General features: G+C 39.7%; 3 protein-coding genes and 2 pseudogenes across 4 annotated transcripts; 2 read left to right on the top strand and 3 right to left on the bottom strand.

Moving 5' to 3' along the window:
• Positions 1-12,434: 12,434 nt before the first annotated feature.
• On the bottom strand, positions 12,435-15,160 carry LOC116895729 (melanoma antigen preferentially expressed in tumors-like). The gene is given in 4 exon segments (XM_032896910.1): positions 12,435-12,948; positions 13,852-13,949; positions 13,951-14,434; positions 14,874-15,160. Coding segments are annotated over 4 exon segments (1,383 nt in total).
• Positions 15,161-46,547: 31,387 nt separating this feature from the next.
• LOC116897599 lies at positions 46,548-46,666 on the top strand (annotated as a pseudogene).
• Positions 46,667-50,722: 4,056 nt separating this feature from the next.
• On the bottom strand, positions 50,723-54,799 carry LOC116895728 (melanoma antigen preferentially expressed in tumors-like). Its single transcript, XM_032896909.1, has 3 exons — positions 54,510-54,799; positions 52,671-53,255; positions 50,723-51,903 (listed from the first exon to the last, which is right to left on the bottom strand). The coding sequence occupies exons 1-3, from the start codon at positions 54,797-54,799 to the stop codon at positions 51,390-51,392; spliced, it is 1,389 nt and encodes a 462-aa protein (XP_032752800.1). The 3' UTR covers positions 50,723-51,389.
• Positions 54,800-90,948: 36,149 nt separating this feature from the next.
• LOC116895727 (melanoma antigen preferentially expressed in tumors-like) lies at positions 90,949-94,333 on the bottom strand. Its single transcript, XM_032896907.1, has 3 exons — positions 94,041-94,333; positions 92,239-92,823; positions 90,949-91,462 (listed from the first exon to the last, which is right to left on the bottom strand). The coding sequence occupies exons 1-3, from the start codon at positions 94,328-94,330 to the stop codon at positions 90,949-90,951; spliced, it is 1,389 nt and encodes a 462-aa protein (XP_032752798.1). The 5' UTR covers positions 94,331-94,333.
• Positions 94,334-96,768: 2,435 nt separating this feature from the next.
• Positions 96,769-132,699, top strand: LOC116896101 (annotated as a pseudogene). Its single transcript, XR_004387309.1, has 2 exons — positions 96,769-96,792; positions 131,817-132,699. The product of XR_004387309.1 is annotated as a transcription elongation factor A protein-like 3 (transcript).
• Positions 132,700-144,179: the final 11,480 nt, after the last annotated feature.

Below are 144,179 nucleotides of genomic sequence, written 5' to 3'. Positions count from 1 at the left end.
TCTGGACAACAGGAAGAGATGGCATCAGTCCGAGCTTTAGGAATGTTTTTAATAGTTTATTTCATTTATGGAGGGAGACCTGGGAGGGAAACTACAGTCTCAACTCACCGGGACCCCTGCGAGCTCCCATACACTGAGCTGAGCCACCAAGCCGACAGCATACACGAGCTGGTCCGAGGCCCCCAACACAAATACAGTAGGGGACATCTTGGTCTGGCCTCAGTGGGAAAAGATGAACCTAACCCACGATAGACTTTAGTCCCCAGGAAAGGGGGAGATCTGTTGGTGTGGGAGCATCCTCTCGGGGACAGAAGGGAGGAGGAAATGGGTGAGGAATTGTGGGAGGGGGTCTATGGCTGAATTTTTAAATAAATAAATTTTAAAATTAAAATATTTTAAAATAATTTGAACAAAGAATGTTTTTAATCAGTAGAAGAGATCGCTTTTTGAACATCCATTTCTAGGACATCTAACAAGCAGAGCACTCTCTGCAATGAGGGAAACGTGCACTTGGGAGTGTATAATGCTAGAGAGACACAATCACATGCTCAACCACGAGGGCATATGTGCACCCATGCTAACAAAACACTGCTTTTATGGACTTTCTTCCTCCATAGTGTTGACTGCAATGAATGCTTTTTCAATGGTCTGTTTGTCCAAAGTACTGTGTTAACCAACTCACAATTACATTCACAAATATACCTGATTTTTTTAAAATTATGACATTATTTTCTTGACTACAGAAGTTTAAAAACTGGATAAAATGATCTTGTAGCAATTCTCTCAGTGGCCCAGTTCCCTGCTCATGAGTCACATGTGTTTCTTGTCCATAGAATGACAGACACACACACACACACACACACACACACACACACACACACACACACACACACTCTGATACAGTACTGTGGTCCACATATAGTTACGTCTTCCCACAATTTCCAATTAGTAGAACCACCTCCGTCAAAGCTATTCCTTTCCATTTTACATTCTCATAGTTCATCTGTAACTCACTGGCATTTTTGTTCTAACGTATTAAAAAGGTTGTATGAGCTGCTTGATGAAATTGTCTCCTATCTCACAGTTAGTGATCAAATCTCACAGATAACAATAACTCAGGAAATAGGATTCTTGCATATGTGTGTCCCTTGTTTGATACAGTTCGATGTTTTACATAGTTTGAAGGTAGTTTTAAATCCAACAATATTCCTATTGTGACTTAAATCAGTTTGATTTCTTTTGGAAAATTTCACAGTACCTAAGGAAGGCTTAGGAGTTGTTCCTAGCGCTGTGATTCCTTTCAGAGCCCACAGTGAAGGGAAATCCAGGAAAGCTTCCTAGGAGGTGGGGTTGGGAGGAAGCTTCAAGTGCTCAAATATGTGAGACAACTCAAAGATATACTACAAATACTGTCTAAAAGAAGAAAGGCAACAAGTCCGGACTTTTATGTTAATCAGGGAGAAAAGCCTATTTTTCTAATGTGCCTAATTGTCCCCAAGTCAGCACCTCCTTCTGATCATCCTAACTAATACTGGCTTGAAGTCCTGCTGACCATGTGACTTCCCTTTCCGACTGTTCCTCCTGATGAGAACACAGACAGGACACTGAGGAAGCATGCCTTTGGGTGCCTTGAATTCAGTGTTTTGGAAACAAATCCTTCGAGTCTTGGGTTCATGAAACGGACTCTTTCACATACTGCCTCTGAGGAGCCCGAAGTAAAGGTCCCCACATGAGGGCATGGCTGAGTCTACGATCCTGCTTGGCACAGTCTACACTGGGTGCACAACATGAGGCTTGCTTTACTGCTGCTCCTGCACTGCGTAGGAAGCTGGAGGTTACATCCGGCACATCCATAATGCCCAGGACAGGAATCCTCAGAGCTTTCACTGCCAAGCCAACATCACCTCGGGATCTCGGACCTGCTGCTGCCATTAACGTGTTACTGACATTTATTTCACAGATTTCCATTCCTTTTATGATATTAAGCTTAAGTTCTCAACCCAGGTATAATAAAATGTAATGAAACCTCCTATAATATAATAAAAACCTCTTGAAAATAGAATAATTTTACATGTATATTCTAAGAATTGCATACCATAACTACAGACATTTTGACGTACAAATGGAAGTTGGCCATTGGATTTGGTAATGACTTCTGTATATGAAATCATACAATAAGCTGCACCCCATATATTATTATACTTGGTGCCTCACCTAATAGTGCAGAGAGTGAAAGGCAAAACACAGGATGGGAGAAAGCGTTTGTAAATCATTTATCTAATATAGCCACGGGGTCTCTAACAGGACCATACCATGGCAAACATTGTGCTTGCACGTCTTACCCTTCCCACTTCCCTCTCTCCTTCTAACTCTTTAGATTACATTCCTAAAACTAGCTAGCAAGGCCTGTTCCCTTATTTGGACACCTCCTCATTCTTAAGTCCTTCCCGAGTCTCATCCAGCTATCAATTACTAAGGTCCAGCAATCAAACATCATTATTTGGCTACACCGACTAAAATGCCCAATCAGGATGTACAAAGTAATCCTCACACAGACTTCCCCATAGTCTCCTCTTAACTTCTCTCAAGGGCACACCTGATGTTGTTTTTGCCTGATCCAGAAGCAGCCCCCTCTCCCCTGCTTGTCCCCACTCCAGCCTTTGTGCTGAGAATTTGGTGTCTGGGTGCATTTTGTGCTGATTCTGAGGTCCCTTTCAATGTCAATATCCAGAAAATGTAAACAAAGTATCTATAGTAAAGTAATTATTTTAGGGTTTTTTTCTTTTTGAGGGGACAGGATGACTCAAGCCATTTTATCCTGAGGGTTGAGTGTTGATAGGGGTTGCTGGGGTTCATACAATCAGACATCCTTGTAAGGAGAGGGTTAAAGATTTTGGGGTGACACCAGCTAGAGCTGCCAGCCCCCCATTGCGATCACTTGGCTCGGACCAGCAGTGTGATTTTAAAAATATGGATGCAGGACTCAGCTCCACATTTCTATAAGATATAAAAATGACCAAAAAGCATATTAAAAGACAGCATCACAAAAGCAAGTTGGGGAAGAGAAGATTGATTCACCTCACAGCTTGTAATCCAGCATACAGGGATGCTGGGGCAGGAACTGATGCTGAAGTCATAAAGGAGTGGTGCTCACTGGCTTGCCACCCATGAATTGCTTAGCCTTCTTTCTTAGTACCCAGGATGACCAGCCCATGAGTGGAACCATCCACAGTCATTCATCAAGAAAATGCACCACAGTCTCCCCCACAGGCCAGTCTGGTGAGAGTATTCTCAGTTGAGGTTCCCTCTTCCTAAATGACTCAATCAAGTTGATGGAAAACTAGCCAGTGTGTCCTTAGTAGTAGGGATGATTTAGTAGGGTTTAAAAGGATAACACTGTCCTGCAGGAGTTTTCATAATAAATGCACTCTGTGATATTTATGAAGAAATAAACATTAGTGTCTTCAGAAATAAATTCTGGTTATTACCCATCCAAAAAAACCAACCAACCAACCAAACAAACAAACAAAAAAACAAAATAAAACAAAAAGCCAGCCATCCAAAAAAACCAACCAACCAACCAAACAAACAAACAAAAAAACAAAATAAAACAAAAAGCCAGCATCACTCAGGGAAGTAAACATCCAAACCTCACTGTGGTTGTCCTCATACTGCAAGTTTGCTATTACAAAGAAATGAAAATAAAAACCAAGACCTCCCTCCAATATTCATGCAGTGCCTTAAGAGTTGAGGCTATGCAAATAGAACAAGGTGTGGTCACCACGGACAGAAGTACTCAGTTATGAAGTGAATGAGTTCTGTAGGTCTAATGTATAGTATAGGGATTGTGGCAGTAGGTAACAGTAATGAGCATTATAGTAGAAATGTGTTACGAGACCAGGATCATAATGATTTGATGGATGTAGTCACTAGGTCTGCTGTGGTAGTCATTTCACTATGTATACAAACATCACATCAACTGTCTATATCAGATGTATGCATTTCTGCTAATCATTTATACAACAATAAAACTGAGAACTAAAACAGTGGTTGGATATTAATTACCACCAATCTACACATTGGGAGTAGCATGCCTCATACTTCCTCATCAAGGCACAGAACAGATAAAAGTGTCTGTACTAAAATGTGTGCTAGTCCTTTCCACAGACTCTGTGCCCCCAGCACCCACGTGAGGTTAATTTCCTATCCATCCTCGTTTTCCAGATGAAAACCTGAAGGATGGAGGCAGTAAGGATTTTAGTTGTGATTACACTGTCAGCGAGGGAAAGAGCTTGAGTTGTACCCAGTACACTGTTCTGAACTGTGGGAAAATGCCCTGAACTGGCTGCTGAGTGAAGAATGAATTGAGAAAGGAATGCATAGTAAAAGTAACTGTCAGGATAGCACTAAATTTGTACAAAGCTAGAGAGAAACAAAAAGGTTATGACCTTGGCTAAGAAAAACCCTTTGCAATGGGTTCAGAAGTGGAGTTGAGAGTCCCTGGGGAGTTTGGAATCTTAACAGAGTGGATAAATCTATTTTTGATCTTTTATCATCTGAGACAGAAACAAAGACAGAGAGACAGACAAGACACAGGGACATAGAGACAGAGCGACAGATGGGAGATGGGAGACAGTAAGACACACAGAGAGACTTCAAGAGTGAGAGGGCATGAGCAAGAGAGACTGAGAGACCAAGAGCAAGAGGGACAGAGAATGAGAGAAAGTGAGTGTGAGAGAGACAGAGACAGAAAAGACCCATGTCTGGAGACATAGGTGGTTGGGGATGAAGGGGCAGAAAGGAAGAGAAAACAAAAATCAAAGCAGAGACTCAAAAAGCACTGCCAACAGCGATTGGAATCATCCAGACACCGGAGACACTAGGGCACGCAGAAAATCTGCGGAAAGCCTCCATCTTGCCGTTCGACAGGAGCAGTGTTGAGATTTTTTTGAGGGAGGCCACACTGGCTGTCCTGTAACTCTGTACATAAACCGTGGACAGACTGACCTCTTAGAGATGTGCCTGCCTCTGTCCATTGTGTACTGAGATTAAAGATGTGAGCTATCAAGCTCTGCAGGAAACTTTTTTAAAAAAATACTTCTGCGGAGTTGATAGCTAGGCAAGTATGAAGGGAAATATCTCTAACAGCATGTTTCACTCTGGGAACACCAGGCAAATATAAAGGGGCTACATATTAAAAAAAAATTTTTCTCATGTGATTGTCTGTGTGCGTGTGCGTGCGTGTGCGTGCGTGCGTGCGTGCGTGCGTGTGTGCGTGTGTGTGTGTGTGTGTGTGTGCCTGCTAGAGACTGAAACTGGGATGTCTTATTGTTTTTTCAACTTATTTTGACACAGGGTCTCATCCTAAATCTGCAGCTCTCCATTTTTGCTGGAGTGCCTAGCAAATGATTCCTGGGTGAACCTGTCCATGTCAGGCAGCACTGGAGACTCAGGGGCACACTGCCATGAGACAGGAACTGGAGGAAGGGAATGGGGATATACTGACTTTAAACACATTATATCTATTTACAAATACCAAAAAACATCAAAACAACAACAAAGGGAGAAAAGAAGAGATATGGATGTATCAAAGACAAAAATCAAAATATCACTACTTGCAGATGACACGAGAACACACTTAATTAAGTGACCCCAAAAATTCCACCAGAGAACTTCTAAACCTGATAAACAACTTCGGCAACGTGTCGGGGTATAAAATTAACTCTAACAAATCAGTAGCCTTCCTCTACTCAAAGGATAAACAGGCTGAGAAAGAAATTAGGGAACTGACATTCTTCATAATAGTCCCAAGTAATATAAAATACCTTGGTGTGACTTTAACCAAGCAAGTGAATAATCTGTATGATGAGAACTTCAAGTCTCTGAAGAAAGAAATTGAAGAAGATCTCAGAAGATGGAAAGATCCCCCATGCTCATGGATTGGCAGGATTAATATAGTAAAAATGGCCATTTTGCCAAAAGCAATCTACAGATTCAATGCAATCCCCATCAAAATTCCAACTCAATTCTTCTTAGAGTTAGAAAGAGAAATTAGCAAATTAATTTAGAATAACAAAAAAACCAAGGATAGTGAAAACTATCTTAAACAATTAAAAAACTTCTGGGGAATCACCATCCATGACCTCAAGCAGTATTACAGAGCAATAGTGATAAAAACTGCATGGTATTGGTACAAAGACAGACAGATAGACCAGTGGAATAGAATTGAAGACCCAGAAATGAACCCACACACCTATGGTCACTTGATTTTTGACAAAGGAGCCAAAACCATCCAATGGAAAAAAGATAGCATTTTCAGCAAATGGTGCTGGTTCAGCTGGAGGTCAGCATGTGGAAGAATGCAGATCGATCCATGCTTATCACCCTGTACAAAGCCTAAGTCCAAGTGGATCAAGGACCTCCACAAAAAACCAGATACACTCAAACTAATAGAAGAAAAACTGGGGCAGCATCTCGAACACATGGGCACGGGGAAAAATTTCCTGAACCGAACACCAATGGCTTATGCTCTAAGATCAAGAATCGACAAATGGGATCGCATAAAACTGCAAAGCTTCTGTAAGGCAAAGGACACTGTCATTAGGATAAAAGGGCAGCCAACAGATTGGGGAAAGATCTTTATCAATTGTACATCTGATAGAGGGATAATATATAGTATATATACAAAGAATTCAAGAAGTTAGACTTCATAGAGTCAAATAACCCTATTTTTTTTAGTTCAATTAACATGTAAAATTTATTAAAACAAACCTTAAAACAAAATAAACTACAACAACACAGGTACATATGTTTACCCTTTCAACTCATTTCATTCTCTGTAGTTTTTCTAATTTTTTATTATATCCTTCATAAAATGTAATTTGTTCTGAAATGGTGGTCTTGATTGTTTATTAACTCATTGTTTGCATTACTAAACTGAATTAAAAATGGGGTACAGAGCTAAACAAAGAATTCTCACCTGAAGAATACCAAATAGTTGAGAAACACCTGAAGAAATGCTCAACATCCTTAGTTATGAGGGAAATGCAAATCAAAACAACCCTGAGATTTCACCTCATACCAGTCAGAATACCAGTCAGAATGGCTAAGACAAAAACTTAGGTGACAGCAGATGCTGGCGAGGGTGTGGAGAAAAAGGAACACTCCTCCATTGTTGGTGGCGTTGCAAACTGGTACAACCACTCTGGAAATTAGTCTGGAGGTTCCTCAGAAAATTGGACATTTCACTACCTGAGGACCCAGCTATATCTCTCCTGTGCATATACCCAAAAGATGCTCCAACATACAACAGACACATGTTTCACTATGTTCATAGCAGCCTTATTTATAATACCCAGAAGCTGGAAAGAACCCAGATGCCCTTCAACAGAGGAATGGATTAAAAAAATGTGGTACATCTTCACAATGGAATACTACTAAGCTATTAAAAACAATGACTTCATAAAATTCTTAGCAAATGGATGGAACTAGAAAATATCCTGAGTGAGGTAACCCAATCACAAAAAACCACACATGGCCTGCACTCACTGATAATAGGATATTAGCCCAAAAGCTCGAATTACCCAAGATACAATCCACAGACCACAGGAAGCTCAAGAAGAAGGGCGACCAAAGTATGGATGTCTCAGTCCTTCTTAGAAGGGGGAACAATAATATTCATAGGAGGGAATATGGAGACAAATTTGGAGCAGAGACTGAAGGAATGTCCATTTAGAGCCTGTCCCACCTGGGGGTCCAGCCCATATAGATACAGCCACCAAACCCAGACACTTTTGCTGATGCCAAGAAGTGCATGCTGACAGGAGCCTGATATAGCTGTCTCCTGAGAGGCTCTGCCAGAGTATGACAAATGCAGAGGCTGATGCTCACAGACAATTGAACTGAGAACAGGGTCTCCAATGGTGGAGTTAGAAAAAGGTTGAAGGAGCTATAGGGTTTGCAACCCCCCATAGAACAACAATACCAACCAACCAGAGCTCCCAGAGACTAAACCACCACCCAAAGACCATGGGTAGACCCATGGCTCTAGGTGCATATGTAGCAGAGGATGGCCTTATTGGCATCAATTGGAGAAGTCCTCAGTCCTGCCAAGGCTCGATGCCCCAGTGTAGGGGAATGTCAGGGTGGGGAGGTGGGAGGGGGTGGGTTGTTGGGTGGGGGAACACTTTCATAGAAGTAGGGGGATGGGGGGATGTCATAGGGAGTTTATAGACAGGAAACTGAGAAAGGGTATGGCATTTGAAATATAAATTAAAAAGTCCAATAAAAAAAGAAAAAAGGAGAATTTTCACAGCACATTTAAACTCAAGATCTAATTTGCCACTGTTAATTGCAGAATTAGTAAAGCCTCGTTCTATAGAGTAGTGTGTATGCTCTCATGAGCTGAGCTGAGAGAGCCTTCATGGAGAGGTGAGCTGGAGAAAGTCCTGCACCTTGCCAAGGTCAGAGGGCCTTCCTTGTATCCCTGGTTTAGGGTGAATGGAAACTTCTGCTCTTTTGGAAAACTGAGCTACTTCAGACTTCAGTTTGGGAGTTATTTTTCAAAACTTTTCATCTATTCTTTGTTTCACATCATGCGCCCCCAGTCCTATTTATCTCCCTGTCCCTACTATCTGTCCTCCAGCTTTGTAACATTATCACAAAATAAAAACACAAAGAAACAAAAAAAAATGAAAATAAGACAAGGCACAGAGAATGTCATTGTGGAAGCTGTGTGAACCTGTCTGCTGGGTTCTTGTGCCGGAGCTGAGTTAAAAGTATCACTGTCTATAAGACTTATCAAACAGAGGATTATTTTCAAAATTTCTCAAGGTCAACCAATGAAACTTTGAAAAATGAAAAACACATTCTATATTCTAGTAGGGAAAAACTCAATAGGAATAAAATAAAACCTCTCCACAAATAAACATCTATACTCCATGATTATATTAAAAATATTATCCTTGTCTTTTCTTGCCAACCTAGTTTTTACATTTTTATGTTTAATTATATGCATATGCGTCTGTCTGTGTGCATTTGAAACTGTGAGTGCAGCGGCACACAACTTCCATTACAGGGTGTCAGACTAACTAGCCCTGGAGTACAGGCTTTGTGAGCCACTCTACATTGGTACAGGGAAATGAACGCAGACCCTCTGTGAAGAGCATGCAGCAAGGGCTCGTTACAGGTGCCCTGCCTCTCCAGTCCTCTTCCTATAGATTTTACGGCCCTTGCAAAATTCATCATTCAAAATACTTATCTCACTTGGGTCTAACTAAAATGCAGAGATTGAAATGTTTCACTTTGAGCCTCTTAGTGGAAGGTTCCAGCACTTTCAAATGCCAATTCTGGGAATAAAGGCTGAGGAAATTAAAAAACAAAAAAACAAAAAACAAAAAAACCCTTTTGCTGGTGATTCATAACAAATTTAAATAGAAGTTTTGTTAATCTATCACAAATAACTTCAGACTGCATCAATCTATGCTGTCTTACAAATGAAGGTACTTCTAACGTCCTAAACACCTAGTCAAAAGAACACGGGAGATAGCTCAGCAGGTAAAAGCACCTGCCGCCACATGTGACACCCTGACTTCAGTCCCACAGACACATGGCAGAAAGACAGAACCAACTCCTCCAAGTTGTCCTCTGAACTCCACACACGTACTTGTGCCACATGCACAAGTTAAAAAGAAATATCTTTTAAATAGTATATGCTTGAATATTAAATGTGACAAAATATTGAAATGCTTTGCTAGATGGTGCACACTCACACATAGTAGTTGGTTTGATTATGGAATTTTCACAAACGTATTTTTAATTTATAAAAATTTCCTGTAAAGGAAATCAGTTGGAACTTTTAGAGACCTCAGACTTTTAATGTACTGAAAATCATAAAGACTGTGGTATTTTTAAAGTCATACTGTTTTACATTTTGTTACTAACATGAGATATTGGGGATAAGCAATGATTATAGTTTAATAGTTAGGTGTGTCGAGTTGACAGGGGTCAACTGTTCTTTTAGATTTTTATCAACCTTATACCAAATTAGAGTGATGGGGGATGAACTACCTCCATCAGATTGGCCTGTGGGCAAGTCTGTGGGAGCATTTTCTTGATGAATGGTTGGTGAAAGAGGGCCCAGACTACTGTGGGCAGTGCCTCTTGGGCAACTGGTCCTAGGTCGTATAAGACAGTTAGATAAGCAAGCCATGAAATACACTAGACAGCTTTCTTCCATCTTTCCTGCCTCTGCTCCTGTTCAAGTTTCTGCCTTCCTCCAAGAGAGGAAGGCTGAGACTGGGACTGTAATCCAACATACCTTTCCCCCCTCAGTTGCATTTGCATGTGTTTTATAACAGCTATGTAGAAGCAACCTAGTACAGTCACTTAGGTTATATTTCAATCTATTAAGAAGAACACAGCATCTTCTTGCAATAGGAATTCCCTAGAATATCATCCAATGTCAATATGAAAAGGAAACCAGATTCCCTCTTCATTGTGGGGTGTATTTTCACCTCAGGGTACACTGTCCCTGACAGAAACATGTCACCAAGGAAGGAAGGAAGGAAGGAAGGAAGGGAGGGAGGGAGGGAGGGAGGAAAGAGCAAAAATATGCCAATATTGACAGAGTTACATCTTCTCCAGTATTCTGCTACTGTTAACGCACTAGTGAGGATTGTACTGCCAAGAGCATGAGATCTCAGCTTATTCAGAGAATATATAAGAAGAATCATATGGGGAAAAGTAAAAGCCAAAAACGAAAATTCAATGAAACAGGTAAGCCTAATTTAAATAACATTTTATTTAATACAAATTGCCAAAATCTGTAATTTTTAACTTGGAAACAATGTAAGGAAAATTGCACATTACATTGGCACTTTAATAGATCTTTAAATTTTGTGCACTATACAATGATGCAAGCATTACAAAATATATGAACAAATTTGAAGTATATCACAAGAGAAATATGACACATGAATTATAGCATATGTTAGCATGTTTTTCTTACTAACTTGGAAATACAATCTCTTACCACCCAAAGAAAATCAATTTAAAATGTTAACTACCTTGACAGTTATTTCAACAGAAAAACATTATGTGTAAGTTGTTACTTCTGTTCTTTCTGTTTTTGGGTCATTGAAATGTCATCGTTTTGGCATTTTAGTATGTGAAAGGGACAAGTGCTCATTTTTTAGCTTTACCATGCCTTTGCAGTGCAGTCTCCCGTATCAAGAAGTTAACAATACAAGTAAGACCTTATTGTTTCCATGTTCATGTGTGGGAGAAGATGCATATGCTTGTGTATATGCATGCAGGAGCTGGATGTTGGTATCTGGTATTTTCTTAAACCACTTCTACACATATTTTCTGAGGCAGGATCTCTCATTGCACTTAGAAGGCACTAATTTGTTAGACTGTTTGGCCATGTAACTAAGGTTCATCGTTCCTCTACCTTTTCAGCACCAGAGTTACAAATGTACACTTTGGTGCTAAACTTTTTACACATATGCCAGGCATCTGAGCATTGGTGAGCCTGTGTGGTAAGCAACTGGATGAATAAGGCATTTCCTGAGCTCTGTGTAAATTGCTAATTATTGCTGTGGCATACATCGTTTCTAATTAAGTCTAGAATACACTAACTGAATTTTTAGTTATGTTATATTTTGGAGAATGAAGTAAGGTGACCCTGAGTATTCCCATGTGGCTAGAATGTATCATACCAAATGAGGCACCGTTATTGGAAAATATACAATAGCCAAATATATGTAAGGGAACGATTTACACAACTAAGTAAATGTACAGTGTTAAGAGAACCAGAGGAAGTAGGAGAAATATTGTGGCAAGGATTCTAAATGCCACCACAAAATTTATGGGAAGAAGGCTGGATACCCAGCTGAACACTTCATGGTGAGTGGTGGAAATTTCACAGTGGGCCTACGTCAAGGAAGTAGGTCATTGTATTTATGTTCTTGAGGGGTATATTGAAATCTCAGGGCCTCTTCTACATTCTTTCCTGAACTACTGTTAAATCCTGATAGTTTCCCATAAGCAACCCAAAACAGCCTAAAGTGACTTATGGGATGAAAGGACTGCCTTCAAAACCCACTGCCCTTTTCTACAAACACAGCCAGGAAAGGCTGTCACTGTGTTGATTTATGTGTGTGCCCACAAGCATACCAAAGAGTATGGACAGGGATACAGCATAGCAGGAATTGATCATCTTATAAAAATATAAAAGCTACTATTGTCAGTAATCTGTCAATAGTGACAAGAAACTCTTGAAGTCCTTCAGTTTTTGCTAAGTTATGCACTATCCTTCCTAAGTGCAATTCCGTACAACGTAAGAACCTTAAAGATCAAGTCTATGGGTCTAGGAAATAACATTAGTACTTTAGTGGTACATGTCAGATTAACACTGTGTTGGACTGTGAAATTTACTCGCAGTAAGTGATCCAGTTCATGTCCTCTCTATGTGCAAGCTCTAGCATTGCCTTCAGTTGTAGCTGTACAATGGCAAGTTTCTGTCTGTCTAAACTGCCCTGAAAATGCCATCTTTCATAGCAATGTACAGGAATAGGGTAAATCACATATTTTAGCTCCTTCATGGGTGTTAAATTATGCATGATATTCACAAGCATAGGCATTGAGATGGGGTTAGAAGCAAAGCCCAGCACACGGAGACGGGTACATCTAACTAGGGCAGGGATAAGAGCAGACATTGCAGAATCACTTATAAGGCAATGGTTTATCTCTAGATGCTGAAGAGTACCAGAGAGATTTATCAGAACAGTGTGAAAGGGCTCAAAGTCACCCCAATACATTGGGTTGTTACTAAGATTTAGTAGCTTTAGGTGGGTGACCTGAGGACTCTGGGACATAAATTTGAAGTCTCTGTACGAAAGATCACAGAATGGCAGATACAAGAAATCCAAACCAGGTGGTAAGACTCTGTAGGGAGAAACAAAAACACTTCCTGAAGAATGAAGATTGAAAAATGAAAGCTATACCTTTACATCTAGAATAAACTATCAATGTGTTAGTGTGTGCTACAGTTTACTTAATAGTTTTGGGACTCTGAGAAAATTAGTTTTCTTGTCTTCTTCCACCTTTCCCCCATTTTTCTTTTTCTTTTATTTTTTTGAGACAGGATATTATGTAGCTCTGCTGTCCTTGAACTATGTAGACCATGGTAACCTTGAACTCACAGAATCTGCCTGCCTTGGTCTCCCAAGTGCTGAGATTAAAAGCATGTGCCAGCAGGCCCTGTTGAAAGTTTGGTTTTCAGCACTGAAGTACAATTTCTTTTCATCTTAAGAATGTGTCCAATATAAATAGATTATTCTAAGAAATAGTAAGAGAAAAATCAATGCACTGAGTACTTACAATATTATCCATTGTAGATTTTAGTTCACCTTTTTAGAGGGCAGGAGTCAGAAAGGGCAGGCAACTGAAAATTCCCTTTGGGCCAGCCCCTACTTTCATGGTCTATACCTTGGAGATTATAGATTAGCAAAGTAATCTGACATTATAAGCTAAGGACACCTATAGATTATGTACATCTGTGATGTGGCAAAATGTCTTCCTACATCCCAATTCCTGTCCCTCATCCTTTTCCTCCTATCTAGAAGGCTAGTGCATTTGCTTTTCATTTTTCTATTTCTGCACTTACCATAGTACCTGTACATTGCTGGTTGCTTAATTTTTGTAATTCTGTCTTTCTCCAGTTTCACATTCTCAGAGGTGATGAAGTGGAAAGCAAAGGTTTGAGGAACTTAGGAATGCATAAGAGTGTTTTCTATCCTGTCTCAGTAAGCTATGCAGGGAACCCAGGGTCCTACCCCAAACCCTTACCTGAGAACTCTGTCCAGATGATTTTTGAGGCAGAATGAAGACAAGCTGAGTTCCTTAAGGTGTTCCATACGCTGCAAGTGACTGAGAAAAATCTTAAAAGACTTTACCACTCAGAGATCTAAAAGTGACATTAGACAGACTAAGGCTTTCTAGGTGGATCATCCGACACAGGATGCTGGTGATATCACTCAGTGAGCCCCTATCAACTGACAACTGATCAATACATTTGAGATCAAGAAATTTCAGTGTGCATTTGCATTTACACAATTTATCAATTTGCAAATCTCGGCAGCACACATGCAAAGACCCTAAACTCTCCTCAATTTTGTACATAAGCAAAACCAAAAATTCCTTTTCCATTAAGGAGCCATCAAGGGAAAGATCCACTAGTAGTTCTACAGGCCTTGGTAAGAGAGTCTTACACTCTGCATTTACACAACAAAGCTGCTTTTCTATTTTTGTGATAGAGCGGTCAGAATAAGAACAAGAATAAAAACAGGAAGGTGTTTTGGTGCTGACTTCAGGGCATGTGATCCTACAGTCAGTGTCTTGCCTTAAATCTAGGATCCTCAATTTAGGTCCCCTGTAAGGATAAGAGGAGATAGAATATATGAGAAACAGCAAATGATAATGAAACCCGGTAGGATCGATGATGGTATATAAGAATGACACAAGCATAACAAATCCTCGTATGCACAGCTGCCACTCCTTATGCTAACCACCAATCATTCTTTCCCATGAAAATCCGACCTCCTTTTTCCCATCTTTTATACACCTTAAACTGTCTCCAGTCTTAAAGTCCCTGTCTTTTATGTAATAACACCTGTTATATAAACCCATCAAGAGTATCCTCAATAAAATAGATTTTGTAACAAACATTGAAGGCATTAGTCTTCAATTTAAGTGTGGAGCCAATAACCTCACAACAAATCTTCAGCAAACACTAGATACTACTTCCAGGACAGCAGTAAGGTATGGTGTAACCTCCCGTGTCTTACCATGTCTTTGCTATACAGTCTTACCGAGAAGAGGACGGTGCAGGATATACTGGAAGATTCTCAATCATGGCTTTTAGGAGTTCATGTTGAGGCTCCTGTATGCTTAATGACCCAATATGGAGACAGTAATAGGGCCAAACTTTAACCATAGCACTCAATACATTCTTATGCCCACCCTCAAAGGCAGCAATGAACAACGGAACAAAAAGCTCTCTTGGAATCTCCTCCAGAGCTTGGATTGCTGCAGACTCCTCATTGAGTAGACTATGTATAGCAAGCTCCAACAGTTTGTTTGGGTTCTTTACATCCATCTTTGTGAACCTGCACCAGGATGAGAAACAATTAGAAGTTCTGGGAAAACACACACAGTGCTAGTGAAGTAGAAAATAGTTAAAGAATAAATGGTAAATCAGATGATCATTACTAATACATCTATTGTAGTCACCGACTAGAAATTTACTCTTAAGTGTAAATGGTGTATGTGTGTGCTTCTTCTTGGAGAATACCTACTCCCTCACATGTATATATAGATATATGTTTATGATAAAACACAATTGGAAGTGGGTAGTTAATAAGCAGAAATCAAATGCGGTCACTGAGCTACATGGCTCCATGATAAAGGAAAGATAAACCTGCACAAAAGTGGTACAACAGAAAATTTTAAAACACAAAATTGTGATTAAAGAGAATAAGAATTACATTCTAGCCCATCCAACCTATTGCTATATTTGTGGCAGATGAAGACACACCAAAATTGTACAAGATACACATGAAGGAAGATGATTAATAACTTAAACTTGATGTCAAGCATATTCAGAAAAACTAGTCACAAATTGAGCCTGCAGATGAAAAAGCAAACAGAAAAGTGAAAGAGTGGGATACAGTTTAGGGCAAAGACTTAAAAAAAACTGTTCAGCATTTTGTCACATATGTGGAAAAGAAATCGAGAATCTGATAATGCAATACTGATTTCTAGGGTTTGAGACTGGTTCTAGGGTTGGGGTGACAAAGCAGAGTTAGATATGATTCATGTAAGCTAGAGGCTAGTATGGACATATCACAGTGAATCTCATTAAGATGTTATGAATATGTATTAAAATAATAAATATCAAATGAAGATCAAATAATTGACACAGATGGCTTAAAACTGCGATCTTTGAAACACAGTCTGTGAGAATAAATAAGTCAATGTGGATACAAGAAGTATTCAAGTATATTTGTTAATATAGAGAAAAGACATGAACTAGTCCCACAGCTCTCTGTACCCAAATCCTGTCGGGGAGAGAGCTGGACTCTCAGAAGTACGGACAATCCTGAGAGCTCAGGGGAGACCACCATTTCTGCTCACATTCCTGGCCCAAGAGGAACCTGCCTAGTGCCCTATGGATATAGGAACATAGGAGTAGTCAGTGGCAGGAACTTTCCAGTTTCTGCTGGTGCCCAGAACTGAACCACTACCACAGCTCTCTGTACCCAAATCCCTTGGTGGAGAGAACTAGACTCTCAGAACTTTGGACAATGCTGAGAGCTCAGGGGAGACTGACACTTCTGCTCACATGCCTGGCCCAAGAAGAACTCACCTAGTGCCTCTGTGCCCTCTGGGCACAGGAACCTAGGAGCAGTCAAGGGCAGGGATCTTCCAGGTTCTGCCTGAGCCCAGAGCTGAAAGCCAGTCTCCAGGAGCACCGACACACCTGAGAGCAGAGTTAAGACCAACTCTTCTGCTCCGAGTGACCCGAGTTATGGCCTGTGGACACACAAAAGCAGGAACAGTCTGGGACAGGACATTTCCGGTTTCTGCCTGCACCCTGAGCTGAACTGCTCCCACAGCTCTCTGTACACAAATCCCATGGGAGAGAGATCTGGACTATCAAAAGGGTGAACAAGCATGACAGCTCAGGAGAGACCACTACTTCTGCTCACATTCCTGGTCCAAGAGGAACCTGCCCTTTGGATATGGGAAACTAGGAGCAGTCAGGGGGCAGGACCCTTCTAGTTTCTGCCTGTGTCCAGACCTGAAAGCCAGTTGAGAGGAGCTCCAACACAACTGGGAGCAGAGGTAAAAACAACTCTTCTACTCCAAGCGACCCGCCTGGAGGCTTCAGAACACACAAACCAAGGAGCAGTTCTCTGTTTCCAGATCTAGCTGAAAGCAAACAGCTCTATGGGGGTGCTGACACACAGGCTTACAGGAGGCTCAAGTCACTGTCAGAGACAGCAAGACAAGCTAACATCAGAGACAACCTGATGGCAAGAGGCAAGCACAGGAACCTAAACAATAGAAACTAAGACTCCTTAGCATCATCAGAGCTCAGTTCTTCCAACAAAGTAAATCATTAATAACCCAACACACAGAAAAAGCAAGATTTGGGTTTAAAATCACATCTCATGATCATGATAGAGGACTTTAAGAAGGACATAAGGAACTCCCTTAAAGAAATACAGGACAACACAGGTAAACAGGTAGAAGTCCTTAAAGAGAAAACACAAAAAACCCCTTAAAGAATTACAAGAAAGCACAACCACACATGTGAAGGAATTGAACAAAACCATACAGGATTTAAACATGGAAATAGAAACGATAAAGAAATCACATAGGGAGACAATCTTGGAGATAGAAAACCTAGGAAAAAGATGCAAGAATCACTAACAAAATACAAGAGATAGAAGAGAGACTCTCAGGGGTAGAAGGTACCATAGAAAACATTGAAACATCCCTCAAAAGAAAATGTAAAACATAAGAGCTACTAACCAAAAATATCAAAATCCAGAACACAATGAAGAAGGTCAAACCTAAGGATAATAGGTATAGGAGAGAGCAAAGACTCTCAACTTAAAGGGCCAGTAAATACCTTCAACAAAATTATAGAAGAAAACTTCCCTAACCTAAATAAAGAGATGCCCATAAACTTAGACGAAGCCTACAGAACTCCAAATACATTGGACTAGAAAAGAAATTTCTCACAGCATATAACAGTCAAAAAACAAATGCACAAAATAAAGAAAGAATATTAAAAGTAGTAAGGGGGAAATGTCAAGCAATATATAAAGGTGGATCTATCAGAATTATACCAGACTTTTCACCAGAGACTGTGTCATACAGACTGTAAGAGAACACAAATGCTAGCACAGGCTACTATATCCAGCAAAACTCTCGATTAACATAGATGCAAAATCCAAGATATTTCATGACAAGACAAAATTTACATAATATCTTTCCACAAATCTAACCCTACAAAGGATAATAGATGCAAAACTCCAACACAAGGAGGGAAAATACACTCTAGAAAAAGCAAGAAAATAATCTCCTTGCAATGAAACCAAAAGAGGAAAGCCACACAAACATAATTCTACCTCTAACAACAAAAATAACAAGAAACAACAATCACTATTATTTAAGTATCTCTTAACATCAATGGACCAATTCCCCAATAAAAGACATGAACTAACAGACTGGATACATAAAAGAGGACCCACATTTTGCTGCATGCAGGAAACACCTCAGAGACAAAAGACAGACACTACCTCAGAGTAAAAGGCTGAAAACAATTTTCCAAACAAATGGTCCCAAAAAACAAGCTGGAGTAGCCATTCAAATACTGACTTTCAAACAAAAGTTATCAAAAAAGATAAGGAAGGACACTTCATATCATCAAAAGAAAAATCCACCAAGATGAACTCTCAATCCTGAATATCTATGCTTCAAATCCAAGGGCACCTACGTTCATAAAAGAAGACTTAATAAGGCTCAAAGCACACATTACTCCTCACACAATAATAATATTGGGAGATTTCAACATCCCATTCTGATCAATGAACAGATCATGGAAACAGAAAATATACAGACACATAGAGAAACTAAAAGAAGCTATGAGCCAAATGGATTTAATAGGTATTTATAGAAAATTTCATTCACAACAAAAGGATATACCTTCTTTCATCACCTAATGGTACCTTCTCCCAAATTGACCATATAATTGGTCACAAAACAAACCTCAACAGATACAGGAAGAAAATGGCCATTTGCCAAAAGCAATCTATAAATTCAATTCAAACTCCATCAAAATTCCAACTCAATTTTTCATAGAGTTAGAAAGAGCAATTTGGGGGTTGGGGACTTAGCTCAGTGGTAGAGTGCTTGCCTAGCAAGTGCAAGGCCCTGGGTTCGGTCCCCAGCTCCGAAAAACAAAACAAAACAAAACAAAACAAAACAAAACAAAAACCAGAAAGTGCAATTTGCAAAATTCATTTGGAATAACAAAATATCAGAAGAGCAAAAAATATCCTCAACAATAAAAGAACTTCAGGATGAATAACCATCCCTGACCTCAAACAGTATTACAGAGCAATAGTGCTAAAAACTGTATAGTATTGGTACAGAGACAGACAAGTAAATCAGTGGAATAGAATGGAAGACCCAGAAATGAATCCACACACCTATTGTCACTTGATCTTTGCCAAAGGAGCTAAAACCAATTTTTCAACAAGTTGTTCAAGTGGAGGTCAGCATATAGAAAAATGCAGATTGATCCATGCTTATTGCCCTGTATAACACTTAAGTCCAAGTGGATCAAGGATCTCCACATCAAACCAGATACACTCAAACTAATAGAAGAAAAAGTGGAGAAGAGTCTCGATCAGATGGACACTACAGAAAATTTCCTGGGCAAAACACCAATGGCTTATGCTCTAAAATCAAGAACTGACAAATGGAGACACGCTTGGGAAGGCAGAGGAGACTACTCTCTGCCCACATTTCTGACTCTAGAGGAAAACACCTAGCACCATCTGGACCCCAGTGCACAGGGTTCCGAGCGAAGGCGGGGCAGGTTCTTCTGGTTGCTGCCCTCACAGAGAGCTGAAACCCCGCCTCTGGAAGTGACTCCAGGCCCGAGACCAGAGGTAAGACCAACTTTGCTGCTCCAAGTGACCTGCCTGGTGGACTCAGGACACATGCCCACAGGAACACCTGAAGAACAGTAGACAGGAACGACTACACGCCTGAAAGAAGAACACTTTGTGCCCATAACTGGCTGAAAGAGAACAGGAAAACTGGTATACAGCACTCCTGACACACAGGCCTATAGGACAGTCTAACCACTGTCAGAAATAGCAGAACAAGGTAACACCAGAGACAACATGATGGCAAGAGGCAAGTACAGGAACCCAAGCAACAGAAACCAAGAATACATGACATCATCGGAGACCAATTCTCCCATTACAGCAAATACACCAAACAATATCCAAACACACCAGAAAAGCAAAATCTAGATTTAAAATCACATTTGATCATGATGATAGAGGACTTCAAGAAAGACATAAAGAACTCCCTTAGAGAAATGCAGGAAAACACAAATAAACAAGCAGAAGCCTGTAGAGAAGAAATGCAAAAATCCATGAGAGAATTACAGGAAAACACAATAAAAAAGATGAAGGAATTAAAAATGGAAATAGAAGCAATAAAGAAAGCACAAAGGGAGACAACCCTGGATATAGAAAACCAAAGGAAGGGGCACTCAAGCGGCAGGTCTCCTGAGGTCCAGACACCACCCAGATCTGAAGGGATCCAGTCAACAGATCCCTGCACCCAAATCCTGTGGGAGGGAGAGCTAAACCTTCAGAGGGACAGACATGCCTGGGAAGCCAGAAGAGACTACACTCTGTCCACATTTCTGACTCTAGAGGAAAACACTTAACACCATCTGGGACCCCTGTGCACAGGGGCCCGAGAAAAGGTGGGGCAGGCCCTTCTGGTTGCCGCCCTCATGAAGAGCTGAAACGCAGCCCCCCAGGAGCAACTTCAGGCCCGGGACCAGAGGTAAGACCAACATTTCTGCTCAAGTGACCTGCCAGGTGGACTCAGGACACACAGAGGCAAAATTCCTCTGGGACCAGACACTTCCAGTTTTTAGCTGGAGCCCAAACCTCCCTGATCCTGGCCCACAGCTCCCTGCTCCCAAACCCAATGGGAAAGAGAGCTCACCACCCAGACAGGTGGGCACTCCTGAGACTGCAGGGCAGGAGAGACCACCAATACTGCCCAACCTTGCCCACATCCCTGGCCAAGAGGAAACTGTATAGGGCCTCTGGGAACAGGAAGATAGGGGCACTCAAGAGGCAGGTCCCCTGAGGACCAGACAGCGTCTGGATCTGAAGGGACCCAGTCAAAAGCTCCCTGCACCCAAATCCTGTGGGAGGGAGAGTGAAAACTTCAGAGGGGCAGACATGCCTAAGAAACCAGAAGAGACTACACTCTGCCCACATTTCTGACTCTAGAGGAAAACACCTAGCGCCAACTGGACCCCCTGTGCACAGAGACCCCAGAAAAGACGGGGAAGGCCCTTCTGGTTGCTGCCCTCACAGAGAGCTGAAACTCAGACTCTGAGGAGCGACTTCAGGCCTGAGAACAGAGGTAAGACAAACGTTTCTAATACAAGTGACCTGCCTGGTGGACCCAGGACACATGCCCACAGGAACAGCTGAAGACCAGTAGACAAGAACAACTACACGCCTGAAAGCAGAGCACTCTGTTCCCATAACTGACTGAAAGAAAACAGGAAAACAGGTCTACAGCACTCCTGACATACAGGCGTATAGGACCATCTAGCCACTGTCAGAAATAGCAGAACAAGGTAACGCCAGAGAAAACCTGATGGTGAGAGGCAAACACAGGAACCCAAGCAACAGAAACCAAGACTGCATGGCATCATCAGAGCCCAATTCTCCCACCAAAGCAAACACTGAATATTTAAACACACCAGAAAAGCAAGATCTAGATTTTAAATCACATTTGATCATGATGATGGAGGACTTCAAGAAAGACATAGAGAACTCCCTTAGAGAAAAGCAGAAAAACATAAATAAACAAGTGAAGCCTATAGAGAGGAATCACAAAAATTATGAAAGAATTCCAGGAAAACACAATCAAACAGGTGAAGGAATTAAAAATGGAAATAGAAGCAATAAAGAAAGTACAAAGGGAGACAACCCTGGATATAGAAAACCAAAGGAAGAGACAAGGAGCTGTAGATACAAGCATCACCAACAGAATACAAGAGAGAAGAGAGAATCTCAGGAGCAGAAGATTCCATAGATATCATCAACACAACTGTCAAAGATAATGTAAAACAGAAAAAGCTACTGGTCCAAAACACAGGAAATCCAGGACTCAATGAGAAGATCAAACCTAAGGATAATAGGTATAGAAGAGAGTGAAGACTCACAGCTCACAGGGCCAGTAAATATCTTCAACAAAATCATAGAAGAAAACTTCCCTAAGCTAAAGAAAGAGATGCCCATAAACATACAAGATTGGAAAGGAGGAAGTCAAAATATCACTATTTGCAGATGATATGATAGTATATTTAAGTGATCCCAAAAGTTCCACCAGAGAACTAAGCCTGATAAACACCTTCATCAAAGTGGCTGGATATAAAATTAACTGACATAAATCAGTAGCCTTCCTCTACACAAAAGAGAACAAGCCGAGCAAGAAATTAGGGAAACGTCACCCTTCATAATAGACCGAAACAATATAAAATACCTCGGTGTGACTCTAACCAAGCAAGTGAAAGATCTGTATGATAAGAACTTCAAGCCTCTGAAGAAAGAAATTGAAGATCTCAGAAGATGGAAAGATCTCCCATGCTCATGGATTGGCAGGGTTAATATAGTAAAAATGGCCATTTTACCAAAAGCGATCTACAGATACAATGCAATCCCCATCAAAATACCAATCCAATTCTTCAAAGAGTTAGACAGAACAATTTGCAAATTCATCTGGAATAACAAAAAACCCAGGATAACTAAAATTATCCTTAACAATAAAAAGAATTCCCGGGGGGAATCACTATGCCTGAACTCAAGCAGTATTACAGAGCAATAGTGATAAAAACTGCATGGTATTGGTACAGAGACAGACAGACCAGTAGACAGATAGAATACAATTGACCCAGAAATGAACCCACACATGTATGGTCACTTGATTTTTGACAAAGGAGCCAAAACCATCCAATGGAAAAAAGATAGTACTTTCAGCAAATGGTGCTGGTTCAACTGGAGGTCAGCATGTAGAAGAATGCAAATCGATCCATTCTTATTACCCTGTCCAAAGCTTAAGTCCGAGTGGATCAAGGACCTCCACATTAAACCAGATACATTCAAACTAATAGAAGACAAAGTGGGGAAGAATCTCGAACACATGGGCACTGGAGAAAATTCCCTGAACAAAACACTAATGGCTTATGCTCTAAGATCAAGACTCGACAAATGGGGGGAGGGAGAGATAAACCTTCAGAGGGGCAGACATGCCTGGGAAGCCAGAAGAGACTACACTCTGTCCACATTTCTGACTCCAGAGGAAAACACCTAACACCATCTCGGACCCCGGTGCATGGGGGCCCCGGGAAAAAGCGGTGCAGTCCCTCCTGGTTGCCGCCCTCACGGAGAGCTCAAAAGCAGTCGCCCAGGAGCCACTTCAGCTATTGGACCACAGGTAAGACCAACTTTTCTGATCCAAGCCACCTGCCTGGTGGACTCAGGACACAGGCCCACAGGAACAGCTAAAGACCAGTAGACAGGAAAGACTACACACCCGAAAGCAGAACACTCTGTTCCCATAACTGGCTGAAAGAAAATAGGAAAACAAGTCTACAGCACTCCTGACATACAGGCCTATAGGACGATCTAGCCACCGTCAGAAATAGCAGAACAAGGTAACACCAGAGACAACTTGATGGTGAGAGACAAGTGCAGGAACCCAAGCAACAGAAACCAAGACTGCATGGCATCATCGGAGCCCAAATCTCCCACCAAAGCAAACACTGAATATCCAAACACACCAAAAAAGCAAGATCTAGATTTAAAATCACATTTGATCATGATGATGGAGGACTTCAAGAAAGACACGAAGAACTCCCTTAGAAAAAGCAGGAAAATATAAATAAACAAGTAGAAGCCTATAGAGAAGAATCACAAAAATCCCTGAAAGAATTCCAGGAAAACACAATCAAACAGGTGAAGGAATTAAAAATGGAAATAGAAGCAATAAAGAAAGTACAAAGGGAGACAACCCTGGATATAGAAAACCAAAGGAAGAGAGAAGGAGCCATAGATACAAGCTTCACCAACAAAATACAAGAGATAGACGAGAGACTCTCAGGAGCAGAAGATTCCATAGATATCATCGACACAACTGTCAAAGATAATGTGAAATGGAAAAAGCTACTGGTCCAAAACATACAGGAAATCCAGGACCCAATGAGAAGATCAAACCTAAGGATAATAGGTATAGAAGAGAATGAAGACTCCCAGCTCAAAGGGCCAGTAAATATCTTCAACAAAATCATAGAAGAAAACTTCCCTAACCTAAACAAAGAGATGCCCATAAACATACAAGCAGCATACAGAACTCCAAATAGATTGGAACAGAAAAGAAACTCCTCCTGTCACATAATAGTCAAAACCGCAAATGCACAAAACAAAGAAAGAATATTAAAAGCAGCAAGGGAAAAAGGTCAAGTAATATATAAAGGCAGACCTATCAGAATCACACCGGACTTCTCACCAGAGACTATGAAAGCCAGAAGATCCTGGACAGATGTCATACAGACCGTAAGAGAACACAAATGCCAGCTCAGGTTACTGTATCCTGCAAAACTCTCAATTAACATAGATGGAGAAACCAAGATATTCCATGACAAAACCAAATTTACACAATATCTTTCTACAAATCCAGTCCTACAAAAAGGATAATAAATGGTAAAAGCCCAACATAAGGAGAAAGCTACACCCTAGAAAAAGCAAAAACTAATCATCTTAACAAAACAAAAGAGAAGAAAAAGCACACAAACAATCTCATCCAAATACAAATATAACAGGAAGCAATAATCACTATTCTTTAATATTTCTCAACACCAATGGACTCAATTCCCCAATAAAGAGATACAGATTAACAAACTGGATATGTAATGGGGACCCAGCAATTTGCTGCCTATAGGAAACATACCTCAGAGACAAAGACAGACACTACCTCAGAGTGAAAGGCTGGAAAACAACTTTCCAAGCAAATGGTGTGAAGAAGCAAGCTGGAGGTAGCCATTCTAATATCAAATAAAATTGATTTTCAACCAAAAGTCATCAAAAAAGATAAGGAAGGACACTTCATATTCATCAAAGGAAAAATCCACCAAGATGAACTCTCAATCCTAAATATCTGTGCTCCAAATACAAGGGCACCTATATACATAAAAGAAACCTTACTAAAGCTCAAAGCACACATTGCACCTCACACAATAATAGTAGGAGATTTCAACACCCCACTCTCATCAATGGACAGATCATGGAAACAGAAATAAACAGAGACATAGACAGAGTAAGAGAAATCATGAACCAAATGGACTTCACAGATATTTATAGGACATTCTATCCTAAAACAAAAGGATATATATTCTTCTCAGCTCCTCATGGTACTTTCTCCAAAATTGACCATATAATTGGTCAAAAAAACGGGCCTCAACAGATACAGAAAGATAGAAATAATCCCATGCTTCCTATCAGACCACCACGGGCTAAAGCAATAAGGGAAGAACGCCCACATATACATGGAAGTTGAACAATGCTCTACTCAATGATAACCTGGTCAAGGAAGAAATAAAGAAAGAAATCAAAGACTTCTTAGAATTTAATGAAAATGAAGGTACACCATACCCAAACTTATGGGACACAATGAAAGCTGTGCTAAGAGGAAAACTCATAGCTCTGAGTGTCTGCAGAAAGAAACAAGAGAGAGCATATATCAGCAGCTTGACAGCACACCTAAAAGCTCTAGAACAAAAAAAGAAAAATACACCCAGGAGGAGTAGAAGGCAGAAATAAACTCAGAGCTGTAATCAACCAAGTCCGAAACAAAAAAAGACCATACAAAGAATCAACAGAACAAAAGCTCGTTCTTTGAGAAAAATCAACAAGATAGATAAACCCTTAGCCAGACTAATGAGAGGACACAGAGAGTGTGTCCAAATTAACAAAATCAGAAATGAAAAGGGAGACATAACTACAGAATCAGAGGAAATCCAAAAAATCATCAGATCCTACTACAAAAGCCTATATTTAACAAAACTTGAAAATCTGCAGGAAATGGACAATTTCCTAGACAGATACCAGGTACCGAAGTTAAATCAGGAACAGATAAAACATTTAAGCAACCTCATAACTCCTAAAGGAATAGAAACAGTCAATAAAGGTCTCCCAGCCAGAATACAGCAAATACATAGGCGAATGCTATCGTTAAACCGCTGAACTGAGTACGGGACCCCCACTGAAGGAATCATAGAAAGGACTGAAAAGAGCTTGAAGGGGGCTTGAGACCCCATGCCTGAACAACAATGCCAACCAACCAGAGCTCCCAGGGACTAAACCACTATCAAAGACTATTCATGGATCGGGACAGGGCTCCAACTCATAGGTAGCAAATGAATGGTCAAGTAAGAGCACCGGTGGAGCCTTGGTCCTGCTAAGACTGAACCCCCAGTGAATGGGGATTGTTGGGGGGAGGGGATGGGAGGGAAGTCATGGAAGAAGGGGAGGGAGAGGGTTTAGGGGGATGTTGGCCAGGAAACCGGGAAGGGGAATAACAATCGAAATGAAAATAAGAAATAGTCAAGTTAATAAAGATAAAATTTAAAAAATTACATAAAAAGTAAAAATAAATATTTTTACATAAAAAAGTCCAAAATCTACAACTGCAAATAGAAACAATAAAGAAATCACAAATGGAGGCAATCCTGGATATGGAAAACCTAGGAAAGAAACCAGGAGCTACAGATGTAGGCATCACCAACAGAATACAAAGAGTAGAAGAGAGAATCTCAGGCGTACAAGATACAATAGAAGGTATCTACACGTTGGTCAAAGGAAAAAAATACATAGAGGTAGGTAGAAGGTGGGGAGGGGATAGGAGGTTCATGGAGGGGAACCTGGAAAATGTAAATAAATAAAATAACTACATATATATATATGTATATATATATATATATGTGTGTGTGTGTGTGTGTGTGTGTGTGTGTGTATATATATATATATATATATATATATATATATATCTCAAGTGTAAAAAAAAAATCCTCAAGAGGCCCAGCTGACCAAGACAGACACAGATATTTACACCCAACAAATGGACTGAAGTCAGGATTCTTGTGGTTGAATTAGGGAAAGGCTGGAAGACATTAAGGAGTATGGCAACCCCAGCAGTCTCAACTAATCTCTCCCAAATCTCTCAGACACTGAGCCACAAACCAGGCAGCATACACTGGCTGGTCTGAGGCCTAGACACATACACAACAGAGGACTGCCCGGTCTGGCCTCAATGAAAGATCCAGCACCTAACCCTCTGTCCTGCCAAGGCCGGACACCCCAGTATAGGGGAATGTCACTGTGGGGAGGTGGAAAGGGGGATTAGGGAAGGGAAACACCCTTTAGAAGAAGGGGTGGGGATGGGATAGAGGGCTTATGGATGGGAAAGAGAATAACATTTGAAATATAAATAAAAAAAATCTAATAAAAAAAGAAACCATGGAGCAATTGCAAAATGAGAACTTGAGAGAGGCTCTACCAAACTAGCTTTGTGGGAGATGCCTGCAGCAGGCAGTGATGAGGTTTGGTGAATGACAGACAACGGCACTCTGAAAAAAAATGCAGGCATCAGTCCCTCAGCTAATAAAGGGGCCACAGCTCAGAGTCCATACAACCAGAGTGTTAATGAGTAAACCCCATCACCAGGTAACAACAGAGGACTCAGATAATCCCATGCTTGAGGTCATAGAGAAGCTCTACATCTAGAGGTATTTACCTATTCTATGGGTCAAGGCTGATGAAACCAAGAATCCTGAGTTACAGGTCCACGAAGGCCTTAGGTTGCAGCAGCTTCCTTCCTCTCACAGATGGTCTACTGTTGGGGGATAAATGAGTGCAGTGAAACCAAAATTCAAACACAAATCTTGGTGCTATATTTTCCTTCCCTTGTCTGTGTCTTTATTTATTTATTAATAAGTATTACTTCTACTTCTAAATACAACATTTTATTAATTACTTGAAATTTTCATACATACATACAATGTATTCTGTTCATATTTAATTCCAATCCTGCCCCTAAATCCTCCTAGATCCACCCCTACCTCTAAACTTCTCCCAACTATATATGCTCCTTTTCTTAGCCATTGGGTACAAGTAAAGCTTCTACTTTTACCCCAATTGAGTTAAAACTTCATAGTTTACTGTACAATAATTTCTCTCAGTATCTGCTTCATACTTGTTGGGGCACATTAACTGGCTTTAATACTTTTTGTGTTTCTTTATACAGTTTAGTTAGCTATTACAGTGGTAATACTTGAAGAATACTTGAGGTAAGCAGAGAGAAGGCTCAGTTAAAAGCACTGACTGCTATTCTAAAAAAGGATCTGAGTTCTTCTCCAGCACCTATACATAGCAATTCACAACTGTCTATAACTCCAAGCCCAGGGGATCTCACACCCTCATACAGATGCACCTGCAGACAAAACACCAAATGCACATAAAATAAAATTAAATCAATTATTAAACAGGGAAAGTATACTTGAAAAAAGTTCAGGAACTTTTACACATATGAATGAAAAGAAAAATTCAACTCAAAACATGTATAAGTAAGATAAATGAGAAAAGTCATAAGGAGTTTAAAAGAAAACAAGCAAAAATTCTGAAAATCAAATCAATAAAAACCACAGAGCGTATCGCTGATAAGCTATATCAATCAAGATTAAGAACATTAAGCTTTGAAGAAAAGTTGAAAGAAATTTCACATTTATACATGAATAAATAAAAATCTTGAGGACAAAGTTCTAGAGTATGAGCAGAAGTCAAAATCTAACTATAGGAGAAAAATGAGTTGAAACATAGGCTCAAGGTACAGAAAATAAAGTCACTGAAATTATACCAGAAAATTTCCTGATTCTATAGAAAGAAATGAATTTTAAGCACAAGAGGCATTTAGACTCTAAAACAGATATGACAAGAAAATAACTTCTGTAATATATATTAGGAATAAAATGTAAGGGAATAAAACCATGTAGAGTATGCTAAGACTAACAAACACATAACATGAAAAGCTGCAAAACACCCATCTATTTCATTTAAAAAATGAAGTTCAAGCAGAATAACACCAGACTTCTTGGCAGAAACTGAAAAGCCATGAAAATAATAAAAGATGTATTTTAAGCATTAAAGTAAATACATGTCAAGTGAGATTATTGTAACTAGGAGTTACATCCTAAAATCAGTTAAGAAATAAAAATTTTTCAGATAGCACAAACTACATATGCTACTAAGCCAGCCTATAAGAAATGCACTTAAAGGAACTGTGCATACAGAAGAGAAATAAGTATGGTGTTAATTGTGAGGAAACAGAAGAGACTAAATTTCATTACAGTAAGAAATAAAGATTATAGGAAAAACCCCTACAATTCAGTAAATCATCATGTGCCCAATACAATGAGGGGGAGAATAACAAGGACAAATAATATTTGAATAAACCATGAAATCAACCAAAAATTTCCTCAAATGAAAAATGTTTTCAATAATAATCTTAATTACAATGGTTCTAACTATTGAATATAAATATAACTGGCCGACTAGGTAAGCCTAGGTAAGCTATATCATGTATGCCTAGACGGTTGCTGCCTGGAGGAAATGAATCTTTTGGTCAAATAAGTAAAATCTTAGAATGAAAGGGGTGAGGTTAATAAACTAAGCTATTGGAAGCAGGAAAAAGCCAGGACTAGCTTTGTTCAGATCTGATAAAATAGATGTCAAGTCAAAACTAATTGTTTAGAAGACATATATGACCAATAAATATTAATAAAGGGAACCACCAGGGTTGGGGATTTAGCTTAGTGGTAGAGTGCTTGCCTAGCAAGCGCAAGGCCCTGGGTTCGGTCCTCAGCTCTGAAGAAAAAAGACAAAATAATTAAAAGGAACCACCCATTAATATGCCATCATCAATACAAATACATAAGCACTGAATATTGATTATTTAATATAAAACAAATGATCCTGTAGCTACTTAGTGGGTGATGACAATATCCAACCTTTGTCAAATGATAAATAATCCAAACATAACAATTGACAATTTACTGCAGACACAATTCACTATAGATCAAATAGACTTAGACATTATGCTGGTTTAATTTTTGTCAAATTAACACAAGCTAGGGTCTGATGAGAAGAAGGAACTCAGGAGTTGGGAGTTGCCTCCATCATATTAGAATACTGGCAAGACTGTGGGGCACATTTTTATTAATGATTGATATGGGAGGAGAGCCTGCCTAGCTCTCTGAAGGGGATGCCACACTTGGGCAGCTAGTCCTGGGTTGTATAAAAGGGAAGTTGAGCGAGTCAAAACAAACAAGACAGTATACATCATTTCTTCATGGCCCTTGCCTCCAGGTTCCTGCTCTGACTTCCTTGGATAATGGACTTATAAGTTGGAAGGTGAAATAAACCCTTTCTTCCCCACATTCCTTTTAGTTATGGTGTTTATCATAACAAGACAGCAAACAAGGACAAATATTTATAGAATATTCAATAGCTACATAATACACATCTTCTCAACAGCACATGAGATATTCTGTGATATAGATAATAATTTAGGTCATTGAGCAGGTAAAATATATTTTAAAATAAAAAATACTTTTGATCTCATTTGATCAGAAAGCAGTAAAACTATAAATTCCTATAAAGAAAAATTACAGAAATGAAACAATCTAAATAAAATTAAACATTACACCCTTAAGAGCAATAGCTCAGTGAAGAAATCAGGGAGGATGTTAAAAATTCCTGAAATCAGTTTAGGGCATTATAAGAAACTCCTCAAGCAATATAGGCTATTGCTATTGCCTATAGTTGACTACCAGGACTTAAAAGTATGTCACTACTTTGGAAGACACCAAACATTTCAGGCAAATGACTTGGAGGAACTGAGCTTGAAATAGCCTTCAGGTTGCTTCCTTAAGGATGAGTTATTCAGTGGTGCTACGCATAGTGCCAAGGGAGAAAAGCAATCAATAGTCATAAGTAGCTTTAAGATTATTGTCTTAGTTACTTTTCTATTGCCATGAAGAAACACCATGACCAAGGAAAAATATAAGACCATTTAATTAGGGGTTTGCTTACAGTTCAGAGGCTTATTTCATAATCCTTAAGGTGAGAAGTATGGTGACAGGCAGGCAGGCATGCACAATGTTAGAGGAGTAGCAAGAGCTTACTTCCTGATCTACAGGCAGGAGGAAGACAGAAAGTGAATGTGCCTGGCACTAGGTTTTGAAACCTTAAAACTCCCCAATGATACACATCTCCTCTAACAAGGCCACACCTAATCTTTCCTAAACAGTCCACCAACTGGGAACCAAACATTGACATACTTGAGTCTCTGGTGGCTGTTCTCATTATAACCATTATATTCTACTCATTGGCCCCTATAGGCTTGAACCATATCATAATGCAGAATATACTCAGTCAAACTTCAAAAGTCTCCACAGTCTGAAGACTGCTTAAAAGTAGAGGGCTCAGAGTATTTTTTTCTTCTTTCTGAGACTAAAGGCAATCTCTTAATAGCAATCATACAAAGTAAAAAATCAAAAAACCAAATCACATACTTCTAACATATAATGGCACAAAATGTACATTACTATTCCAAAAGAGAGGAGGAGTAGGGCAGTGTGAGGAGAAACTGGATCAAAGAAAGATTTAAACCTAGCAGCACAAATTCACTATCTCTATGGCTGATATTAAAGGGCTTATTAGATGGGTCTTTATATATCCCACACCTCCCAGCATTGTAGAGTACATCATTAGCTTTCCTTAAGGATGCATCAAGTTTCCAAAGCTTCTTTATATCCATATCTTCCTTCAAAAAACCAGAGACACATGGCTTAAGCTAGCAACTTCTGCTTGCTTGAGCTAAAACCTGCCCCTTTCCATGACTTACATTTGTGTAAGCTATGACTTATTAACTGTTTCTGATAGTATACCCTGGCACAGAAACAACAAAAGCCCTGCTGAGTTTGTCTTTCTGCCATTGTTCATTTGTTATTAGTTAGCCAAACCCATATCTCAGATGGAAAGGCCAAAAATTATAGGAGCTGGTATTAATAATTTGGAGACTAAAATAAAATGGTGGTTTGAATAAGAATGGCCCCATTACAGAATCATAAATTTTACTACTCGGTCTACAATTGGAACTATTTGGGAAAGATTAGGAGGTTTGCCCTTCTTGGAGTACCACTGGGGGTAGACTCTGAGGTTTCAAACCCCAATAACAGGCCCAGTGTCTGTCTGTCTATCTGTCAGTCTGTCTGTCTCTCTCTCTGTCTCTGTCTCTCTCTCTCTCCCTACCATGACATTAACTAACCCTGTGAAACTATAAGCAAGGCCCCAATGAAGTGATTTTCTTTTATATTGTATCGATCATAGGTTCTCTTCATAACAATAGATAAGTAACTAAAAAGTGGGTACTAGAGAGTGCTGTATAGCTGTGGCAGGCCTGTCAGTGCTATTTGTGGATGGAATGTGTACTTTCGGGTTTTGGATTAGGAAAGTGGTTAAATTCTTTAACTGAGTTTCAATGGGTAATCTTAGTAGGGACTTGAAAGAGAATAATACTGAGTACAATATGAACTATGCAATCTCAGCTGGAGAGGTTTCAGAGGGCAATGATAGCAAGTGCCCTAGAGACCACTCTTAAGTAGTTTTGGCAAAGAATGTGGCTGATTTTTGCTCTTGTCCAAATAACCTGACACAGGCTAAATTGAGTAGTGTTAGGCCTAATGGTGTTGACAGAGGAGAATTCAAGACAACCTGGTTTTGACTGTGTCACCTTATTAGTGATCTCTCTTATGCAAATATACACATCTCTTTTCCTTGCAATAGCATAGTGTTTTGTTGCTATTGTTCTATGACATAACTTGAAAGCAGCTAATATTTACTCACTGGTTCTCCTATGTAGGAGATCTTTCCCTTTTCTACTGTCTTCTTCAATTTCTTCACTGTAATAAAAATAAGAATGTACAAATTATATCATAGAACAATAGCAACAAAGATAGCATGTTAGTGCGACACAAAGAGATGTGTAAATCACTGGAATAGAATAAATAAATAACCCAGAAATAATACTATATATTTACAATCAATCGATTTTTGAAAAAAAAGTGTCCAAATTATCCACTGCATGAAAGAAAACCTTTTTAAAAACAGAGCTAGTGAAACAAGACATCTAAATGTAGAAAGATTAACATATATCCTTGTCTCTATTTACAAAAATCAATTAAAAATGGATAAAAATTCCTATGGTAAGATGCAACATTTTAAAACTTCTTTAAGAAGCTATAGAATCCAAACAGCTTTAAGGTACAGGCACAGCAAAGCTTCCTTAAGACACATTTTGAAATCAGCCAGGAAACAACAGCAGGAACAAACAAATTGCATGAAATTAAAAATCCTTGCAGAGCAATATAAACAACATGATAAGCAACAAGATGGATATAACTTTATAGCTATACACATTTTATAGAGAATTAATATTTAGACAATTTAATGAACTTAAAATATTAATATGAAATATAGAAGCTGCCGCATTGGTAAATGACAAATCAACTGGATTTGGCTCAAAAGAAGAAATATGGTTAATAAATACACTCATAAATGTCAAACTTCCCTAGCCCAAATAAAACTGATAATCAAAAGTAAATTGAGATGCTAAATGGCAATAAATGTTTGTGAGGATGTGGGGGAAAGAAAATCTTATGTGATGCTGGTGAAAATATGAAAATACTTATGGAATCTAGAACTATTTCACTTTCACCTTACAGCATCCAAAGCAATTTAAATGAATATACGATAGAGATACCTGTACATTCATGTTTCTTATGTTACTTTTTACAATAACCCCAGAATGAAGTCAGCCTAGTACTGTATCAACAGATCCAAGAAATAAAGTGTGCACATGTACTGGAGAAGTAAGAGAAACAAAATGGCAGCATTTGTAGGAAAATACATGGAAGAAAGAATCATCACGTTACTCAAAATAATCCAGTTTTATGAGATAAATATTATATACTTTCTCTCACAGGATGGACCTAGATTGAAATATATATTCACACACAAAAATATGCAATGAGAAAAAATGAGTTTGAATGAAGGAAGGAGAAAAAATGGAGAGGACATTGAGAGGGAACAGGGATAAAGAACTAGTATATGCATACTGGAAATGTAATAACACTTTGCATATGTTTTTTTAAAGAGATAAACCCACAGAAACTTGAAAAAAATTCTTACCAGTACTCTTCAAATATTTCAGACTTATACCGCAGACTGGAACTACAGAGAAATAACAACTAAATTCAGTGAAGTCTTCTGAATGGGATTCTGGAATACAAAGGGAATCTATTAGAATAACATATATGAAGCAGTAATTGGTCAGTGAGTTATCAAAAAAGACATGAAGACAAAGTTACGAGGGAGACATGTTGGGGGGATGTGGGAGTGCTTGGAAAGGAGAAATGGGGTGAATATGGCCGTATTTTATTACATACATGCATAAAATTCTCCATAAAGAAAATTTATAATAAAAATAAAGAATACTGAAAAATTAAAATGAAATCTATAATAACTTATTAGTTATGTAATGTTGGTAAAATTATGAAAATATTTATGAAGGCTACTGATGAAAATAAAATCTGGAACTATTTTACAGTCCACATACAGCATCTAAAGCAATCTAAATAAACACAACCTGCACATTCACCTTTCTTATGTTACTTTTTACGAATATCTAATCAATCTTAGATTTGGTGTTTTATAAGATGTCCAAAGTAGAGATATCTGAAAGAATACATTTTAGAACACTACAATTATTTTTAAATGTTTTAAAGATAAAAGTCGGGCATGGAGGAAAACACCTGTAACTCTCACTCTCAGAATGCAGAGAGAAAAGATCACAAAGTTTCTGACTGGTCACAGCAGGGCACTGGAAAAATTCTAAATCCCTTAGAAATGAAATTCCATTTATTTGCCACAGGTAAATGAACAGATATTTGAATTAAACACAAAAGTATCTAAAAATATAAATTAAATAAACTAAAAGAGAAATTATCTACCGAGCTCACTTTTCTATTAATTTAAAAATATTCCATATAAAAACTAGCAAAACTAAGAGGCAATGAAAGAAAAAAATGGTATTTTTGTTGCTATTGTTGTTTCTATTTGGGGTGTTTTTGTTTATGTGACAAGGTTTCACCATGTAACTAGACTGACTCAAACGAAGAAAAAATAATGGGGTTTGTGTTTTTATATTATTATTATTATTATTATTATTATTATTATTATTATTATTATTATTATTATTTGTTTCTTGGTTAGTTTTCACCCTGGAAGAAACAGTTTATTTCAGTTTACAAGTTAGCCAGGGCAGGAACTCAAGGCATTACTATGTACCCAGGCTTAGGTTTGTGAAGGAAGAAAAAAAAACAGTGTTTTGTATGTTTGGGGTTTGTTTATTTATTTGTTTTTGGTTTTTGTTTTGTTTTTTAGCTAAGATTTCATCATGGAAGTAGACTCATGTAAAAGAAGAAAAAATTTTTTGAGACAAGGCCTAACTCTGTACCCAGGCCGTGGCAGAGCTCGAAATCTGCTTGCTTCAGCCTCCAATACACCATCATACCTGACCTAGAAAGATAAATTTTTTAATAAGAGGTGAAAGGATGTGTGGAGGAATTTAAATAGAGAATGTGAAGCAATTGGTCACAAAATTGAAACGACTCACACCTCAGGAAACAATGCCTCTAGACACTACCACAAAATTGACGCCTCGAGCAAACAAGGCGGAACCCGTAAGAAATCCAGCAAAATTGATGATAAATCCCACAACCTTGGGTCTGTATCATTTAGCCCAAATAAGTTAAATTTATAAAAAGAAATGTCTGTCGTTTACCTCAGTGGAAGGGTAGGGAGAATCTACTGACTTTTCCGGCACCTCTGTAGCGCAACAGCGGCTTATTGACGAGAGAGTTCCTCAAACGCTGAAAGCCGCGAGAGCGTGTGAGAGGCGTGAGAGCGCAAGACGACGCAGGGTCCTCAAAGGCCCCTCTGAGGACTCAAAAGCCCCTCTGAGGACTCAAAAGCCCCTCTGAGGACCCCAACAGTTCCTTTTTAAACTTAGCGCAGTAACTGGGCGATTCTGATTGGCTTAGCTGGGGTCAGCTGACCTCTCTATGACTCAGCACGTTGGGGTTCTCGAGGCTACGAGGCGAGGCTCCTGACTGGCAAGTCACATTTAGGTACCTACGCATCTGCCTGCATCTTTTTTCTTGAGAAAAGTTACGTGAAATATATATGAGTATGACCGTATGACTTAAGCACTGCCTGACTAGAACATTCTCCTGGAGAACTAAGTTCACATTAATTGAACAAAGGAGCGGAAGGCTTTGACTTAAAAACCAGGCCATTGCTGGAGAGATGGTTCAGAACTCTCATTCCTGGGAACTCAGTGCCTTCTTCTGACCCCCATTAACACCAGGCAAAACACTCACATACATGAAATAAATATATCTAAAGAGTTTTAAAAAAAGAAAATGAAAATTATTCTTAATTGTAAAATTTTGACAAATGGTTCTAGTTTTCAGCATTTTTTCATGGCTGGTGACACAGTCATTTTATTTTTCTTAAATATGTTAATATAGTAAAACAAAGCTTGTGTTGCATTATATTTTGTGTCGATAGATTTATTTTACTAACGTTTTATTGACAAGTTTTAAAACTATGTACAAGAACATTTCTTTTTCTTTATTTCTTGTGATAGCATTGGTTGGGTTGGCACAGAGAATCTGGTGTCATAAAATAAAATAGGAAGTAGATCATATTTATATCCTTGAAAATGTTATACAAAGTAAATTACTTCACCTTTAAATTTTTTTGGAATTCACAAGTTTATTTACTATGGGCCTAGAAATTATCATTGCTGCTTTTGAGCAGCTTTACAACTATTTTCATTATCTTTAATTGCTTTAAGGTTACTAAAAGTTCCATTATTTCCATTCTTTGATTATATCTTCAAAGAATTGTCAGGTTTGTCTAGTTTTCACATAAAACCACCATTAATAACAAAACCACTGTCAATAACAAAATCCAATAAAGTACATTTGAGAACATATTTGACATTATTGATGGGAAATATATAAATATATCATACAACAATAAAGGGGCAATGATCAGTTTAAATAGGCCAAAAATTTGAAAGATTATTTCTTCAAAGACAATGGAAAGGTATATCAGATGCTCAACATTTATAACGATCAGGAAAATGCAAATGCAAATGACAAAGACTTACTGCTTTGTACTCATTGATAACTATTACTTTTTCCTAAGAGTAAGACTTTAAATATGCATATTCACTGTGGACCATCTTGGGTGATGTAATAAAGAAATATATTTAGGAAGATCCATATACTCGTGTAATAAAATTTAATGAAAAAAGTCAATTTTGAAAACAGCAAAAAGAGGCATATGGAAGAATTTGAAGGGAGGAAAGGAAAGGGGAAATGAGGTAATTATAATCTCACAAATACAAAATATAAATAAATTTTGTACTATTCTATGTCTAGTAATTCTGTAGGTACATACTCAAAGGTATTGGAAGAAGAAACTTGAACAAGTATTTGCAAGGCAATAGGCATATCAATATTATTTATGATACTACGAGCATAGAACTAAGTCAATTTTCACTATAAATGAGCAGATAAGCAAACAACAGCATGTCCTATTAACAGAATGCTGTTTGTCCTGAAAGGGAATGACAGTGTAGTAAATACAACATGAATAAAACTTGACATTTCACGGTTGGGGATTTAGCTCAGTGGTAGAGCACTTGCCTAGCAAGTGCAAGACCCTGGGTTGGTCCTCAGCTCTGGAAAAAAACAAAACAAAACAAACAAACAAAAAAAAACCTTGACATTTCGTGCTAGAGACATAATATGACACAAAAGTACAAATGCACTGTGTCATTCACAGGATGTAGTTAAACTAGAAGAATTATTTGATATAGTGGAATCATAGTCACTAGAATTTTAGGAGAGAGTGGAATGTGAAATTACCGGTCAATGGCAAAGCATCAATTAAAACAATAAAAAAAATTCTGGATATTGCTTTTTACTGATTTTTCATAATAATATAAATTCTCTTAGCTATATTTGAATTAATTATAAATTAAAAATGGATTACACTATACATTTTTCTCATTATGAAGGTTTGTTGTAATTTTCCTGTCAGATTTCTTTTTTAATTTTTTTTCTTTTATTGGATATTTTCTTTACATTTCAAATGTTTCCCTGTTTCCCCTTTGGAAGTCCCCTATTCCATCCTCCCTTCCCCTGCTTCTATGATAGAACTCTCCCACCCACCCACTCTTACCTCCCTGTCTGACATTGCCCTTACACTGAGGCATCAAACCTTCACAGGACCAAGGGCCTCTCCTCCCATTGATGTCCAACAAGGCCATCCATTTTAAATAATGATATCTTTATCATGCTAAAAATTGTATAGTGCTCTCCCGCTCAGGTCTCAGTACAAAATTTTCAATGAAGAAATGTCATACCACTTGAGGAAGAGGAGGGAACTAGAATGATGGAAGGAAAAAGGAGAGAAGCACCCTATTGGCACGTAAAGCTTTGCATTCATTTTTATTTTAACTCATCTGTTGGAGCCCATGCTCACTACCACATGACCTTTCCTGGATACAGCCAAGGATCTTCTGTCCTCCTTTTGGAGGCTACCTAGACTGAGAGGGTATGGTCATATTAACTCTCGAATGGAGCTTTAAGGGATCAATGTTTCCTTTTATCATAACATAACTTCTTCCTCACTCTTGCAGGAGAGTGAGCAGAAAATAATTAAGCATTCATTGTACCACGTGTCCCTCATCTCCATCACTGAGGCTTTATGTTTGTAAGGACAGATAAGAGAGCAAGGACACTTAATTAGCCTTCACTTACCACTTGGGTGAGAACATTCACTGCTGAATTCCTTGGGAGCCACCACACATCTCCTAACCTTTGTTAATAGTGTCATGTCACCATGTTTAAGAACACAGTCCTGGTCAACATCTCATCTTCAACATAAAAGCTATCCAGAACAGAAATAAAGAGCATTTGAGAGAGAGAAAGAGAGAGAGCGCAATGGGGGGGTACATAAGGGATGTAAGACACAAAATAAAATTATGTTTTAATTTAAAAAACTCAAAATACACTTTCAAATCCCATCAGAAACTACAGCATGTGCATGGTTTTGTTCTACTTTTAAAGTTTGTCTGCTGTGGTATCATGGATTCTGAAAGAATATACAGGAAGCACTATCAGGTTTTCTGAGATTGTTGACTGAGAAAAAAATCTTGGAAATAATTTAATGGAAAATATGTGCAGTAATTTTAGGTTGATGGTGAAGTGATTCCAAATTCCAGATGCTCTTAACTCAGCCTACAGAGAATAAGATGATAGGTATCACAACCACATCCACCCGAAAAGTTTTCTCTGTCAAATGTTCCTTTTAGTCATGTGCTCATGTCTTTCATACAAACAGGGTCAGTTACTGCATCTTCATGCCTCTCCCATTTGTAAACTCTTTTTTACTGGGTGCTTACTGGTCTGATGATGTTGGGCAGGATTTTCCCCTAATTTCCTATGAGGTTTCATTTTAAGTAACCTGTGCTCTGTGTGTGTGTGTGTGTGTGTGTGTGTGTGTGTGTGTGTGTGTGTGTGGGGATTCCAGAGGTGGGTTTTCTCATTTATCTTGTCTCAGGAGTCCTGAATGTCAAATATTACTATAAAATTTATGATTGTGTGAGAGACAATTGCTTTCCTCTACCTCTTCAATAGGGTAAGCAATACATAATGGTACTGCTAAAGGATATGTAGTCATGGCTCTTTGATAGTATTCCATTCATAGTTTTACTAAGTTTTCCACATAATTAGTAGAAACTTGTGGCTTTGAGGTGATAAAGTTCACTGACTATATTTGATTTTTAAATGCAAACATTAAGGACAGGAGATGCGGACTCACTGACTTTTTTGCAATTGTATTAGCTAATCTCCCTCTGATCTTCCACTTTCTTCCACATTTCTGTTTTGAGCATCTAGTAAGGTCAATTGATAAACATCAGAAAACAAACAAGGCCCTTATGTTTCTGGACATTCTAGTGTGTGTGTGTGTGTGTGTGTGTGTGTGTGTGTGTGTGTGTGTGTGTGATATGATATATATCATATATATGTATACACACATACATACTCATCTATCATATACATACATAGTAATGATGGTAGTATATAATTTATGCTAGAAATATTAAAGTGTTAGTGATTTTATCCCAACCACTTGTCTAGTATGCAATCTTTCTGTGTCATACACAGAACTATATATCCAGGCTTCACCTGGAAAGGCCAGCTGGGCCCTCAATGGGAGTCAATCTTCCAGCTCTCTGATGTATTTCAGAAACATTATGAGTGTATAGTTTTTTGTCCTGGCTGCTTTGATACAGTGAGCATTTGTGTTTCTATATGACAATAATGTGGGCACCAGTCTTCAATCTAGAACTTCCTTATCCTTGAGATTCTCTTGTTAGGGAAGTATAACAGCACTAGTTGTTAACATAATTATTTATCATTTATTTATATGAGCCATTCTGTATATGCGGAGGTCAAAGGACTTGTTGGAAGTTTTTCTGTCCTATTATGAGAGATCCAGAGGTTGAACTCATGTAATAAAAGTTGTTAAGTTGTAAGTGATTTTATCTACTGAGCTATCTATCGACTGCTGGCTACTAGTGAAAATATGCTTTAGAAATACTGCTGCGGGGAATGATGACATTGGTTTTCCCCATATGTGAACCCTATAAACTAGAAATGCAACCTACCTGGCAAGATATGCTCACCTGTACAACAGCAGCTTGATTATGGGTGGGGATAATCAAATGTCCTCTAATTGGATATAAGGCTTGCTACACAGACCCAAGAATCCATGCTTGATAACTGTTAATTTCAGATAACCAGATCTAGAGAGTTCATAGGCCCAAGTGTCAGGAGCCATCTATGATAGCTTTGAAATTATAATGAGTATTAAAAGGAAACAGTGCTTTGAACTTAATATCACCATTCTTCTGTAACTCCCATTTTATCTCTGAGGTAATTTTCTAAAGATTTTTTTTTTGTCTAAGAAGTTATAAAACGGCCAGAGAAAAGACATGAAGTTGTTGGATATATGGTTTGGCTTGGAAAATCCCTACCTCATCCATCCATCCATCCATCCATCCATCCATCCATCCATCCATCCATCCATCCATCCAAATATAAGTCTGTCTGTCTGTATATATGTATGTATGTATATATGCATGTATGCAAGCATGCATTAATATTGTAAAACTGATTAAGACAGATGGTTGTACCCAGCCAGAGTGTGGGTGTACGAATGTATATGTGTCCGTACATACATGCCTGTGTAAATCATTTTAATCCTTTTCCTTTTCTTCCTGTCTGGTTCTAAACTTTTATTGGATATTTTGTTTATTTACATTCGATGTTGTCCCCTATCACTTAAATCCCCTATCCCATCCCCCTACCCTTCTTCTATAAGGATTTTTCCCGCCATATCACTTCCACCCCTTCTTGCTCCCACCACTTCAACATTCCCAGCCAGAAAGCGAAAACCATTTCCCACAGGACAGAGAAGGAAGCGATATGTCATTTTTAAACTTAATTCTGTTGATAATCAATATGATAATTGCCTAAGCCAGAAGGTTTTTTAATTGACTTTTATTTATATTTTAAATGTTATCATTCTGGTTCCTCCAAACCCTCTATCCCACCACTGTTTCTATGAGGTTGCCCCTCCACCCCACCCCGCCACTCCCTTCACACCCTGCCTGACATTCCCTACACTGGGGCATCAAGCCTTGACAGGATACAAGGCCTCTCCTCCCATTGATGCCCGAGAAGGCCATCCTCTGCTACATATGCGTATGGAGCCATAGGTCCATCCCTATAATGCGTGTTAGTCCCTGGGAGCTCTCAGGTGTCTGGTTGGTTGATATTGTGTTCTTCCTATGGGATTGCAAACCCCTTAAATTCCTTCAGTCCTTTCTCTAACTCCTCCATTGGGCACTCTATTTTCAGTTCAATGATATGACTCTTCTTTTTGTTTCGTTGCAAGGAGAATCTAGCTATTGCTTTTTTCTGGGGTATAGATTCCCACTCCTTTTGTTGGAGTTTTCCATCAACATCCTTTAGAAATGGATTTGCCGAAGAATATTGTGTAAATTTGTTTTATCATGGAGATATCTTGGTTTCCCATCTATGTTAATTGACAGTTTGCTGGATATAGTAGCCTGGGCTGACATTTGTATTCTCTTAGGGTCTGCATGACATCTGCCCAGGATACTTCTGGCTTTCATAGTCTGCAAGTGAGAAGTCTGGTGTGATTCTGATAGGTCTGCCTTCTTTGTTACTTGACCTTTTTCCCTTAGTGTTTTAATATTCTCTTTTGTTTGTACATTTGGTGTTTGACTATTATGTGATGGGAGGAATTTTTCTGGTCCAATGTATTTGGAGTTCTGTATGTTTCTTGTATGTTTATGGGCATCTCTTTCTTTGGCTAAAGGAAGTTTTCTTCTATAATTTTGTTGAACATATTTACTGGCCTGTTCAGTTGGGAGTCTTCACTCTCTTCTATGCCTATCATCCTTAGGTTTGATGTTCTCATTCTCCTGGATTTCCTGGATGTTTTGGGTTAGGTGGTTTTTGGGTTTTACATTTTCTTTGATGGTTGTGTCAATGTTTTCTATGGTATCTTCTGCCCCTGAGAGTCTCTCTTCCATCTCTTGTATTCTGTTTCTGATGCTTGCATCTATGACTCCTGATCTCTTTCCTAGGTTTTCTATCTCCAAAGTTGTTTCCCTTTGTGCTTTCTTTATTGATTCTATTTCCATTTTCAAATTCTGGAAGGTTTTGTTCAATTCCTTACCTGTTTCGTTGTGTTTTCCTGTAGTACATTAAGGGATTTTTGTCTTTCTTCTTTAAGGGCTTCTACTTGTTTACTTGTGTTGTCCTGTATTTCTTTAAGGGAGTTACTTATGTCCTTCTTAAAGTCCTCTATCGCCATCATAAAATGTGATTTTATACCTAAATCTTGCTTTTCCAGTGTGTTTGGATATCCAGTATTTGCTTTTGTGGGAGAGCTGGGCTCTGATGATGCCAAGTAGTCTTGGTTTCTGTTGCTTAGGTTCCTGTGCTTGCCTCTTGCCATCAGGTTGTCTCTGTGTTAGCTTGTCCTGTTGTTTCTGACAGTGACTTGACCCTTCTATAGGCCTCTGTGTCAGCACTCCTGTTGATCTGTTTTCCTGTTTTCTTTCAGCCATATCTGGGCACAGAGAGCTCTTCTCTCAGGTGTGTAGGTGCTCCTGGCAACTGGCTTTCAGCTCTCAGTGCACGCATCAACCAGACGGTCCTGCCCCTGACTGCTCCTAGATTCCTGTGCCCAGAGGGAACAGATGACACTAGGTGATTTCCTCTTGGGTTGGGAATGTGGGCAGAGAGTAGTCTCCTTTAAGTTCTCAGGAGTCTGAGGATCCAGCTCTCTCCACCACAGGATTTGCGTACAGAGAGCTGTGTAACTGATCCAGTTCAAGTTCCGGTTGCAGGCCGGACACAGAAGGTTCCTGCAGCTGACTGCTCCTATATTCCTGCATCCAGAGGCACTATGCAGTTTCCTTTTGGGCCAGGGATGTGGGAGAGGTAGAACGAAGTGGAGGACTGTCCTGCGGTCTCAGGATTGTCCAATCAGCTTCACATCCTTCAGGACCAACTCAAAAATAAAAGAGAGCTAAATCTCCTGACTCCTGAGAAGAGTGGGGTTTGTGCCTTCTACCTGGAACAATGCTGCTTCTGAACCAACATGCCCAAACTGATTTGAGATTGGGGTCCAAAGACTTAGGGACCAGACATGAAAATTCAGTAACTAGTCTCTTAAATAAGCTTTTGTTTCCCTCCTACGTTGGCTCCTCTCATCTGTTCACTCCTTTCCTCCTTGTTATCATAACACTTAGGTCTACCCTGTTTTTTAAATGTTTTATAGAAGTTACTCCTTGATCAAATTCCTGCCATCAGTAAGTCCAAATTTGGACAATGGCTGCCCTGGCTAGGTCCCTAATCAAAAGTCTCATCTTACTCATGATAGCCCTCTGTCTTATTAACTGTTTTCATAGGTTTCCCTGGGAGTGCATGAATGCAGTCATATGACTGATCCACCAGAGCTGACCAAATTAAAACTCTTTTCCTGCTACAATCAAGTTAATGCAACTGATGTCCCCTTATACCTCAGGAACAGAATCTAGCCTAATTTCTATCCTATACCTCCTGCAGAAGCAGCTAGTGAGAGTATATATTACCTCCCTTCCTTTTAGAACAGAGGGCTCCTAAAAGAAAAATGTAACCACCAAGTTAGACATAAACCTGTTTTTGTTCTATAATAGAGTCCTGCCTACAAGAAATGCTAATGCAGCAGAAGCAAAAAAGTTGTGCGGATAACTAACCAATAAATGACTTATCTTAAATTAAGGCCCACTCCATGAAATGGAACCCATACTTGATACTGCTTGGGTAACCAAGAACTGGAGACTAAAGAGGTCAGGGAACTTGGGTAAAAGCAAATACTATTGGTCTCAAAAATCGAAGATAAAAGAAAGTAAAACAAAAGAAAAGTAGCAATATAATGGCTCCTAATGTCATTCTGCTGTACTTCATCAGTGCCTTCATTAGAGACTTCCTCCTGCAGCAGATGAGAACAATACAGAGACCCTCAGCCATGTATTACAGAGAACCAGAGACCTTGGAACACTCAGCCATAAGTAGAATATTTCCATCAAATTCCTCCCCTCGTTGTTCAGGGAACCCTGCAGAAGAGATGCAAAGATTGTAAGAGCCAGGGAGGGATGAAGGACACAAGAAAACAAGGCCCTCAAAATCGATAGCATTGATACCCATATCTCAACACTCACAGAGACTGAGACACCATACATAGGATCTGCATGGTTCTGGACCAGGTCCTCTGGGTATGTATTATGGCTTCCAGTTTAGTGTTTTTAAAGTATTCCTGAGTGTGTGGACAAGTGGTTTGTTGATTCTTATGTCTTTTCTTGAGCTATTTCCCTTCTGTGTACTTGCTTTATCCATTTCCAATATGTTAGGTTTTGTTTTATCTTATTTTATTGTCCCTTAGAAGCCTGTTTGTTTTGTAGAAACAGAAAGGGACCTGGATGGGAGAGAAGGTAGGGAAAGAACTGTAAGGAGTAGAGGGAGGAAAAAACATAATCAGGATATACTATATGAGTAAGAAATCCATTTTCAAGGAAATGGAAAACAATGTGAGAGAGAGAGAGAGAGAGAGAGAGAGAGAGAGAGAGAGAGTATGAATTAGAAAATGTCATTCTCTAGCCTGCATACAACCATTCAATGAAACTATAGCTTTCTGCACACAGTCCAGGGCTGCCTTCAGTCAAGAAAAGAGGATGAGTTCACCAGGCCTTCCTTCTATTACTGAAGTGTAGGTGATTGATAGACTCTGGGAGAAGAATTGTCTTCAGTTTTATACCCACTGCTGAACCCACAAGACTTCTAAGGAAACCTTTAAAGCCCTGTCCACACAGAGAACTCAGATTGATTTCAACAGTTTGCAAAATGAAATAAATAGACTTGAATATGAAAATGAGATCAGGGTAAGGGAGGGACGAGAGAGGAGCTGTAAGGAGGTGAGGTGAAAGTGGTCATTATGCATTGTTTGTGTGAAAGTGCTAAAAACTTAATTCATGAAGGATTTTCAGGGTAAATAGCCATAGATGAAGACACCCCATCTCAATTTCCGGTCTTAAGTACACACACACACACAGACACACACACACACACACACACACACACACACACACAGAGAGAGAGAGAGAGAGAGAGAGAGATGCACTTACACATACACATATGAACGTATCCTCATAATAAAAACCACTAAAGTAAGTTACTTCTTTGAAGCATCTATGTCTTTACTTGTGCTTTACTCATTCCCAGGTGCCTTTCTATTTTTGATAAACTCTGGCTTAAAAACACTAAAAAAATCTTTAGAGAGGGCTGGGAAAATGTCACAGTGAATTAAGTTCTTGTTGCATAAGTATGAAGATTTGAGTTGAAATCCCCTGATTTGTGTAAAAAGCTAGCTTGGCAGTGCATGCCTGTAATAGCAGAATTTGAAGGCAGAGACAAAATGATCAGGGGGTATTTTGGTCCAATAAGTCTAGCTAAGTGGTATGTTCCAGATTTAGCAAGCAACCCTGTCTTGTGCGATAGGGTGGAGAGTGAGTTAAAAAATAGACCTTGAACTGATCTCTGCTCCTGACCTACATGTATATATTACACATGTACGTACGTATGTACATATATACATACATACATACAATAAACAACCAAACCCTACAGAGTCAAACCTTGTGGAGAAAATACTCCAGGATTAACATCTGTGTTTCTTTGACAAAGACGACCTTGGTTGTAGATTAGCAGTTAATTCTTGAGGTGGGGATATTCTTAACAATTAGTTTTTCCTGCCCCTAGAAGCATTGCAGCACCTCTGTCACATGTGTCAGAGGTGGCAGAGAAGAAGTAATGTCTATGTCCAATTTTCTGACTTAGGAATATCTGAATGATTAGTAACCTAATATTCTCTGAAAAAAGTGAGCCTGAGCTGACCACCAGTCTGCTACCATACATGCCCTGATGGCTTCCAGGACTGGGAGCAAGGCTGAGACCAGAAGAACCCCACCTGAAACTGAGGGTTATGGGCAGGAGTGAGCCTGAGACCGGTTGTGGGACCGTGAAAGGTAGCTTGGTTCCCGGTTGAGCTAAGGCTTGAGACCCTGGAGACCTTGAAGGGATGGTAGGCACCAGGCCCCTGTCACTAGCCACAGTCCCCCATAGATTTGTGGCCATTAGTCATGTAAGAGCAATGCCTCAAGCCTGTCCACAGATAGAGACATAACCTGTGGTTATGAAGGCTCAAGACAGATCTTCATTTTAATGAGTACCTAAAAGCCTGGAGGCTTAGACAATAAGCTTTCCTTCCCAGACATTCCTCCCCCCAAAAGGTATTTAATCTCAGGCCCACCCTGAGAATTGGGGTATGGTTTTACCCATCTACTTTCCGCCATGACAATAAATGCCTTAAAACCATGGACTGTCTCTTTTCACAGGATCCACCATGGGGAGCTACAGAGAAGGCCGTCACCTAAAGAGCTGCAGTCTAATCTCCCCTAGAAGGTCTCTTTGTGCTCCCAGCCATAGCTGCCATCAAGCCAAGCTCAAGCCAACCACTGTCAAGCCAAGGACTCTCCCCACAGGACCAGCTAGAGCTCCCCTCTTTTACCCCTCAGTTCTGGACCACATCCCAGGGGCCCCTACTCTGTTCTCAGCTCTTCCTCAGCATCCAGCAGTGCCTGGGTGTCCTAGAGCCTGAGAACCAGATGTCCCAGACTCCTCACAGGCCCTGGGACTCCGAAGAAACTCTAGCTGTCCCGCACCTCAGACTGTACTTCCCCACCTCTGGAAAGTGTACTGGGGCTTCCCTACAGCCTGCCGTCCGCCCTGAAATAGTGTGGGCTAAGCACAGTGACATTAACTCCCACATCCTTTCTGCAGCAGTCATGCCCTGTGGTGGAGCAGACTCTGGACCCCACTAACCCTACAACATTACTCTTGCGTGGGGACACTCTGGTGGGCCAGACTAGGAACGAGCCTGAGATGACCACCAGTTCTGCACTGCACAGACCTGGGGATGGGTAGACTAGGTCCAAGATGACCCCTGCTTGGTGACATAATGCAGGAGCAGGAGCACTCCTGACCACTCCTGAGACAATGCCAGACACTCGGACCTCAGGTGCCTCTCAGAGTAGCAAGTAAGTGGTGGAGAAATGAGAGAGAAACAGAAAGATGTTGGCATAATGAAGAGAGTCAGAACTGGAGACTTGAAAATGGTGAGGAACAGCCTGATGTGAGTGGCTGGTGATGCCACCTGGAATCATGGTGGGATCCTGGGCCAGTGCTTCCACTGAGGAGCACACCTGAGTCTGTGGCCCTAAAGCATCAGGGGTCTGTTACCACCAAAGGCCAGACAGATACCCCTGATCTGTGCTGCCACTTGGGTACAGATTGATGTGTGAGGGCTTTGCAGAACTGGCCCTACCCCTCTCCTGGGCATTCTGTAAGAGCTGGTCCTGGGAGCAGAAAAGCAGAAGCGCTAACCCCTAGCCAGCTACAGGATTCGAGTGGTTCTCCACATTGCTGAAATTGTAGGTGAGCCAGTCCCTAAGCATGGGAAAGCTGGCCCTACCACTTGTCTCCCATGCCATGTCATGGATGAAAGAAAGATGTGCTCCTCCCCCTTCAACCCTTTTCCCCTGCAGCAGGCAGAAGGCTGCCACGGGGTCATAAAAGCAGGAGAGCTTGCTCTGTCCCTCACCAGCTACACCATTCAGGAGAGCCAGCCCTGCACCTCCCCTGTGCAGCACAGTAGATCTGGCTTGATGTGAGGGTTGTGAGTGAGCTGGCTTCCAGGGTATGAGTGTGGGAGAGTCAGCCTTGCCTCTTTGTCTGATGGAAGCCAAAGGAGATGTCCTCCTTCTCTCCATAGTTCCTTGACATCTATGGCCCTGAGGTCATGAGGATGGTAGAACTAGCCTTGACCCTCACTGGTTGCAACACTCCAGCTGGCTGCAACAACCAGCTTAGACACCTGGCAGCAATCAAAAATTCAGGGCTTTGAGTTGGTCCACCCCAACAACTACCGCATCAGTGAACTTCTGAAGTGAATGAAGGGGCTAGTCCTATAGGTTCAAAACTACAGGATATTCATGACACAAGGTAATAACAGGCTATCCAAGAGTCCCAATGAGGTCCCAGTATTAATAGAGTAGCAGAAATCAAAGGACAAATACCAGACCAATAAGTCATTGCAATTAATATTTGTGAGCAAAGATGCATGGATAAAAAGGTACGCTGTGGGACCCACTGACACACTGTAGCATCCACAAGGAGATTTTTTTATTCTGTTGGGGGAAGGTTGCAGGGGTGGGACTGAGGGAACGGGGAGATGATTGAGACTGGGTTTCATGATGTGAAATTCACAAAGAACTAATTTAAAGGTTTTAAAAATGTTTTACTCATTCCCGAGGATAGATTTTCAAGTGAGATGAAAGCAAGGAGTTGAAAATAATCTACATGTTATGCCCAGAAAATGTATAGAACCACTTTGGAAAGAAGAAAACCAAAAAAAAGTTAAATGAACTCCATAAACTTAAATTTTGTGATGTTTTATTTAATAAAAGATGACAAAATAATGTGATGTTAACAAAGAAGCAACAACATCTGGTTACATTGACATTTTGATGAATCTTTTAAATTCTGTGTTTTAACAAATAAGCAATATAGAAAAACACAAATGCTGATTAATTCTCATTCTTGTTTTTTAAGTCTTTCAAATGTTTTTTGCTAACAATTATATCCCAGAATTTTCTACGTTGCTTTTAAATTTCTTCTTGAATCTGATAATCTTTTAACACATAAATGTAACCAATACAAATGTTAATTTTCAAGATTAATTTTAGTGTTTTGTATCTCTAAAATATAGTCCAGTATTAACTTGAAATGTGAGAACTGTAAACAAAATTCTGTAGCTTTTAACCATAGTATTACTTAGTTGCTCTGAACTCCAGTATATTATAATTTCAAACTGGAAGCAATTTAGACACATTGTTGCTTATGATTTTTTTATTAGATTTTAAAAATGCAGTTAGGTTTATTTATAAAAACTGCATAAATGTTTTTTCATTAAACTTGTATCTTGTATGTCATTAAAAAGCAGTGGTGTTGACATTTCAAGATGTGACAAGAAAAACTAAATTTTTTGCACATTTTCTATGTTTTTGCAATGCAGTGTATTAACTTTTCAATGCATTAACAAAACTGCATCCTAATTAATAGGTTTATATGCTTTCTCATATTATATCTTGTGCGAGCAACAAACTTTTCTTTTTATGGTAATCATATTTGGAGTTTTACATATAAACAATTTCATGAATGTGTTTGCTACACAATATTATAGCAATAGTAGAATCTTCAACAGAAAAGAATCAGCAGAATATTCAAAATGAATCAGGTATACCATGAAAGTACTAGTGGCTAAGAAAAAATAATATCTAAGGGAAGAATGGTAAGTGTTGTGGCTGGGCTCCTAAATATCCTTCCCAGTTCATACTGGTCTCAAGCTGATGGTTCCAAGGCAGGCAGTTGAAGGTTGTGAGCAGACTAGTTCAAGAACGGCTCCAGAGTAGCTGATAGAAACTTTATAGCAGACTAGTTGAAGGCTGCAAATCAGTGTAATCAAACTCCCGAAGGCTGTGTTAGGACTCAGGTTTCTCCTCTCTGCTCCCTGGCCTCATGAGTTGTTGAAAGGATCTGCCTCTGCAAAGTTCTTTATCATGTTCTGTCTTGTCAAAGTCCCAAAGCAGTGTAGTCAAAAAACCTTAGTGAAAGTCTAAAACAAGGAAGCAAAGTTCTCTTCCTTACCAGTCTATTATTGCAGGCATTTTGCACGATGACAGAAGATAGACATCAAAGAGATGTGAGAGAACACCTCCAAGATGGTAACATCGAGTCCTTGAATTCTGTGGAAGAGATCCAACATCATGAAGTCCACTTTGCGTTGAAGAGAATACGTATCAAGAATGAGATGAAGCGTGGGGTCCAAGCACATAAAACAACTTTCTAGGTTCACTGACAACAGATAAAACAGATACATGCCCAGCCTCTGAATGGCTTCAGGCAGGAACTTGTCTTTTCATTCTGCTGCCTACAATAATATCCGAAACTAATCCTTGTCCAATGAGTATGAAGTAAAAATTAAGCCACTTAATGATAGCAGTTATATATTTTTCCTCACTGTTAAATCCAGATGGTCTCCTATGAACAACTGAAGATGGCATTAAATAGAGATGGCATTAATACAACTTATTAAGTTGGCTTCAATATCCACCTGCCTCCAAAAACACATCCAGGAAAGGTTAGATTGTCACAACTGGTATTACGTGTCCATAGGTAAATCTCACTGAGGACAGGGTGTTGGTATTCGTGACATAGTCTTTCCATACCCTCTACCTAAAATTTTAGTTGGTAAGATGAAATACTATGAAGAACAATAGTTAAGAGACTCAAGGTACTCTCAAAGTCCTCACTCTTCTTGTAAGTTATTCTCTGTAGAAATCAGTTACAAACCTATACTTCTTAACTATATTTTCCTACGACTTAACAACTTTACATATTCTGTCTATGGGATTAAGAAAAAATAGTACTTAAAGGGGACATATCAAGTTGAAACTTTGTTGGACTGTGTAATTTAATCAGAGTAAGTGATCCAATTCATGTCGCTCCTTTCTACTTCCTGTAGCATTAATTTCAATTGTGTCTGCACCTCCACAAGCTTCTGTCGATCTAAACTGCCTTGAAAATGCCACCTCCCATAGCAGTGCACAGGAATTGGATAAATTACATATTTAAGTGCCATCAATGGTGATAAGAGCTCAAGAATTCTCATGAGCATAGGCATAGTAATTGGATTCGAAGAAAAGCTAAACACTCGGAGATAGGAACAGCGAGTTAGGGCTGGAATAAGAACAGCGATCGTAGAATCTGTTAAAAGGCAATGATTAATTGCCAAGTGCTGCAAGGTGCCAGAGATATTCTGCAGGAGATGGTAAAACGGCTCGCAGTCTTCCCAATACATTGGGTTGTTGCTGATATTCAGCAGCTTTAAATGGTTGGCTTGAGGGCACTCAGACAGAAACTTGAAGTCGCTGTAAGAAAGTCCACAGAATGGCAGATACAAGAAATCCAAACTAGCAGGTAGGACTCTGCAGGGAGAAAACATAAAAGTTTTTCTGAAAAAATGAAAACTAGATGAGGGGGACAATATCCATGAATCTAGAACAAACTATTTTGCACAGAGAATGCATTAGCAACTAATGATGTGAACTTTCACACACTTACGAGATCTACGAGTCTGTAAAACACAATTTGCTACTCTCATGTATTTTAACCTTGACATTATGTAAAATATGTTGTTATAGAGTGGTGTGAAAACTTACTGAAAATATTATCTGCTTAGTAATTATAACACAATCAAATGTGGGACTAGTTCACCCGCTTGGAAGAGATAGAACGGAAGGAGCAACCAACTGGAAGCTCCCTTTGGCCAGTCCATAAATGGCAGTCTCCACATTCATGGCCTGAACCTTGGAGATACCAAATTAGGAAAACCATCTGACATCCGTCTATGGGTATATGGCTATAAGTACGTGCACCTGTGACACAACATAAAGTCTTCCAGTTCCCCCTCTTCATCTCTGCACTGCTAGAGAAGGACTGTGTTGTTCTTCTCCCCTTTATATTTCTGGACTGGGCACAGTACCAGTCCATGGTTAGCTGACTAATGTTTTTGAAACCATTTTTCTCTTCGGTTATAGAAATGTGCTCTTTCCTGGTTGTTTTTAAACTCCCAGCATTGCCCATGCTGAGGTAGGAGACACAGGTATGAGAAGCTTAAGAATACCGAAGAATTCTTTTTCTCATCTTCAAACAGGCTATTAATTGAAGCCTGGTATCTATCCCAAGCCCTTACCTCAGGACACTTTCAAGATGATCTGTGAGACAGAACGAAGACAAATTGAGCTCCTTCAGGTGATCCATACGCCTCAGCTGGGTGATAAAATTTCTAAAGGTTCTCCCATTCAAAGATCTACAAGTGATTTTAGACAGACTAAGTCTGTCCAGTTGTATCACATGAGACAAAAGGGTAGTGACTTCACTAAGAGAAGCCTGATCAACTGCCAGGTGATCCACACATTTCAGGTCCAGGTGGCGTAAGGAACTTCTGCATTCACATAAATTATTAATTTGCAAATCTCTGCAGCATAGGTGCAGAGAGCCTAGGCTCTGTCTTATTTTATTCAGAAGAAAAACAAAAAAATCAGTTTCCCTCAAGGTACCATCAAGGGAAAGGTCCACTAGTAATTCCATAGGCACCCTGGAGGGCTGGGCCTCAGACTCTGGACGTGAAGGATTCTCCTGGAATTCCATTTTAAAGATAGAGTGCTCAGAGTAAGCACAAGAATGGAAGCAGATTGTTGACTTATTGATGATGTCAGGACATGTGGTCTTGCAGCCAGCATCCTGCCTTAAATCTAGGATCCTCAGTTTAGGGCACCTGTATGTTGAAAAACAAAAACAAAAACTAAAACTAAACACAACAAACAAAAAAACAGAGGATCTAAGAGGTGGCAAACATCAATATATGCAAGCAGGAGCAATAATAACATGTAGTGACAACATGACCTTTTGTGTTCTGTCATTCCATATACCAGGTGCCAGCAAAACTTCCTATGCAAATACTATATCCTTTATTACTGTCTATAACAACTAATGCTCACAAATCTTGCTGCACCCGTTTTCTTTGAAATGTCTCTCTTACGTATATCAGCAGTAGCCTCGCTCACCTCTTTTACAAACTTAAAACCCTCTGTACGACGTCAGAGTTTTTAAGATAACCTCAACCGCTAGAACAATAACCTCACAGCCATTTTCAGCAGTCGCCATTACTAACTGTAGAAGATAGAATAGCGTAACTGACCAGTGTTCTCTTGCAACAGGCTCCAGTATGTTTTGCTATCTTACCATGTACGAATTATACACATTCTTACTGAAAAGCTGAGTTCTTGGCAGTAACAGCTAAAGATCACTTTCAGTTCACCAGGTTTCTTGTATGTTTAATGTTCTCATGTGGAGACAGAAAGGGGGCCAAAACTTTACCATTGCTGTCAGTGTCTTTGTATGACCATCCACGGAGGCAGCAGTGAAGAACAGAACAAAAATTACCTTGGGATCTCCTAAATTTCATGGATTACTGTGGGCTTAGAAAAATCAAATCACTTTATTCTTGGTCTACACTCCTATTTTTTTTTAAAAAAAATTTTATTTCATGTGCATTGGAGTCTTTCCTATATGAGAGTATCAGATCCTGTGGAACTGGAGTTACAGTTCTGAGCTGCCATATTATGGGCCCTGGGAATTGAACCCTCATCCTCTGAAATAATAGGCTAGTGCTCTTAACGTAAGCCATCACGCCAGCCTTGGCCTACACTTCTTACGGACTTACTACCAATAACTTTTCCCATGATAAGCAAATAGCACTAATTTTTTCATTATTGTCCAGAAATCCTCAGAAATCTTAACACTCATATCTTTCTTTAATGTAAATAATAGCATAATGCAAACCCAGCAATAGTATCCTCAATCACTTATATTCCCTATCCAACACTGTAAGACTGTTGTTTTAAGGTGATCTCACATGCTGAACAAACGATCCTATATTATTTTTCACTACTTGCATATGCTACCTCTGAGAGAATAGCAGCTAGAGGCATAGCCTCCAGTGTCTTACTATCTCTATACCAGCTCTTACCTAGAAGCCGAGTTTGGGGCAGGGAGGAACTGAAGACTCTCAACCATGGCTTTCAGGAGTTCACGCTGGGATTCTTGCACACTTAATGCCCCAATGTGGAGACAGGAAAAGGGCCAAATTTTCACCATTGATATCAGTGTGTTCTTGTGTTTACCGGTAAAGGCAGCAGTGAACAAAGGAACAAAAAGCTCCCTTGGGATTTCTTCCAGAGCTTGAATTGCTAAATGCTCATTACTCAGCAGACAATGTATAGCAAGATCCAACAATGTGCGCGGTTCCTTGGTGTCCATCTTAATTAACCTGCATTTTAGTGAGAAACATTTAGAAAACTTGATGGATATCTATAGTATCTTCTTTGCAATCATCATTAGCAACATAGATAACTATCTGAAGAATATATAGGTGATAAAACAACCACTTCTAGAGACTTTTACTTGTAGGGCATAGAAATTGGTTTGTGAGTATATTAAGGTCTATTTTTGTATGAATACACATACAAACAGTTCTTTTGCATCTATATGTATACATAAATATGTGTATGTGATCAAATGCCAATAGAAATGATCACCACGGCAGGTGGGCACTCCTGAGGCTGCAGAGCGAAGAGACCACCAACATTGCCCACCCTGCTCACAACCCTGCCCAAGAGGAAACTGTATATGGCCTCTTGGTTCCCGTAGAGGAGGGCCCAGGAGCAGCAGGTCCGCTGTGCCTGAGACACCGCCGGAACCTGAAGGAAACAGACCGGATAAACAGTTCTCTGCACCCAAATCCCGTGGGAGGGAGAGCTAAACCTTCAGAGAGGCAGACACGCCTGGGAAACCAGAAGAGACTGCACTCTGCACACATCTCTGACGCCAGAGGAAAACACCAAACGCCATCTGGAACCCTGGTGCATGGAAGCTCCTGGAAAGGGCGGCGCAGATCTTCCTGGTTGCTGCGGCCTCGGAGAGCTCATAAGCAACACCCAACGAGCAAACTTGAGCCTTGGAACCACAGGTAAGACCAACTTTTCTGCTGCAAGTGACCTGCCTGGTGAACTCAAGACACAGGCCCACAGGAACAGCTGAAGACCTGTGATAGGAAAACTACACACCTGAAAAGCAGAACACTCTGTCCCCATAACTGGCTGAAAGAAAACAGGAAAACAGGGGTCTGTACTCCTGACACACAGGCTTATAGGACAGTCTAGCCACTGTCAGAAATAGCAGAACAAAGTAACACTAGAGATAATCTGATGGCGAGAGGCAAGCGCGGAAACCCAACAGAAACCAAGACTACATGGCATCATCAGAGCCCAATTCTCCCACCAAAGCAAACACGAATATCGAAACACACCTGAAAAAGCAAGATCTAGTTTCAAAATCATATTTGATCATGATGCTGGAGGACTTCAAGAAAGACGTAGAAGAACTCCCTTAGAAAACACAGGAAAACATTTTAATAAACAAGTAGAGGCCTACAGAGGGAATGTAAAAAATCCCTGAAAGATTCCGAAACATAAATAAACAAGTAGAAGCCCATAGAGAGAAAGTGTCAAAAATCCCTGAAAAGAATTCCAGGAAAAACACAATCAAACAGTTGAAGAATTAAAATGGAAATAGAAGCAATCAAGAAAAACACATGGAAACAACCCTGGATATAGAAAACCAAAAGAAGAGACAAGGAGCTGTAGATACGAGCTTCACCAACAGAATACAAGACATGGAAGAGAGAATCTCAGGAGCAGAAGATTCCATAGAAATCATCGACTCAACTGTCAAAGATAATGTAAAGCGGAAAAAGCTACTGGTCCAAAACATACAGGAAATCCAGGACTCAATGGGAAGTTCAAACCTAAGGATAATAGGTATAGAAGAGAGTGAAGTCTCCCAGCTCAAAGGACCAGTAAATATCTTCAACAAAATCATAGAAGAAAACTTCCCTAACCTAAAAAAAAGAGATACCCATAGGCATACAAGAAGCCTACAGAACTCCAAATAGATTGGACCAGAAAAGAAACACCTCCCGACACATAATAGTCAAAACACCAAATGCACAAAAAAAAGAAAGAATATTAAAAGCAGTAAGGGAAAAAGGTCAAGTAACATATAAAGGCAGACCTATCAGAATCACACCAGACTTTTCGCCAGAGACTATGAAAGCCAGAAGATCCTGGACAGATGTCATACAGACCCTAAGAGAACACAAATGCCAGCCCAGGTTACTGTATCCTGCAAAACTCTCAATTAAGATAGATGGAGAAACCAAGATATTCCATGAAAAAACCAAATTTACACAATATCTTTCTACAAATCCAGCACTACAAAGGATAATAAATGGTAAAGCCCAACATAAGGAGGCAAGCTATACCCTAGAAGAAGCAAGAAACTAATCGCCTTGGCAACAAAACAAAGAGAAGAAAAGCACACAAACATAACCTCACATCCAAATATAAATATAACAGGAAGCAATAATCACTATTCCTTAATATCTCTCAACATCAATAGCCTCAACTCCCCAATAAAAAGACATAGATTAACAAACTGGATACGCAACGAGGACCATGCATTCTGGTGCCTATAGGAAACACACCTCAGAGACAAAGACAGACACTACCTCAGAGTGAAAGGCTGGAAAACAACTTTCCAAGCAAATGGTCAGAAGAAGCAAGCTGGAGTAGCCATTCTAATATCAAATAAAATCAATTTCCAACTAAAATTCATCAAAAAAGATAAGGAAGGACACTTTATATTCATCAAAGGAAAAATCCACCAAGATGAACTCACAATCCTAAATATCTATGCCCCAAATACAAGGGCACCTACATACGTAAAAGAAACCTTACTAAAGCTCAAAACACACATTGCACCTCACACAATAGTAGTAGGAGATTTCAACACCCCACTCTCATCAATGGACAGATCATGGAAACAGAAATTAAACAGAGACATAGACAGACTAAGAGAAGTCATGAGCCAAATGGACTTAACAGATATTTATAGAACATTCTATCCTAAAGCAAAAGGATATACCTTCTTCTCAGCTCCTCATGGTACTTTCTCCAAAATTGACCATATAATTGATTAAAAACGGGCCTCAACAGGATACAGAAAGATAGAAATAATCCCATGCGTTTGCTATCAGACCACCACGGCCTAAAACTGGTCTTCAATAACAATAAGGGAAGAATGCCCACATATATGTGGAAATTGAACAATGCTCTACTCAATGATAACCTGGTCAAGGAAGAAATAAAGAAAGAAATTAAAGACTTTTTAGAATTTAATGAAAATGAAGGTACAACATACCCAAACTTATGGGACACAATGAAAGCTTTGCTAAGAGGAAAACTCATAGCGCTGAGTGTCTGCAGAAAGAAACAGTAAAGAGCATATGTCAGCAGCTTGACAGCACACCTAAAAGCTCTAGAACAAAAAGAAGCAAATACACCCAGGAGGAGTAGAAGGCAGGAAATAATCAAACTCAGAGCTGAAATTAACCAAGTAGAAACAAAAAGGACCATAGAAAGAATCAACAGAACCAAAAGTTGGTTCTTTGAAAAAATCAACAAGATAGATAAACCCTTAGCCAGACTAACGAGAGGACACAGAGAGTGTGTCCAAATTAACAAAATCAGAAATGAAAAGGGAGACATAACTACAGATTCAGAGGAATTTCAAAAAATCATCAGATCTTACTATAAAAGCCTATATTCAACAAAATTGAAAATCTGCAGGAATGGACAATTTCCTAGACAGATACCAGGTACCGAAGTTAAATCAGGAACAGATAAACCAGTTAAAACGACCCCAAAACTCCTAAAAGAAATAGAAACAGTCATTAAAGGTCTCCCAACCAAAAAGAGCCCAGGTCCAGACGGGTTTAGTGCAGAATTCTATCAGACCTTCATATAAGACCTCGTACCAATATTATCCAAACTATTCCACAAAATTGAAACAGATGGAGCACTACCGAATTCCTTCTATGAAGCCACAATTACTCTTATACCTAAACCACACAAAGATCCAACAAAGAAAGAGAACTTCAGACCAATTTCCCTTATGAATATCGACGCAAAAATACTCAATAAAATTCTGGCAAACCGAATCCAAGAGACCATCAAAACAATCATCCACCATGATCAAGTAGGTTTATCCCAGGCATGCAGGGATGGTTTAATATACGAAAACCATCAACGTGATCCATTATATAAAACTGAAAGAACAAAACCACATGATCATTTCCATTAGATGCTGAGAAAGCATTTGACAAAAAATTCAACACCCCTTCATGATAAAAGTCCTGGAAAGAATAGGAATTCAAGGCCCATACCTAAACATAGTAAAAGCCATATACAGCAAACCAGTTAACATTAAACTAAATGAGAGAAACTTAAGCAATCCCACAAAATCAGGGACTAGACAAGGCTGCCCACTCTCTCCTACTTATTCAATATATTCTTGAAGTTCTAGCCAGAGCAATCAGACAACAAAAGGAGGTCAAGGGGATACAGATTGGAAAAGAAGAAGTCAAAATATCACTATTTGCAGATGATATGATAGTATATTTAAGTGATCCCAAAAGTTCCACTAGAGAACTACTAAAGCTGATAAACAACTTCAGCAAAGTGGCTGGGTATAAAATTAACTCAAATAAATCAGTAGCCTTCCTCTACACAAAAAGAGAAACAAGTTTGAGAAAGAAATTAGGAAATGACACCTTTCATTACAGACCCAAATAACATAAAAAAGTACCTCGGTGTGACTTTAACCAAGCAAGTAAAAGATTTGTACAATAAGAACTTCAAGACTCTGAAGAAAGAAATTGAAGAAGACCTCAGAAGATGGAAAGATCTCCCATGCTCATGGATTGGCAGGATTAATATAGTAAAAATGGCCATTTTACCAAAAGCGATCTACAGATTCAATGCAATCCCCATCAAAATACCAATCCAATTCTTCAAAGAGTTAGACAGAACAATTTGCAAAATTCATCTGGAATAACAAAAAACCCAGGATAGCTAAAACTATCCTCAACAATAAAAAGGACTTCAGGGGAATCACTATCCCTGAACTCAAGCAGTATTACAGAGCAATAGTGATAAAACTGCATGGTATTGGTACAGAGACAGACAGATAGACCAATGGAACAGAATTGAAGACCCAGAAATGAACCCACACACCTATGGTCACTTGATTTTTTTGACAAAGGAGCCAAAACCATCCAATGGAAAAAGATAGCATTTTCAGCAAATGGTGCTGGTTCAACTGGAGGTCAACATGTAGAAGAATGCAGATCGATCCATGCTTATCACCCCTGTACAAAGCTTAAATCCAAGTGGATCAAGGACCTCCACATCAAAAACCAGACACACTCAAACTAATAGAAGAAAACTAGGGAGCATCTGGAACACATGGGCACTGGAAAAAATTTCCTGAACAAAACACCAATGGCTTATGCTCTAAGATCAAGAATCAACAAATGGGATCTCATAAAACTGCAAAGCTTCTGTAAGGCAAAGGGACACTGTGGTTAGGACAAACAGCAACCAACAGATTGGGAAAAGGTCTTTACCAATCCTACAACAGATAGAGGCCTTATATCCAAAATATACAAAGAACTCCAAGAAGTTAGACCACAGGGAACAAAATAACCTATTAAAAAATGGGGTTCAATTACTCAGCTATCAAAAACAACGACTTTATGAAATTCGTAGGCAAATGGTTGGAACTGGAAAATATCATCCTGAGTGAGGTAACCCAATCACAGAAAGACATACATGGTATGCACTCATTGATAAGTGGCTATTAGCCCAAATGCTTGAATTACCCTAGATGCCTAGAACAAATGAAACTCAAGACAGATGATCAAAAAGAGGAAACTTCACTCCATTGTTAAAAGGGGATTGCAAGAATACCCATTCAGGAAATCAGAGAGGCAAAAATTAAACAGAGACTGAAGGAAGCTATACCCATTCAGAGCCTGCCCAAAGATGCCCCAACATATAAAAAGTCAATTAGACAAGATGGATGAAGCAAAGCAGACCCGACAGCCGGATGTATAATAGCGATCCTGGAAACACAGCCAGAATACAGCAACACAGAGGGCGAATGCCAGCAAACCACTGAACTGACAATAGGACCCCCGTTGAAGGAATCAGAGAAAAACTGAAGAGCTTGAAGGCTTGAGACCCCATATGGTTGAACAATGCCAAGCAACCAGAGCTTCCAGGGACTAAGCCACTACCTAAAGACTATACATGGACTGACCCTGGACTCTGACCTCATAGGGTAGCAATGAATATCCTAGAAGAGCACCAGTGGAAGGGGAAGCCCTGGGTCCTCAAGACTGAACCCCCAGTGAAGTAGACTGTTGGGGAGGGCGGCAATGGGGGAGGGTGGGGAGGGAACAGATGCCCTTAAGGAAGGGGGAGGGAAGGGGAAAATTTGCGAAACCGGGAAGGGAATAACATCAAATGTATATAAGAAATATTCAGAAGTTAATAAAAAAAGGTTGGAAAAAAAGAAAAAAATGGGGTTCAGAGCTAAACAAAGAATTCACAGCTGAGGAATGCCGAATGGCTGAGAAACACCTAAAGAAATGTTCAACATCTTTAGTCATAAGGGAAATGCAAATCAAAACAACCCTGAGATTTCACCTCACACCAGTGAGAATGGCTAAGATCAAAAACTCAGGGGACAGCAGATGCTGGCGAAGATGCTGAGAAAGAGGAACACTCCTCCATTGTTGGTGGGATTGCAGACTGGTACAACCATTCTGGAAATCAGTCTGGAGGTTCCTCAGAAAATTGGACATTGAACTACCTGACGATCCAGCTATACCTCTCTTGGGCATATACCCAAAGATGCCCCAACATATAAAAAACATGACACTATGTTCCATAGCAGCCTTATTTATAAGCCAGAAGCTGGAAAGAACCCAGATGCCCTTCAACAGAGGAATGGATACAGAAAATGTGGTACATCTACACAATGGAATATTACTCAGCTATCAAAAGCAATGACTTTATAAAATTCGTAGGCAAATGGTTGGAACTGGAAAATATCATCCCGAGTGAGCTAACCCAATCACAGAAAGACATACATGGTATGCACTCATTGATAAGTGGCTATTAGCCCAAATGCTTGAATTACCCTAGATGCCTAGAACAAATGAAACTCAAGACGGATGATCAAAATGTGAATGCTTCACTCCTTCTTTAAAAGGGGAACAAGAATACCCTTGGCAGGGAAGAGAGAGGCAAAGATTAAAACAGAGACTGAAGGGAACACCCATTCAGAGCCTGCCCCATGTGGCCCATACACATACATCCATCCAATTAGACGAGATGGATGAAGCAAAGAAGTGCAGGCTGACAGGAGCCGGATGTAGATCGCTCCTGAGAGACACAGCCAGAATACAGCAAATACAGAGGCGAATGCCAGCAGCAAACCACTGAACTGAGAATAGGACCCCCGTTGAAGGAATCAGAGAAAGAACTGGAAGAGCTTGAAGGGGCTTGAGACCCCATATGTACAACAATGCCAAGCAACCAGAGCTTCCAGGGACTAAGCCACTACCTAAAGACTATGATGGACTGACCCTGGACTCTGACCTCATAGGTAGCAATGAATATCCTAAGTAAGAGCACCAGTGGAAGGGGAAGCCCTGGGTCCTGCTAAGACTGAACCCCCAGTGAACTAGATTGTTGGGGAGGGCGGCAATGGGGGGTAGGATGGGAGGGGAACACCCATAAAAAGAAGGGGGGGAAGGGATTAGATGTTTGCCGGAAACCGGGAAAGGGAATAACACTCAAAATGTATATAAGAAATACTCAAGTTAATAAAAAAAAAAGAAATGATCACTACGTTATTAAAAGACAATTTTTTCACCTTGTTACCTGACTCGTGATAGTTCGAAATGTAAATACATAAAATATCCAACAAAAATGTTCATCTCAATAGTTTACAAACCATCACAAAAGAATGGGTAAGTCCAGACAAAAGTGATATCATCATCATTACCTTGGAAATAGAAAATACTGATATCAAATTTACTGTGATTCTGATGAAGCAAAAAGAAACACAGAAATCAAAATATTCATCACTTTTCACTTTAATACCAAAACAAAGAACTTACTGTAGAGAGTTGACATGAGACTTCCACAGAGCTCTTTGACATGCACCGACCCGCACTTAAACACATGCCATGCAAACACACAAACAATAGTTTAAAAATAAATCAGTATCATAGAAACAAATAAAACTGAAGTGTCAGGTTAGGAAAAGAACATAAGGTTTCATTAGCTTCTTTTCTCACACAGATTGTCTCCTGCTGGGTGGGATAAGAACACACTAAGATCAAACCCCCAACACAAATCTCAGTGTCTTTCCTTTCTAGCTCAACTCATTCGTAAAAAATACATGTGAGATCTCATCTTCGTGCATGGACAGCAGTGACCTCATATTTTACAAACAGGAGAGTCTCTGAGAGGGGGAAAACCTGCCGCCCCTATAGGTATAAAAGCTATGAATACATAGTAGAGATTCGTGGGACACAAACAGACACACACACACACACACACACACACACACACACACACAGAGAGAGAGAGAGAGACAGAGACAGAGACAGAGAGAGAGACAGAGAGACAGAGAGACAGACAGAGAGAGAGACAGGGAGAGAGAGAGACAGAGAAAAACAAAACGAGAGACAGACGGACAGACAAACAGACAGAGAAAACATAAACCCCTAAAAGGAAGAGAACTGTATTAGATGACTGACCTTTTATTGATCAGGGATCAGCGCCAATATGCAAGTTAATAAAGATGAGAAAATCCAAAGTAAATCCTCAGTTGGCTCCAACCTAGAAATAAGCATCTCTAAGAGTTAGATATTTAAAAAAATATTTTTCCAATTGTGTTTCATTCTTTTCTTTCTGCTATGTTTTTGTATCATTTAAACTTTATGTTTTAAACCTTCTACTTTTATTCCTGCCCTTACATTTACCTAGTTTTGTTCACACATTTGTTCTGAATAATGCATTCCTGTCATGTACCCTTTCCCTCTTTCCTCTCCTCTTCCTGACATGATTTTCCACTTTCCTTCTCCACTTCCCTTTCCTGTATTTAGCATTGCTTCTTCTCCACCCACCCAACTGATTTCATTCTTTTATTATTTCCACTTTGACTCACATTCAGTTTTAATTTTATGGATTGCAGTGCATCATTTTTGTAATTCCTGCTCTATCCTCATTTGAGCTGTGGTAGTTGGATTTAATCAACTTCATGTCTCTTTCTAGACATGATCTATATTGGTGTTATAGCTCTCATAGTGGTTATTTCTGTCCTTTTTGAACAGTACTGAAGATTTAGTCTGTAAGAGGAGGCTGCTCCCTAACGTTTCCAAATAAAACTAGAAGAAACTCCAATAACAAGTGATGTAGGAATGATAGCACAGAAGCACACGTAATAGGAAAAGCAGGGGAAATGATCACAACCCCTCAAGAAACTAAAGACAGTGACGTCATTGGAAGGCTGTGCTGAGATTTCAAACTGCACAAAGCAAGGTCCAGTGGTTTCAAAGAAGACACAACATGGCAGGTGAAGGACTGTACCTAAAGACATGGAGATGCAAACCGGAAACATGCATGAGAACGCAGCAAGAAACTGTGAGTGTGAAAATAAACAATAAAACTACTAGAACTAAAAAAAAGAAAGTCAAACCAAAAGCAGTGTAGAAAGGTTCACCAGCAAGCTGTATCACTTGACCTAATGAATATTGGGGCTGGAAGAACGATTTAAGGAAATTCTACATTTAAACATTCTACCATTAAAAGAAATAAGTAATAAATAATAAAGACTTAGCTCAGTTCACAGCATGCTCACAGCCCACAGTAAAATTTTTTGATCAAGTTGGTTTCCCATCAGTGACAATAGGTGGTTCAAGATACAGAAATCAATAAACGTAATACAGCTCATGAATTCATTTAGAGCAGAGATCATAGGATGGTGTAAAAAAATAGTAAAGTATGCTGTCTTAAAAAGGACACATTCTAAAAACGGAAGAACACATAGAAAAGGCCTTCAGGAAATTGAACATTCCACTACCTGAGGACCCAGCTATACCTCTCCTGGGCATACATCCAAAAGATGCTCCAACATACAACAAAGACACATGCTCCACTATGTTCATAGCAGACTTATTTATAATAGCCAGAAGCTGGAAAGAACCCAGATGCCCTTCAACAGAGGAATGGATACAGAAAGTATGGTACATCTACACAATGGAATATTACTCAGCTACCAAAAACTTTGACTTTACAAAATTCATAGGCAAATGGAATGAACTGGAAAATATCATCCTGAGTGAGGTAACCCAATCACAGAAAAACACACATGGTATGCACTCATTGATAAGTGGATTTTAGCCAAAAACCTCGAATTACCCTAGATGCACAGAACACATGAAACTCAAGAAGGATGACCAAATGCAGATGCTCCCAGCCCTTCTTAAAAGGGGGAACAAAAGTATCCATAAGAGGGAATATGGAGGCAAAGTTTAGAGCAGAGACTGAAGGAATGGCCTTTCAGAGCCTGCCCCACACATGTGGCATAAATATATATATATATATACACACACACACACACACACACACACACACACACACACACACACACACACACACACACACACATACAGCAAAAACTAGATAAGATGAAAGGTTAAAGTGCATGCTGAAAGGACGGATATAGATCTCTCACTGAGGCAGGTCAAATTCAGAGGTCAGTGCTAACAACAACCACTGAACTGAGAACAGGACCCCTTTGGGGGGAATTAGAGGAATGACTGAAAAAGATGAAGGGGCTTGCAACCCATAAGAATAACAATGCCAAGCAAACCAGAGCTTCCAGGAACCAAGCCACTACCGAAAAATTCTATACATGGACTGACCCAAACCAACTGCATATGTAGCAGAAAGATGGCCTTGGTTGGGGCACCCAGTGAAGGGGAAGTCCTTGTCATGCCAGGTTGGACCCCCCAGTGCAGGAAGCCTGGGAATGTTGAGGGGGCAATAAGGGGGGTGGATGGGGGAACATCCATATGGGGGAGGAGTAGAGGATGGGGGCTTATGGACAGGAAATCAGGAAACGGAAAAACACTTGAAATATAAATAAAGAAATATATCTAATAAAATTATAAAAAAAATAAGAAAAGGAAAGAAACGAAAAGAAAAGCTAGGAATCTGTTCGTAACAACAGCTCTGAAGAGTCTGAGAACACACCTCAATGTAAATGTTTCTACATAACAAACCTGTAGACCACATTATACTAACCTGTGAAAGCAGAAACCATTTCATGTAATGTTAATCAAGAAGAGAATGGGAACTGCTCTCTAAACACCCCTTATTCTACTTGAAGGTTTTGCCTATATTAGTAATGCAAAATGAGGAAGTAAATGACTGATAAATAAGAGAAGGTTAAAAATCTCTTTTGGGCAAATGATCAGTCATACAATTAAGAGTGCAGACACTCGGGGTTGTGGATTTAGCTCAGTGGTAGAGCACTTGCCTAGGAAGCGCAAGGCCCTGGGTTCGGTCCCCAGCTCCGGAAAAAAAGAACAACAAAAAAAAAAGAGTGCAGACACTCAAACACAAGCTTAACACTTTCACCAGAGAAGCGGTATGCACAGCAACATAAACTTTTCAGTTCATAATCACCAGAAACCATGGTACTGACTGAGAAATTAAGGAGAAATGCAATCCCATGCAGTGTTTTTAAAATCTTAAAACACCTAAAAATAATCCTACCTGAGAGAGTTAAGTACTTGAACAATGAAAACTTTAAAACACTGAAGAAACTCAAGGAGACACTAGAAGAGTGAAAGGTTTCCTGCTACATAGAATAGCAAAATGACCATGTTACTGAACGTTACATACAAAAGCAATACAATGCCTTACAAAATCCCAACTACATTTAACTCAAAGGTAAACAAAAGTCCCAAAATAAGAAGACAACAACAAGAGACAAGTATCCAAAGCAATCCTCCTGCAAAGGCAATGCTCGTATGTAGCACAGCACCTGCTCTGGGAAGACAGAGCCATAGTAACAAAAATGAATGTTATTATAAGAAACAGGTATGCAGATCCAAAGATTAGAATAGATGACTCAGAAATAAAACTATATACATATGGCCAGTAATGTTTTTTAAATACAACAAAAAACATAGATTGAAGAAAACTGCTTCAACAAATGGTGCTGGTAAAAGTGACTAAATGAACCTAGATAAATGGTCAATCCAATCTGTCCCTGACTCTTCACCAAAAATAATTCAAAATAGATGCAAGACCCTGTATGATGAGCCATGCTGAAACCTCTGCAACAAAAACATGAGGAAAAATTTTTAAGATATCATCAGAATTAGCCTTTCTAAAAAAGTAACCCTGGAAACAGCTCGGAAAAATAATAGAACTGACAAATGGGATTGAATGAAATAAACAAGTTCTGCAAAGTAAAGGAAGTAACAGTGAAGAGGCAGATATCAGCATGGCAACAATATTCTCCCATATATATCTTGAAAAGATTAATATGTGCAATCTATAAAGAAGTCACCATTTAATCACCAAATCACCAAATAGCAAATGTTGGTAATGTATTAATGTGTAATAGCAAATTATATCTCAAAAATAATGGCCAAAAATGGATTAAAAATATTAAATATCTTAGCCATTAGATAAATGTCTATCAAAACATACCTTCCTAGTCCAGAAAGGAGAAATTAAAAAAAAAAACAAGTAACAAAGGTGAGAGAATGTGGGAAAAAAGGAACAACTACACAATAATTTGGGAATGTCCAGAAGACAAATATAAGGTGTCTTCTCTAGCATGCAGTACTTAGCTCTAAAATACAGATATTTGTAGATACAGATATTGTATTGTACATACAATAGTTTGCTAATTCCTATTGACCTAATTATATTCTTTTTGTCCTCCATCACTTCTTTTATACCTATCCCTTTAGTTTCACAATCAGTCTTCATTTTACTTTTTTTATTGTATTATATTATATATATACATATACATATACATATATATAATGTAATGCAATATACCTATATTCTGTAAATGTCATAATAAAACTCAACATTGTATGAACGATGCAAAATTTTTAAGAGAGACAAATCCAAATTTGGAACGTATTCCTGAACAGTAATCTTCAAATATGTTGAACTTGTAATGTCCAATGAAGACTTAGGAACTGTCCTCGTAGATGAGACTATGGAGAAATGATGACTAAATTCACTGGGGTATCCATAATGGAATCCTGGAATACGATGGTATTATTTGAATAAATATCAAGTTCAAATAAATATATAGTTAACTTATTAGCATATCAGCAATGGTGATTGCTTTATTTCTGGTAATTTTTAAAATCTATTTACTTATCAGTACTAAGGAAACCTGGGAGAGCACCCTCTTATGTGATAAAATTCTTTTATAACTTAAAGGGTAATAGGCCATGTTCTGAGATAGACATCTATAAGACCGTCACAAAGGAGACTGAATCAGGAACGTCAATGTTCACATACCAACAGTGTCTGGAAAATTCTAATGCATTCGAAAGCCCATATACTAAATGAAATCACATTCATCTATAACAGGTATAAAACACAGGAACATAAGCATGTACTTGCTCTTCAGATGTGAAAACCAAGTTAAAATAAATGTGGTACAAAGATAAATACATATCTACACAGTTTGGTCCTTACTGTTTTAAAGGACTGACACATAAAAGCCACCTCACCAGGTTAATGTAGGTTGACGCCGAACTCCAAATACTCATACCACAGCCGTTGAAAAGTCACCAAGTTCTTCTCAGGAATATAGTTTTTTGAAGAAGAGATTACGGGATATATGAAGAACTTTAAAGAGGAAGTAGGAAATTATTAGTGACATAAATGAAATTGCTGCCACCTCGAGAGAAACCATTACCTCAAAAAACACGCCAGCGCTCTTGTGAGCTGATTCAGAATCATTGGGCGATCCATTCAGATCACAGATTAATCCCTCCACCCTGGCTATTTAGCCCCCAAACAAGTTTAACTTATTTAAAGAGGTTATTGTAGTTTACCTAAGTAGTTAAGTCCTCGGACTTCCCATTTTCTCAACTTTGGCAGCCCCTCATTGTCTGAGAGGCTATCCCCATAAGCGGGGAAGCGCCATAGTCTTATGACAACTGTTTGTTCACTGTACAGTGCGTCTCAAATTTAAACCCGACAATTGGAATTCTCATTGGCTACTCAAGTCAATGACTTGTCTCTAGATCCTTTAAGCTAAACTTCTTTTTTTTTTTGACATGATACTGCCACTAGGTTCAGTATGTGTCCATCGACTGACTAGATAGTTTAGATTTAAAAAATATTTACCCTAAAACTTAAATAAACATACGAGTGAGACATAACCACTACCTCGTCACAGATTATACCAAGCTAGGTCTCAAGTTGAGATAATGAGCCATCAAATTAGTGGACACAGTGGCAGAAGTTTTTTCAACTAAACTCAAAAAGATTTTTATTGGAAATTTTTTACCTTAATAATTTCTCTTGACAAAAACTTGCCAAGTGCCGTAGTCACAAAATTTCAGATGCTGAGACGATCTTCTTATTTAAGACAAAACAAAGCAAAGATAAAAAATGTTTCCAAAAGGAAAACCACCAAGAACAACAGACAGTAGAAATAAACAAGGATTAAAAATACATGTTTTGATCTCTGTGCAGAGAAACCATTATAATATTTATGTTGATATTTCAAGGAGAGGATATCTACTCATCTTAAAATATTACCATCAACGAATTAATTACTTAATTAATTAATTACTTAATTACCTAATTACTTAATATCCAACTTTTATTCTACAATGCTAATTTTATGCTTCTCTACTTTTTCTTTTACACATTATCATTCTATTTTGTCATATTCTATTATCTACTTTATAGTTTATATCCCAAAAAAAGAAAGAAAACATGCCCAAGCATTGTAGACTATGGAGGTTCAGCTCAAGAAGTTTCAGAGAGTAATAATTTATTGACTGAGTTAGAGGCCACTCCTGTTATATTTTGGTAATATATATTTCTCTACTATTTTATGTTAAGTATGTAGTTTCATTTTTAGATTTTAGATATTACTTTATAGAGATTTTTTGAGCCTCAAAAAAAAAAGACAACATTGGATTTTAGACTTTTAAACAATTTGAAGATCACATTTTTGTTTAGACTTGAGAATTTTCTGTAAAGGAATTATAAATTCTAGCTAGCCTGTATAATAGAGGTAATTTTTACACACAATCCAGGTATTTTTTTTTTATGGTTCTTTTTTTTTTTTTTTTTTTCAGAGCTTGGGACCGAACCCAGGGCCTTGCGCTTCCTAGGCAAGCGCTCTACCACTGAGCTAAATCCCCAACCCCCACAATCCAGGTATTTTATAGGTATTTTATTTACAAATCATAAGCCTTGGTTGGGCAGATTTTATGCGCTATTCTAAATTGGCTTCTCTGCCATTATGTCCTTGATACTTGCTGTTTCCTGGCCATGTGCTGCCCATATTCATCTCTTCTTCCGCAGCCTCCTCTTCCCTGGTCTCCCCCTTTTTCCTGCCTCTCTTTCCTGTGAACCCAGCCAGGTAATTGGGCTCCATCTATTGCCCAATAATAGGCTTTAGCCTTTTATTGACCAATTAACTTGGGGTGCAAGATTCACACAACAAAACCTGGTATACATGAGAATTTTCTCATTGGGGGGCAAACCAGATCTTAGGGGTCATTATTTAGCATTTGAATAAATACCAGCACCAGACCAACCCACTACATTTCCACATTTTGTCTGAATAAAAATGTTCTTTATCTTATAATAATAAACAATACACAGTAGGCACAATTAAAAAATCTATGGTGTAATAATTATATTTACAATGTCCAGTCCATTTGTATTTGGCAACTTAGGAGAATGTTTTATCATCTACCCTATCTTGGTGAGTTCAGAGTTCTATATCTAAATATTTTTTATCATAGCTTGTATTGCTAGCCTAAAAATATTTTTCTTAGACCTAAAGACATCCTCTAGATTAAAAAAAAAAAACCTTAAATCCAAAACAACTTAAGCTTAATTGTGAGACTATAACTATCTAGTCTTCAATCCCATCAGAGACCTGAGAAGGACTAAATATTATTTGAGTAAGTAGGACGTACAGACAAGCAGCTTCTAACCATAGCAATGACAGAGGATTGGCTCCCGGAGTATCTCCACAGAATTGTCTGTATAAAACTGGAGCTTCTGCCTTCAGCCTTCTGGCCCAGTATATATGGCAGACATTTTTGTGAAGCAGGAATTATGAAGTACGTACTTACCCTGTATTGGCAGGGCTTGGCAATCAACTTCCCTGGAAAATATTTTGTCTGTGTAGTTAAAGCATGGGCACCTCTCTGCCCAGTTGAGGAACCCATAGGGAGGCTCTTCATGCTCATTATCTTCTTTGAAATTGAATGGGGTGCTGCCAGGAGTGACATGTTTCAGTGTCAAATAGGCCTTCAGTTAATAAAAAAAATTAAATGCCATATTTTGTGAATCTCTGAGATTTCATAAGACCATCTATCTATTCATCTATGAGGTTTTGGAAAATATTTTCTATAGCTTTGACCATATTTTTTCTTCCTTTGCTACTATTTTCCAGAGCTATATCTATTCATTGTGCTCCAGATTTACTGGTTGCTTTGTTCCTGGTGTTCTGATGGTTTGGGGTATTTTTTGTTTTGTTTTTGTTTTGTTTTGTTTGTTTATTTTTTGGGGTGTGTGTGTGTGTGTGTGTGTGTGTGTGCGTGCGTTTAAACATTTTTCTTTGATTAAGTAATGAATTTTTTCTACCCTGATATATTCTCCTTTGTGGACTTTTTGCTTAACTTTCTGATATTTTTATTTTACTTCAGGTTGAGTTTTCCTATAGGTTTCTATCTCTTAATTAAACTTTTTCATGTGTTGAATTTTTCATTATCTTATTTAAGTGTTTTGTACTCATTGTTTGCATTCAGTTTTTTATATCATCTTTGAGTTCCTTGAAAATGTTGACAATTGCCATTTTGAAATTCTTATGTATCAGCTAAGTTGCTTGGAGTATTATTCTGTAAAGTGTTGATTTTTGGAAAATGTGTGTTGTCTTGGCTATTAATGTAGTTGGTGTTTAGCAATGTGATTTCCATATTTAGAGTTAGGATATTTATGGTATTTCTTGTCTCATATTTTTAGTCTCATCTTTTTTGAGAGTGTGTTTGGATACTTGTTGTTATTTCACTTGTCAATTGTCAACCAGCTGAGTGACCCTTGGTTTTCAGTCTTTGGCTACTCTAGAGTTCTAGTTTCAGACTGCAAATGATTCCAGCTTTGTATTGTATATGCAGGTCTATGTATTACTTACTTTTATATTGCTATGATAAAATACTGTGACAAATACAACTTATAAAATAGTTTATTTGGGCTTATCATCCCAGAGGGACATGAATCCATGATGGGACAATGAAGGCTTGGCAGCTGAAGTTGAAAACTGAATGTTCATATCTTAAACTGCAAACATAAAACAGAGTGAATTCTAAATGGTGAAAATTCTTAAACTCATAAAGCCTGACTCCAGTGGGATATCTCCTGTGGGAAATTGGTTCTAATGCTTTGATTCAATCAGGAATCTGCATATCCAAATGCTAAAGGTCCTTGTCCCTAATTAGTTTTTGATCAATCAATAAAGATTCCAGTGGTCAATGGCTGGGCAAAAGGAGATGGGATGGAACCCTTAGAGTTGCACAGATGGGGAGGAGAAGGAGAAATTGCCATGTAGTGGTGGGATATGGATGGATATAGGAGCTGCAAGAAATAAAGCCAATGAGCCATGTAAAAATTCAGGTAAGTGGCCACTGGCCATTTCCTCAATTGGCCATGGGGTAACAAGGGGAGATTTAAGAGTGTCCAGTTTGAAGTAGCCAAGACATTTTAAAATTAACTAGCCTGTGTGTGTTGGGGGGGGTTGTTCCATTTGTGAATTCAAGTAGCTCCTGAGCAGGTATGCATATGATTGACTGAGAACCAAAGTGCCCAAACTCACCAGAACACTTCCTTCAATGAAATTATACCCATTCATCTTCTCAAAACAGTATCATCTGCTTGGGATCAAGTATTTGTGACTATTGAAGACTTTTCTCATTCAAAACTAAGAGATAAGAAGGGAAATAGAGAGTGGAGTGGCTTTGAGTGTCTCCAACTGAGTTTCTGGATTGAACTTGACACAGTTCCAAGGTTCAGACACTGCATGGTATGATGGGAAGCTGGACCAGGGGGTTTCAGTTTTGAGTCCATGTTTGTATTTCATGCTGTCCCAGATTAGCATGTTGAGTGAAGTGGCTGACAGTTTAGGAAGGGAATGTGCTGACTTGCCCTTGGATTCCAACCTGAAGTTTTGATTTAGATTCTGAGTCTGACTTCTAGCTATCCTAATGCAGCTTAGTGAGGTAAATGGGATGACTGACAGATGACCAAGTGAGTAGGAAGGGATTTGGCTCATAGGTCTCTATCTATAGTTCTGGACCAGGATACATGCAGTGCCAGGGCCCATCAGTGGTGGTTGAATAAACATTGGCTAAGAAAGTGGGGTTGAGGGTTCTTTAAGTAGAATTCTGGATCCAGTTACACTTGTGAGGCCCTGTGGTAGATGGGGTGTATGAGAGGGGCAATTTAACTGACCCAATGTTATGGTTCAACTATGTTTGGCATAGTGAGTAGAATGATAGATAGGGGACCAGAAGCAATTTTTCATATCTGTTCAGTTTCAGGTTGTAGAATCCGCTAAGTTTTAAGATGTGTGAAAAAATTTTGAATAACATTTCAAGAATTTTCAGGAATCTATAGTACAAGTAGAGCCACAGGAAGAGCATGAGGGCTTAACTTATGACAGAACCCTATATAATCTTCTTATTCTAATTGATATACCTGTATCCACTGACTCTACAATTAAGTATTTGAGGTTAAATTTGCCACACTATACTGATAAGGAATAGAATGGGAAGTAACCCACATAGTAGCCAATACTTAAGATTTCCCAACATATCTATGTGTTTCTTTCTCTTAGTTTTTTTTTTATAATCACAATCCTAAAAGTCTTTTATGAATTCAGAACTCAGTTCATTACCAAGATCCCAGTGAACTTTGGAGTCCGTGATAGCTGTGTCGGTATCTCATTATTTACAGGCTAATTCTACTATGCATTCAGATAAATTAAAATTCCTGTCAGCAGCCAGACAGGTTAAAATGTTTTTTAAAAGCAAAGGAAGTTTATGATTATTGAAGAATGTGGTTTCACTGACAGTCTAAGTACCTGCTGAAGAACTGGCTATCATTACGTTTCATAATGCTTATAACTTGCATGGGATTATGATCAGCTTTTATATAAAGAGTTACAGGTAAGAGGTTAAGACTCAGGAGGAAAGAGCAGGTTGGGAAACTAAGAAGTTTTGCAAAGCAAAGGACCATCTGTGTATGCAGTAGCACAAACATCATTTGCTTAATAATGGTTAACAGTAACATTGTTCAGACTTAAGAACTCTGGCCTTTATTCCTTGTCATGTCACTCTAAGAGCTACTTGAATGTTCATAAAACATTATCAGCTAGCTTTACCCAGAACAGGTGTAGAAAAGAGGATTGAAAGAAGCCATAGTGCCTTCATTGAATTAATCACACATAGTAGTTCATAGCCATTTAATTTTTATTTTAATTATTTTATTTATTTACATTCCAGTTGGTTCCCCCATCCCCCTTCCCACAGTTCCTCATCCCATTTCTCCTCTCCCTTGCCTCTGAAAGGGCACTTCCCACAGCAGTACCACCATTCCCTGGGGCTTCAAGTCTCTTGAGGATTAAGCACATCTCCCACTGAGGCCACACCAGGCAGCCTGCTGCTATATATCTGTCAGGGGCCAAGGCCCAGCCCCTGTATGCTCCTGGCTGGTGGCTCCATCTCTGGGAGCTCCCTGGGGTCTGGGTTAGGTGAGATTTCTGGTCTTCCTATTGGAGTCTATCTTCGCTTCAGCTTCTTCAAACCTACCCCTAATTCATCCATCCTCAACTTCAGTCCAAGGCTTGGGTGTATTTGTGTCTGTCTCAGTCAGCTGCTGGCAGGGCCTCTCAGAGGACAGCCATGCTAGGCTCCTGTCTATAAGCACAAGAGAGCATCCATAATAGTGTCAGGTCTTAGTGACCACCCCCCCCAATGAGATGGATCACAAGTTGGACCAGTCATTGGAATACCTTTCCTTCAGTCTCTTCTCCATTTTTGTGCTTGCAGTTCTTTAATAAAGGAACAATTCTGAGTCAGAAATTTTGACTCTGTGTTAGTAATCCAGTCCCTTCACTTTAGGCCCTGTCTATCTACTGGAAGTGTATTCTTCAAGTTCCCTCTCCCCAGTGTTGGGCATTTTGGCTAAGATCACCCCACTGAGTCCTGAGAATCTCTCACCTCCAGAGTCTCTGGTACTTTCTAGAGGATCCCACCACCTCACACCCCTGAAAACTGCTTATTTCCATTCATTTTCCTGGCCCTCTGGGCTTCTCTCCTATTCCTCCTCTGCATACCTGATTCTGTTATCCCTTTCCTTTTTCCCTCCACTCTCTCACCCAGGACCCTCCCTTTGCCTCCTGTGATTATTTCCTTCTTCCTTCTAAGTGGGATTGAAGCATCAAGCCTTTCTGCTTGTTACACTTCTTATGGTCTGTAGGTTGTGTCCTAGGTGTTCTGTACATTTTGGCTAATATCCACTTATCAGTGAGTACACACCATGCATATCTTTTGTGGTCTGAGTTACTTCACTCAGGATATTTCCTAGTTCCATTCATTTGCCTGCAAAATTCATGATAACCTCATTTTTAATCGCTGAATAGTATTCCAATGTGTAAGTGAACCACATATTTTTTTATCCACTCTTCTGTTGTGGGATATCTGGGTTCTTTCCAGCTTCTGGCCATTACGAAAAAGACTGCTATGTTGAGCATATGATTTTGGAGTATGGTGGGGCATCTTTCAGGTATATATGCCTAAGAGAGGTATAGCTGGGTCCTCAGGTAGTTCAATGTCCAATTTTCTGAGGAACCTCTAGACTGATTTCCAGAATGGTTGTACCAGTCTGCAATCCCATCAACAATGGAGGAGTGTTCCTCTTTCTCCACATCCTCGACAGCATTTGCTGTCACCTGAGTTTTTGATCTTAGCCATTCTCACTGGTGTGAGGTGGGATCTCAGGGTCGTTTTGATTTGCATTTCTCTGATGACTAAGGACATTGAATGTTTTTCTATGTGCTTCTCTGCCATTGGAGAGTCTTCTGCTGTGAATTCTCTGTTTAGCTCTGTACCCCATTTTTTAAATTGGTTTATTTGGTTTTTTTGGAGGTTAGATTCTTGAGTAATTTATATACTTTGACTATTACCTCTTTATTGAATGTAAGTTAGAGAAGATGTTTCCCCCAGTGTGTATGTTGCCAATTTGTCCCATTGATGATGTGGTATCTTTTGCCTTACAGAAGCTTTTCAATTTCATGAGATTTCATTTAGCACTTGATGATCTTAGAACCTGAACCATTGGCGTTCTGTTCATTAAATTTCCCCCGTGCCAATGTGTTCGAGGCTCTTTCCAAATTTCCCTTCTACTAGATTTAGTGTATCCGATTTTATATTGAAGTTCTTGATCCACTTAGATTTTAGCTTTGTGCAAGGTGATAAATATGTATCTATTATATATATGTATATATATATATATATATATATATATATAGAGAGAGAGAGAGAGAGAGAGAGACTAGCAGTTATACTAGCATCATTTATTGAAGATGTTTTTTTTTTTCACTATATGTTTTTGGCTTCTTTGTCAAAGATCAAGTGACCATAGGTGTGTGCGTTTACTTCTGGGTCTTCAATTCTATTCCATTTATCTACCTGCCTGTTTCTGTACCAATACCCATGAGGTTTTTTCATCACTATTGCTTTATAGTACAGTTTGAAGTCAGGGGTGGTGATTTCCCCAGAAGTTCTTTTATTGTTGAGAAGTTTTCGCTATCCTGGGTTTTGTGTTGTTTTAGAAGAATTTGCAAATTTCTCTTTCTAATTCTATGAAGAAGTGCATTGGAATTTTGTCTTTCCATATGAAGTTGAGAACTGATCTTTCTATGTCTGTAAAGAATTGTGTGTTGGGATTTTGATAGGGATTGCATTGAATCTGTAGATTGTTTTTGGTAAGATGGTCATTTATTATGTTAATCCCACCTATCCATGAGCATGGGAGATCTTTCTATCTTCTGAGATCTTCCTCAATTTCTTTCTTCAGGGACTTAAAGTTCTTGTCATACAGATTTTTCACTTACTTGGTTAGAGTCACACCGAGGTATTTTATGTTATTTGTGACTATTGTGAAGGGTGTCATTTCCCTAATTTCTATCTCAGAACATTTATCCTTTGAATAGAGGAAGGTTACTGATTTGTTTGAGTTAATTTTACATCCAGCCACTTTTCTGAAGTTGTTTATTAGGTGTAGGAGTTCTCTGGTGGAACTTTTGGGGTCGCTTAAGTATACTATCATATCATCTGCAAATAGTCATATTTTGACTTCTTCTTTTCCAATCTGTATCCCTTTGATCTCCTTTTGTTGTCTGATTGCTCTGGCTAGGACTTCAAGAACTATATTGAATAAGTAGGGAGAGAGTGGGCAGCCTTGTCTAGTCCCTGATTTTAGTGGGATTGCTTCAAGTTTCTCTCCATTTAGTTTGATGTTGGTTACTGGTTTGCTGTATATTGCTTTTACTATGTTTAGATATGGGCCTTGAATTCCTGGTGTTTCCAAGACAGACTTTTACCATGAAGGGGTGTTGAAATTTGTATGAAATTGAAAGTTTCTAGTCAGATACTGTTGGTATTCTGTCTAAGCTCCAATTCTACAGCTACCTGAACAGCCAGGTATGCTCTGCCCCCAGTTGCCTGACTATAAAGAGGGGCTGTTAACTTAACCCCTCCTCTCTCTCTCTCTCCCTCCCTCTCTCTCTCTCCCTCCCTCCCTCCCCTCTCCTCTCTCCTCTCTCTCTCTCTCTCTCTCTCCTCTCTCTCGCTCGGGCTCTACGCTTCGCTCCTCGCTTCTCGCTCTAAGCTCTCGCTATTCTCTCTTACCTCTTCCCTGTCCCTTCTTTCTCCATACCCCCTTCCCTCCATGTGCCCATGGCCAGCCTCCTTTACTTATCCCCTCTCCTACTCTTCTTTTCTCATTAAACCTTTCCATGTGGAACCATGTTGGTTTGGTGTGTTCTATCTGGACACAAGCTGAGATTTACATACCAACAGTGGTGGCTCATACGGTTTTTGATCTTCCTGCGACTCCTGGTTGCTTGCCACGGGCCCCGTTGTCACAAGGTGCTGCGGTGGAGAGGGATGGAGCCTCATGCCCTGCTGCAGTGCCGCCTGTACCCACATCAGTCTTGGTTGCTCGGTATGAGCCTCTTGTGCACACTGGGCTGTGTCGGAGACGGTCACTGTTTCTGCACGCACCCACCACTCCCACCTTAGCACCCGCTGGCCCCCAGCCCGCAGTCGCTTGGCTTGGGCTACTCTCATGCAGCCTGTGGCAAGGAGGAATGGAGACATGCCCTGCTGCCCCATGCTACCCACACCGTGCATCCCGCCGTTGTGTCTTGCCTTTATATCCACCACTGCTTCGTGCATCCCGCCATCGTGTCTTGCCTTTACATCCACCACTGCTTCCGTGCGTGCACCACCCTAATCCAATTGCAGCTGCTGCCTCTGCTATGTCATCTATGCCATCCGACCACCACCACCACGTGCTGGCTGCTGTGGAACTCAAGGCTTCCACCACGTGAGTTTCTGCTTCAGCTAACTCACATTCATACTTCTTTGTGAACTTCTGCCCTCTGTGGTTCACCACGTGGTGCCAGCTCTTGTCGCTTAGACAGGCCCTCCCAACCACATTTCCACTTTTCCTGCTACCAGACTGCAGCTACAACTTCCACACAAACACCAGCAGATTGGTAGGTCTATTCTAGTTGGCAAGGAGGACCCCAATTTCCCAGATAAAGCCTGGCCAGCTTTTCTGAGATTACAGTAATTTCCTTAGCTAACATACTTGATAGGACCTCGGTCTTTGGGCGGAGTTTCCCTCAAAAGCGGTTCTTTGCTCCCCTCTCACTCTGGGCTCTTGTAGCAGACACAAAATCCCAGGCCTGGGTAGGAATGCTTTCTGTCGGGTCCGGAACCCATCATTTACAGCCTCCAGGAGTTTAAGTGATGACTCAGACACCTGGCCTGGCAGAGTACTTCCATTACCATTAGTTCCTCCTGGGATGCCGGTGCAAATTAATTGGTGACTTCCCTAAATGAGCTATTTGTGGTCTTCAAACATACCCCCAAATTCACCATTAGGATGACATCAAAACTGATAGACCCTTGCAGTAATGTTTAGACCCAACATTCATTAGATAATGGTTCAAAATGTCCACATAACAGCACGCTAAATTCCTCAATTTTACAGGATCCTCACAATTACTGCCAGCAGTCTAGTAAATGGAAAGAGATTCTTTATGTCCAAACATGCATATATCTTTGCTCTAATCCCTCTCTGTGTTCCTCTTGTAGCCCCACCCAACTCCTCTTAGCTATGAAACAGGCACCAGATAACAGTACTACTCTTGACCCAGCTAATGAACCGCCTCCTCTTCACCACAGGCCTGTTTCCATACTTCCAAAATCCCAAGCCACCGCCTCAGTTTCTCCTCACCAGGTTACCCCAGAGTCTCCTCGATCGACCTCTCCAGACACCTCCCCTCCTGTGCCAGCTGCAGGATGCTCCAATTTCCCTACACTGACACCCACTTTCACCCCTCCTCTTACTCACTCCAAGACCATAGCCAAACCCCCAAACCCCTCATTGCCAGAGATGCCTGACCCAGCACTGGTCCTTCTGTTGAGAGGGGTAGGCAGTGTAGATGGGCTGGTCAGTGTACATGTACCTTTTTCGCTGAATGAACTTTCTCAAATAGAAAGCAGACTGGGTTCCTACACCTCTAACTCATCCATCTTTATTAAAGAGTTCCAGTACATTACCCAGTCTTATAGCTTGACTTTCCATGACATACATATGATCCTTAGTAATAAATTACTTCCGGAGGAATGCCGGCGAGTTTCGGAGCAGGACAGTCTTAAAACCTGTCAATTTTGAAAAACTACAGGAAGTCATCCAGGAAAAACAAGAAAACCTATCCCACATTTTAGAATGCCTCACAGAGGCTTTATTACAATACACTAATCTGAACCCTGAAAATTCAGAAGGTAAGCAACTTCTGATAACCTATTTCTTTTTCCAGAGCTATCCCAACTTAAAAGACAAATTTAAAAGGCTACAGAGGGGAACCCTAACTCCACAGGCAGAAGTTTTGGCGCTGGCCTTTAAGGTGTGCCATGGAAGTGATGAGAAGGCTAACAGGCAAAAGTACCATATGCTGCCAATGACTGTCCAACCAGTCCCAGCCACTGCCCCGAACTCATGGTGTTCTAAGGCTAAGAGACCACCGGGTTCCTGCTGCAGATGTGATCAACAAGGTCATGGTGAAGGCTTTCCCTAACTGCCGCAAGTCAAGGGGCTATGTCCTAGATGCCATCACGAGGGACAATGGGCTGCCGGTTGCCCTCATGTTGCACAGGACAGAGGAACATCACTCCAGATAACCCTCCAGTAGATCTCCTGGGCTTGGCTATGGAAGCCTGAAGGGGCCTGAGCTCCCTGGACCTGGCCACTTTCATCACTAGCAGAGCCCTGGGTAAACATCATGGTAGGTGGGCAGCCCATCTCCTTCCTCTTGGACACTGGGGACACTTATTCAGTTCTGATGGAGTTTTGGGGACCCACATCTCTCTCCCATTTCCCCATTGTTGGGGTAGGGGGTAACCTAACCTTCCTCACCAAACCCCACCATTTAGCTGCATTTTTAGTACCTCTCACCCATTCTTTTTTGGTAGTGCCAACATGCCCTGTCCCGTCCCCTTATTGGGAAGGAATCTTCCAGCTAAGTTGGGAGCATCTATTTTGCTTCAACCATTTGCCCAAACTCAAGCCTGCCTGCAACTACTCTGCTTCTAACCAGCCTACCTACTAACACGGACATGTTGCTTCCTTTACCAGCTTCTCAGGTAGACCCCTGCGTCTGGGAGTTCTCCCTCTGTTGCCAAACAGACTTTCTAAATAGAAACTGGAAACTGCTTTCTCTATCTGTCCTTTTGTTGTGGCAAACTCTTTTAGACATCCAGGACACATTCTTTAGGACAAATTTTTCCTTCTGCTCCACAAAAGCTTATCTTAAAGAATTTTCATGTTGTTAACTCATGTTATTATCTCTTTTGTAAACTTATGAGCTACAGGAAAACCCCTCAGACCTACCTCTTATGGACCAAATAGACTCCACCCAGATAAGTACGTCTGTCTACAGTTCCCACTTACTATCTATTCCAAAGGGTGGGATTCCTCTGGGTTTCAAATGTACATCTAAGAAAAAGAAAAAAAATCTTTTCATTTTTCCCAAACACGCTTAATGTTATTCTCTACCATCTATATCTATATCTATATCTATGTCTATGTCTATGTCTATGTCTATATCTATGTCTATGTCTATGTCTATGTCTATGTCTATGTCTATGTCTATATCTATATCTATATCTATATCTATATATATCTTGTCAAGTCCAGGTGCTTACTAAACCCAGGACAGCTCCAGAGAAGTAACCTCCATATGTTCCAATCTCTTCTCACAGACACAGATGACTCTTTTGGACCTGTTCCTTCTGACCTAGCCTCAGATGGTTCCACAGACCCTGGACAACATTGAAATAGCCAATTCTAAGACTGGACAAACATTCCATACTAATTTTTCTAAGTTCCCCGGAGACACATTGTCCCAAAGCAAGCAAGAACTAGTCAGAGATCACAAGGACCCTGTTCCTACTCCACCATCGCCTTTCTGATTTTTCTTTTTTAATTAAACCAAAATGGGGGAATGTTGGTATTCTGTCTAAGCTCCACTCCCACAGCTGCCTGTCAATAGCCAGGTATGCTCCACCCCACAGTTGCCTGGCAACAGCCAGGTATGCCTGACTATATAAGGGGCTGCTTGGGCCCTCCTCCCTCTCTTACTCTTACTCTCCTCTGCACTTGTGCCCTCTTTGTCCCTGTCCCTTCTCTCCCCATACGCCCTTTCCTCCATGTGCCCAAGGCTGGCCTTTCCTCTCTTCTACTCTTCTTCTCTCATTAAACCTCAACACGTGGAACCATGTTGGCTTGGTGTGCTCTGTCCGGGAGTGAGCTGAGATTTAAGCCCTAACATTGGCCCTAACAGATACCCGGTACCAAAGTTAAATCAGGGGTGCAGGGATGGTTCAATTTATGGAAATCCATCAATGTAATTCACTATATAAACAAACTCAAAGAAAAAACATATGATCATCTTGTGAGATGCTGAGAAAGCATTTGTCACTGTCATTAGGACAAAATGTCAATCAGCACTTTGGGAAAAGGTCTTTACCAATCCTACATCAGACACAGGGATAATAATCAATATATACAACTCAAGAAGGTAGACTCCAGAGAACTAAAAAACCCTACTAAAATGGGGTACAGAGCTAAACAAGAATTCTCAATTGAGAAATATCAAATGGCTGAGAAGCACCGAAAGAAATGTTCAACATCCTTAGTCATTAGGGAAATGCAAATCAAAACAACCCTGAGGTTCTACCTCACACCAGTGAGAATGCCTAAGATCAAAAACTCTGGTGACATTAGATGCTGATGTGGATGTAGAGAAAGAGGAACACTCCTGTGCCATTTTTTATTGGGTTATTGAGTTGTTGGTGTTTAACTTCCTGCTTTCTTCTTGGGTCCATTTGCTTGGATTTGTGGATGGATATAGTTTGGATAGGGACTGGTCTTAAAATATCTTGTTTTATCTATATATGATGTTGGAGAATTTTGCTAGAAATAGTAATCTAGATCATCTTGAAATATCTTGTTATTTATCCAGGTATGGTGATGGAGAGTTTTGCTGGATATATTAGTCTAGGTTGACACCTATGGTTTTTTATAGGTTGCAAAATATCTTACCAGGCACTTTTAGCTTTTGGAGTCTCTGTTGAGAACTTGGGTGGAATTCTGATAGGTCTGCCTGTGTATGTTACCTGGCCTTTTCCCTTGCTGGCCTTGATGCTTTTAATATTCTTTCTTTGTTCTCTAGATTTTGTGTTTTCATTATTGTGTGTCTGGAGGATTTTCCTTTCTGAGACCAGTCTAATTGGTGTTCTATAAACTTCTTGTATGATTATAGGCATCTCTTTCTTTAGGTTCGGTATGTTTTCTCTTAAGATTTTTTGAGACTATTTTCTGGGACTTGGTGCTGGTACTCAATCTTCTTCTACTGCTATCATGCTTAGGTTAGGTCTTTTCACGGTATCCCAGATTTCCTGGATGTGTTGTGTCAGGAGTCTCTGGACCTGCAGTTTTGTATGGTTCAGGAGCCTCCGGTTTAATGAAGGTGGGCTAAGAGAGGCCGAAAGAGAATGGAGGTCTCCCTGGGCTAGCAGGCTACTCAAGGAAGCTTAGCTTGGCCAAGAGGACTCTGCCAGCAGGAAAGATGGGTGGGGAAAGTGAAGCTTACCTGTGTGATTCAGGAGGCAGATGAAGGTGGACGAAAAGTAGTAGGAGAATGGAGTTCCCCTTGGGATAACGGGTTGCTCAAGGCAGCTTGGCTTGGCCCCAGAGGGCTCAGCTGACAGGGGAGTATGTGGAAAGGGGAAGCTAACCTGTGGTTCAGGATTCTCAAGTCTGGTGGAGGTAGGGGGAGATGAGGGAGGAGAATGGAGGTCCCCTTGGAATAGCAGGCTGCTCTGGGCAGCTTGGATTGGTCCAAAGAGCTGAGTCAGAGTCTTATACTCATAGGACCCCACCATGTGTCTGAAGCCCCGCTTTAAGTGGCACCAGAACAATAGCTGTCTAATGATTGTTTAATCTCGTATCATAGCCTACTCTTGGCCTACCCTAGAATCTAGTTGGAGAAACTCTCCACTATTAATATTGCTACCCTCTTGCCTGATGATGACCTGCAGATGCTCATCCATGACTGTCACAAGGTAAAAGATGAAACCAGGTGTATGAGAGCTGCAGTGCTTACTTTATCCACAAAGATTTGGGCCCAAGACAGGTTCCTCAGCCCAAAAAACAAAATTGATCTGACCAAAGCTTTAAAATGGGGGAAAGAAAATTCTTCCACCATATACCCTAAAAGTTGGTATGATTTTACTATTGTGTGTCCATGGTACGATATATAAAGAAAGAGAGTTTTTCACCATGGGAATGGGAGGAAGAACATTAAAAACTAAGAAAAAGATCTTGGCATTCCTAGAGTCTACTTGGCTCCCCCTACAAACTGCTGTACTCAAATGCTGGGACATTGAAGTGGCAGTCTGAAAAATGGTCCTCAGACCAGTGGGACCTATTGATATTCTGATGATATACCTTGACCTTGTGCTGCCTGAGACCCTGTGGTAGAGAAGATATGGACACCTTAAACCCACAGGTTGGTGAAGGACACAAGAGGAAAATATCATTCTCCCAGAAACAGCTGACAGGACTCTGGTAACTGACCTTCACAAGACTACTCATATAGGGTCCACAAATCTTTCTGAGCTGCTCAAACCAAGGTATGTTATACATTAACTGGACAGCATCGTGTGGGATATCTCATCTTGATGCCAGTTTCATGCTCAAATAAATTCAAAACAGAAAACCTTCATGCAGGAAAGGGTCCAAATAATAAGCTTGCCATGGAGGATAAAAGTGCCTGCTACTTTTTAGTTTTCTGGATAGGTAAAATTTTTCTCCCTCCAGGACTGAAAATGCTCAAAAGCTCCTCTAGGTACTAGTCCCTCGATTTAGACTGCTCCCAATAATGAAGTCTGACAAAGGCCTGGCTTTCATATCTAAAATCTCTCAATTAATAGTTGAAGTTTTAGACTTAGATTGAAAACTTCATGGTGCATATATAGTATACACCTCAGAGTTCTGTGCGACTAGAAAGAATAAACAGGATGCTCAAAGAAACTTGAACCAAACTCCCATTAGAATCCAGTGAAGTGTTGGACCTACTGCACCCTGTATAAGGAGGATTCACCCCTTATGATATCATATTTAGAAGATCTCCCCAACTGTTTCCAAGCTTGGAGACCAGAAGTTAGTGGAACTCTCTAACCATTCCTTTCTCAAGTCGCTACAGGATTTCTTGTTCTCCATACAGGCAATTAATTGGACTCAGAGAGACCCAGCTGACCTGTGAGTTCATCACTAGTTTCCCCTTGTTTGAATCCAGTGGTACCATTTGGGTTAAGCAGGTAGCCATGGGGCTCTGCAACCAACCTAGAAAATACTCTACTTTGTGATTCTCTCCACTTTTATGACTGTGAAGGTGCTGGAATACATGACTCTATCATACACATGTCAAGAAAATAAAAGTCATGGACCCATTAAGGTTTTATCAGGCCATGGGCCCTCCCACTTCCTGCCCTTACAGGTTGATCAGGACCTCGAGATACTAAAAGCTTACATTTTTGAATTAAAACAACAGATAACTTTACAAAAATGCTAAAGAAATTTGTGTGCAGCTTTGGGAGAAACCTGTTGTTTATATGCTAATTGATCATGAGTAATAAAAGAAAAGCTTGCCATAGTTGGGGAAAATCTAAAAAAGAGAAAGAGACAAAGACATAAATATAAAATTGATACCAGTCTCGGTTTTCTTGGCACCCATGCTAGCTACTCTGCTATCAGCATTGGCTGGACCTTTAATTCTTATTCTAATTCGATTATTGACAGGGCTCTGCATCTTAAAATATATGACCCATTATGTCCAACAAAATTAATGCTCCTTAGGATCAACTACACTTCTTTAGAGCAGGATGAGTCCATGTTCACTAAGATATGTGGGGAATGTAACAGGGCCTCAAACCTTAGTGGGACCCTATAACTTAGCACAACTGACTCCATGTTGGATGTACATTTCAGGCCACAAAACTCAGCATGTAGACAGCACCACCAGCCAAAACAAAAACAAAGGTTTAATCCATCAAAGTCCATAGTTCTGGGAAAGTCTCTACATGTACTTACATTGCCTTCTGGATAACTGTTCTTGTTAACTGAAATATGTCCATCCAGGGCATAGGTTTTGTGCTTAAAAGCTAACCCTAAAAAGGGTTCAGGGATACACTGGGATCCTGAGCATAGACCGGCTAATTTTAAAAATCTTTTTATTGATTCTTTGTGAGTTTCACATCATGGACTCCAGTCCCACTCATCTCTCCATCCTCTTACATCCACCCTTCACCCTTGCAACCTTTCCTCCAAAGTAATACACACACACTCACACACACACACACACACACACACACACACACACACATGCTCACACACGCACACACACGCACACACACGCACACACGCACATAGAAAACACATCATCGTGGAAGCTGTAGTATGCTACCATGTGTCCCACAGTATACCCATCGGACCACACATCTTCACTTGCAAAGGTTCATTGCAATGAGCCACTGGCCTGGTTTGAGATCTCTCTCTTCTGTGATGCCATCTATATTGGATCCTCAATGAGACTCCTGCCAGTTATCCTGTTGTTGTCCTAGGCCATGGGGATTCTGGAGCTTTGGAAGAGCAGGACTGATCCTTTTACTCACCCCAGCTGTTCGCAGATGATATAGATGCTGTGGTGGGACCATTCAGAACCCTGCATCTGGGCCTGGGAGGTAGCTGAACTGGTCAGCACGCTGGTCTCCCTTATCTGCATCACAAGGGCAATCTTTCCAGCACTGCTCTGGCTAGGCCACCCAATGCTGCCATTGGCAGGAGGCAAGGTCAGCTGTCCTGCTCTCAAGCTCTTGGGACCCTGCTCATTCCCACACAAGCCTCCAGAGTCAGCACTGAACTGCCCAATCAAAGTGTGAGGCCTACTTTCCCGAGTGCAGGATCCTGTGTGGAAGTGGGCCAGCTGTTCCGTTCTCACACCCTCTAAGCTGGCTCACCATGCCTTTTGGCACTATCAGGTCCAGTTCCACTCCGTTGTCCAGGCTAGGGAGTAGGGCTAGCTCTTCTACTCTTATGACCTTGTGGTCAGCTCCCTTAACTACCATAGGTGGCAAAGGAGGAGGGGGAAGGGCATCACCCCTGCACTCATGCCGCCTCATTGCAGATGAATGGCAGGGCCAGCTCTCTCACCCTCCTGCCAACAAGTCTGGCACATCCACATCCCTTACTAGAGTCAGCTCCACTATGCTGCATAGGTGAGGCACAGGACCTGCTTTCCAGGGTGCTGCTGCCAGTGAGACATAAGGCCAGTTCTCCGGAGCACCTCAGCCAATGTGTGTGTGTGTGTGTGTGTGTGTGTGTGAGAGAGAGAGAGAGAGAGAGAGAGAGAGAGAGAGAGAGAGAGAGAGAGAACAGCCCTGGAACATCCATATGGTCATAACCAGCTTCCCTGTCCGCAGACGTTCCCAAGTTCTCTAGCAGTAATACCAACCATAAACATCAATACCAACTCCTGATGGTGTATAGTCTCACCCTAGATATGGCTCTCAGAGGCATCTCTGGCTGGGACCTCACTATGACTCCAGGTGGCAGGCCTGGCCACTCACAAAGGCTACTCCTCTCTAACCCGATTCTCCAGTTCCCTCTCTCTTCTTCATAATGCTCACGCTGCTCTACTTCTCTCTCTCTCATCTGTCCACCACATAGTCACATTGTGGTGGCTCTTGCTGCAGGTTAGCTACGGGACTGGCAAGCTCCTGGGTAACATCTTCAGGGGGTATCTACAGCCTACCTGTGCCATGCACCAGAGGGCAGGTCTGTATGTGTCATATGGCCAAGGGTCTCTGTATGTGCTCTTCCTACAGCACTTCACCGTGTGGTAGCAGGTGAGGCTCTGTGTGTCTATGGCCTGCTGGCGCCGTGTATGGAGGACAGGTCCGAGGGCATCTCCACTTGCCTACAGGGCTTAGCACGGCAGAATGCAAGTATCTATCTGTCTTCCACATCCTGCAGTGCACTACCTGGACTTGACTTAATTTTTTTATGTTCTAGGCATAAAACAGCTTTGGACACTAGGCCAGGCATCAAGCTAGGAAGAACATAAATAAGAACAACATCACTTACAAGATGTCTCTTTGCCCATTGACAGAGGACATTAAAGACTTTCTATTGGTTTATACCCATGTCTGGACAGTCTTTTCTGGTGGATACCCCACAGCAATTACATTTCCCCCTATATTTTTCTCCATCCAAACTCTCTCAAATACCCCTTCTTACTTTCTTTCAAACTCATTATAGTCAAGTAAAAAATAATTAGCCCCACTTTCTAAGAGCATACAATTCTTTTCAGGATTCTAATTTCTTAAACCATCTACAAAGTCAATTGATATAAGATGATATAATAGAAAAGTTCCACTTGAAACATATACTGTCTTCAAGGAATGCACGAATGATCCTGAAAATACCCTTATACCTAAAGAGTAGCACCTCAAAAAGAAATAGAAGAAAAGCTTCACCACAAAATACACCACATATCTTCAAGTTGAACTGGGTCTGTTTGGTTGGACTTCAAGACTGGTCAAAGTTTGTAACCTTTCTACTCTTCACGATTGGATTGAGAATGCCTGTCACTAATTCACCATGCTTCTGCCACTACTTCCAACACGAGTGAGTGCTATGTGACAAAACTTTTCCTGTGCAGAGAGTGCATGCTAAGTGTGACATTGCAATGAGTAAACTCAAAAGACAAAAAATGAACTTCATCTTTTTGGATTAGTAATTATTTTATTTATTTAATTCCAGATGTTACCACTTTCTTGTCCCCCCTTCCAGGATTTTTATTTAATAACATTTTTAATATAAAATTCTAAAAGTAATCTAATAACAAGAAATCCATATAAAGCTATTACTTATTATACTGACATTTTAATACTTTTCACAGTCTATATAAATAATAGGAAATGAGTAAGTCATTAATTTACATTTTTAGTCAATGTTTAAATGCCATGTTATAAAAGAAACTATACATGAATTATGTTTTATCATTTTTTCTTCCTAACAAGAAAATGGAATTTCTTATTACCTAAACCAGAATTAATGTGAATGGTTTTTGACTACTTTGCAACTTAATTTTTGCTGGTGTTCTTGTTTATTATTTCAGTGAGTATTATGAATAAAATTCAGTTTATTTTTAATTATAATTTATTATTACTTGTGTATATCTGTGTGCATCATGTACATCATGTATGTATTGTGTATGTGTGGTGGTAGTGGTGGTGGTGGTGGGGTGGTGGTCTGTGTGTGTGTGTGTGTGTGTGTGAGTATTGAGTCACGTCAAACCCATGGAATGCATGTGAAAGTTGGAGAACAAGCCTTAGAAATAGGTCCTTACTTTCCACCATGGCATTCAAGTACTCAAATTTAGCAATTGTTCTTTCTGCACAATCCCAATGGCCTAAAATCCAATTAATTTTAACAATGATTTTATTGAGTTGCTCTGAAATCCAGAATGTTAACTTTTCAGAGTAGAAACAGTGTAAACACATCATGTTCACTTTTTCTTCCTTACTACGTATTTAAAACGCAGTCCATTTTATTGCAACAATAAAACACTGAGCAGGAACAAGTGTATTTTCAGTTGTTTGGTTACTAAGTTATTGAGTGTTAGTAATGTTAACATTTCAACATGTGATTAACAACTAAATTCTAATTTCCAAGGAACCTAGTATGCTAGTTACCTTTATAAATACATCAACATTACAATCATTCATTAATCCTTTGTTTCTTACCACAATTTATATATACTATGTGGCATTTCAATTTATGGCACACAACATTTTGGATTAACCAAATATTTAGGACTCAATATACATATTTGGCTGAAATAAAGCACAATGAACAGAGCAACTATAATAGAAAGGAAGCAGCAAGAATTCAAAGAGAACAATGTATACTAGGAAACCTACATGGTACAGTAAGACAAAATGGCTATGTGTAAAGTAAACACCTAAATGAATAGCAGTCAGTGTTGTGACTGGGCTCCTAAATGTCCTTCTCAGTTCATACTGGTCTCAAGCTGATGGTTCCAAGGCAGGCAGTTGAAAGTTGTGAGCAGACTAGTTCAAGAATGGCTCCAGAGTAGCTGATAGAAACTTTATAGCAGACTAGTTGAAGGCTGCAAATCAGTGTAATCAAACTCCTGAAGGATGTGTTAGGACTCAGGTTTCTCCTCTCTGCTCCCTGGCCTCATGAGTTGTTGAAAGGATCTCCCTCTGCCAAAGTTCTTTATCATGTTCTGTCTTGCTAAAGTCCCAGAGCAGTGTAGTCAAAAAACATTAGTGAAAGTCTAAAACAAGGAAGCAAAGTTCTTTTCCTTACCAGTCTATTATTGCAGGCATTTTGCATGATGACAGAAGAGAGACATCAAAGAGATGTGAGAGAATCCCTCCAACATGGTAACATTGAGTCCTTGAATTCTGTGGAAGAGATCCAACATCATGAAGTCGACTTTGCATTGAAGAGAATACGTATCAAGAATTGGAAAGATAAAGCTTGGGGTCTAAGTGTGTGAAACAACTTTCTAGGTGCACTAACAACAGATAAGCCAGAGAAATATTCAGCCTCTGAGTGGCTTGAGGCAGGAACTTGTCTTTTCATTCTTGCTGCCTATAATAACATCCCAAAGTGATCCTTGGTCAATGAGTATGAAATAAAGAACTGAGGCACTGCAGTCTGAGGAAAGGAGAGGAGGTAGCTACTTACAGTTGAAGACATCAATAGTTAGTGATTATAAATTCTTTTTCCCACTGTTAAATACAGAAGATTTCCTGTAAGAAACTAAAGATAGCCTTAAATGTGAAAGTTTAATACAACTTAAGGGATAAAAGTATTGGCTTCTATAATCATCTTGCCTTCCCAAATACATCCAGGGAAAGTTATATTGACCCTGTTGGTGTCAAGTTCCTAAAAAAAAACTCAGTGAGGATATGGGTATAAGCTATCATGACCTGCTGATCCATATCATATTTGTCAGTAAGAAGGTTATTAATGACAATGGACAAAAGACTCAAAGGAACTCTCAGCTCTTCCATTTTTAGTTAGGGTGATTCTTTATAAAGGTCAGTTGCATGTCTATATTTCCTGACTATAGTTCCTACAATAGAAGAATCTTACATGTGAAATCTGTAGAATTCATGAAAGAACACTGAGTGCTCAAAGGGCACGTATCAGTGTGGAAAATTGGTTGGACTGTGCAATTCACTCTGAAAAAGTGATCCAGTTCATGTCACCCCGCTGTGCGGCCTGTAGCATCGCCTTCAGCTGGACCTGCACATCAGCAAGCTTCTGTCGGTCTAAAGTACCCTGAAAATACCAGCGTTCATAGCAATGCACAGGGATAGGGTAAATCACGTATTTCAGCTCCATTAGTGGTAGTAAGTTTTCCAGGACTCTCATGAGCATGGACATTGTAATGGGGTTAGAAGCAAAACTAAGCACACGGAGGTGGGAACAGTGGCTGAGGGCAGGGAGAAGAGAAAATATTGTAGAATCTGTTATAAGACAGTGATTTATCTCTAGATGCTGCAGGGTACCAGAGACATTCTCCATAAGCGTTTGCAAAGGCTCACAATCTTCCCACGATATTGGGTTGTTACTGAGATTCAGCAGCTTGAGGTGGGCAGCCTGAGGACACTGGGACAGATATCTGAAGTCTCGGTAAGAAAGCTCACAAAAAGGCAAATTCAAATAATCCAGATCATGTGGCAGGACTCTGTAGGAGAAAACAGAGAAGCACTGCTGAAGAATGAGGAATTGGTGAGGAGAGCTGTAGCTACGAATCTAGACCAAACTACTTTGCACATACATTGCTGCAGCAACAACAGCGTGGACTTTAATTCACTTAATAGGTTTATGGCTTTAAGAACTGTACTTCTCCACTCTCAGATTTGTAATCTTCAGAACATGTACAAAGTAGTGTTATGCTCAGTAATGTGAAAGTGAAAAAAATTAACCTATCTAATACTTACAATCCATGGGGAACCAATTCTACTCTTTGGTAGAATAAGGTCAGAAATAACAGCCAAATTCATGTCTCTAAGTCACAAAATTCTAGGCCTAATTCTTGAGCATAACACATGAACAAAAGTGATCTGACATTATGAACTGGAGATCATTTGATGAGTTCATCTGTAAGCATGACAGAATAAATTCCCTAACTTCCTCCACCACTGCGCTGCCAGTTCATCTCTAGATTGCTGGAGAAAGGCTACGCCTTTTTCATTAATTTATTTTGGACCCTGTATGGTGTGAAGTGTGAGTGTGGTTGGCTGAATAAATGAATGGATACAACTTATTTTGATAAACCTACCTTTTCCCTTATTAGAAATAAAGTGCTCTACTGGACAGTTTCTAATTTCCATTAGCGATACTGCCGACATTCTCATCACAACAGATCCCAAAGTGTCTTGGGAATGCTATAGAATAATTTCATTCCTTTCTGAACAACAGAGTGTCTAGGAAACCCAGAACCTCCCCTCCAATTCTTACCTGAGCAATTTGTGTAGACGATTTGTTAGGCAGAAAAAAGACAAGTTTAGCTCCTGAAGGTTGTCCATTCGCTCAAGTTGTGTGAGGAAACTTTTGAATATCTTCGCATTCAGAGATGTGAGGGTGATTTTGGACAAACTAAGACTGTCCAGGTGAACCATCTGAGACAAAAGGGTATTGATATCATTCAAGGAAGCCTGATCAACTGCCAGGTGATCAATACACAACAGATTCAGAAGTTTCAGGGTATTGTTGTAGTCAGACAGTTTATCAACTTGCAAATCACGGCAGCAGAGGTGTAAGGCCCCGGAGCTCTGTTCAACTTTACTCAGAAGCAAAGACAAAAATGTGCTTGTTCTCAAGGTACCGTCAAGGGAAATGTCCACTAGTAATTCAGTAGGATATCTGGACAACTGAACCTCAGCTCCTAAATTTACAGTGCTATGTTCTCCTTTTCTTTTACGGGCAGAGAGTTGAGTGTAAGAGCAAGAGTGAAAACAGAAAGGAGATTTGGTCCTGATTGGAAAGCACGTGGTTCTGCAGTTAGCATCCTGCCTCAAATCCAGGATCTTCAGTTTGGAGCCTCTGTAGGGGAAAGAGGAGATAACACATACGAGAGTTAGCATATTTTAATATAATCCAAGAGCATTAATGATGACATATGGGGGCGGGGAACCCTCTCATTCTTCATTCTGTAAAGCAAACAGTAGCAAGCATTTCCTATGAAAATACAGCATATAGCATTTTCTGTCCTGTATTTTATATTACTATTAACCCATTTCAGTTTATCTTCTACGTAATATATTCATCATGTAAACCAAACATTTGTATCCTCACTCACATCTTCTACATAATTAAAACCTCTCTAAGACACTGTATTCTTTTAAATGACTTCAACTGAGAAAGCAGAAAGAGTGTAAGAGTCAGAGAGGGTAGAGGACACCAAGGAAACCAGACCCTCTAAAACAACAGAATCATTGCATATTTAAACGCACAGAGACTGAGACAGTATGAACAGGGCCTGCAGGTCTGCACCAGATGGGGCCCAAGAGCTGAAAGGAGAACCGAACACACATGATCCTACCCCTTATCCAGAAGTTAAATCCAATTGATAACCATTTACAAAGGAAAATTGTATTTCTTCCAATGGAGTCACACTGGGGAAACTACTCCACATCCAAAGGTAGACTGGATGCTCAGCAGTAGATGGATAACAGGAAACCAATTCAGTGGCACCTTTGGGGGCTCCTTGTCTCATAATGTTATGCCAGGAATTTTTTATTTCTATTTTTAAATTTTGTTTATATATTCAATGTTTCATCTTTTTTACCCTACAGGTCCTTTGCATATGTATTATGGTTTTTAGTTTTGTGTGTTTATGGATTTCTTAACTGTGCAATAGAGTGGGTCTATGCTTCTGTATCTTTTGTTTTGTGACTCCTCCTCGGCTCTTTTCCTTCTCTTTGCTTGTTCTGTCCTATTCTGATTTGTTAGTTTTATTTTATTTTCCCTTAGAATTCTGTTTGCTTTCTAAGAAGAGACAAAAAAGTGAGAAAGGAGGCGGGGAGAGACTAGGAGGAATAGAGGGAGGGGAGGCCATATTAGGATATGAAAAGAATCTAATTTTAATAAAAGAAAAAAATTAAAACAAAACCAAACCTCAACAGTTAGAACAAATACTCCCCCCATTAACTGTCGGCACTCGCCATTAACTGTCTCTAGTATGCCTTATTTCTCTGCTGCTACAGCCTGAAGTTTAACCTGTGGTTGTTTTACCATGTCACCATTATACAGAGTCTTACCGAGAAGCAGGGTTTGGGGCAGGAAGAACTTGAAGACCATCAATCATGGCTTTTAAGAGTGCACTGTGTGTTTCATGTGATCTTAATTTTCCGATGTGGAGACAGAAAAAAGGCCAAACCTTCACGAGTGCTGTCAGTGTTTTCTTATGCCCACCCAAGAAGGCAGCACAGAACAATGGGATGAGAAGTTCTCTCGGGATCTCCTCAAGTGATTGGATTATTATAGGCTCGTTCTTGAGTAGACACTGCATAGCAAGATCTAACAGTGAGGCTGGGTCCTTGAGGTCCATCTTTACAAACCTATATCAGGATGACAAAAAAATGTTCAGTTTTGACCCAGTGCTAACGATGTAGAAAACTATAGAGTAAATGTATGAGTCAAACCATGACTTCTAGACATCTCTGCTATTGTCACAGGATAGACATTAATGAGTATATAAATTATAATTAACATGTTAAAGTGACATTTGAAATCAGAAATGGGTTAGAAGGCAATATTATGTAGTTACCTACTTTGTAATATTTCCTCTGCAAAGAATATAAAACAACAAGAAGTAGAAATGTAAACATACATAAAAGTAATGTCTTCATTTTTATGGAAGAAAAAAACTAAACCATAAAAAATAACTGCAATTAAAAGAGATGGAATGAAACCCCAGCAATTCATCATAACTATACTTTCTGGCAGGTGAAGAGAGATCAAAATTTCAAAAGATACACATCAAAAGTGATGGTATGGGGCTTCAAGTTGATCTAATACAACAGGCAGAAAGATCGCATCCAAAATAAACCCAAATTAAGAATACTATATCTTGGGTTGGGGATTTAGCTCAGTGGTAGAGCTCTTGCCTAGCAAGCGCAAGGCCCTGGATTCGGTCCCCAGCTCCGAAAAAGAGAAAAAAAAAAGAATACTATATCTTTAAGGCAATATTACAATGTAAATTTGTTAACAAATAAACACGGGCATGAAATAAGAAATATGATAATTCAAAACTGAAGTCTTTGAAACACAAAGCTTCTAGGGAAGCGTAAGAGTAAGGACCAGAAAATCATTGCTAGGCACTTTGGAAAACGTTGGCAAATAAGCAAAGAAGGGAAATTAAGGGTCTAGAATGATAAAAGAAATAATGAATCAGAATACCCAAACAAAAAGACATAGTTAAAAAGATGGAAACGTTTGGAGTGACAGCAAGCAGCACAATTAAACATTACTTTTATGTATGCAACACAATAATCAAAGTGAAGAACTACAAGAGCAAATATTAAAACTACTACTTAATAATATTTCAGTTTTTCACTTACCTAGTCTTTGTTCCGTATTATAGAAGCCCGTACAAACTAGACACTGTTCTTCAATAGAATACCTTGTCGACTAAGATAAAGTCATCTTACTCGAAAGCAAAGAATTCCATTTACTTGAAGCTTCTTAGAACTATAATCCCAGTATATACAACACTTAAGAAATCCTGAAAATATATACCAAGCTTTAAAAAGATAGGTTTCTTTTATAGCTTAAACGTACAAGAATGGCTGATTGCATCCTCCATCCTCTTGGTCAAGAACTGTGGTAAGTTTACGTTCAACCAAAGTCAAAACTGTCTTTCAAATGGGAGGGATTTGCTAGATTGTGGAACCAAAGGGGGTGGTTTCACAAAATTTTTTTTTTGAGCTGAGGACGGTTTCACAAATTGTTACAAATGCTGGTGAAATTTGTTCCAGAATTTGAAGCTCATGTACAGTTTACAAGGTCAGCATGTTCCTGGGTGCATATGTAAATGTTCAGGGAGTTTTTCTCAAAGTTCTTGGTTGTGATTAAAGTCTGGTTTAACAGTACCCCACAGATTTCCCTTTGAGGGTCCCAAAGCAATAATACTGTAATTTGATTTTTCCTTGACAATTCTTAACATTAAGATGATATCAGTTCTCCTAAACCAATGTATATATTTTAATGTAACTTCAAAACTATCTGTAAACATTTTATGGAATATTATGAGTTAATGATAAAGTTCATATTAAAGAATATACATGACCAGTTAAGAATACATGGAAAGAAAGATTCATGAGAAGGGAGTTATGATGCCAGACGAGAGAATACTATAGAAATCTAATTACAGCACCATAGTAGTGATGAAAAACAGACCAGCAGCCCATTGGAACAGCTTAAAAAGCCTGGGAATAGAATTCTATGCCAAGGAAATTAGTATACTTTAAATGTGTTGTGGAAAAACCACTGGAACAAGTATGGATATGCAATGTATGGAGCTAGAGCAAATCAGAAATTTAGAAAAAAAAGTGAATAAATCCAAGATACATGCCACATACAGAATAACTGAAGATTAATTGAGGATAAAAGTCTAATAATTAAGCCATATAATATTTTGAAGAAAACACGCAAAATTCTTCTTTAACAGCACTATAAGGAGCAAGATCTCTAAATGTAATTCACATTTTAGAAGTAATGGGAATGACTGATAATCTAATCATATTAAAATAAAAGGATTTCAAAATATGAATCATATGTAAATCAGATGACAAAATGGGATGATGTATTGATAACACATATTGAGACATTTGGATAATAAACTATATATCTAACTAAGGTTTAGAGACAAAGGATTGAAAGTCTGGTATAGAAATGGAAGAATAATACTGATAATTCACATAAAAGACGTGGTAGTAAAGGATTTGTGGGAAAGGAGTTAAAAGGTGCTGGAGGCATTCAGATAAAATGGAGTGTGACAGTGTGATTCAGGTAAGCAGAGTATACTATATATGTAAATAAATTGTTAAAGGAAAAACAGAATAAAACTTATAAAAATCACACTAAGTACAAAGAAAATTAAAAGCATGGTATGTTTCATGTATGAAAGCAACATAAAAATATATTTTCTCCTTAAACAGAACAAATTAGGGCAGAAACTCACAGGTAAAGAATGGGAAATAAAGGCATGGTAGAAGATAAGAAAATAGGACACTTATACAAAAATGCACTTTGGTAAAGCTTGAATATTCTTTTTTTTTTATTAATTGAGTATTTCTTATATACATTTCGAGTGTTATTCCTTTCCTGTTTTTCCGGCAAACACCCCCTAATCCTCCCTTCCCTTCTTTATTGGTGTTCCCCCCATCCTCCCCCATTACCACCCTCCCCCCCAACAGTCTAGTCCACTGGGGGTTCAGTCTTAGCAGGACCCAGGGGCTTCCCCTTCCACTGGTGCTCTTACTAGGATATTCATTGCTACCTACGAGGTCAGAGTCCAGGGTCAGTCCATGTATAGTCTTTAGGTAGTGGCTTAGTCCCTGGAAGCTCTGGTTGCTTGGCATTGTTGTACATATGGGGTCTCAAGCCCCTTCAAGCTCTTCCAGTTCTTTCTCTGATTCCTTCAACGGGGGTCCTATTCTCAGTTCAGTGGTTTGCTGCTGGCATTCGCCTCTGTATTTGCTGTATTCTGGCTGTGTCTCTCAGGAGCGATCTACATCCGGCTCCTATCGGTCTGCACTTCTTTGCTTCCTCCATCTTGTCTAATTGGATGGCTGTATATGTATGGGCCCATGTGGGCAGGCTCTGAATGGGTGTTCCTTCAGTCTCTGTTTAATCTTTGCCTCTATTTCCCTACCAAGGGTATTCTTGTTCCCCTTTAAAGAAGGAGTGAAGCATTCACATTTTGATCATCCGTCTTGAGTTTCATTTGTTCCTAGGCATCTAAAGGTAATTCAAGCATTTGGGCTAATAGCCACTTATCAATGAGTGCACACCATGTGTGTTTTTCTGTGACTAGGTTACCTCACTCTGGATGATATTTTCTAGTTCCATCCATTTGCCTATGTGTTTAATAAAGTCATTGCTTTTGATAGCTGAGTAATATTCCATTGTGTAGATGTAACACATTTTCTGTATCCATTCCTCTGTTGAAGGGCATCTGTGTTCTTTCCAGCTTCTGGCTATTATAAATAAGGCTGCTATGAACATAATGGAGCATGTGTCTTTTTTCTATGTTGGGGCATCTTTTGGGTATATGCCCAAGAGAGGTATAGCTGGGTCCTCAGGTAGTGCAATGTCCTATTTTCTGAGGAACCTCCAGACTGATTTCCAGAATGGTTGTACCAGTCTGCAATCCCACCAACAATGGAGGAGTGTTCCTCTTTCTCCGCATCCTCGCCAGCATCGACTGTCACCTGAGTTTTTGATCTTAAGCTTGAATATTCTTAGTAATTGTATTTTTAAATGGGAAACATTGACCTGGATGTACAAATTCAATCATTGCTGCTTGATGAAACCTTGTCAGTACTGAACATGTACAGGATTTCATTGTGCCAGCATTCTCTCCATAATATAGGAAAAATTCACATGAGTTTACACTGCATTAGGTATAAATCATCTAGAATTAATTATAAGTAGAAGGGAGAATATATGCACCTTTTATGAAAATATTATATAAGAAACTTGAGTGTTCATAGAGTGTGAATGAAAATTCATTGTGGATGTACTAAAATCAATACACTATAGATACAAGAGCCAAGAATAAACAACTGAATTTACCCATCATGTGGAAATGAAGATGGCCTCAAACCAGTAAACTAAATAACTGCATTTTATATTAATATTGTAAATATTCACATAAATATTGTAAACACACTGAAGAAATAACAAAATATTTGTTTTGAGAAAGCTTTAAGTTTATTAAACACTATTAAACAGAAAGAACAGCACGCAGATACAAGTTTTTAAATATTTCTATCAGGTATAGTTAGTAATTCTGAAACTAATTAATAAGTACACTGACTAGGAATGAATGAATGAGTAACTATATAATTGATAATAAAAGGCAGGTGAAGGAAAGAATTTAGAGGTAAAGTTTGAATGGACCAGAATCAGAAGCATCACTAGGGGAACCACCTTGTGTTCTCTCCGCTCTCCGTGAGTGTGTGTGTGTGTGTGTGTGTGTGTGTGTGTGTGTGTGTGTGTGTATAAGCATGGGCACATGCATACAATATGTATCTTACATCTGTCCTTAGACAGAACCTACTAACAGCAAAAGCCCATTAGTATGGAATATCTAAATGTCATTTTCTTTTTTGTGTGTTTTTACTGAGGTTTATCATGGGCAGGAGGAGCTGCCACCATAAGGTATGCCCCTCCCACCAAGCAGGTCCATTCTAATCGTCCTCCTGTCCTTCTGGGACTTTTTCTTTTTCCTTTGTGCTGCTCTTTGTGCAGCTAGCAGCAGCCTCAGGCTCCTCAGAAATGTCATTTTCCAAGAAAAGAACTCAGAAATCCGTGGGCAAGTGACTTCAATTCAGGGGCATGATGGAAAAAATTCAAAAGATGAATTTGAATTTGAAATGACTACAGTGTCAGAAAACGAGTATACACAGCAGGACATCCCTATATTGAGAAATCAGTGGCCAGGCAGTGGTGGCACATGCCTTTCATCCCAGCACTCAGGACTCAGAGGCAGGTGGATCTCTGGTCTACAGAGTGGCTTCCAAGATAACCAGGGCTATACAGAGAAACTCCATCTTGAAAACCAGAAAGGAAAGGAGAGAGAGAGATAAAGTGAGAGGTGAACTAACTAAAAAGGAGATTCCAGAATTCAAGAAACAAAATTATCTTGTAAACGGATTAAAGTATATAGCTTATTATTATTTCATGAAACCATACTGACGAAAAATTATTAAAATATAGATGGTACCTACTTCTTAAAGAAAAATTCCAACAGATACTTTTAATATTCCCATAGAAACCAGAAGATCATGATTAGGAATATTCATAGCAGGCTAATTCCCAAGAAAGAGTTAATTCTGAGAAGAAGTAGGTTTTTTTTCAATCTTAAACTGTTTTCCTACACCATATTTGCTATTAACAAAGGCCAAAGGTAACATTCTAGTGGAGCAACATTCACCACTGCTGCTGACCAAAGTTCTTAAGGTAATCGTCATCACTAATCTAAGATTTCATCTAATACTGTTATCTGAATCTTAAAATTAAAGATCAAATTATGTGCCCTTTGCCATCCATGGAAAATGAAGCAGGTTTCAACTTTACAGTTGTTTGCCTTCCTGTTATTTTCTCATGAAAACTCCCGAACCGAAGTATAGTCTTTATCTCCTCCTTCTTATCTTGTTGTTGGCAACACACTGACTGCTTCTTCCAGAGCAGCAGATTGCCGGTCACAGTATTGCACAGAACAATCATTCTCCTATTAAATGAAGGTCATTCCCTTCTCTTGATACTACCAAGAATGTTCCAAACCCTTTTTTTGTACGCTTTCTTCCAGAATGTGACGCAGTACAGTTCTGCTCTCGATGTAGTGAGTGTGCTCCCCTCCTAGACTGGAAGCATTTTTCATTAGCGTCTATGGATTTCATCTGTTTACTGTCAGGTATCATATACTGAGCCACGCCCAAAGCACTGGTGGGAATCTCCTGCAGGCAATAAGACGAATGGGAAAGGAGTAAAGCATGGGTCTTTTTGTAGACACATAATTTCAATCTCATCACAAGAAAATATAAAATTCTAGAGGAACATGGCAAGTAAGAATGGGTCTATGATGGCATGTAGTGGATGAGGAAAGGCAAGGCAAGAAATGATAGACTCAGGTACACAGAGAGAGACTGAAAGAGTATAAAAATTAACAGAATTAGTTACAGGACCTGTCAAAAGCACATAAAAAGAGGATTATGCAGTCAAACGCAGCGTGTACCCAAGGTTCTAGCAGCAGCTTCATGGTGAGGAAGATGAAGGAGCAGCTTCTTTGAAAAGAATTCTGGGGAAGAGACTGGTCGCACTGTCCCCCGAAGAACAGGCCCACAGTTCTCGTACACCTTAAATCAAGTTGGGAAGTTTGAGCTGATAGTGATCCCACTTGCATGACAAGCTAACATTGGAAAAGAGCCTGACAGGGGCAGTGCATGCCTTTAATCCCAGCTCTCAAGCATTAGAGAGAGACTAGTCTCTGGGTTCGAGGCAAGCCTGGTCTACAGAGCAAGTTCCAACATAGCCAGGGCTACACAGAGAAACCCTGACTTGAAAGTTAAAAGCAGTGAAAAACAAAAACAACATTGGAAAAGAAATCCATTTTAATAGTGGAGCTGGCTCTGATGTCTCTAGAAGGCAAGGGTGAGACAGCCCCGGGGATGAGAGAGGAGGAGAGCTGGCCCAGTCCCACACAGGCTGCAGTACTTGGGAGTGTGAGCCTGGAGTCATGACTGGGCAGCACTAGTGGAGCTAATTCTGGAGATGTGGGTGCAGGTAAGTCAGCCCTGGCCTCAAGGGCATTAGAGCAGAACTGACCCTGCTTCCTGTTGATGGCAGCAGTGGGTGACCTAACTAGAGCAGTGCTTCAGAGCTCACACTGACGTTGTGTGAAAGGGAGATCCAGTGGGCTGATCATTTCTGCTACCACCCAGGCCCAGATCCAGAGCTCTGAGATGGCCCACCCCAAAACCTATACCATATGTGGAACAGTTGAGATACATGAGATCCTGTAGGATCTTGGAGACACAGGACAACAGGATGACTTGGAGGAGTCCTAATGAGGACTGATGTTATCACAGACGCCACAGATCTTGAACCAAACCAATGATTGGTTGCAATGAATATTTTCAAGGTGAATAGACAGAGGGATATACTATGGGACACACTGTGACATATTACAGCTTCCACTATGAGATGATTTTCTATGCTTTGGGTTTTTCTTGTTGTTGTTGTTGTTGTTGTTGTTGTTGTCATTGTTGTTGATGCTGCTGCTGCTGCTGCTGCTGGTGTGTGTCTGTGTGTGTTTTATTTTGAGGGAGAGGTTGCAAGGGTGAAGGGTAGATATGAGGGAATAGGGAGATGAGCAGGACTGCAGTGAGTGATATGAAAGTCACAAAGAATCAATTAGTTAAAATGGAATTCATTTGGGCCTTCTTCATATACTAAAGTGATTTGGAAAGGTGCCATCTTCAGAAGGACTTGCTATTTGCTACTCTGATAACAGGGTCAAAAAGAAGTAATCACAGAATCATGGCGAGGGACACACTGCTAGTGTCTCTATGTGAGTGACAGCCAAGGAAGGTGAAAATTAGACAAGGAAATTTTCACTTCAGTTGACAGCTACTCATGCAATGAATGGCGCAGTGGCAAGCAGCACATTCCGTAACCTAAGGATTTACTGATGACACTGATAATACCAATCTAGGATCCGCATTCAGTTTGAGATCTAGAGCCATCTTTCTAACATATAATTTATGACTTGTGAGAATACTAACTCTGAGTGTCAAACCCACAACAGCACTAGGCTTCTACAGTCCCCTCCCGGTCACATAGCATTCCTGTAGAGTGGGATAGGAATGTAAAGATTGATCCTCCAACAAAAATCCCAGTGCTATTTCTTCTATTCTAACACACTCTTAAGAGACAGACACATGGGGTTGGGGATTTGGCTCAGTGGTAGAGCGCTTGCCTAACAAACACAAGGCCCTGGGTTGGTCCCAGCTCAAAAAGAGAAGAGAGAGAGAGAGAGAAGAGAGAGAGAGAGAGACAGACACACATTATGTCGTAGACATTAGGCCACCCAGAGTTTCTGAATTGGTGAGTTTCTGAAGAAAGGCAAAAAGCTGCCCATTATGCAGACAGCAAAGTAATAGACAGATAGGAGAGGCTCCTGAGACACACAGTTTGGGGGCTCCTAACAAAGGCATCCCTGTAGGACATCTGGTCCTTAAAGATCGAATCTAACAATCCTCAAATATAAAAATAGGACAATCCAATTACAGTTCATCCATAGGCTACCATCCTGTGGCAGACTCTATTAGAAGACCTGCAAAGAAGCTGCCTCAGTACTTTGATAGTTTTCAAATTTCATATTTTTTGCCTTTTTGCTGTTGTCCTTTCTTTCTAATATACTTCTAGTCATTTTTGTTTATTTTTTAAACATATCAGTTGTGTTCTTTATAAATTTACCTAATTTTGCTCACAGTTTTGCTAATTATGCAATTATTATACTTTCACTCAAATGGTTTTTAACGTCATAGCTTGCTATACATTTTTTTTTGCTATTTTCTGTTCTATATTGGCTCTGTACTAGTTGGCTTTAATCAATTTTATGTTTATTTATACACATGGTTAAATGTGACATTATACTTTTACAGTGGTTTCCTTTATCCTCAATACTTTGATTTAAAGCTACTGCCTAAGACAATCTCTCAATAAACCTGGGTGAGATGTAAATTACATGTGATGCAAAAGTCACAATACAAAAACATGAAACATAAAGCATACACATCATTACTCCTTAAATACTGAATCCAAGATACTGAAACTTGAAATGTTAGGGAAATGTTTTTTCAAAACTCTACTCGAAAAATGACTGATGACGTCAAAGATACAAACAAGGAAACCAATTCAGAATGTAAACATGCAAGTGAGCAAAAACACCAAGATTTAGAAAGCAAACAATAAAATCACAAAGCTTTATTAATATTCCAGATCAAGCTAAAGAAAGGTTAGGGTAGGGTTGGAAGGAAAGGTCAAGAAAACCACATTTAATCATCCATAAACAAAAACAAACTAACAAGCATGACTATGACTTTCAAAACTTCAGAAACATTCAAGAACCCAAGGGGTAGAGAGAGATGATATAAAAACTAAAGGCATAGAAAACCTAGCCAGTGAAATTGTCTCAGAAAAGTTCCAAAATCTAGGACAATAAATGGACACCTAAGTACACAAGATATTTAGAATTCAAAATACACACAACCAAAAAAAAACCCATCTTATCTAAGATAGATTAAAAGTAAAATGTAAGGCTATGGAAACATAACATTCGATGCAGACACAAAGACAAAAATTAAAAAAAAAACTACAAGAGAAAAATGTCAATACGCTTTAAAACCAAGCCCATCAGAATATAACATCAGACTTCTTGGCAGAAATTTGAAAATGCAGGATGATATATGAAAGCATAATTTTAAATTATTTTTAAAATATTTATTTAATGCATGTGAGTAGTCTATTTTTATGCACACCACAAGTGGGCAGGCATTGGATCCCATTACAGATGGTTGTGAACCACCATGTGGTTGCTGGGAATTGAACTCAGAACCTCTGGAAGAGCAGTCAGTGCTCTTAACCGCTGAGCCATCTCTCACCACCACCCCCATATTTTAATTATTAAAAGTAGGTAAATTCCCAGCAATATTATTCTAGTAAAGCTGTCTTTTAAAACCCAGTGGTGGGGTGGGGAGAGAAAAACCTGTGGAACAATGAATACTTTGAAAGATAAACACAAAGTAAAACAGTTTATGAATGCTAGAGTAACATTCTTTAAAAGATACTTAAAGAACACTAAAAGCAGAGGAGAAAGAAAGTAATATTTGGATTTGCCCTTCAGACATCAAAAGCATATTTTTAAAAGTAAAAAAAAAAGAAATACAGTAAAAATAGAAATAGTTAAGTCAGGGCAGTTCAGTCCTTACTATTTTACAAAGCTTACATATAAAAAACGTAACAATCTAAGTGGAAAGGAGGGGTAAAATGGTTATTTGCTTTCATTTTGTTTCATTTGTTGCAAGGTTTCACTATGTAGGGACAAGGCTGTCCCAGAACCCAACAACACCTTACTTCAGTCTGGAAACGTAGGATTACAGGCCCGTAATACCTCACCAGGCTGAAGAACATAATGTTTTGAAGAACAGAATAGATCTTTCAGAATGTCAAATACTGTGGGTAGTCAGTCACACAACCGCAGCTAACAACCTCAAGATAAACAATGCCTCAAACCAGCAGCATTTGGTGACATTTTGAGAGATTCAGCTAGATCACACACCAATCTTCAAACTATGACTTGAGTTAATTTAAGGGCCAAAGATTCCACTTTCAAAAAGAAAACTGTTTAAAATTACTTAACGGAGAGGGGGGAGTTTATTGATTTTCCCCCTGGAATTTCGACAGTAGCAACCTCCCCTTTCCAGTGAAAATCAGGAAGAGCAAAGCGTGAAGCTTGTGGGGAAAACAAACAAACAAACAAACAAACAAACAAATTCTGTCCGGCTTCTAGGTGCCTGTCAACTGTTACATATAAGACTTAAAGTCGGTACTGGACTGCAATTGGCTCATTTGGGGTCAGCTGACTACACTAGCTCTTTCTGCTTGTCCTATGCTAGGAGGCTCCACCGAAATAGGTGAAGCTGGCTCTTCTAGAGTTACCAGGAAGTCCAAAATGGTTATGAACTAACTGATTCGGATGCTAGAAATCTGTGTTCTGGGAACCAAATGTAGGTTCTCTGTGAAAGCATTGCAGGGCCTTAACTGCTGAGCTGTCTTTCCAGCAATCAGGTTCAACTGTTAACCCATACTACAGATTCTCCATCTCTCTATTTTTAATCTTTTCTATACTATCGTTCATTTAACTAAAGTGCAGTTTTTTCATATGTTATTTGACATTTTATTGTGTCTCCCATTAAAAAAATGTAAAATTTAGTATAGAAATATTTGCCAATGATTCATTAATATAAGTGACTATAGCAGAGCTTAGCTAAGGGATAAATGGGTATTGAAAGGATACATTGTGTTTTTTCTTGCTATATGAGCATCTTTTTGCTTCCTCTGGTTGTCTCACCAACCTTATATATGGCACTCTTTTCTTTAAAAATCCTTAGTCTAGGGGGTTGGGGATTTGAAATCAGTGGTAGAGCGCTTGCCTAGCGCGAAGGCCAGGGAAGGTTCGGTCCCAGGCTCAAAAAAAAAAAAAAAAAAAAAAAAATCCTTAGTCTATCAATTTTCTTGAATCACATCTATGCAGACCAGGCTGGCATCAAATTAAAGCCTCTGCTCCTGCCTCTGCCTTTGCATTCTGATTGCTGTGAGGTATCCGCTAGAGTAGACTACTCAGACGCGTGTTCATGACATTAGGAAGTCTTTATAAGACAGGTGGCGACTACCCTGGGAGTTCAGAATCCCAGTGCAGTTCTGAGCCTTTTTCAGGGGGAGTTTTTAAGCACAAAATTATATCCTAGGTTAACACCATTTTGTAAGAATAGTTAGCCAGAATCAGAACTGCAGAAGCGAAAAAACACTGTTAGTACATTTAGGGACTTACCCAAAATTATGGAGTTTGGTGGATTATTTATATTTTCTCAGGTTAAGCCCTAACAATTATATTTATGAATTTTCAAATGTTTTTCCTATTATAATTTTTACATTTACACTGCTAGCATCATTCAAGAAACTGATTTCTTTTGTCTTGTTTTCTAAAGTTGTTTTTTTAACTAAGCATATTTTTATAGAATTGTTGAAATACTGAACGTTGCAGCTATGTCATCTGAAAATAGGAATAGTTTTGTTTTCTTAACTTTCCATTCTTTGTGCTTGCACTTAAATAATAGTCTTTTAAAACCACACTCATCATCTCAGTTCACTTCAGCAAATAACACTATAACCCCAGCCATTTTATTATCTTTCTGTAAATCCCTGACGCTGAGGTTTTTCATTGTATTTTCTCTTGCTTACTTACATTCAGGAAATTCTACTGCTGTATCTACAAGTTCACCAATGATGTCTTTTGCCACATTTATTACTGATCTCATCTACCAAAGTCTTATATTGTGTTTTGTGGTTTATATTTTTCCTTTTGTTGAAAATAGATTTTTCTCACTTAATATATCCTGAAGATGTTGTCTCATCCGTCTACTCCTCCAAATTTCTCCCCCATTTCCCATCCACCCAGATCCACTCCTTTATCTTTTTTTAATTAGAAACAAAACAAACTTTAAGAGATAACAACTAAACACAACAAAATAAAATGTAATAAGACAAAACACATCGGAGTTGGGCAAGATAAAGAAACAGAAGGAAAGGAATTTAAGAGAAGGCACAAGAATCAGAATCCCACTCATGTGCACAATCAGGAATCTCATTAAAAACACACAAAATATACAAAAAACCCCATTAAACTGAAAACCACAATATATACACAAAGGACAGATCATGCTATTTTGCCATGGTCTCCATGAGTTCATGTTGATCATATTGATTTAGAGGACCTTGTTCTTCTGGTGTTCTTCATCCTCTCTGGCCCTTACATTATTGCTGCTTCTTTTTCCAATGGGTTCCCTGAGACCAGCGAGGGATGGATTAATGAAGATATCCCATTTAGGGCTGAGTACTTGTAACAAGGCTTCTTGCTTTCTGCAGAATTTCTGGCTGCGGGTCTCTGTATTTGTTACAACCTGCTGCAGGAGGAAACGTCCCTGATGATGCTTGTCTATGAGCATTGCAGACTGTTATTAGCAGTCATTGCTGTTATTTTAGTAGACCAGTAGTATTTGGTTTGACCCCAGTTCCTTTGGATCTCTAGCCTTAGGTTTTTTGCTACTAAATCAGTGTCAGGTATGGGTTCTGTCTCAAGGAATAGGTCTTAAGTTAAATCAGACATTGTCTGGTTACTCCCACAAGCTTTGTGCTGCCATTGCCTTAACATATCTCCCAGGCAAGACACCATCATAGATCAAAGGTTTTGTGGATGCCTTAGTGTTTTTGATTCTCTATTAATAGTCTAAAGAGCATATTCCTGTACCAAAGACAATAAAGTGTACGGGTGAAGGCTGAATGTAGGCACTGGCGCAACTTCTTCATGGTCAATGAATTGTATACATGATGTTTTCAGTAATGTGGCCTTGCTACAGGTTTGTAAAGAGCAGCCCACAGTCTTGGCAAAAGTCTGTTTGAGGCCTGCTCTTGGCCAACAACTACATGAGATGTAACCCAATCCCAGTACTGGAAGCTTCGTTTGGTGACAAGAGATGGCCAATTGGTCTCTCTGTCCCCAACATTTGGCAATTTCACCTAAATCAACTCTGTATATGTTTATATTTTAGGAATCTTTTACTATATTTGGTGTCTACACTTACTCTCAAACAGTCCTTAATTTTCACTGTCTCTCCCAGTATCCCCTCCCCCATCTCCTTACCCACTGAATTCACCCATTCTTGCCCCCAATTCATTTGCAACTATATATTCTATTTTTCTTACTGAGTGAGAGCTATCGATCTATTATAGTCCCTTACTCTATACCTAACCTCATTGGCTCTATAAATTATAACTTGGTTATCATTGGCTTAACAGCTAATACCCACATACAAGAGAATACATGGATGGCATATTTTCTTTCTGGGTCTTGGGTTACCTCACTCAGGATCTTCAAGATGAGGGTTAGTATGTGGCCTAGAGACTGTTCTTGTGATATTTTGGCACAGAATGTGGTTGCTTTCTGCCCTTGTACAAAAAAGTCTGTCTGAGGCTAAATTAAAGAATTATGGATTAACAGCTTTTACAGAAGACATTTCAAAATAACATAACATTGGTTATGTTGTGTAGCTATTAGTGGTCAGTCTATTTTTTTATTTTTTTATTTTTATTTTTTCCCTTTTTCTTTTCTTCTATTGGATATTTTCTTTATGTAAATTTCAAATGTGATCTCCTTTCCCAGTTTACCCTTCAGAAACCCCCATCCAATTGCCCACATCCTGCCTCCATGAGGGTGCTCCCCTACTCTCTCACCCACTCCTTCCCACCTCCCCACTCTGGCATTCCCCTACACTGGGGCATCGAGGCTTCACAGGCAATGGAGGAGTTAGGGAAATGACTAATTGAGGAGGGTTTCAACCCCATAGGAAGAACAACAATATCAACCAACCAGAACCCCCAGAGCTCCCAGAGACTAAACCACCAACCAGAGAGTACACATGGAGGGACCCTTGGCTCCAGCTGCATATGAGGCCAGTCTTACACAGATCTATAATGACAAGAAGCAAGCTGAGCAAGGAAAAATACAAAATGAACACTTGGAGGAGAAAAGGAGCACTAGGAAATTTAAAAAGATTAAAGAGAAGCCTGGTGTTAAGTGGAATCTTGGGCAAAAAATAATAAAAAGTGTAGTTTCAAGTTTGGGTTGGCCAAGGATCTACCAGGCCAAAATTTGATCTCAGAGAACTAGTTTATTTAGAGGTAAAGGACTTTTCACTTAAAATATCAGGGGGCTGCTTTTGGAAAATGGTCTTTTTTTATTTTTGAAAGGAGAAATTTAGGAATGATCCCAGATCACATGCCAAGCATACATTCTATAACTGTTTTCTCAGCTCTAGAAAGTGGTCTCCAATAAGTATTTGGCACTACTACTTTGGTGTATTAACAGAGAACTGTGCCAATATACCTGGAGTTGTAGAATTGGGGAGGCAAGAGGAAGAAAAGGGGTAGATTTCTTATAAATCAGTTCTGCCTACCAAGTCTTAGCAGAACAGAAACAAAGAAAAGTTAGGGAATAAAGTTGATCTTGATAAAGCACTCTGACATTTTATTTTGCCACATTTCAGTAAAACATAATATAAGTGTACAAATACAAGTAGATGATAAATGTACATAAATAAAGCTTTAATATATGATTTTGCATACAACTCAAGAGTAGAAAAAATGAAATTAATAGTAAAGATTAATCAGCATTTAATTCTAATATATAAAAACAATAAAAATGTCATTTTGTTAATATTCAATGTGTAATGGCAAGTATTATAGTCGTTTGTGAAATACTGGCTCATTGAACGACTCTCCAAAACTTATTAAACATTTCATTAATCAATATTAATTATTTATAATAGCATTAATTACAACATATTTAGTCATAACATATTTGAATCGTAGCCTTTATTCACTTCAGTATCTCTGTAGTATTCCTCCTTCATTTTCCCTTTTTCCTCTTGAAATCTTCCTAATAGTTTCATGTTCATATTTTTATTCTGCTTATCCTTATTCCAAGGATAAGTGAATATATGAAACTTGTCCCTGGCTGACACGTAAAGAGGAAATTGGTACTTAAGTTTTACTTGCTGTGGAACATGAATTTTTCCAATACCATAATGTTCATGATATCAATAATTTTCCTTGTGCTTACCACTGTGGGAATACAGATGCAACAACACCTTGATTTCAACCTTTGGATAATTTGAATTGAGAACTTTTTTTGTAGTTCGTGTTTCATATCTGGCCTATAAAACGTGTGGGAAAATCAGCTTTGTTATTTAATGACTCTAAGTTTCTGCTGATTTAATACATAAAAATGAAAATGAACATGGATCTTATTATACCAACTAGTGTAGAAAATGCACAAATAAGTGTTGAATTCTAAAAAGCAAGTGATACTCAGAAAAGAGTATGTGCGTATACATTCTGTTATTTTATGAATATATTTTAGTAAAACAAGAAAAGATATCATTAAAATTTGGAAAGTCCATAAAACAAATTTTATTTCTATTACAGGATGAATATTAAGTTAAAAGATTATTCTTAATATTATTAGAAAAATTAAGCTTTAACAACATTTAAATACTTCCTATCCTTAGCAAAATCTTAGTAAGACTAGCAAAGGGGTATTTTAGATTTCCTTATAGAATTATTAAAATAATAATAGATGAGAGAGGAGTTAAGGAAGCACGTTTCGAGTAAATATGAACAAAGTGCAATGATATGTATATATGTATGTATTAAAATTCCATACTAAACTCATTTTCTAGTGTAACACAAGAAGAAAAACTATCTCACTAATTTTTTTTGTCAAAACATAGCTGACTCTAAAAATTCATTTGAAGAATCTATGTTAACTTCAGGAAAATGTGCTGCAAAGAAGAGAGTCTAAAAATAATCAATTATTGTTGTTTGACTCATAATACTTCAATCGCTTTAAAGCATTTCATACAAGTACAAGTTAATCTATTATGACCATAAAAGTTTTACCATTTTCAGTACTAGATAAAAATGTGTTTGTCTTAGTCAGGGTTTCTATTCCTGCACAAACCATCATGACCAAGAAGCAAGTTGGGGAGAAGAGGGTTTACTCAGCTTACACTTCAAAGCTGCTGTTCATCACTAAAGGAAGTCAGGACTGGAATTCAAGCAGGTCAGGAAGCAGGAGCTGATGCAGAGGCCATGGAGGGATGTTACTTACTGGCTTGCTTCTCCTGGCTTGCTCAGCTTGCTCTCTTATAGAACCCAAGGCCACCAGCCCAGGGATGGTCACCACCCACAAGGGCCTCCTCCCAACTTGATCACTAATTGAGAAAATGCCTTACAGCTGGGTCTCATGGAGGTATTTTTCTCAACGGAATCTCCTTTCTCTGTGATAACTCCAACTTGTATCAAGTTGACACATAGAACCAGCCAGTACAGTATTTTCAATAAAAAATTATTGAAGCATATCCACTTGTTATCCAATAACAAATCAACAGTCCCCAAATCATAAAAAGAAGTAACAGTATCCATACTGAGAAGGTTACATTAGAAAGTTATATGTATACACATATACATAGACACATATAATAATGATTAATAATAAAGGAGGAAATGAATTTGAAAGAGAATGGGAAAGGAAAGGTAGAGATGATATAATTATAATCAAAAGTATAAGAAAATAGATGAGTGTTAAACAATACCTTCTAGTACAGAAGAAAGAGGTGAATGCAGTGTCTTAAAAGCTTCATATCTTCTCACACTTTTTAACTTTTATAATTATTTTTATGTTATGTGTGTGTTTTGAACACATCTGTCTCTGGGTAATTACAATGCCTGGGGAGGCCAAAAGAGGGTGTCGGATCTTCTGGGACTGTGAGCCACCAGGTAGGTGCTTAAAATAAACCACTGGGTCCTCTGGAAGGGCATCCAGTGCTCTTAACCTCTGAGCCATCTCTCCAGTCCTCTCTTCAACATTTTATTTTAATGCTAATCATTATTCTGTATTATCAATAAAGAAGAAACTCATATTTATGATGTAAATCCTCTATACCTTTCTTTATGTAAGTAAATACCAAGAAACTAATGTCTAGACATACACTTTAAACAGGTTAACTGTGTTGTTTGATATTAGAAAATAACAACTCAAAGGCTAAAATGATTAACCATTAAAAAAAACAGAAAGAGTGAAATGAAAACCAAAGTAGAAATTATAGCACAATGAAAAGTATTTATATTTGTGACTTCATGGGTGTAGAGTAACTAACTGTAGGAAATTTAGGGAAATGCATTCTCTTTGAAACACTTAAAGCTACAATTTTTTAAGTGTTATCCTGCTTAGATGCTATTTGTCATGCTCAATATTAAACAACTTTAAGTATTATTTCATCTTTGTGTGAGCTAAGAAAATATTCCTCCTGCTAAATATAAATATAAGTATTATATATATTAAAATTTCTAAAAAATGGATAGGAAGTTTAATCATAATGAAAAATACCCATGCTACAGTTTTATTTATGCAATATCAAGTTGGCTGTTGTGGCACGTACTTGTAATCCTGGTGCTTGGAAAGAAGTGGAAGGATCACTGCCAGTTCAAGGTTAGCCTGGTCTGCAAAACAAGCACCATGGCAATACAGTGAGATATTCTCTTATATTTTTGGTTGTGAGCCTAACCTTTAACAGCTGATCCATCTCTCCTGCCAGAGATATTTTCAAATAAAAAAAAGAATATAAACAAAATTTATAAAAACAAAATTGTTTTTAAAAAGTGGAGATTTTATTTCTTCTCTTTTGCTATTTTTTGTTTTTATATAGGAATCTTTAAATATGAGAGTTGAACTAGATTAAGAGTTTAAAAGTTTGGCAAATTAATGTAAATTATATGTTTTATGAAGTTGCTCAATCATAAAACTTACCTGGGCTACAGTTTAAATATATAAAAATATAAGAACTTAAATATAAGAACTCACGAAGTTAGACTGCAGGGAGACAAATAACCCTATTAAAAAATGGGGTTCAGAACTAAACAAAGAATTCACAGCTGAGGAATGCCAAATGGCTGAGAAACACCTAAATGTTCAACATCTTTAGTCATAAGGGAAATGCAAATCAAAACAACCCTGAGATTTCACCTCACACCAGTGAGAATGGCTAAGATCAAAAACTCAGGTGACAGCAAATGCTGGCGAGAATGTGGAGAAAGATGAACATTCCTCCATTGTTGGTGGGAATGCAGACTGGTACAACCATTCTGGAAATCAGTCTGGAGGTTCCTCAGAACATTGGACATTGAACTACTGAGGACCCAGCTATACCTCTCTTGGGCATATACCCAAAAGATGCCCCAACATATAAAAAAGACACGTGCTCCACTATGTTCATCGCAGCCTTATTTACAATAGCCAGAAGCTGGAAAGAACCCAGATGCCCTTCAACAGAGGAATGGATACAGAAAATGTGGTACATCTACACAATGGAATATTACTCAGCTATCAAAAGCAATGACTTTATGAAATTCGTAGGCAAATGGATGGAACTGGAAAATATCATCCTGAGTGAGGTAACCCAATCACAGAAAAACACATATGTTATGCACTCATTGATAAGTGGATATTAGCACAAATGCTCAAATTGCCCTAGATGCACAGAACACATGAAACTCAAGAAGGATGACCAAAATGCGGATGTTTTACTCCTTCTTTAAAAGGGGAACAAGAATACCCTTGGGAGGAAATAGGGAGGCAAAGTTTAGAACAGAGGCAGAAGGAACACCCATTCAGAGCCTGCCCCACATGTGGCCCATACATATACAGCCACCCAATTAGACAAGATGGATGAAGCAAAGAAGTGCAGGCTGACAGGAACCGGATGTAGATCTCTCCCAAGAGACAGCCAGAATATGGCAAATACATAGGCGAATGGCAACAGCAAACCACTGAACTGAGAACGGGACCCCCATTGAAGGAATCTTAGAAAGGACTGAAAGAGCTTGAAGGGGCTCGAGACCCCATATGAACAACAATGCCAACCAACCAGAGCTTCCAGGGACTAAGCCACTACCCAAAGACTACATGGACTGACCCTGGGCTCCAACTGCATAGGTAGCAATGAATAGCCCAGTAAGGGCACCAGTGGAAGGGGAAGCCCTTGGTCCTGCCAAGGCTGGACCCCCAGTGAACGTGATTGTTTTGGGGAGGGCGATAATGGAGGGAGGATGGGGAGGGGAACACCATATAGAAGGGGAGGGGGAGGGGTTGGGGAATGTTGACCGGGAGAGGGAATATCATTTGAAATGTAAATAAGAAATACTCAAGTTAATAAAGATGGGGACAAAAAGGAATAGAAAGTGAAACAAAACCCAAAATTTGTTCAAAGGAAAAAATACAAAAGAGTGATATATAAAGATGATCACAAGAACAATGCTTGTAATAGGAAAATTATCTAAGTGTGCATCAGTAGGAAAAAGAACTGTAAATTATTTTATCGAATAGAAGATTGGACTACTGTAAACACAAATACTCTGTATTTATTCATAGAACATTGGTTTTAAGAAATTTGTACATTCCACATATAGTCATAAAAGGAACTCTGATTAAATTTAATGGGTCATGCACAAAAAGTTGTAGAGGGGTTAATTGTTGGGAAGAAAAAGGGTTCCTATGACAAGAGGGATGAGAAAAGATAATGAAGAATGACTAAAATTCATTATGTCCATTTATGAAACCTAAAGTTTAAAAACTAAAGTTAAGGAAATAAAAATAAGTAAAACAAAAAAGAAACCCTTATGTGGGTGCACATGCCCTTACATATGTATACATACACATTTAGGCATATAAAAATATTTATATATGGCTCGGCAGTGGTGCTGCACACCTTTAATCCTGGGACTTGGGAGGCAGAGGCAGGTAGATCTCTGAGAATTTGTTTATGTGTATATATGTATATGTTTATATTACATATTATACATGAAAATGCTTGGTTATGATATAGCGTATTTTATGATTTAGATATTTAATAAATTAATGTGACTGACTACAACTTTGTGAATAAACTGACTCTCTTTATTGAGGAAAGTCTGCATGTATACATTTATAGAAATAATACCAATATTGGTGGTTGCTCTCCTGGCTGGCTGACTGAATACTTGGGACAGCTGAGCACCCTGTGGGTGCATACCGTAGTTGTGGGAGGCTGGTGTCATGGGGCTGGATGGGGGGCCAGCCCCTTGTTCTGTGAGTTTGAAGCCAGCCTTGTCTACAGAGTGAATTTTAGGGCACCCAGGGCTAAACCCTTTCTTAGGGATGTGGGCACAATGAAGAGAGGCAGAAGGAAGACTTATGGGTAGTGAGGAATAGTCTGATGTGAGTAGTTGGTGAGTCTATCTTCCCCTCCCTGTAAATCTAAGGCACGTCTCTTGAATCTATCTACCCCTCCCGAGTCTAAGTCACGCCTCCTGAGTCTACCTGTCACTCTCCTTAATCTAAGCCCCGACCCTGGGTTTAAGCCAGGCCTTCTGAGACTATCTGCCATTTCCCTGGAGTCTAAACCATGCCTTCTAGGTCTAAGACAAGCACTTGAATCTAAGCCATGCCTCATGAGTCTAAGCTATGCCTCCTGAGTCTACCTGCCAATCCCCTAAGTCTAAGCCACGCCTCACGAGACTACCTGCCACTCCCTCTGAGTCTAAGCCATGCCTCTAATTCTACCTGCCCCACCCTCTGGGTCTAACCTATGTCTCTTGGTCTACCTGTCACCCCCTGATTTTTAAACCATGCCTATAATTCTAAGCCACCCCTTCTAGGTCTAAGCCATAACCCCTGTGTCTAAACTATGCCTCCTGAATCTTCCTGCCCCTCTCTTTGAGTGGAACACCCTCCCTTTGGCCTAAGCCACATCTCCTGAGTCTATATGCTCCTCCCTCTGAGTCTAACAACTTTCTGAGTCTAAGCCACACCTCCTTAGTCTACTTGCCGTAACCCCGTGTCTAAGCCAGGCCCCCTGAGTCTATCTGCCCCTCCCCTGACAATAAGCCTTGTCTCCCCATTCTAAGCCTCTTGAGTTTACCTAGAAGTATGGTAGGGTTCTGCCTGTAGTGCCACTGAGGACCATGTCTGAGTTGGTGATCCTATAGCAGCAGGGGTCTGTTACCACCAAAGGCCAGGCAAATGTTCCTGACCCAGGTCCATGTTGACATCTGACAGCTGTGCAGAACTGAGCCCACCCTTCACCTGGACATTGTGGGAGAGCTGGCCCTGAGGGTGTGTGAGCAGGAGAGCTGACCCCATCCCTAGCCAGCTGCAGTATCAAGAAAGAAGCCAGGAAGCACAGCAGAGCTGTCCCTAGTTGTAGGAGTTGTAATCCATACTGAGAGAGCTGGTGCTGCCACATGCTTCCTATGTGGTGCTATGGGAAAAAGAGAGGTACTCTGCTCCTACCCCCACTCCTTGCCACCTGTGGCAGGCAGGAGACCTGACCCTAGGATCATTAGAACAAGAGAGCTGTCTCTTCCCCTCATGTGCTGTAGCACCCCTGAGAGGAGATTGGACCCTGCACCTATCCTGGGCAGCACCAGAGTGGGCTGAACCTGGTGGCAGGGGCATGGGCAGGACAGCTCAAGGGCATGGTATGGAAGACTTGACTCCGCACCTTTTCTACAGATGCAATATGAGCAAGGGAGAGATGCCTTCCCCCGCCCTTGCCCCTTGTCACCTACAGCAGGCAGAAGAGCTGGCCCTCAGAGGTCATCAGAGCAGGAGAGCTGTCCCTGTCCCTCACCTGCCACAGCATTCAGGGGGGTGAGCAGCCCCTGCACCCTTGCCCTGAGCAGTGTAGTAGAGCCTGACCCTGTTATGCAGAGATGTTGGCCAGCCCTGAGGTGGGAGCAAAGGAGAAACTGACCCAACAACTTGTGTGTCTTAAAAGTAGAGTGGATGAGGAAAAAATACCTCCTCCTCCTCCTCCTCCTCCTCCTCCTCCTCCTCCTCCTCCTCCTCCTCCTTCTCCTCCCCACCTCATCCTTCATTACCTATGGCTAGCCCCGAGATCATCAGAGTTGGGAGAACTGGTCCTGCCCCTCACCTGCTGCAGCACACAGGAGAGGAAGCAGACCCTGCACCTTGCCTGGACAGCACAATAGAGATGACCCTGATGGTGTGGGTCCCTGAGGGCATGCGAGATGGAGAGCTGGCTCTGCCCCTTGCTGACTGTAGCATTGAGTGAGCTAGCCAGGGCAGTGCTGGAGAGTGATGGTGTGTGTGCAGGAGAGCTGGTGGTATGAATGCATGTGACCTGGTGGGCTGACCAACTCAGATATCTACCAGGCCCAGATCCAGGGCTTTGAATTAGCATACCCCAACATTGACCATATTGATGGACAGCTGGAGTGAGTAAAGACACCCTTCCTACACATCCAAAGGTGCAGGATCTCCATGACACAGGATAAAAGATGGGATATCTGAGAGGAGTCCCATTGAGGTTACAGTATTGATAGTGTAGCAGAAGCCAGAGGACTCAAACCCAAGAGCACCCTGAGACATGGTACCATGTAAACTTGGCTGGGATCCACAGTCACCAATTTCCAGCTCACAGTTCACATCAGAATACACTTGCAGAGAGACACCCATGTATCTTCCTATCCCATTGAGGCATTCAGCCTGATTCATGCAGGGACCAGTAACACATGCATTTACTTCCAAGTCAAAACGCCTGGTATTTTGGTATTAAGGCACACAGAAGCAGGAGTAGCCATTGATTCCTTCCTGACACACAGCACCATTGTGGTAAGGACTGGAGGCATGCTCATTGTGATCTGTCCTATAGTAGGATCATGTGGGTCATTATACAACTGGAGTATGGGCTTACCCTGACTCTGTTGCCTGCTGGTAGATCCTGTTCCCCTAACTGGTCTGCCTTGTCAGGCCTCAGTGCAAGAGAATGTATCTAGTCTTGCAGTGACTTGAGGTACCATGGTGGGTTGGTACCCAGGAACCCATTCTCAGAAGTGAACAGGTGGGGGAAGAGGGGTGGGGCCATGCAAGTGTGGTACTGAGTAGAGGAGGTGGGCTTCGATTGGGATATAAAATGAATGAATGAATGAATTAATTAATTAATGAAAAAACTGTACACAGAGAGCTACCAATATAAAATAAATTTATCAAAATGTTAGTAGCTGAGAAATATGATATATGTGGAGAGGTTTGTTTTATAATATATTTCAACAACACTCTGAATATTTCAAAATTATTTCATAACATTTGTAGGACTGTTTATATAACCATGACAGATTTTCTTTCTTTGTATTGTTTTATTTTGGTATCTGTAACAGAGTTTCACAGCTTTACCTGTGTGAAATATTAAGTAATGTATTTACTTTTATTATCTATTTATTATATTTAATGTTTTGAGATAAGGTCTCACTGAATTGTCCTGGATTGCACGTAACTTGCTATGCAGCCCAAAGTGGCTTCAGACTTGGGTTAATCTTCCTGTCTCTGCTTCTCAGTGCTGGGATTATAGGTGTGTGTAACCATGCCCAGCAGAATCAAAGAACTTAAGTTGAGATAGCTGGATCTGACTGATTTTTACAATAAATTTGTCTAGTAGTGTGTGGTACTCTTAACCTATAAAGTGATGGGCTCAGAAAACATTACTTAGAAACATTAAAATTATTCTTTTTGAGAAGAAAAAGCGAACAAGAAGGGAATTAAACATTTAAAAATAAAACAAACCAAGAAATATGCAGTATTTTTGAACACATGAAGAACCTTACTTTCCATACTTCACAGAAATCAAACTGAGACAATAAAAATTTTATGACCAATATAAATAACAAAAACATAATCAATAGTGAAAATTCTAGAAATTTAAGACCAATTTTTATTTCCAAACCCTGTTATGAGGAAAGTTCATTTGGTATTTACTCTAATAGTAAAAATAATCCAAATACAGAATTAACTGGTTGTGTATTCTTTGTTTTGAAGGGAAATATTAGTAATTTAGAGTAAATTGTGAATAATTTATTATACCCTTCAATTGCACCTATGGTATCTAATTTTACGAAGAGCTATTTTCTGGCATTTCAGGAGTTTTCTTAGACCAGGTCTTAGAAAGTCTGGAAGTAAAGGAAATTTTACAGTTCTCTTTGTAACAGATACCAAAGAAAAACCCTCATGTTTTCAGATAAATACTCCAATTTCCAATCAATAATTGGGGTAATTTTGAGGCACATTCTGTATTCATCACCAAAATTTAGAGTTCTCTAAAAAACTTGAACCAGCTAGCTTCGGGCCATGGTCATCTCAGATGTAATATTTATAAAGATTATTTTCTCATTGTAAGGTATTATATAAAGTAACATGTAATACATTCTGCTGTTTTATGTGTTTTTTGCAACCAGTAAGTGGCTTACTTAAATGTGTTGTGTAGGACGTCAACTTGCAATTTTTTTCGAATTATCATTTTTCACTTTTCTCAGTACCATTTTCAATAGCATAATATTTCCTAATTCATTAAGAGGCTTTATGTATCTTACCATCACTTTTTCAATATTTGTGCTGGTGATTAATTTTCTGTTTGACTCATCATTATTTTTTAAAGAAAATTACATTTATTTATTTATTGTGTGTGTGTGTGTGTGTGTGTGTGTGTGTGTGAGAGTGAGAGAGAGAGAGAGAGAGAGAGAGAGAGAGAGAGAGAGAGAGAGCATGGGCGTGTGCATGTGTGTGTCTCATGGCCTGCATGTAGAGGTCAGAAGATAACATTCAAGAGTCCATTCAATCTTTTATCACATGGATTCTAAGGGCCATCAGGCTGGGCTGCAAGCTGCTAGCACCTGAAGCTCTCCCACAAGCAGACCCTATTCATTCTGTACTTATTCTGTGAGGGGTTGTTTTAATGTTGCAGTTTTGTCAGTAGCCCCAGAAATTGCAACTCAACATTGCTAGCAGCGCCACCTGAAGAGCCTCCCTCAGATCCTAGAAAGGCACTTACTTGCATTTGGGTCTGTGGACTGTCACGGGGGTTGGGGGTGTGTGGTGTGCAGGAGACACGTGAGTTAGAGTGAAGTGAAGTTGGTGAGTTTCTTGATTTAGAAGGAAGACAAGATGTACTTAAAGAGAATCAGCTGTGGCCATAATTTTTAGCACCAGCTATATATATGACTTGAGGCTTTGAAGCTAGTTATTCAGAAACTTTGTTTAGAGGTTAAAGTATGTGCTGTTCAACTCCTTTTTCTTATCTATGGAGTTCTGTCCTTGAGGGGGAGAATGTTTTAGGTACATTGCGTAGGCTTGCTGCTCAAGAAGGGAGCACAAATAGAGATAAAACCGTAGTCAAAGACGTGTTTATATGCGTAAGTCAAGGGAGGACAGACTTAAGATACAGTTCATTAGCAATTAAAAAGGTCTCTTTTGTGTGGTTCTCAGAGAAATGGGTACAGATCTTCCTTCGGGTATTCTGTTCAATTATGTTGAAAACTTCAGCCAGCTGGAGATGAAATCAGAACTAGAAATGAATAGGGGGTTCTCTTTTCTTTTTTTTTTATTTATTTATTTATTTTTTTTGGTTCTTTTTTTTCGGAGCTGGGGACTGAACCCAGGGCCTTGCGCTTCCTAGGTAAGCGCTCTACCACTGAGCTAAATCCCCAGCCCCAGGGGTTCTCTTTTCTTGGTCCCTGTATTTCCTGTTCATGTATAGTGCTTCAGTCTTCTGTATGTCAGAGTAGCTACTTCAATTATTCTTCTGAACAGGAAGATATCACTACTATTCCACTTTTCAGGCAAAGTTAAGCGTTACTATAAAGTGAAATAGGTAAGAATCTGAGCTCATCATGATTGGGCTTTTACAAGACCTAGATCTTTCCATGAGTTAGTGTCCATTCCTAACTGTGGTCTTGGGAGCCATTTGTGGATAGCTGTCTGGTCAGGTGAGGAGGGAAGTGACAGATGCTGGTCAAATCCAGCAGAGTGGTGGGCTCTAACCAGGGTGGGAGTGACAAGGAAGACAGACAAGAGTAGGGCCAGTGCCGAGTTCCTTGCCTTATCCTTTAGGCATACCCCTAAGATGCCATAAATGCTTAGCTTAGAGCAAGAAGCCCCGAAAGGACACCATAGTGAAAAAGGGAACAAATCAGGATCTTCTGGAAGGCAAACAGAAAATACTTGATAGAGACAAATGACCACAAGGGGTGGAAAGGAAGTCATCAGTGCAGAGAAACTGCAGCTCTGGAGTTGGGAAAGGCAGACTCTGCCTATAGGACCAAATTTATAGTTCCAGAATATTCTTTTCGCTCTCCCTTGACTTGGGGCCAAAAAGGGCTAGACATTTGAGAGTGGGGTTGCTGTTGAGGAAAGGCAAAGGAAATCTGCCTGGGATACAAGTCCCTTTGTGTGGAAGCTTCTGACAAAAGGTGTGGGGAATGAGAAACTCTTTCTGATGTCTGCAGATGGGTGGAAACCCAGGCACTGTTTTGGCATGCTGGGGTAAGAATAGGTTAGAAAAGACTGGATTGGATACTGGTTGGCAATGCCCACACATCTTTTGTTCCTAACACTCACCTTGATGTGATGGTAGTGACAGGAGAAGGGTAGGTTTTAAAGGAAGCAACGGATTTTACAGGGCACTGGCAAGCAGATTGATTTTTTAATCCAATCAGCAAACTCTCTTGATGCCTCTATTGCAAAGGGTGACTCCTGTATCAGAGAAGTGGTCATTTGTTAATTGAGATGAATCAGTGGTGAAACAAAAGCCTGGAGAAGGGAATAAATTTCAAAAGAATTACTTTGGGTAAGTTAAGTTTCTTCTCATACCATGGGAAAATAAACCTTGAGACGGAGTGGAGGAAAACAGAAGATTTCATCATCTGATCAAGGAGAAAAAGCCAAAACCAATACTAGAGCTGGGGTCACTATTACTATACATCAATCAAATAATAAACCCTGGCCACTGTGAGCATTTCTTTAAGCATATTTCAAGGCTAAGAGATAAAAATTGCTTCTATTCTGTGCATAGCATGTAAGGGGATCAGGAACCAGACCGGAATCCAGGAAAGCCACAACTTTACAGGCATGGTAGAAATCAAGGAAAATCTGAACAAAACAACCGACCTTTGACTCATGAAGGAAGGACTGAATACAAGAACAGTATGTAGAACTGAAGTGCATATTTTATTAGAAATTCAGAGTTGAGGCCTAGACCCTTAATAGCTGCTCTACCTACCACCCACCCTACTATGGTCAGATGTGTAGCCTAGAGAAAGCTTTTGGTGGACTTTGAGGCAGAGGTGCTTCCAGAGCACCATAAAAGAAGCATTTAAGTCTCTTAGGAGACTGTGAGAAAACTATGAATCCTGCTCTAAAACATTCATTCAATTCTGTTTTGTTTCTTATCACATAGAAAGATGAAACCAAAACAAAATAACCTTGATAAATGACTATCAGACAAAACTACAGAATCTACCCTAGTTTCAGATGAAGAAGATTATTATTTAAGAAGAAGTCAAGGCAGATATACCAGAGAGACCTGCGCAGGATTTTGGAGTGGATGTGTCAAATAGGCTGATAACATTGATATGAAAAATGGAGGAGCAGATGATATAGAAAAGTTCAGGAAAGGAGATGACATACCTAAAAAGAAAATTCATCAAGCTTTAGTTTCCGTACAACCTGTGTGTTTTACAGGGAATCTTTCTCCTCATAATCAGTATGAGTTTTGCCTTTTGCCTGAAAACTTTAGGTCAATAATCATATATGCCCTGTTTAAAAACTTAAAATTTCTTGATGCACTTTTCATAATGACACTTTTGATGTTCTAATTTATGGCTGGAAATTTAATTTTGCCTCAGTCTCTAAGTTTCTTCTATCAGCAGAGCATTTCAACAACTTGCATGGAATGATATAGCTTGTAAAGTTAATGCAGTAGGCTTAAATTCAGGCAAATGATATATTACCTTATTTAAAGGCATGCATGTTCATATGTTATGTATCATGTATATGAAATAAATATTTATGTATACAAATTAATTTTTTCTATTTAGTGTAGTTGTTGGCTCTTTTGTTTGGAACATTTTAGCCTTTGTGGGTATTTTTCTTTATTCTTGGGGGTTGTACATATGTGTACAATGAAATATGATAACATTCACTGACTATTTTCCCACTTGGACTCCTCTCATACTCCTGCCAACATAATCCCCTTCCCAAATTCATGTCTTCCTTTTAAAAAAATAATCCACTAAGTGAAATAATGTTCCATATATATATATATATATATATATATATATATATATATATATATGACCCAGAGGCATCTGTTGGAACATCAGAAACCTACCAGTGGCCACATCTCAAATAGTTTTCCTTCCTCCAGAAGTTACCATCTACCCAATCCATAGCAGATTTTTTTTTCTTGCTTCAATCTCTGAGCCCCTATGAGCCCTGCTTTCTTTTTTTTTTATTAACTTGTATATTTCTTATATACATTTCGAGTGTTATTCCCTTTCCCGGTTGCCGGGCAAACATCCCCCTCCCCTCCTCTTCCTTATGGGTGTTCCCCTCCCCACCCTCCCCCCATTGCCGCCCTCCCCCTGACAGTCTAGTTCACTGGGGGTTCAGTCTTAGGAGGACCCAGGGCTTCCCCTTCCCCTGGTGCTCTTTCTAGGATATTCATCCATAGCAGATTTTTGCTAAGTTGATCTTGTATAGGTCTTGGGCAGGTAACAACCACAGTTGTGAGTCTTTGACTATGATGAATGTGTCGCATCCTGAAGGCAAGATTTCACAGCACTATTCCCCAGCCTCTGCTTATTAATGTTTTCTACCTCATCTTCTGCCATGCTTACTAAGCCTCAGTGAGAGAGCTTAGGGAATATTGACAAAAACTTCTCACATGGTGCCTAACAGTCACATATTCTCATCTCGTAGACCACTTAGGAGTCTCACTACTACTGCCACTGCAAAAGAAAACATCTGCCCAAGATTATGTATAGTTCAAGTCTATGGGAACAAAAATATATATTTAGAATGTAACTTGACAACACGATCACTTAACAATAGCAAGTTCTACCCTAGGCACTCTAATCAATTTCCATTGATTGGGATTATAGTACTAGGCATGAAACACGCTTCTGTGGAGTAAGCCTCGAAGCCAATCAGAAAGTAGTTAGTAATTCCCATAACAGTTATACAAGTGAATAGCTCTTCACTGGTAGGTTGATATACTTACACGCTCTTGTGCTAGGCAAGACTACTGATATCTTTTCTCTCCCATCAGCCTGCATAGCACCTCCAATACTATGAAATCCTGGAATAATGGAAGAACTTGGCAGGTCTGCTCAAGAGTTATTTGTTTATGTACTATAGCCAATTTTTGGCGTCTTCAGTAATAGAAACTTACATATGGTTATGGTCATTAACCAAAGGCAATTGACAAAATCTGTTTTTTGGATTTTTTTTTTGAGACCTCTGGGTACTGTCTAACAAATAACATAGGTATGCATCCCATGTCTTGCACTGTGATTTGCATTTAAAAACTACTGTCCTCTGGAAGCAACATTGTTCACTCATGCAGGGAAATTCCATTCCAAAACTAAAGACATGAAGTTTATGGTAGATATCCATCAGAGCGTGTGCAGTCTAACTGATCCCAGTTTTGCTTTTGTCACTTGTGTCTGTCTTTCTTAATCTTCCACGTCTCACAGCAAGGTTCATGAGGTCAGTTGTGTGGGCCTTGCAGTTGCTTGCAACCATCTACAACTCTAGTTACAGATCTAATAGATTTATACTGTGCACATGTGGTGTACAGATGAAACTCAAACAAAATGCCCATATACATTAAGTAGAATTTTTTTAAAAGCATATTGCGAAACACATACTGCCATGGAATTAGCAGGCACTCGTATATTTCAAATCCAGAGGAAGGTTGAAAGATGGTAAAATTGAGATGGTTGTTGGAGGCTTGTCCTAGGGTTTCTATTGCTGTGATCCAAAGTACCTGGTAGAGGAAGAAAGAGTTTAATTCATCTTACAGTTTGTAGTGCATCATCTAGGGAAGTGAGGGCAGGAACTTGGAGGTAGCAACTGATGCAGAGTCCATGGTTGTGGCTGCTTACTGGCTTGCTCGGCCTGCCTTCTCATTTTTTTCCAGCCTTTAACACGGATGTACAGTTGGTGATATTTAAGTCCACATATTCATGGTGACATTGTCTAAAATAATTATTTGAGAAAAGAAGGTTCATCAGCTAGGTAGGGGTTGCACCCTTTTATGGAACTTCAATGTAGCAAGTTTGCAATTTTCCAAAAATGGAATGCATTTCCAGAGATAAATTAAGCCAAGTTAACTAAGAGTTTGCATTAAATATAAGCAGTTAAGCTGACTTCACATAAGCATGATTACTTCTCTTTTTATTTGGGTTTAATGTGAGCTACATCCATTTCTAAACTGTCAGCATGTGTACATCTTAAAAGTGACATAAGTTCCCTGTAGACAGATCATTTTAGTGTCATTTTTGTTTTAATATATTAGCTTTTACTATGTTTGTTAAAGAATTTCATCCACTTATATTTATATTAATTATAGATAGTTAAGGTCTTAGTGCTGACATTTGTTACTGTTTTTCTGTTAGTTGTTTTTCTTGGTACTTACTCCCCTTTCCACAATCTTCTCTCATAGTGAAATGACTTCCCTATTAGTGGGTTTTGATTCAGTGAATATTATTTGGATGTTATCATTATAAATTTTTGTTGGGTGACTAGCATTAGGCTAAGAAAAAGATTTTTTTCATTATAGAAAAGTTACTTTGAAAGGATAATGACATTGGGTGTGAAAATAACAGAAGAAAATACTAAAAGTAAAGTCCTTGCAGTCCATTCTTCCCCGGAACTCATAAAGAGAGAGGGTGAGGGAAAAGAAAAATACAAAATAAACATTTTTAAAAACACAACTTGGGGGCTGGAGAGATGGCTCAGCGGTTAAGAGCACCGGACTGCTCTTCCAGAGGAATCTAGAACCACATGGTGGCTCACAACCATCTGTAAAGAGATCCGATGCCCTCTTCTGGTGTATCTGAAGACAGCTACAGTGTACTTATATATAATAAATGAATAAATCTTAAAAAAACACACACACACACACATACACAACTTGGAGTTCACTCTTTCCCATATCCCCACATTTCGTATTTAAAATTTTTTTATATTTTATTTGTTTACTTTATGTCTTAGCTGGTATTTCTATTGCTGTGATGACATCATTAATAAAAGCAAGTTGGAGAAGAAAGGATTTCCTTCAATCTACAACTCTCAGGGCACAATCCATTACTGAGAGAAAGGAACCTGGAGGCCATAACTGAAGCCCAAATCTGATACAATTTTAAAGTTAATGTATTAATCAGGAACATCTGGTAAAAATCTTTTTAAAAGTAGTCCGTCTTTGCAAGCCTACATCTGGTGCTGTAATGAGACCCCCTATACCTTATCCACAAATCACTGACCCATGGCCACTTGTACAGCATTCTTTCTGGCGCTGAATGTCATACTGGAGAAAATACTGCTGTTTCTAAGCAATGATTTAGGACCTCTATGTTTTTTCTGACGTGGCTAGTGGCTCTTGCTGTTATTGTCTCAGTTTGTGGGGAGTTAGAGTAGTCTGGACTGCAGTCAGAAATTCTGCAACAGTGTGGCATTTGGTTATCTACAAGGCAGAGGCAGATTAAGACACAGGCTGGAATCATCCGCATACTTCTGCGATGCCCTTGTGGCTTGAGACAGCTTCATACAGTGAGAAATTCTGTTTCACAGAATATAGTTCTTTATATTGTGGCCACAAGACTCCATATCACCTGTAATGGGTCCTGATGTGCTGCTTATGGGTACTGAGCTAGGTACAGGGACTTTTGGGGTTTTCCTGGTGAAGGGTTCATTACAGATGAAGAAATGTTACTCTGTTCACACAGAGAATAAGAGCATGAGATAACAGAATACAAAAGCACCTGTTGCTGGGCGTGGTGATGTATGCCTGCGTCTTTCTTTTCAGTACTCGAGAGGAGGGGAAGATGGATCTTGGTGAGTTTGGGCTAGGTAAGATTGCATCATGAGACCCAGTCTCAAATTTGGCGGGTGTGGGGAGAGCTATTATCATAAATTTTAAAGAGGAAAAACCCAAACTACTTCTGCTAACTCAAAGTGTTAGCAGAACTGGGAAAAATCTATTTCTGTAATTCAAGCCACCTAGTGTGAGCTGTTTTATTTTAACAGCACCCATAAACTGTAGTACCTGTTCAAACACAGATGGGTGATTTTGCAGACCTTGGGGAAAGGGTAATAGATAGAAATTACTTTATAATTCAGAGATTGTTTTGCTAAAATTTTGCTTTAGAGCAATAACAATTATATTGGACCTAGACTGAACTAGGCCAAAGTAGTTACACAGTATAATGACGTACTGTTACTGTGCTGCTACTTAATCTGTTAAGTGGTGAATATTTTTATTGTGGAAAGCACAAGTAATTAAAAAATTTACATCTTAGCCATACACTTCAGAATCATTAAGAATACTCACAATTACAAAATTATACCAATACTATATCCAAAAATGTTCATCCTTTTGAAACTGAAAATTTTACCTGTAAAAAAAATCACGTATTTATTATTCATCTTCTTCCTATAGCTATTAATAACCACTTCTCTTTCTGTAAGTATGAATTTTCCTATTCCAGGTAACATTTTTTTCAAAAATGTATGACAGAGAAAACAGAATAAAATATAGAAAGAATGGAGAATTTTGGATACCTCCAAATATACAAGCATAGACAAAATGGATATCTAAACTTTCAACAAAAGTGTAAGATAAACAGTGAATATATTTTTAGGAATTATGGTAAAATTCAAATCAATTTAAAACTCAATATAAAACTGACCATATTAAAAATAATGGAACCACTGCCATGACCATCTATTTAAGATATTTCAATGGTGCAATAGTAGCACTTACATTTTTTGGGAAGAACCAATAATCTTATTGGACTTTGAACCTACCATGGTACTGTAATCCTAGCCAAATCAGTACCAATGGCTAGAGTGGTCATAGATCTTAGGGAAAAACTACTGCTATCCTTTTCCTAAATCAATATAGTCTCTAAGTGTATTCTAAACATGTATTCTTATCACCAAAGATAATTATAGCTCTTATCTCTACCCTAATCTTGAGACTTCTTTTTGCAGCAGATCAAAACTATTACAAAGATACACAGCTGGTCAAAATGCAGTGAGGTGACTGTGGGTCTCTTAGCTCCAATTTGTCCATATACAGCACAGCTGTCACACCTAAGGTTCAGAGAACATAGCAAAAACAAGGGGTGAAAAGATAGATTCTCAGAGCCAGAGGACCAAGATGCCTGCTGGGAGACAGTATCCTCTATACATGACAGTGATGCTGCACTCATGAGTATCAACAACAGTTTAAATGGTCTAAGGAAAACCTGCAAAATGACAACACCAGTTCACGGCAAATGAGGATGAAAGAAATTTCACAAAGCCCATTACTAGATGAAGAGCTTCAGGTAGTCCATGGTTGCTGGGGATTTGGGTAATTGGTTTTCTCTGGGAATGAGCTCTAATCCCAGGTAGGTTGTCAGTCTCAAACTCATGTATATAAGAGTGACACTAAATGAATTCAGCAAGATGTGTGTGTGTGTGTGTGTGTGTGTGTGTGTGTGTGTGTGTGTGTGTTGTGTGTGTGTGCATGTAGATTGTTGTATTCCTTTTTTTTTTAAAGATCTATTTATTTTATGTATGTGAGTACACTGTAGCTGTCTTCAGACGCAGCAGAAGAGGGCATCAGATCCCACTACAGATGGTTGTGAGCCACCATGTGGTTGCTGGGAATTGAACTCAGGACCTCTGGGAGAGCAGTCGGTGCTCCTAACCGCTGAGCCATCTCTCCGGCCTCTTGTATTCCTTTTTTGTTATCTCTGTGGCTCACTTTTCCTTGTTTCTTTGCATATTTGTGCTTCTCAATTATTGCTATGATTGTTTGGGATTCGCTACTTAAGTGAGTGTATGATTATTAAATTGGAAAAAAGAGGTCCTAAATCCAAGATGGAGAGGGAGAGGGGAGATATAAGTTGTGTAAATACAGTATACTAATGTATGAAATTTTCAAAAATTATGCTGAGTGGGACAACTCAGGCCCAATCTAAGAAACACTCACTGCAGGGTATCTGTTCTATCTTTTATGTGTAGACCTTAGTCTCAAATCTTTGTTCAACATGAGTACCTGTGGAAACCAAAAAGCGAAAACTGGGGGAGGGGCATTGCCTTAAAGGAGGGAGGATATTACACTATAGGTAAAATGCAGGTGCAGAAGAGACCAATTGGGGGTGTAAATGTTCAAATAAGGGGAGGAATGGATGGTGGTAGAGATGAGGAAATGGATGAGGGTTGATTAAAACTGAAGGGTATGAAAGAATAGTAAAAGATGAGATTGGGTATGTTCATGGTAGTTAGGCAGGGTGCTGGGAGGAAAGCGATCAATAGATTTATTCAGCCATGAATCCTGCCATCTATAAGAACTAGCCCATCAGCATTTGTCTAGAGGTGCAATGGTAGAATGAAGGTTGTAGGGGGTAAGCCAACGACCTTCTAGTTAGATTTAAGGCCAACTCCACGAGACAAAATTCATACTTCATACCCTAAAATCTGGGCAAGACCCTGTGACTGGGGGAGCCCTAGGCCCTAGGCCAGAACCTACTGCTAATGCTAATGTTTTGCTAAATGAACATAATATCAAGCCACCTTCTAAACACTCATCTTTATAAACATAAATTGGTGCAGCTCCCATGCCTCATCAGAGAAACTCCTTCATGCCACAGGCAGAAGCTAATACAGAGTCTCAAAGTACAGAGAACGGCTGAGTTGTTCAGTAGGAAATGCGTTATCTGTATCATACCTCTCTTCTTGTTCAGGGGCAATGGCAGAAGAAGGAGAAGAAGGACAAGAAGGAGGACGACAGTGTCTTTTGAAAATGGCTTTTATGCTCCAGAAGCAGAGGAAGATGAATTTCTGAGTTCAAGGTCAGCCATATTTTGAGTTCTAGGTCAGCCAGAACTACATAGTGAGACCTTTAAAAAGAGAAAGAAAGAGAAATGTGAGAAAGGAAAGAAGGAATACAGAAGTTGATCATAGGACTCAGAAGCTAATGGTTTTGAAGTTGCACATGAGGTCTACATTAAAAAATATTTTAATGCTTTTTGTATTAGTTGTGTGACATTCTTTCTTAATAGAAGCAGAACAAATACTGGAGGGCTCATTTTCAGTGTGGAGCGAGATCAAAGGAGATAGAATTGAGCTAATGAAAAGAGTACATGGACTTTGAACAAAGTTCTAAAGGTTCAGCAAAGCATTGGTATCTAGTAGCCAGTCACTGAGGCAGGATTGAGGTGGAAGGGAGACTACAGTGGAAATGCAAGTTGACGAATAATTGCTATTTAAAGGGAAATGAATAAGACCGAGATCATCCAGAGAGTGGGAGCACCACGTGAACTGAAGAGTTAGGAGGCTGAGGACAGAAACCTGAGAACACCAACCCGCTAAGTGGAAGCTTGCTTCATGGAGGGTACCATCCTCAGGCTCTGTACTGAGAACTGTTGCATTTAGGATTCAGGAGCTGAGTGTTCTTGGGAAAGCTGCTTATGCCTTCTAATTAGGCTGTCACCATTGGTGAGAATGGGCATCTCACGGGGGTTCTCAGAGAAGACAGCGAGTTAGGCTCTTGGAGTCATGAAGCCTTCCCCTCCTTCTTTCCTGGGGCACTCCTCCCTTTCTCCATACCCCCCCAACTGCGCATCGCTACCCAGATCCTCTGGGGATGGGAGGTGGGGTGACAATTGGGGGGGTGGATTTAGCTAGGGTGACGCTTTGCTCACGTGACTGGCTTGGTGCCCACGTGGGCACCAGCCCCCGCGCCAGCTAGTCCTGCTGCTGTTGCTGCTGCTGCTGCTGCGGATACCTGTGCCCAACACCCACATTTGCGCAGCATCATTTCCTTGAGCTGTCCTGGTTACTGTGAGCCCAGAGAAGGTGCACAGGCCTGTCCTGGGTCTCCTCAGGTCAGTACCGAAATGCTGGCTCTGCCAGCAGAGGAGGGCAGGGGTGGCAGGGGGGGGTGGCAGCTGGAACCAGCAGCAGGGGAGGGGAGGGAAGAGATCCGGGAGATTGTGAGATGGGGCATGCGGACCAGGGCAGAAGGGGAGGAGAGGACCCCCCCAGGCGGCTCCTTCCTCATCCCACTCCTAATCCGTTTTAGAGCAGGCGGGGGGTGGGGGCCCTGGTGCGACGGTGAGACGTATGACAGATGCGTTCTGAAGTGATCCTCTCCTCCAGGCTCTGAAGACAAACTGACCTGGACCAAAAAGAGGTGGGGGTGGGGCAGGCTGCCTCCAGAGTCCAGTGGGGACCCGCAGAGTAAAACCGAGTTTGGAGAGCATCCTGCCCAAGGCCTGAAAAAAATGGCAGCTTGGTATGCAGCAGGGGGGGTGGGGGGGGTGTGACGGAGGAAAAGGTTGAGTGATGAATATGGGCTGTCAGACAGGTACACAGTCTCTGTGCATCCATTGACCACACAACCACTGCTCCTCTGTCCTGTCTGTAGGTCTCTGTTGTTCCCAGCGCACCTGGACACCTGAAAAGGAGGGTCGACCAGCTCAGGATCCCTGCCGGTCAGTGAATAGTAACAAAATGGGGCAGGATTTGGGACCCCACTCTCTTGCTCCCTCCCAAGCTATCCCATATAACACACGCGCAGAGCTTGCCACAGTGAGCACCAAGAAGGTGGCAGGACCTGGCATGGCATTGCTGTCTCGGGTGGAGGAGGGGTGCAAGCCTGTGACATACTTGATGGGTTGGGACAGCCACCTGGACCCCTCAAAGGGCCAAATGCAAAGACAGATGCTAATGAGCCTGTATTGTGTCCAGGTGTCTCCGTCTCTCATCTCTCCTCTGTCTCCTGTTTCCCCACTTTTACCCTCAGGACAGGAAAGGAGGAAACCTTGACATCAGAACAACTCCGCTCAGTGAAAACGAAGGCAAGCTGGAAAAGGAGGAAAGCCAGAAGATGAAGTAGAGCCTGAAGATGAAGAAAAGTCAGATGAGGAAGAGAAGCCGGACAAAGAAAAAAGCCAGCGCGCCAGGGCAAGCTAGAGGAGGCAGCAAAGCCAGATGAGCAGGGGCAAGATGAGGGGAAGCCCGAGAAGCAGGGAAAGTCTGACAGGAGGGCAAGCGCCAAGGGAGAAACAAGCCCGATTCCCAGGCAAAATCAGCCAGCAGGCGCGAGCTGCAAAAAGCGCCCCGCTGAAGATTATGTGCCCCGGAAAGCAAAGCGAAAAACAGATAGGGGGACAGATGATTCTCCCAAGAACTCCCAGGAGGACTTACAGGACAGGCATGTGAGCAGTGAGGAGACGATGAGAGAGTGTGCAGATATGACAAGGGCTCAGGAAGAGCTGAGGAAGAGGCAGAAAGTGGGTGGTTTTCACTGGGTACCAAGAGATGCACAGGAGGCTTTAGTCCCCAGGGGCCAACGGGGAGTCAGGGGGGTGAGGGGCGGCGGAGGCAGGAGCCAGAGGGGCCTCCATGACATCCCATACCTTTAATGCCTTTGGCCTTCAATTCTGACCTCTCTGAGGAGAAAGAACACTGCTGGCCCTGCTTTCCCTGGTAACTACTTGCCAGGCCTGTGCTTTATTTAACCTTCAGCCGAAACTCTGCTATAGGTATCACTGTCCTTACCAGCAGCCTTCTGACCCAACTACAGTGCTCTCTGTCTTTTAGTACAGGATTTTCACTCATGTGCATGAAAAATATGTTCATGGTACATTGTAAAGTGAATAAACAAAACAGTTTGCAGAACCACAGATAAAGTATCAGTTTGGTTTTGTAAGAATGTAAATATGCTTGCATAATGCCTCTATGCACAAAGAAAACTATCAAAGTGTGTAGAGTGATCAACTAGCAATGGCTACCCCTTCAGCATGGACCTAAATAGGTCTCACATGTACTCAAATATTACACTTGGGAACTCCCATGCCATTCCTGTACTGTGCACCCATCCTCATATTGTCAGTGGGCACTGCTGTCTTTACTCCTGTGCCTCCCATTCTATAGTTCCTGCATATGTGTCCCTTTTTGGTTGCCTGTGGTCTTCCTTACTTCCTTCTTTTCCTGACTCAGTTCTTTCTCTGTTTTCCTAAAGAATATGGGCTATATGTGCCATATGCCAACTATGTTGAAAACTAAAATGTGACAATAATACATGATAAACAATTGAACTTAGGATTGTTTGAATGAGCTTACAAAGGCAATGGCATTTCAAATGCCTGTTGTTAGGACATAAAATTGGTAAAGTTCGCATTGCCTCTGCTAGTTCACAGCTAAAAGAATAAACTTGTCGCTTTAAAAGATCCCTTGCTATAAAAATCAGTCTCGTCATCCTGAAATGGGCACATTCTTCTCATACTACTTCCCATGCAGTAGCAAGTACATAGATAGAATCTGACACTGGGGAAAAGGCCAGTTATGTCTCATATATGTTTAGGCACTAAGGTAGGTACTATCTTGTGATGTCTGTTGGGCACTGTAACCTTTCTCCTGAGACCAGTACTATGTGGTTCTAGAGGCATTAGTGACCACTCACTTCTCTTGAGTCACTGGTGAGCCAGTATCCGCCTATCCTTCATCCATACATAAGGGAATAAAGCCTTATTGTCCCCTCAGAGTGCTCTCATTGGGTTACTTGTGGATATACACTTGGTTTTCTTGGACTTGCATATATTCCTTTTTAATTATTTCACATAAGAAAATGGTCATCTGTGGATGTTTTATTGATTTATTTGTGTGTACACTGAACTATTATCTTTACTAAATTTACATATTCCAGCTACACTGGGAAAAATATCTACCACAGTTGTTATGTTGTCTTTGTGCTTTAATATGTTACGTGCAGACTTTCTTTCCTAGCTTGAGTTTACTTTCAAGAAACTCTCACAGAACCTTACTTTAGCAGCTCAGCAGACCCATCAACATATTTGTGTTTTAAATCCTTAGTAGTGAGCACAGGGTCCATGAACCGGATACATCAACATCGCCTGAGAGCTAAGAAGTAAAACAAGAATCTCAGAATCTCAAAATCTCAGGCTCTACCTCAAGTCTAATAAGTTAGAACATTTTTTTTAACCAGGAATGTTCATTAATTTAAGTCTTTCATAAATACAAATTATTTTAACAGTATACCAATGGGGGTTCCTTGGCTCTTTGAAGTTTGGGAAAAATCTGTTTACAGGACGTTCATGAGTTTCTCCATTGCCACTTTTACATGGAATATAGAACTGAAAATATAAATGTATACACTAGGTAAAATATACACCACGGCTAATTATCCTTCCCTAGTAAAAATTAGATCTTGAAATCAATGATTTTAGACCTACAAAGCTTTTAAATTACATAGACTAAAATAATGAAATAGGAAATGACTGATTTCACTGCAAGTAAGGCGAGTACCATTTTATGAGATTTATGCGTGATTTATTAGTGTATATGTGTGTGCACCAAGAATTATGATCAATTTTAAACTTTAGGTTGTAAATAAAAATATGGAGAAATACAGCATCAAACCCTGTGTATCCTAAAGTGTAGCATATTCATTTCATATTTATATTTTAGGACCTAACACAAGCACCTGACATATTTTAGGTACTTTGCAAAAAATGTAAATAATGACTAAGTCAGAAACCACCAATGAGTATGCAAGTTTAACCTCTGATTTTATAACTAAAATTAATGAATAAACTGTCTATTGGGGTTTGCTTATGGCCTCAAAATGACTGGGGAGTCGTGAGTTTTGCAGGCTTAACAGGGAGTGCTATAGTGTTCAGTCAAAGGTGCCATTATTAAAGAACATCCATTTATTGACACAAAGGAGAGTTCCGAGGCTTAGTGAGTAGAATTTTTCATACCCAAGAAGACAAGTTAAACCAACAACTAAAAAATTTGTGCTGTCCAATGACCCAGGGGCAATTTCTATCTATGCCACAGGAACACAGATTCACAAAGGACAAAAAGCATGAATGACAAACTGAAAGTCTGGAGGATGGAGGTGCTGGGATGGAAAAATAAAAGTCAAGCACATACCTAGAGGTGATCTTGCTCCACTGAGCTTAAGGGAATTAACTTGGATTTTAATGACTATATATGAAATATTTGTTCTGTGCCTGGACCCCATTCCAGTTTTGAATGGCACCCAGAACAAGCAAAAGATCTGCATTAAGTTCAGACCTCATGACTCCACAGATTCAGTTATATTGGATAAATATTAACTAGGCTTTATGAAGATTTAGAAAATATAGTTAGGCTATACAGTATTGGGGTTTTAGAGCATACAAGGTACCCATGAACCACTCAGATACTGATCTGAGGGAAATAGCCTATACTTGAGAAGCTGTTAGTGACTTATTAATAAATCATAGTAGAGATGACACCTGGCCATGGGAAAGAGGGCAATTACTATGAACTACATACTAGACTAGCATCCTATCACTTTGCTACAGCCCCAGCCCAGATAACATTTTCAAATTTTATTTGACATTTTATTTTTGAGATTATAATATAACTAGATCATTTTCTCCTTCCCTTTCCTCCCTCCAAACCCTCCCATATACATCTCCTTGCTCCCTTTCAAATTCATGGCCTCCTTTCTTGGTCATCCAACACATTATACAAGTAACATTATACAAACAGAGTAGTTATGTATTTAGGAGTGTGTGTGTGTGTGTGTGTGTGAGAGAGAGAGAGAGAGAGAGAGAGAGAGAGAGAGAGAGTAGTAGTAGTAGTAGTAGTAGTAGTAGTAGTAGATAGCATTTCTTGTGGAAAATGATTAGTAATCTATGAAGACTTCTATTATTACACATATTCCTTACTACTAAGACTCCTTTAAGTGTCAGTAACTTGCTAATAAAATATATTGGCTATTTTTAGACATGGGGCTTCTAAGTGGTTCTCACACTCTGAGATGTCTCTGACTAAAATGAAGACTTACTTGGTGGGATAAAGGAAACAAAGGAGAAACTCTAGACAACACTCTTCTAACTGATCCCTCTGAGCATACAGGCATGCTTGATAAAGGCCTCCATTTTATCCTTGCATGTCCTTTCTTCAGTAAGTACACAATGTTGACTTCAGCAAAGCCAAGTGATCCCTGGGCTAGGGTTTCATTATGGTGTGAGGAAGGTTGTTCAAGAGGAAAAAGAGGCTTTGTACCTTGGAAGGGATGACAAAATAGGTAAGGGGGTTAGTATGAGACCCCAAATCTCCAAATAACGAAACTTGGAGCCAAAATGACACTGAGTTAGTTTAGTCAAAATGTCATATCAGGTTATCTAACTACCATGCTTCCTCCAGTCCTTTAATATTAAATACTAGATTTTTATTAATGTTGTGCATGGAGAGTACATCTGGACAAGCAGGTGCAGGTAGCAACAGAAACTTCTCCTCACAGATTTAGCCTGCTTCAGCTTGTAGAGATAACTGAAGGAACTGAAGAGAACTCATGGGAGAGACTATGGCCTTATAATCTCATGATTTCATGCCAAAGCACAACTCCTAATCCAAAAGGAAGACAGATACCTTGTGGATAGGAACTGGGAGGCAGGGAAATACAAGCACAAAGTGTTTAAGGTTATAGTGGAATGAGATTTCTGTGGGAGAGAAGTAACGAAGAAAAGTGATCTGGGAGAGAACAAAGAAGTCATTCAGAATAAATTATACCTTATGGGCAATGGGAGCATCATGGCTTGGAGAAGACAGAGATAAAGGACAGAATATTCTCCACTTGTAAAAGAAAAACTCATGTGTGCTCTCAAAACATCCCCAGTTCCTGTGGTTGAAGACCTGAGGGGAGCCTACTGGGTAGTGAGCTTGAGGTTTTGCCTCTTGAACATAGGATTTAAATTCTAGAGAACGCTGTACGAATAGCTGAGAGACAGGTGCATCAAAGGCTAGCTTAGAGAGGCAGATGCTTGGGGCTGCATGGGGATGAGCAGACACATGACTAGAGGGGATTAATTTTCTGCGGAGACATAAGAGAGAACAAAAACAAAAGGCTTGGTAGTTTCTAAATTGAGCTCTGGAATAAAGACACATCCGTACTGATGCAGTTAGAGAAACGTAAAAGGAAGCCAAATGGCATTTGCCATTTGTTACAGTCAGTTGTCTGTGACATTTGCTTAGGGTTCACAATAGGATTTTAATATCATGTTGCTTTTGGTCTTTAGCAAGGGCTATAAAGTTAAGAGGGAGACATGACAGATGCCATTAAAAATAACTTCACTTAGTTGGAAACCAAGAAAAATAAAATCAAACAACAAAATTTCTCTGTTTTGCCTGTAATTGGCAAGGAGTTCCTTTTGCAATGCAGCATATAATGGTGAGTCTGTGAGAGAAAAGCAACTTCCATTGTTAACCGAAATATAAATGAAGATACTTTGTAGACAATAATAACAAAAGGCTGTGAAACTTGCATAAGCTGTGATAAAGTAATCTGTTTTCTGAGCATTCATTTTGAGTAAATAAATATAGATGCCAATAAATATGGAATCAAAACGTGATAGTGGAAATACAAATGTCTTACAGAATAAGATACTTAAACAAGTATAAATTATTCTGTAATTCTATGCATCTATAGACAATAGCGACAAGGACTTATATTTAATTACATAAAAGATGTTAATGCAATATTTGAGCTTTGTACATGGATGATACTGGTTTTATAATCATTATGTAAGGAACCATTAAATGTGTTAAGATATTAATTACTGATTTCATGTAATAAGGTTAATCTTTTTTTACATGTTTATTTTATATTATCTATTGCTCTGATTTTTTTCTGATCTCTAATGTAAGTATATAAACGTTATACAAAATAAGTGGTTTCATTATAATATGAATATATATTGTATTATTTTAAGAGAATTTCATACGGGATAAAAGATACTGCATGCAAAGTGAATGGTACATTCAAAGGTTTGTTCAACTCACTTGCTCTTGGAGACCAAGACCACGCCTTCTCCCATTCCTTTCAAGCTCTCCAGGAGGAAGTGGATCACTTCTTGCCCTGAATGGTCTTCCAACACCTTTTTTTGCATTTATTTTTCTACTTTTTTATTTTTCTTTTACTGGATATTTTTTGCTTCAAATGTTATCCCCTTTCCTGGTTTCCATTCCAGAAAACTACTATCCTATATCTCCTGTCCCTGATTCCATGAGGGAGCTCCCCCCACTTACTCCCTCCCCCCTCTCCCCACTGACATCCCCCTTACACTGGGGCATTGATCCATGACAGGACCAAGAACATCTCCTCCCTTTGATGCCTGACAAGGCCATCCTCTTCTATATATGTGGCTCGAGCCATAAGTCCATCCCTGTGTACTCTTGGGATGGTGGTTTAGTCCCTGGGAGCTCTGGAGAGTCTGGTTGGTTGATATTGTTGTTGTTCTTATGGGGTTGCAAACCCCTTCAGCCCCTTCAGTCCTTTCTCTAACTCCTCCATTGGAGACCCCATTTTCAGATCAATGGTTGGCTGTGAGCTTCTGTCTTTGTATTTGTCAAGCTCTGGCAGAGCCTCTCAGGAGACAGCTCTATCAGGCTCCTGTCAGCATGCACTTCTTGGCATCAGCAATACTGTCTAGGTTTGGTGGCTGTATGCATATGGGCTGGATTCCCAGGTGGGGCAGGCTCTGAATGGCCATTCCTTCAGTCTCTGCTCCACACTTTGTCTCTATATTTCCTCCTGTGAGTATTTTTGCTCCCTCTTCTAAGAAGGACTGAAGCATGTACACTTTGGTCTTCCTCTAAAACCTTTTATAATCCTGATATTTCCTCACTTTACTTTTATGCTCTAATATCCACACCTCTCCCATATCTCTAAAAATAGGCCAAGGTTTAGATTGGATTAAAGCCATTTTGGGATCCCCTTTACACTTTGGTAAGGGACACTGGCTTCATTCTATAGTAGCTCTGGAGGTCACAATATCAAGCACAAATGTCAATACCATGTCATTTGAAGTGTAACCTGTGTTGCAACCAAAATGGATGGAGCCACAGGGCCAAGTCCTGGTCTGGTTTTAAATGAAGTTGTGGAACACAGCCCTGGGAAAGCTTCAAGAAGAAGCTGGAAAGCAGCAGAAGCCAGTCTTATGGGAGTTCCAGAATGAACAGCACCCTACCTTTGCCACTGCCAACGTCTTTGCTATTTAAGAAGGTATGAATATCTGATATTGAAAAATAACCATTTAAGTAAAAACCAAAGCATATCAAGGGACAAGTGAAATGAACTTACTCCATTTGCACTGGGTCCCTTCTATAAGCCAATGGCAGTCCAGTTTTGTTTATTTTGTTTTGTTTTTTAACTTCTTTAAGTTAGGATGATTAGATGAGGAGAAGCCAGTGTGGGTGGATTCTCAAATGTGCGATTGAAGAAGTTAAGAATTCAGACCATAGCAGCTTTTTGACATAGACCAAATCACTGGCTGGTGATCGTGGACTCCTTGTTTACATCAAGATCCTGAGCTGGTCTCCCAGGCATATAGATATGAACAACTGGGATCTAGGCCCTATATACACATGTCCCACAGTAGGGTCTCAAGCCAACATATGAGAGAGAGAGGGGGGGGTGGAGAATGGACCCTGAAGAAGGCAAGATGAGCTTCCATTTTGCATCCATGGAAACTTCTCACATGGGTTCTTTAGAAGAGTTCAAATGGACTCTCTAGGTTTCAGCTGTTTTAGCAAGTAGGTGTACCATAAGAAGTCATGGACAGAGATGAGGGATCCCTTAGGCATGTCTTGATGATTTGGTGTCCCTCCTAAACAAAATTTTTATTTAAATGTCTCAATAGTTATTATGAATTCAAATTAGTCACAGCCAAGAAGAAGGCTGAAGAATTACTAGCATGTGGTGGAACTCCCCATGATGGGTAGAAAATTCATTACTACCTCTAAGACTATACTATCCAGCCAACATTTCATTGGACACACTGTCTTTTAATATGAGAATCAAGGAGCTCATCAAATTCTCCAACCAGGACAATAACCCTCATGATGAGAATTGACATAGTTTGTTTTCCCCCATAGTATTACATTCTTAGGGATATTTTTGTGTTCCATTAGACTGTTGCTCAGCTGTCTGTAAGGACAGGCTTTGTACCAGACTCTGATACTGAGATAAAGGTAGTCAAGCTTGTGAGGTGGCTTAGCAGGTAGATGTGCTTGTCACTGACTCTGATGTATCCTATGGTGGGAGAAGAGAACCACCACAGGTTATTCGCTGACCTCCAAATGAGTTACACAGCAAGTATATACATGCATATCTACCCACACAATAAGTAAATTAAAATGTAATAAATAATTGAAAAATGCAGGGGTTTTATTAAAAACAATGAAACCCCTAGGCAAACTGCAAAGGAATGGGTCCAGAACCTCAGAAAATGTCTTAAATAGTTCTTTCATGAGAACACTCAGTGGAGAACCATATTCCTTGAGAGGGCCTAGAGATCACTCCACATACAAAAAGAAGACTGCCCTGAGATGGAACAAGCATTAACCACACACAAACCCTAAACCATAGTTTTTTCTCCATAGATTTGAAGCTGTTAGAAGGATATACACTCATGTAACTAGGTTTTCTAGCAGAAATGGGAATGAGAAAATTCTAGAATATATGTAAAATAAGTGGAATTGCTGAACATCCAGAAGCATGGTTTTCATACATATTGAAATTGGTTGAAAGGCTAGAATAGAGATAAAAGTGCCTGGCCTATAGTATTTGGGAAGATGGTTTATTGACTATTGTATTCTTAAGAACAAATAAAAAGGGAAATTCTAAAAGACCAGCAGAAACATGAATATAGGGAAAGACAATATCTTGTCCCATTTATAGATCTAAGCCAAGTTTGCTTTCCTGTTCTAGAATGGTTTGACTGAAGAAGAAAGAGGCTGGGTCCCTATGAAGAAGAAGGACCTTAATTAAATTTAAAGCAAAGTTATATAGTAATGATTCGTATAGTCATAGAAGTAAATGTTATATAAATGTGCACCTTGCATATACTAAAACTTTGGTTGATATATGCAGATTTATATTGGTATCTGGGGATCTAAAGCACAACAGGGCTGCTCCATTAAGAATGAGACATAGGATAAGAGAAATTATAGGAGAAACTTAATAACATTGCGATCTAGTTTTAGGTGCGGGTCCTGGCTATGCTAACATTATATTGGTTACATGGTTTGTAGCCATGCATCTGGCAATGCATTCTTTTCTATACCCATCAGAAAGAAGGTCAGAAACAGTTACATTGACATGGAGTACATAACACACTATACATTCATGTTTTACTCCCAAAGTTTTACTAAGTCTCCTACTTTTAAGCATATAACAGTGTGAAACAATATTAAGTATATCAATCAGCTGTAAAGGACAACAGTAAAGGTCCTTTTTGTAAAATTTGAATTCAAGAGGGTTGGGTAAATCCTACAAGTTCTTAGTGAAAATTATTAGTGTATGGTGGATTAAGGCATATCGAACTATTATCTCCAAAACAAACAGCATGTTGTCACATCTTCTCTCACTAAAGAGAATGTGTAATGTGGATGTTAGACTTCTTTGTGTTTTAAGGATAGCCTTTCCATCACTCTGGGATGCTGCTGTGATACACTTGTCAGTTGACGATCAGGGTGTTAGCTTTGAGTAAGAACTTATTATAGCTGTTGTTATGTGAATAACAGCAAGAAATTCCATCAGTGGGATTGGGAGGCGGGGGAGAAGGCCTTCTGAAAGATGGAGTTCATTGTTACAGTTCTGCCTTACGGGGGGAGGACTCTTCTAGATGGTATTTGATGAAACAGCTCTTTTTATTCTGAGGTAATAAGGGCTATATAAACCTTGTGGAGTGGAAAGGAGAGAGAACAGTGTTGGCTAGAGTTGAGGTGTTAGGAATGCTTCATTTACAAGAAGAGGAATTCTAGGTGCTTAAACGTGTAATTCGGCCATAAGGCTTTGTGACTACCTCAAGAAAGACAGATATGGGTGGGTCTCACAGGACTGCATGGACCAAGGCATGCAGGACTAGAACAGAAGGGAGAGATCCTGTTCTTACCAGCCTCAAGATGACATTTTCAGGGTTTTTTGGACACATTTTGACCTTATTCTTTCTCCAGGATGGCTCCCTTGGTTTCACAGCTCAAGTGTCCCTATGATATCTTATAATATACCAAATATAGATTAAAACTATATAAATAAAAGATATAATATATAATGTTAAATAATCTATGTAAAGTTTGCAATGTAGTGCCTCAATAAATTATATGAATAATAATGGTGGGATAATGATAATTGCTTTAGGAGCATAGTCAGAGAACTTGGCAGTGGCCAGCCTCAAAGTGTTAACAAGCATTTTAAAAGGAAAATAGCAAGGATCTCAACAGAAGGAGGAGGAAGAGACTTGCTTTCTTGACACAAAAGTGGAAGTGGAAGATGTTGGTTCAGTGGAACCTTACATACTCCAAGCACCGAGGACTTGCTCTGTGTTACAACAACCTTCCAAAATCATTGCAGGACAGGTCACCTCCATTTGCTTAAGTTTGCTCTGGGAAGGCTCCAAAGCAATGGAACAGTTTGCACAGCGCCTCTGGCAATAATGTAAGTAGCCCAAGCCTCCAAACTGGTTTTCTGAGAGTGCTAGATCTTGGGGCATAGATGTCCAATTGTTTGAGGAATTGCAAAGGGAGAAGATCTAGAGGTTACGGCCATCCTGGAATATATTGTGGAAGACTGTCTCAAAACAAACAAACAACCACAAAACAAAACAAAAAAAAAACAAGTAAAGCAAAAAGGTATGTTTCAACAAGTATATCCCTCCTCCCCCTACCTCCCCCTCTCTCTAGCTCTCATACTTTTCTCTCTCTGTCTGTCTGTGTGTGTTTCTCTGTCTCCATCTCTGTGTTTTTCTTTCACATATTCTTGTTTTCCCTTTTTTCCTTGATCAGGTTATCGATAAGACTATTGTTTTAAAGATTTTCCTTTTATTTGTATGTGTGGGCATATGGAGCGTGTGCACATACATACAGTTACCTTGGAAGCCAAAAGAGAGTAATGGATAGCTTATAATTGGAGTTTTAAATAGCTGTGAGCTTCACAATGCAAGTGCTGGGTAGCAAACTGAGTAATGACAAAGGAAATAAAGATTAAAGTGTTTATGGTGTAAACACGTGGGTCTGAGGTCAGATTCCCGGGATATACATGAAAGCTGAGCATAGTGTGTGCTCCAGTCTCCAGCACTGACAGGCGGGGACAGGAGGACCCAGGGACTTACTTGCCAGGTGGCCCAGCCAAAAGGGAGTGCTGCAGGTTCAGGATGAGAGCCTGTCTCAAAAAATAAGGTGAAGTAGTGATCAAAGAAAGCATCCCAGTGTCAACCACTAACATCCACACAGGAGATTCTTGTATACACACACACACACACACACACACACACACACACACACACACACACCCCATAGGATGTGTAAAAAGAAAACAATCTCCTGACACACATCCCTCTAGAGTTTCCTGGCCACCAATTCAGCAGAGGTTTAAAAAGAATAGCTTCTTGTATGGCTTGGCAGCTCACACTTTCAATCCCAGCACACAGTGGGCAGGGGCAGGTGATGTCTGTGAGTTCGAGGCTGCCTTGGTCTAATAGAACATTCCAGGCAAACTGAAGTTGTCAGACATAATGTTTCAAAAATAAAAAGTTTCGAACCAACACTTCAGTCAAATGCCAGGTTAAGAGGATTTTCCATACTGTGTGCCTACTTCAGTATTCCTAAATCTGCCGCCACAGGATACAAATATTCTGAGTTATTCTAGTTAGATTTTGAGTCTCTGCTTTGGTTTTGGTTTTTTCTTTGTTCTCCGTCCTTTCCTCTGCCTTCCGCATGAATGTTCTTTCTCTTCTCTCTCTCTGCCATTTATTTTTCATCTCACTCCCAATCTGTAGATAATCTGGTATTTAGAGTAGATTTGAAATATTTTGAGAAGTTTAATTACGCAGTTCCAATTTTCTGCAGTCGCTCTCCCTCTGTAATAGAGCAGAGCATTCTCTAGCTGAGGCTGGACCCTTACCTCCCCCTCCAGTTTGTAAACATTCATTTATTTCTTTGCAACTAAAACTAGAGTTTATCTATCATCACCCACTTCACAAGAATAACTGCTCTCCAGCTTTCACTTGTTGGATCTCCCCAAAATTAAAGCACCCAGTGAGCAGCAGTTGTCTGCCATATTCTGAAACAGTTCAATGTTTATGGAATC

This window comes from Rattus rattus, chromosome 3, assembly GCF_011064425.1.
Source record: "Rattus rattus isolate New Zealand chromosome 3, Rrattus_CSIRO_v1, whole genome shotgun sequence".
Taxonomy (NCBI): domain Eukaryota; kingdom Metazoa; phylum Chordata; class Mammalia; order Rodentia; family Muridae; genus Rattus; species Rattus rattus.
Note: the sequence above shows the minus strand (reverse complement) of the source record. Positions and strands in the feature narration are given on the sequence as shown.

Excerpts from the sequence above, each read along its gene's own strand:
- LOC116895728 (XM_032896909.1), bottom strand. The coding sequence starts at position 54,799 with ATGGACACCAAGGAACCGCGCACATTGTTGGATCTTGCTATACATTGT. Across the intron at positions 53,256-54,509 it reads GCCCCAAACTCGGCTTCTAG|GTGCCCTAAACTGAGGATCC; the intron begins GTAAGAGCTGGT and ends TTCAACATACAG. Across the intron at positions 51,904-52,670 it reads CATCTTGAAAGTGTCCTGAG|AGTCCTACCTGCTAGTTTGG; the intron begins GTAAGGGCTTGG and ends TTCTCCCTGCAG.
- LOC116895727 (XM_032896907.1), bottom strand. The coding sequence starts at position 94,330 with ATGGACCTCAAGGACCCAGCCTCACTGTTAGATCTTGCTATGCAGTGT. Across the intron at positions 92,824-94,040 it reads GCCCCAAACCCTGCTTCTCG|AGGCTCCAAACTGAAGATCC; the intron begins GTAAGACTCTGT and ends TTTCCCCTACAG. Across the intron at positions 91,463-92,238 it reads CGTCTACACAAATTGCTCAG|AGTCCTGCCACATGATCTGG; the intron begins GTAAGAATTGGA and ends TTTCTCCTACAG.